Raw genomic sequence first — 121,896 nt, 5'->3', positions numbered from 1 at the left:
GGATATATGTTTATATAGGAAAGGAATATACACTTGCATGAGAATGACAAACATCAAAATTACAACAGTGAGGAGTGCCTGGCTGGCTCAGTTAGTAGAGCATGTGACTCGATCTCGGGGTTGTATGTTCAAGCCCCACATTGGGTGTAGAGATTACTTTAAAATCTTTTTAAAAAATTATGGCAGGGGCGCCTGGTGGTTCAGTCAGCTAAGCATCTGACTTCAGCTCAGGTCATGTCTCATGGTTTGTGAGTTTGAGCCCCCACGTCAGGCTCTGTGCTAACCGCTCAGGGCCGGGAGCCTGCTTTAGGTTCTGTGTCTCCCTCTCTCTCTGCCCCTCTCCTGCTCACACTTTGTCTCTCTCAAAAATAAATAAACATTAAAAATTTAAAAAAAAGAAAAGAAAATTACGGCAGTGATTATCTGGGCAAGGCAGGGGACTGGGAATTGGGAAGGTACATGGCAATTCAGTTGCAATGTAATGCTTTAGTTACTAAACTGGGTAAATGGTATAACCCAGTTAAATAATACAACTGTCTGTTATATTATTTTCTATATGTTGCACATCTGAAATACCTCATTCAACAACTAAAACAACAAAACAAATAGCCTCTTATCTTTAAGATGAAGAGACTGAGGCTCAGGAACCTGACCTGTGCCTAACTTCAAATCCAGCCTGCACTGTTATATTACCATGCTGCTTCAAATGAACAACACAGAACATCGGTTCACCAAGTCAAAGGCAAAACCCTGTCCCCAGGTTTGATTTCCACAAAGATTAAATCAAACTGTATGCCCAAGTATTTGATGTGGGACATGACGCACACTAAAACAGGTTTTGACCACTAATAATTAGAGTTCAACACAAGGTGCCTAAAAACACTTGCTTTGCTTTTTTTTTTGTTGTTGTTTATTTATTTTGAGAGAGAGAGAGAGAGACAGCAAATGAGGAGGGGCAGAGAGAGAGGATCCCAAATAAGGCTCTGTGCTGAATAAGGCTCAGCACGGAGCCCGACGCAGGACTCAAACCCATGAACTGGGAGATCATGACCTGAGCCCAAATCAAAAGTTGGACGCTCAACTGACTGAGCCACCCAGGCACCTCAACATTTGCTTTGCTTTTCGACTTAAGTCTAAAACATTTGTTTTTGGGGGCGCCTGGGCAGCTCAGTCGGTTAATCATGTCACTTCGCCTCAAGTCATATCTCAAGGTTCGTGAGTTGGAGCCCTGCTTTGGGTGTGGATGACCCCCACTGCTGTCTGTCTCTCTGCCCCTCACTCACTTGCGCCCTCTCTCTCTAATAAATAAATAAAACATTTGTTTTGGTACCAGATAAAATACGGCCATTAAAAGAAGCCCATTATTTAAGAGAAAAGAAAATACCCAAACACTTGAAAGCAAACCCAAATGTGAGTTGAAGAAGCCTTGGAAGAGTCTTAGTTCCCCTCCTAGTTTTCCAGTGGCTGTGATGCAAAGTGGGGGTGGAGAACAGGGGATCATTTCTGTGAAGGTAGTATAGTGACCCGCCAGTTGTGAAGACTTGAAAAAAAAGTTAGAGGAAGCAAATAGTCAAAGGCTAATTTTAATACGTTTGCTCTGCCACCTAGCATGTCGCCTGCCTACCCCAGACCTGGTGGAGCCAGCACCTTCCCTCTCTCTGTTCTCCCCTTAGTTCCTGTTCCTGGTACTTGAACCTGGTTGTGCCTCTGTTCTGCCCCAAATCTCTTAGAAATAGGTTAGTGGCAGGGAGATACAAAGGGATGGGCTTCAGGGTCAGGAAAAACCTGGGTTTACATCCTGCCAGCGCCACTAGTGAGCAACTCACTAGACTTGAGACAATGTATCCAGGCCAGTACTGTCCCCACAGAATATGGTAGGATGATGGATATGTTCTGTATCTACACTGTCCAATATGGCTGCCCCTAGCCCCAGGTGACTATTGAGCACTTGAAATGTGGCTAGTGTAATAAAGGACTTGAATTTTTAATTGTATGTAATTTTACTTAAATAGCCACATGACTAATGGCTCCCATATCAGACACAGCAAGTGTAGAAAACCGAGAATCAATCCCTCCTCTCACAGAGGATTACCATGTGAGAATAGACAGGAGATACTGTGATGAAGGGTCCTACTATTAAACCATATCCTGCCTTGAAAGACCATAAGAGTACTGAATGAATTCTCAAGCACTCACTGTCCTGACGAGGCACTGAGTGTGCTTGGGTGGGCCTGCTTCCCGCTGTTGCCATCTCCCCACACCATATGCAGCTTTTTTTTTTTTTTAATATTTATGTATTTATTTTGAGACAGAGAGAGAGGGATCACATGCAAGCAGGGGGAGGGGCAGAGATAGGAAGAGAGAGAGAATCCCAAGCAGACTCTGCACTGTCAGTGTGGAGCCCAACGTGGGGCTCGATCTCATGAATCATAAGATCGTGATCTGAGGTGAAGAGTTAGACACTTAACTGATGAGCCACCCAGGTGCCCCAGCAACTCTGACTTTAGTAAATACTGCCTGAGGATGCAAGTGAGGCAGGCTGGTGTAAAGAAGTTTGTTTTCTTTCTCTTGTTAATTTGTCCCTACTGTGCTGATTAAACAAAATGACTACATTTCCAGAAACCCATTTTTAATTAAGTTTCCAGACAGAAAATGTTTCTCATTTTCTCCAGTTAAACTAATCATGTCATTATGTACCAACTGCTTTAAACTAAAGAGACTATCTATCTGCATAGGTTAAAAATATACAAAGACATCCATTTTTAGAAACACAAATCAAGCAGCACCCATTTTATTTTATAGTGTTTATTATAGTTAAAGTTCCTCTTGTAAAACATTAGTGATTTTGGTCCATATCTTATTTTCCATTTGGCTTTAAAACACTTTACATTATTTACAAAATAAATTGCAATTTTTATGATTGTACATAATTTTTTTTTGACCCTTGGAATATTATAGTTTTAAGTAACTAAAAAATAAACAGTTGGGAGACTAAGTGTACTAAAAAGTACATCTTGAACATATTTAATTACCACAGTAATTTAAAAGTCTTGATCTTTACTTCTTAAGATTAAAATGCACCATCATGAAGTCATTCAAGAATCTCCGGAATTTCTCTATCATCCACAATGAGACTATGGATAATCCCTTCTTTCCGCTTCCCACTACTGACAGCCTTTATGTAACAGTCATGGTTCCCAACACTGAAGTGAGTTTCAGTCCCGTCATCTACAAACTCACCCTAGGCCAACAAAAGAAGGAGGAATTAGTGTTCCAGAAACATTTATCTTCGTCTAGAGCATTAACACCATCTAACAGCGTAGTATAATGAAGTATCTATCAGCTAAATGTTAAACTTTGGAAAATTAAAGTTAGAACCTTGTATTGATAGATGCTTTTACATCTCTGCTATGAACCGAAAATTTCTTACCTGTACCCCTCAAGATTATAGCATCTTATGTTTCAGGGGGAAAAAAAAACCCTTACACCGCGTGGCTAGGTGACTATAACATGTTCTATGTAGACAGTATCAACTATTTTTAAAAGTAAAAATGATAAACATGATAGCAAACACATACTTTATATCAAGTTACTTGTTCTATATCAAGAACAGCTCGCATGCATTATTGCAGGGTGTCCTCGCATAGCCCTGTCTATAGACTAGAAGTACTATTACTATAGTCCTAGAAGTATTATTACTATCCACACTGCAGAGGTGAGGAGGTGGAGGCACAGAGTGGTGAAATAGTTGCTGAGGGCCCCCTTCAGGAAGGGATGGGATGTTCTTACCCACTCTGAAAATCTGATTCCTCAGAATGTAAGGTGATTTACTGTAAAACACACAGGTCACATAAAAGCAAACACTACCGAGTCTAGACCCGTTCTTCCAGACACAGTAGCCACCGGCCACAGGTGGCAATTGAGCACGTGAGATGTGGGGACTCTGAAATGCAACGTGCTATTTAAACGTAAAATATACACTGAGTTTGGAAGACTGAGAATGAAACAGAGAATGTAAAATAACTCTAAAAACTTTTTATGTTGATTACATGTTAAATGATAATATTTTGGATATACTGATTTAAACCAAATATATTATTAAGATGAATTTCATCTTAAGACTTTTTAGTGTGGCTGCTAGAAAAGTTACACAAGAAACTCGTATCTGTGGCTCATATTGTATTTCTACTGAACATCTAGAGTAAAAAGATCGGGGCCAAGTAGTACAGAGAAGGAAGGAACAGGAGGCTTGGAGGATAAACGTGAATAATGCCAGAAAGCAAAGAAATGACAAGCAGACTTAAAACTTGGCTATGAGCTTCCTGGCAGCCAAAGTGGACAGAGCAAGGTCCCGTAGCTGATATTATCCAACCAATGAAAGCATGGGATGCACTGGGTAGAGCTTTTTCTGAGCTCTGAGAAGATTCTGGCCAATGGCTCTTTATGGGAGGTGTACTGACACCTTGCGGGGGCACAATCTCACAGATACATAATCTTGGTCATGAGGCTTTGAGATGAAAAGAAAAAGGAGAAAATAAACTAACTCAGGTGTGCACTGTGCTGGGGAAGGCTGCCCAGACACAGAGCTGCCAACACCACACTGCAAATTAGGTTACAATAAGGAAGCAACTGGGTTGTAAAGGGCTATTGTCCAAACACTTGTGCTTCCCTGTTAATAACTGAAGAACAAAGACATTGTAGATAAACATTATCATTAAGTTCTTATTTACGACCACAGACCACATTCTTAACACCACAAAACAATGCTCTCTTTACATCTGCACTGGAGAATTCCTTGAGGGTTGGAGGGAAGGGGATTAAAAACCGATGACTGAGCATCTAGAGAATTCCAGGGTAGGAAAGAAAGAACAGCAAGAACCACCAGGTGTGGCATTGGGTACACAGCAGGTGCCTGATCTACGTTAATGGATTCCACAAGGGGCCGTGAAACACTGAAGTGCTCACCAAGCCCCTCTGAATAAAAGAAGTCTCTAACAGTGGATTTAACTTGGAGAGTGAGTGGCTCAAGCTCTGGGGATCGTTGAGTGAGCCCTGGTTAAATATCCCTTCAAGAATTCATACCAGGAGTAAGGAAGAGAGAGGCCTTTATCTTTGTAACTTCTGATTTCTGGCGTGGGCACTTCCTCAGAAGCAGACAGCCACGAGACCCAGCAGGTCTTCGGTAGCCTGCTGAATAAATTCATCCCGGACCTCCTGCCTTCCGAGCATCTCTCCCCACCTTCCTATCCCGACAACAGACAAGCAGACAATGGCAGCAACTACAATGTGCAACTAGCTAAAACGTTAACAACAGCACGTCCCAGAAGTCCACGTCTGAGCTAGCATGAAAGGTGGGTACGAGGGATGGCGCCCCCTGCTGGCCAGTAGGCCCCACAGCCCTCCGGAATGTCCACCCAGGGACGTGAGCTCCCAGTCCCACACTCTGTGCTTTCCATGCTGGTCTCCTCTGTCTCCACTTGCTCCCTGTGCTGTGCACACCGCTATTACTTCATCCTCACCGAATTCATCCCAATATCCATCCCACATAACAATGCAAGCAGCTGACGGCAGGGGCCCAACACTCTGGGGTGTGACGGGGATGTCGTGCTTGGCCTCAATGAGCGGTGTACCCTCCTGGCACTGCTGGTCTACAAATTCCACTTGTCTTCTGGGGTTTGCGACAGTGCCCTTTCTTCTCTGCCTTTGTGTCATCCGACACCGTGTGCAGCACTTCTTTTTCAAAAACTTTTCTTTTAGAGAAGTACTATCTGCTTTGAGTATGGTATATGTAAAGCCTTCCTATTCAAAGTGTGACCCGTGGGCCGACAAGCAGCATTGGCAGCACCAAGGGAAGTGTCACAGTTTGCATTTAACAAGATCCCAGGTGATTCCTATGCATGCAGATTTGAGAAGTGGAGGTATAGAGCCCCACCTGAACTTGGAAAAACACAGGAGGAGGCCAAACTTTGGGGGGGGGGCAGTTTTTGATGTGTGGATGCTTTTTAGGACAGAGTCTGGTCCAGGCGAGGAAAGGTGCCAGCTGGTGAGAGCTGATGCCAGCTCGCAACATAAGGTGTTTCCATGCCCTTCCTGTCCCCAGGCGCTGTCTGGGAAAGGTCTTCAGAATTTGGAGTCAAGGGTACTTCATCTTGTTCTTAGAGATTAACCGAGATGACCTTGGTTAATTATCAATCTCCACAATTAGGAAATGCAGCAACATTTCAATGCCAACTATACTCATGGTGCTAAGAGTAATCAGAGGGTCAACTTACTGCTGTCTCCATTCTTTTACCATTACACCATACGTCCATAGTGTCTTTTTCTGTAAAAGTAACAAATTAAAAAAAATTATACTCTATGACTCAAAGTTAACTCTTCATTATTTTAAGAAAAGTTTGATATACTAGATTTTGAAATGTACTCATGGCTTTCAAATTCTCCTAAATTTGAAGACACTATGTTTACTCTCGGTTCACAGACAAAACAAAAATGAAACAAAATGCTCTTTTAAGAGAAAATCATGGTCTCAGTACAAATGGATGAAGCCTTGTCAAACCAAATAAACACCGCAGCACAAACTTCAGTAAGAGGATGCACAGAAATGAATGTGAGGAAGGAGCTTTTCACATGGACTGTCATCGTGACCAGATGACTCCCCTGTCACACTGAGCCACCTGGATGACGGCACAGAAAGGCCACCAAGAAAGGCTGCCACGAGGTTCACACAGGCTGGACAGCACGTCAGGCTTAGAAATTTAGCCTTTAATTTCCTACTGGATAGCACAAGAATCTCTATTCATTTTTTGCGATAGTTTCACTTTGGGGAAAATTATTGGATCATAAAAAACCAACAACACAGGCATACCTGGTGGCTGTGCTGGGTACGGTGCTACTGGGTATGCGCTGGGTATGGAGCCAAGTGCTGCCACGATACGCTTGGCTGTTGGTTAAGCTGCCAGAGCTCACTTCGGGAGGCGTGTATATGTGTGCGCGTGTGCACAATATATGTGCGTTTTGGGAGAGGATCCCCAGGCCTGCTTGTAAATATTAGTGTGCTGGCAGGTGGCAGGAGAGAAGACTGCAGTCATTAAGCAGCCAGAAGACGAGCTGTAGGTGTTATAACGAAGGCTGGAAAGAATCGTGACCCGTGTGCGCGGGATGCCCAGGAGGCAAAAACTTGCCTGGGGGTCAAGGCTGAGGTGCCAGTCAGGGGCTTAATTGTGACAGGCCATCTACTCCAGGAACACAGTCTAACAGGGATCCTTTTCTCCCCACACCTTGAGATGGGAGCCTCAGAGAGTGGAGGGAGGCCTTTGAGCTGGGCTAAAGGGAGACTGAGGCAGAGGGGCCCAAAAGATGTGGGCAGATGTTGCCCTAGTGGCCTCCTGAGCGGGAGGCATCACCAGCCGCAGCTGCAGGGAAACCGAGCTTGTCCCAACAGCTGATCAGAGAGCACAGTGCTAAAATAAGCATGGTGGTGGTGAAAACTGGAATTTTATTTAGTGTGCTTGCTGGACATGTGCTTGCACGCAGATTCCTTCTAAAGCTATTTTTAATGTACCTCTGAAGAAACCTGCTAATCCAGAAACCATAAAAGAAAAATGGGACAAATCTGACTACATAAAAGAATATTTCTGCATGGTTTAAAAAACCATGTACACACATAAGCAAACTCATACAATAGATGACAAACTGGGAAAAATGAAGTGAAGCTCACAGCACAGACAAAAGTCTAATCTTGAGAAAAAGACCAACAGCCCCAAAGAAAATGGTCAAAGGACATGAAGATACATTACCAGAAAAGAAATACAAAAGGATCTCAAACATGAAAAGATGCTCAACTTCACTTAATTTTGAAAAAGGCAAATATGAACAACACTGAAATACCACGTTTCATGCAGCAGAATATCAAAAAAATAACAAAATCTGACACCATGCCAGCTGGAGAACCTGTGGGGAAATGGGTACTTGGGAGCACAAACCAGTAGAAGCACCAGGAGGGACAACCGGGCACCATCTCCTCAAACAACAAGGGCAGTGATGTTGGACCCAGCGACCCTACTTTCCCACTTCTGGGATTTTATGCTAAAGGGATATGTGAACCAAATTCCAAGAGGCAGGTGAACAAAGCTATTCATCCAACACTGCTTCTAACAGCAGCAGGTTAGAAATAGCCCAAACGCCCATCTGTCAGGGATGAGTTAAATAAACTATTTTACTGACTACTGAGACTTACTCTGCAGCTATAAAAAAAAAAAAGTATGAGAAAGTTCTTTATGTGCTGGTAGAAGAGGATCCTCCGAATATACAAATAAGTCAATAAAACAAGAGGCTTTTATGAAATAAGGCAGTAGTAAAATATTTGTATTTGCTTGACTCTGAATAATGAAACACTGGAAGGGCTCATTATTAAAAAAAAAAAAAAGCTTATCTTTATTGAGGAAACAGGGTGGATGGGAATAGGGGTGGAAAGAAATTTCTGCATGTATCTTTTCCCATCATTATGATTTCTGAATCATATGAGTATGGCACCTATTCAAGTATGTATGTTAAAAAAAAGCACATATCTATCGGATAAAGTATTCAGTCATTGCTGCTCAGAAGTGAATTCAGCGAGTCATAGGAGGTCCTGGAGCATGTGTGTCTTGGAGCCTCTTCCCTCTGCCTGCCTGCAGCTTTCCTAAAAATAATGAGCATCTTTATCGTATGCCCAGATTATGCTCCTGAAATACCATTTGCCTCTACTAGAAACCAGGGAATTTTGGAAAAAGGGGTGATTTCATGTCTGAGTAGAAAATGTTCAAATGAGCCTAAGACATCTTGTCATACCAGATTGCAAGGAAACTTTCAATGTCTACCAAGGATGTGTCAAAAGGACTCAGGAGTAAATCTAAACAATACACCATTGGCCAAAACTGGGACAATGTGAGGGTCAATAAGGATAATAACTTCAATATGTTGAATTCACGAATGGTGAATTATTTACTCAAAAGTAAATAAATAAACTTAAAAAAAATAAAAAGGTATTTTCTAGCATTTGACTAGACTGCAGAATCTTTACAGGTATGGACAACATCTCTTCATCTATGTATCCTCAGTGACTGATATGCTAACTGGTATTTCGTAGGTACTCGATATCATCTAAATAAGTGAATCAATGAATTAATGAGATGATCCAAATGGTCTTAATGATTTGAGAAGCAGGAAATACTTGGAGTACCAGAAGAGAGAAAAGATAGTAACTGGTAAATATTTGTCTCTTAAGTTTTGTAGGCCTGGTAGAAACAACACAGATGGCAATCTGTAACAAAAAAACTTAAAGATCAATGGCTTACTACGTTTTATTTTTTAATCTACTTTATCTGGACTTTGACAATTTTGATCTGTTGCAGTACTAAACCTATTGCTATCTAGAGAAAAAGTCCCTGGTTACTAATCAATCTTAGATTTCCAACGGTCTTTTTTTTTTTTAATGTTTATTTATTTTTGAGAGACAGAGAGAGAGAGACAGAATTGGAAGCAGGCTCCAGGCTCCAACCTATCAGCAGAGAGCCCGACATGGGGCTTAAACTCATGAACCATGAGATCATGACCTGAGCTGAAGCTGGACGCTTAACCAACTGAGCCACCCAGGTGCCCCTCCAACTGTCTTTACACATCCTTTTAAAGAGAAATATAATAATATTAAATAATAGAAATATCAATAATAAATAGCAAATGTCTACATCAATATTTCTCTCTTTTTTTTAACCTGTTTATCATCCTCAAAACTGTCACTATAAAATCTGGTTCTCACATATCAATTAAATGAATACTTCATTCACACAAGACACATCAAAAATACACCTACACTGGGGCATCTGGGTGGCTCAGTCAGTTGAGGGTCTGACTTTGGTTTGAGTCATGATCTCATGGTTCATGAGTTCAAGCCCCACATTGGCCTCTGTACTGACAGCTCTGAGCCTGGAGCCTGCTTCCAATTCTGTGTTTCCCTCTCCTGCCCTTCCCCCCAACTAGTGTACCCACTCTCTCTCTCTCTCTCTCTCTCTCTTGAAAATAAACAAACATTAAAAAAAAAGAAAAATATACCTACCCTTACACTCTGTCTATTCAAAGCTCTCACAAGAGGGACTAATTAACAACCATCATAAAAAGCCAATGAATTCTGCAGAAACAGCACTCACCCAAAACGACTCTAAAGTCCTCACCATCCAAATGTAATACCCAAGTATTGGTGGTTTTTGACCTGTTCTCCATATACTTCTTGAGACTCTTCCCATTAATTTCCAGAGTATATTCATATGCAAATCCACTGATAGCATCTATATTTATCGTTGCTTTTGTCTTTGCAGCTCCAACGCAGAAGGTTTCTTTGCCCACTAATTTGAACATCCATTCTTTTCTTATCTCTTCCTAAGCAATAAAATATAAAAGTTGAAAACACACAAATGGAAGAAAATTTAATATTTATAGAAATGCTATAATTTAAAAAATTTTAAGTTTATTTATTTTGAGAGAGAGAGCAAGTGAGTGTGGGGGAGGGGTAGTGAGAGAAGGAGAGAGAGAATCCCAAGCAGGCTCTGTGCTGTCAGCAAGGAGCCTGATGAGGGGCTTGAACTCACAAACCATGAGATCATGACCTGAGCTGAAGTTTGAGTCATATGCATAACTGACTGAGCCAGGCGCCCCAAGAAATGGTATAATTAAAGTGAGTAAATAGCAGTGCTATTTAGGTATAATTTTATTCTTTCATGATCCAAATATTTTACAAAATAAAAGCACTTGAAGTTTAAATGTTATATAGTCTATGGATTCTGTAACTATAAATAGTTTGCTTTGTCCAGCAAAATGATACAGGCCAAAATATAAAGATAACCACTGTTAAGAGAAAAGCCCTGAATTCATACATGAAGAATCTATATTAACAAAATCAAACATTTTTTCCCTACCTTCCCATCTACATATACCACTCGTTTGCCTGATGTGGTCCCATGTTCAAATTCAATCTTATGGACTCCATCACTTAAAGCAACATCCCAAACGGCTACGAGATCCGTCATTTTTTCCAGGCTATAAGGAGGGCTAAGGGAATAAAATGAAGCAATTATAATAGACCAAAAACAGTAATTTATCTTTCCAGGTAAAAATATCAGATTTTTTAACCCATAAAGTTAGAAAATATTAAAGGGATAGTAACTGAGAAATTCTACTCACAGTACATATAACTATCTTCTCCCTCTTGTGCACTCTTCCTTTAAGATGAAACTACTATATATGGGTATGTAGTCGGATAATTCCAAACAAAGTCACCTTAATATTAATAGGATTAAGAGCCGATCAGTTTATCCAGGATAGTATTCTAAGCTTGGCTACAGAATAATGCTTGGAAAGGTCAGTAAAAAGTCTCTACTTCTCCCCTGCACCCCCATTTAGAAAGCACAGTATTTAATTCTGGTTTTTCTTCCTCAGATCCATTCACTCCAAAACAAAAACTCTCTAAACATTTCATACTTAAACCAATTAGGATTCATTTTAACAAAAAGGGTTCTAATTCATTATACTAAAAAAAATAAAAGTCATAGAAGAAATGTCCTATAATAAGAGAGAAAAAAATGGAAAATGGTAATTCTTGTCCTTACTATAGTAATCTTATTTTAAAAATAAAGGATTCTGTTTTGTCATAAGTTTCTGGCACAAATTAAATACATATGTTTGATATTAATATGTTAATATAAAATATATAGCATTCATCCTATATGAGTCCTGTGTGAATGACATGTTATACAAGACATACATAAAATATTTTTGAGCCTGTTCTTTTAACTACATCTTACTCCTTATTCACTCTAATGTCTTTTGTGTGCTCTAAATCAGAAATGGTAAATGGATTTTTTGTCATTTTGAAGTGACTGCCAGGAACTCTGTGCTAAGATGGGTTTGGAGACCTTATATCAGGCCCTACGGGAAAAGACGTGCCATGTTGGTGGCAGCCACCTACATGCCAAGTGTTTACTACCCTTGCTCTAAATCACAGAAAAGCAAAACCAAGCATTCTGCAACTTTACAAAATGTGTGCTTAACAAAAGTAGCCTGGATAAATAACTCTTGAGTGATTAAAACAATCTTGAAAATTTCAAAAGCTAGTTTTACTGCCATGCAAGACATTTACCTTTCGTCATCTTCAAAGATAGGACTGTCATCTCCAGATGCCATGGTTGGCAAAATAGCCTTTAATCCAATTAGCAGCCAGGAAAGAAAAAAGCAGAATTGCAGCAAAGAAAGATTGAGAGCAACAAAGATAACATCTGCAAAGGGTTTTTTCTAAGTTTGCAATCCATTTCTTAAATTGCATGCAGTTTCTGATGAAACCAGCTTTTACATACAATAGAATTGCAACCTCCAATTTCAGGAAAAGAAATTAAGTCATGCACATTGGCCAATCATATTTTTCCCTGTTATAAATGTATAATTTCCTAAAACTAGAGAATAAACTCTAGTTTATTCCAAATATTATACCACATCAGAGCTGCAAGAGACCTAGAGGTCCTCTGGGTCCTGTGCTCCTCAAATCAAGGTATAAGAAGCCCCAAGGGTGTGAGGTGTAGGTCAGGGAATACATAAAACTCCAGGATACACAGAATGCATCTCAGGAAGCATCAATGTTACAGGGTGGTAACAAATTTAAATGCAATCATAATATTAAATTTTAGAATATACATTATGTTGGAATATATAACTTAAAAATTTTTGGGGGGGGGCACATGGTTAGCTCAGCCAGTAGACCATGCAACTCTTGATCTCGGGGTCGTAAGTTCAAGCCTCACATTGGGTATAGAGCTTACTTAATAAAAAATATAATAAATTAAAAAAAAATTTTTAGAGAACTTCAAAGAAATGACAAGTTTGCAGGTAGCAGCCAAGGATATGCTAGTGCTGTTTCCCAACAGCAAACTTAATTTATCCACTTACTCGACCCCACTTAATTTACTAGTGCCAATAATGAATCCACAAAAGTTAGGTGGATTGCTCAGGTCACTAGTAGGGCCTGAGCCAGAATTAGAGCCCAGTACTCCAATGCAAATACCACAGAATTAACTGGGCTATAATACTAATTAAACTTTACTAAAATCAAAAGCACACATATTCACACATGCATAGGAAACCCTCCACATTTGGAGATTTGAGATTAACAGCCTGTACCCCTGCCAAACCTACCGAAAAATAGGCTCAACTATTTTTTGCTTCCAGAATCTACTCTGGCCTAGCCTTTTCCCTATAGTTGCCCAAGGGTGCTCCCTCCTTGTTAAAAATGGGAGATTGCCCAACTTCTTTAGCTGGAAACAGTCAGAAGCCACAAACTGTTTTTAAAAGGATGTCAAAGAAGAAATTAGTACTGATAAAAGCACTCCAACAGGCAAAGAAAACATACAAATTTTAGAATAAAAATTAGATAAAACTTCAAAACACTTTGTAGCTAGAATAAATTTTTTTTTTTTTTGGTAGCACCTTAACAATTTGTGAAATTTTCTAGTGTTTCTAGAAGCCCTAAGATATCTCCTATGAAAGTGGAGGGTATCCTGCACCTATAAAAGCAAAGAGAATACATAGCAATAGAGGAAGCCAAACAGAATATAAACTTGGATAAGCCATCCTTTGCATATCAGAGTGGGCTTAGGGATATCATTCAAATTTTGCTTTATAACTTTTAAAGACCTTATAAAGCTCAGTAATTCAGCATTCAAACTTGAAAGAATTGCCCAGTTTTTCCATGACAAGGGACTTTAATATTATCACACTAACATAAAGGCATAGTACTATCTTAATTACAATAACTTTTCATATAGAAGTATAAAACACAACAAATTAGAAGGGAAGTGAAAAATCAAAATCACATTTATTTTTTGAAAATTTCCCCTAAACTATCAACATTTATTTATACATTCATTTATTTATGGAGCATCTATCTAAGGTGCTAAAAAGTTTTGGAAATAGTGATGGTTGCACCAAATTGTGAATGTGCTTAATGCCACTGAATTGTACCCTTAAGGATGGTTAAAATGGCTGGGGCACCTGGGTGGCTGTTGGCTAAGCATCCAACTCCAGCTCAGGTCACGATCTCATGGTTCAAGAGCCCCACATAGGCTCTCTGCTGTCAGTACAGAGCCCGCTTCAGATCCTCTGTCCCCCTTTCTCTCTGCCCCTACCCTACTCTCTCACTCTCTCAAAAATAAACATTTAAAAGAAAAAGATGGCTAAAATGGCAAATTTTATGTCATATGTATTTTGCCGCTACTTAAAAAAATTAATAGTGTAATATACAAAAAGACACTGTATACTTTAAATGGGTGAATTGTATGGTATGTGAATTATACTTCAACTAAATTGTTAAAAAAAAAAAAAGACCTAGGTGCCCTTCTGGTAGTGTTTCTTGAAATGTGATTATATCTATAACTGAAAGATGATCACAAGTGTCCTTGTTCCCAGTATCTCCATTACTCATTTGAATAATGATAAATATCTGTCACACATCTCTAAGTTACAAACTGAACTTAAACACATGTCATATTCTAAATTCATTCACCTTGCTGATAGTTATCAGTCACTTATGTGCCAGGCACTCAGCTGGACACTAAGCTCAGAGTGAGGGGCTCTAGAGAGACCAAAAGATGACTACAACAGAACCACAGGAGTGTCCTTGAAAAGGGAAGCAGTGAAGGACAGAATGGGCCCACAGAGAAAGGATACTGGCCTGCTAAGTGGGTAAGGAGAGAGAAGAGACTTGGCTTTATTTTTTTTAATTTTTTTTTTTTTCAACGTTTATTTATTTTTGGGACAGAGAGAGACAGAGCATGAACGGGGGAGGGGCAGAGAGAGAGGGAGACACAGAATCGGAAACAGGCTCCAGGCTCTGAGCCATCAGCCCAGAGCCTGACGCGGGGCTCGAACTCCCGGACCGCGAGATCGTGACCTGGCTGAAGTCGGACGCTTAACCGACTGCGCCACCCAGGCGCCCCAATTTTTTTTTAACGTTTTTATTTATTTTTGAGACAGGGAGAGACAGAGCATGAACAGGGGAGGGTCAGAGAGAGGGAGACACAGAATCTGAAACAGGCTCCAGGCTCTGAGCTGTCAGCACAGAGCCCGACGCGGGGCTCGAACTCACGGACCGCAAGATCATGACCTGAGCCGAAGTCGGCCGCTTAACCGACTGAGCCACCCAGGCGCCCGGAGATTTGGCTTTAAAACCTGAGAGAATGGGGCACCTGATTGACTCAGTCTGTTAAGTGGCCGACTTCGGCTCAGGTCGTGATCTCACAGTTTGTAAGTTCAAGCCCTACATCCAGCTCTGTGCCTGCTTCAGATTCTGTGCCTCCCTCTGTCTCTGCCCCTCCCCCGTTCTCTCTCTCTCTCTCTCAAAAAAAAAATTTTTTTTTAAGTTTTAAAAAATTCTTATACATACACTTAATTTTCAGGATCATGTGACCACACTGGAAAATCATTACAAAGAAAATTCCCTCTATTTAATAACAAAACTTTAGGGGCGCCTGGGTGGCGCAGTCGGTTAAGCGTCCGACTTCAGCCAGGTCACGATCTCGCGGTCCGTGAGTTCGAGCCCCGCGTCAGGCTCTGGGCTGATGGCTCAGAGCCTGGAGCCTGTTTCCGATTCTGTGTCTCCCTCTCTCTCTCTCTGCCCCTCCCCCGTTCATGCTCTGTCTCTCTCTGTCCCAAAAATAAAAATAAACGTTGAAAAAAAAATTTTAATAACAAAACTTTAAAAGTGTAAATGAAAAGGATGGAAAAACAAATTCCATTTTTTTCACTGATGAAGATGATGTCACTCACTCAACACTTTTTACATGTCTTCAAAGAAAACTTAAGTATCTAGACATCAGCGTATCTTTTAAAGTCTCTTCCCTAGCGACCCAACAGTCATGTTTCAGAGTATGCTTCAAACATTAAGGCGTTTCCACTGTTCATCTAAACTCAGATTGAATTTTGCCTTAAATTGGGTTTTAAGTGTACTGGGTACTGTAATAGTATGTCCAAGCTAAACCCAAGTCGGTTTTAAATTACTAACACATTCATAGTTCCCTTTTCAGCAAAAGCTCTAGGTAAGGCCAGCCACAAGGGAGGTCACTTTTCAACAAGTAGGTGTTGACACTGTACGCCCAGAACCTTGTGAAGCCCTGGGACCTCCAGAAAAGTCAGGAAGCTTCGTGAACCAGGGGGCTCAACGAACTGCTTTCTGTAATAGCTACAAATTGAAAACCACCTGCAAGTTCACCGACAGCGGGGGAGCGGGGCGCGGCGCGGCATCCACGAAGTAAATCACAGTCCGGTCACTCAACAAACTGCACGTACAGCCCGGGCCAGGCCCCGGGGATGGATGCGGCGGTCAGCTTGGCGCACACGAACGCAGTCCAGTGTGGCCAATACAAAGGACGCAGGAAATACGCGAAGCCACGGGTAGCTGCCCGTAATGCATCATTTGGCCAAGAAGCCACGTTACGGCACCTCACGATCTAGGGTCTGCACAAATACGGTCTGCTTGTGCGTCCATGGAAAAAGCGGCAGGAAGTGTATTATCCTAAGGTCGCAGGGCCTGGCCGGGCAGGGGAGACCCGCGGCCTGCCGCTCGGTCCCGCCTCTGCCCTCGGCCCTGCAGACGCGACACGCCCGGAACACCCCAGCACCGCCTGAGGCCTCACCCGCGGCGTCTCACGGTCCGCGTAAACACCGCCCACCGCTAGCAGCGCCCGCCGCCGCCGCCTCGAGATGGCCGCCGCCGCCGCCGCCGCCGCGCTCCAGCGCAGAGGCTTCTGGGGGCCGTCTCACCTGCGCCGCGGGGCTCACCTGGTCGCCGTGGACCGCGGGAGGCTCTGCGTCGTGGACCCGCAACGCGCGGGTTCGGGCTCTGCCACTTAGGCCGCGTAGGCTTGTTCCCTTCGCCGAGAACCGGGCGCCTCCTCCGCGTAAGCTGAAAGCTCGGCAGCCTCCAGTCCCGCGCGCGCCGACTCTCTGGCGCTTCAGGTCCCCGGAGGTGCCTAGCGCAGGCCGCCACCCGCCCCCGCGCACCGCAGACCCAGCCCCGCCCGCTGCCTCAGAGGACGTCTTAGCGCTCTCTGCACGGGCACCCCTCCCCGCCCTTCCCCGCTCCAAACCTTAAGTCCCGCACCGCGTCCAGTCGTCCCGCCAGCCGAGGTTGGTAAGCCCCGCTGATAGCCAGCGCGAGGCTGGACGCCCGGGATAACCTGGTGGCCAAAACAGAACCTGTGTCTTCTCTGAAGCCACCGGGCAGGTAAATCTGATTATGGCCTTCGTTCTTTGAAATCTGTTTATGGCTCTGGCCGCTTCCATAAGGACCCCAAACTCTTTAAGCGGGCATGAGGCCCCGTGTAGATTCTCAGATGATGCAAGCTCTTTCTCCCCGCCCCTGCGGGCCTCTGCGGATGCTCTTCCCTCTGCTGGGCACTCCTCCCTGCTTTTTCCCTTAGTTATCCTCCACTTTCTTGTTGAGCTTGCTCTTCAGATATCATTTCTTAAGGAAAACTGACTTGGCCCTGAAGACTTGCAGCACTTGGAATTCTCCTTAGTCCCTGCCAGGGTGTGTAATTACTTGTGTAATTGTTGCTTAATGTGTAAATTAATAGTAGACTGAGGTCCTTAAACGCAGGGGCAATGGGTGCTTGGCTCTCACTCTTGCATCTCCCACATCAGCACAGTGCAAGATGCTGAGCAAGTGCGTGAGTGAAAGGGAAGTTGAGAGACAATAGGAAACAATGTATTAATAGATTAATCAGTCTGCAAAGTCATAATGATTGAATTCTTCAGCAAATTATGTTACAAGGATTCTGCTTAGTGAGCACTGATTTCTTGTTTGCTACCTTGTATTGAAAACTCTTCTAAGACAAAGACTCTTCATATTTGTAATTTTCTTCTAAATCAGTGTCTGGAACAGAAAGTTTTCAATAAATGTTGAAAGAATGAGTTAGGGGCAGCAGATAAAAGGCCCAGAGTGGAAATTTTCAGGGATGGGACAGGGCTAACTAAGGCACCTCCCTAATTACTTTTTCTTAGTCCTTAGTGAGTTGTTGGGTTAGGACCAGGAAACCTTGGTTGGGAAGCAGCTCAGTGATACTGTTTAATGAAGGATCGTATTTTCTGGTAAAACTTTAGAAATCTGGATATCCTCTACAAGATCAGAAAGGTATAATTTGTTGAATGCTTGCTATGTCCTTATATATTGTCGTCTGTCAATTTTCACAATAGTCCAGTGCTTGTATTACAGACAGACCCAAAGCACTTCAGCAGTTGCAGGGCTGGCATGTGGAATGAGGCCTGTGGGATGCAAGAAGTTCGTGTTAACAGGGCCTGTTAATAGAAAAGTGTTCATTGTGCTTGAAGAAAAATCTGGGCCTGTCCTTAGAGGCCTGCGAAGCTCCTCTGCCCAGGGGCTGCAGAATACATTCATGAGGTACACTCAAGTCTGCGCCACGAATAGGCAGTGCCGTCTGATTCCTCCGCTGGCTTGTTCCCCTCTTTTCTCTTTGGGTAGAATTTCTCAGATAACTGGCATTAAGGAACATACCAGTTTGGGCTACATTTTCCACCTACTTATTCCCAGGGGCCCAGGATAGTAGAGGTAGCAATAGTCACTTGTTACCAGACAGGATTGTTATGGAAAGAAAGTCTGAAGAAAACACGGTGAAAGGTATTGAACTTGAGTATAAATGTATTAATTCAAGCTGATTCTGCTTTTGACTCTACGTCCCCCGCCCCAAACTAATCTCTATGCCCAACATGGGGCTCAAACTCACAACCACAAGATCAAGAGTCACATGTCCTACTGACTGAGCCAACCAGGTACCCCATGCTTCTGACTTATTCTCACTCTCAGATTATTAATTTGATCTTATTTTGGGGGTGGGTGGGTGGATCAGTTGGTTAGGTGTCCTACTATTGATTTTGGCTTGGGACAGAATCTCACCATCATGGGATGGAGCCCCACATTGGGCTCTGTGCTGGGCATGGAGCCTCCTTGGGACTCTCTCTCTTTCTCTCTCTCTCTCTCTCTCTCCCTCCCTCCCTCCCTCCCTCCCTCCTTCTGTCCCTCTGTCCCTCTCTCCCTTTCCCTGTGCCCCTCCCCTGCTTTTGTGTGTTTGCTCCCTATCTCTCAAGGGGATGGGAAAAAAGATTTTATTTTTAAGTAATCTTTATACCAACGTAGAGCTTGAACTTACAACCCCAAGATCAAGAGTCACATGCTCTACTTTAAAATGAAAAAAAAGAAAGAAAAAAAAATCATGTGCTCTACCAACTGAGCCAGCCAGACACCTCATCAGTGATGTATTTTAGGAGAGCAGCTAAAAATGTTTTCATTCACCATTCTCCATGTTTTCATTGGGCCTCCATTTGAACAGGGAATTTTTTTAAATAAATGTTTGTTTATTTGGGGGGGGGGGGTGTGAGGGAGGGAAGAAGAGGCAGAGAGAGACAGAGAAAAAGAGAGAGAGAATCCCAAGTAGGCTCCGAGCTGTCAGCGCAGAGCCTGAGGCGGGGCTCCGTCTCAGGGACCATGAGTTCCTGCTCTGAGCCAAAATCAGGAATAGGACGCATAACCGACCAGGCGCCCTGAAAAGGGAATTGTTAATGCGTTTGACTGATTTCCTGAATTTTTTACACAGTATGAACAGAGATCAAAATAAAAGGGAAAAGTTTTCTAGTCTGATACCTACAAGACTGAAAATTTTCCATATGCCCTTCCAGTATTGGTACAGCCCAACCGCTGGTGATATGTTTAAAGAAAGAGGCACCAGTGCTTGAGAAACAAGCACAGGGCCCAGGATTCTGGCCTCAGAGGGTGGTGTGTCCAGACCAGTGCCAGTAACAACAGTCTCTTGCTGCCGGCCAGGCTGCTGGGACTCAGGCATATTCCCCTCAGCCCAAGGAGGCTGTGGCTCTCCCTACGCAAACACAGAAAGTGGAGAAGCAGTACAACAGGGTGATTTTGTAGAACTTCAAGAGAAGCTTGAAAATTTCAGGAGAAAGTAGGTTTTGGTTTGAGTCATGTGGAGATTGGGGTTTGTAGATAAACCCTTAATTAGAACAAAGAGCCAAAGGAAGGTGGTACAGATACATGTTCCAGTTGGTAAAGATTTGTAAAAATTTGGATCGTGTTTATTTTGAAAAATTTAAAAAGCATAGAAAAGTATAGAACAATACCCATATTGCTGCTACCTAGAATTGACTGACCATCATTAAATATTGGCTCAGTGAAAATTTTTAATAGAAGAAAATGTTGCAGATGAAACCCTATTTGATTTGCAACTCCAGCACCATTACTTGCTTCTCTTCTCCAAAGGCCAACATGAACATAAATTTAGTGTTTCCTTCCAAGTCCACCCTCTGTAGTTATATAGAAATTATATACATGAATAGCTTATACCTGTTAGAATGTATATTATCTAAGACAAGAAATAACAAGTGTTGACAAGGATATGGAGAAAAGGAAAACCCTTGTGCCCTGTTAGTAGGAATGTAATTTGGTGTAGCTACTGTGGAAAACAGTATGGAGGTTTAAAAAAAATTAAAAATAGAACTACGCTATGATCCAGCACTTTCATTTCTGGGTATAGCCCCCCCCCCCCGCCCCACCCTGCCACACACACACTATTATTATTATTCAGCTGTAAAAGAGAAGGAAATTCTGCCATTTGTGACAACATGGATGGACCTCAAGGACACGATGCTAAGTGAAATAAGTCAGACAGAGAATGACATAATGTATATGTCTCTTATAGGTAGAATCTAAAAAGAAAAGCAAAAATAAGCTCATAGATACAGAGAACAGATTGGTGGCCTTCAGAGGTTGATGGGGGGAGAAATGGGTGGAGGGGGTATAAATTTATTAAAAATAATAATGAAGAGGGGTGTTTTGAACTATCCCACTTTGAATTATATATTGTCAATTTATTATTACTAGTGTATTTGGCTTGTCTCTACTATTTTACCTTTAGCTTTCTAATTGTCCCACCTTTGTTCTGCTTTTTATTCTCCTTTCTTGCATTCTTTCAAAAATTGTTTAATGTTTATTTTTGACAGAGAGAGACAGTGTGTGAGTAGGGGAGATGCAGAGAGAAAGGGAGACACAAAATCAGAAGCAGGCTCCAGGCTCTGAGCTGTCAACACCGAGCCCGACACAGGCTCGAAATCATGACCTGCGAGATCATGACCTGAGCTGAAGTCAGACACCTAACCAATAGAGCCACCCAGAAACCCCTCCTTTCTTGCATTCTTAAAAGTAGACTTAGGTTTTGTTTTCTTATTCCACTTTTTCTGTCTACTGGCTTAGAAGTCATTGGCTCGATTCCTCTTCTTCGAATGGCTACCCTTGAAGTTTTACATTGCATACTTAACAAGGCCTAAACATCCCACCTCTTCTTACAAACAACACAAGGACCTTGGAATACTCTAACTCCAATGGCTGCCCCCATTTTCATTTTAGTCTGTCCTTTTTTTCAGCCCACAGATTTGCCTTCATGATCATTATACTGTATTACATGATGTTTGTTTAGATTTGTCTACCTGTTTATCATTTTTTCTCAACAATCCCTGCATCTCAGACTTGTCTTTGATCACTTGTCTTCTTTCTAAAGTACATACTTAGAAGTTCTTTTAGTGTAGGTCTATTGGTGATTTTTAAAACATTTTATTTTGAGATAATTGTATCTGGGAGCTCGGGAGAGCCACTGATCTGGACCCACTTTAACATGCTTCCAGAGTCCTAGTCAATGCAGGAATCTTGGGCTCAGTTCCCCCTGACTTGCTCCTGACTGTGCTGAGTAGGTATTTACGTATAGATAACACTCCTCTCAATATGTGTATCTCTCATAGCTTTGGGTTCAGCTCAAAATTTTGTTTCATCTCCTTTGAGATTTTGCTTTCTGAAAAACCAGAAAGGAAATGATTATTATTTTGTAAATGTTTATTTATATTGAGAGAGAGAGAGAGAGAGAGAGAGAGAGAGAACGAATGGGGGGAGGGACAGAGAGGGAGATAGAGAATGCCAAGCACACTCCACACTGTCAGTGGAGAGCTCTATGTGGGGCTTGATCTCACAAACCGTGAAATTATGACATCAACTGAAATCAAGAGTTGGATGCTTAACCAACTGAGCCATCCAGGTGCCCCTATTATTATTTTTTTAGTATAAAAAGAAAAAAATTATATAAGTAATGTTCTTAGGTATGATAGAGCCCTGCTTTTGAAAAATTATTTGAGGGCATTTGAGGGGTGCCTGACTGGTTTAGTCAGCGGAGCATGTAACTCTTGATCTCGGGGTTGTGAGTTCAAGCCCCATGTTAAGTGTAGAGATTACTTAAATATAAAATCTTTAAAAAATAAATAAATAAAAAGTTATTTTGAAGTTTACATTCTAGTGGAGGAGGCACTCGCAAAAAATGAGGAAACAGATTGTGGTAAGTTGCTTCCAAGATGGCTCCCAAGGATCCTCACTTCCTGGAATTCACATCCTTGTATAGTCCTCTACTATGTTTTACTATAGTTGGTCTGTGTGATTAATAGCATATAGCAGAAGTGATGATATGTGACATCCTGGATTAGGTTATAAAAAAGACTTCAGCTTTTGTCTTAGGTGCTCACACATTCTCTTGGACTCCCTCTGTGGGAAGCTGTCATGTTTTGGGGATACTCAGGCAACCTGTGGAGAGGCTCGCTTGATAAGGAACAAACTGAGCCCTGCCAGTAACCACATGGGTCAGTTTGGAAGCGAATCCTTCGGCCCCAATTGAACCTTGAGACGACCAACCCAGGCTAACAGGTTGACTGCAACCTCATGAAAGATTCTGTCCAGACCATCCAGCTAAGCCCCCCTGTGTTCCTGAGCCACAGACATGTCAAGATATTACGTTTTTGTTTTAAGGGGCTATGTTTAGGGATAATTTGTTATGTACCAATAGATAACTAATGCACAGATGAAATAACTTCGAATTGGAATAAATGCATACCCATCTTATGGTAGAGCAGATGCCCATCAAGAGAAGTGGTTGATAAAGTGGTTAATGAAATCGGCCTTGGAGCTGAGTGCTGGTTTCAGATCCTGGCTCTGCCACATACTAGCTGTATTATCTTAGCAAGTCTTTTTTTTTTTTTTTTTTTTTAATTTTTTTTTATTCCTATTTTCCAATTTGGTCATTTGTAAAATGAAGATAACAACAGTACTTATGTTAAGGTTGCTGTGAAGAGTCAAGAAATTAGAAAATAAAAGTGTTTAGCCCAGGGCTTGATACATTTTAAAGGTTCAATTAATATAACTATTGTTAATCTGTATTGATTCTTGAGCATTTGTTATTAATATGTTTGAGCTGTTTGCTTATGGTCTTTCATATTGGAAAATGGCTCCTGAAGGTGAAAGACCCCTGTATAAAACCGACTCAAATTTAACAATGCCACTCAACACTGTACTAAGTGTCTATTATGTGCCAGGGACTATGCTAGGTGCTGGAAAAGGTAAGATATGATCCGTGTCCCCAGAGTTCAAATTCTCATAGGAGAGGCAGAAACAAGTGTATTAGTGTAATTAAGGATTCTAAGTCTACAAGACTTGTAAATTGAAGACTCTTCAAGAATTCATCACCAAATGCCATTCGTATGTGGTATACTCTTTGTTATGGGAATAACATTGATAGTTTTATGCTTAGGAGAAAAATTTGAGAATCAGTTTAGAAGTTTCGAAATGAAAAGATCTGTTTTAATTGTTAACGAAGGCTGTAATTTATACTGGGAAGACAAAGCACAGAGGAAAGCAGTAAGCTGAAATGAAGACAGCCTTTGGATCTCAGCTTAAATGTCACTTCCTGAGAGAGGCTCCTCCACACACCTCTGTTCTCTTCCTTCATAGACTTATCATAACTAATGCTTATTTGAGGGTTTTTTTCCTTCATATTTCTCTTCCCAACTAGATCATGAACACCATGAGGGCAGGAATCACATCTGGTTCACTCACCACTGTAAACTCAGCATCTAGATTAGTCCCTGACACATAATGGGTGCTTAATACATTTTTGTAAATAAATGTTAAATGAGTGTTTAGAACCATTAACATTCTGGTGGGTCAATGAAGACTCATAGAAAACTTGAGACCAATGCAGCAGAATGCTAAGACAACTTGTGTGCAGAGCCTTTTACTTCTCTAGCAAAGAGAGGTGCTGAAAAGGCCTTGATGGTCGTAATAAAGAAATTCCTTTGGAGGACAGTGCTGTAGAGCTTCCTCCCTTCCACTTGATACACACAAAATCCAGGAGTAATGAAGAGGAGGCTCTCTTGTTAGGAAATAGAGAGTAATCAGCCTTCTTGTGCTTTGAAGATTGTAAAAGATACTGGTGATTATGCATCTAGCATCCGTTGTCCTCTTGACCCTTACAGGACGGCAGTTTTACTCAAATAGCCATACCTCCACCTTGCAATTTATGTGACTCAATGACCACCCACCCATGTCAATTCCAATTATGGTAACCCTTTTCCCCTTCCAGAAAAGGGTTACTCCATCTTCACATTTGCTAGACAGATATTGATTGGGAAGCAGCATGTGGGCCTGTGAGACCTAATTGACTCAAAAAAACTGAATGGAAACATTATAGATGGAAAAAAAAAAAGTATAGGGTCCTGATTGCTCCTGGTAGACATCTGGAAAATCACTTTAGTAGGAATTTGAAACCTACCATGTTTACAGCAAGGCAGAGAGCCTGGTAGCAATTGGGTCCTTGATAACTTGTTGAACCATTGAGTTCACCAGCCTTAAAGTCTGTTTTGCCTGTGGACCTTCTGTTATGTGAGATAATAAATTTCCTTATTTTTTTAAGTAAACAGTTTGAATTGGGTTTTCTATTATCTGAGGCCAAAATGATCCCAATGGACCTGTGATATTTGGTTTCCTGGCTACAATTAAGGCAGCTACACTCAGAAGAGTGGGAAAATCACCCTGTTGTCTTGGAAAAGGCAAGCAGTGGGACTCTGTTTCAAGGGTTGAAGATGAAAATCTATTTATTAACTATTGCTAGTGTGAATAGGCAGGTAAGGAAAGGGGTTGGGGTAGGGGTGAGAACATGTTTGCATGGAGCAGACCCAGAGCTCAAACTCATAATGGCCGCAGCTGCCTAGAAGAGGGCTGAATATGGGCCTGAAAGTATTGTACCCTAAAAGCTATGACCCTGAGACTTCCTTGTGAGACACATTATGATTAATGCCTTCTGTTGGAGATCCTTGTTGGCCCGTGTGGGACCTGCAACACCACAGACCTGGTAACTACAGATCGTCAAACAGCGACACCATGTGGCTGTAACGTGCAACGACTATATCAGGCAGATGAGACTCCAAGCCTTCCCTTCAGGTGTGTGGAAGTTGTATTTTCTACTAGGAATTTTTGGATCACTTAACCCGCTATGAGTTTTTGAAAATGGTAGTAAGGAAGGGACCTATTTGTAGATTCTGAATTTATTATTCTGGGAATAGAATAGTGAGGTGATTTCATTTTGTGGGGGAAAAAAAGCTGTGATCATGTTTGTATATGGTGGAGCTGTTCCTACAGGTTAAAAACGTTTTTTTGTTTTTTTTGTTTTTTTTGTTTTTTTTTTTTTTTCTAATTTGAAAGAGAGTTCACGCGGGTGGGGGAAAGGGGAAGAGTGGGGGAGAGAATCTTAAGCAGGCTCTGCATGGAGCCTGACACAGGGCTCGATCCTACAATCCTGGGATCATGACCTGAGCTGAAATTAAGAATCTGATGCTCAACCGACTGGCCCTTCAGTTTTTATCTGTATTCTCAAGATGCATGAAAATTAGGCCTAAAGATACCCAAACAAAAACATTTCCATTTTATTACCTCTTTGAAAACTTGTCTATGGTTTCCCATCATCCCCTGGATAAAGTCCCAGCTTTTTAGCACACCTGTCAAGGCGTTCCTCCTCCCCATCTCCAGTGATGCAACATACTACTCAGTTTTGTCAGAAAGCTCTCAGTAAGTTCCATTATATTTGTAAAAGCTTTGGGAGTTAGGTTTTAAGCGAGAGCAGATATGGGCGGTCCCGAAGGGGCGCAGATTTAATGACAAAAAAATAATGATAAGGTTTACTGTGCACTTGTAACCTGAGCATTATAATAATGTGCTTTGGAGTTATTTAATATGCACAGGAAGTTTTCTCTGTCTTTCCTTTGTATTGCTGGGGAACTCCTACCATTCAGAACCATTTCTCTAGGTTTGCAGTTCTTGAGATTGGCTGCACATTGGAATCACCTGGGGAGAGACTACCGACAAACTATGACACCTGAATCCCACCCTGGAGATTCTGATTTAAGCGGTCTGGGGCTTGAGCACCAAGTTTTCAAAGCTCCCCGGGAGATTCTAAAATGCAGCCAGCTAGGAAGACTTCAGTAACCGATTTAGGTAATGCTTCTCTTTCCCTTCTGCGCCCTACACAAAATCCTCGGATTATGTGCCTATCATACTGTATCTGAATTTCAGAGCATATATCCATCTCCCTAACTAAACTTTGAGCATCTCCATTCGTCCACCTCTGCATTTCTGGAGCCTGATGTAGGGCCTGACGCTTCGTGGGGATTTGAAAATGCTGAATACAAGGGTAAAATGTCATCAACAAACACGCACGGGGGTTCTCCAAATGCCAGGTGCTGCTGTGCTCAGCTAGGTCTGTAACCTGGAGAACAGGCTGACTAGTCCTGCAGCAAGAGCTCGCAGTCACGGCTTGACTGTGTGTATGGAGGACAGCGTGCCTTGGCCACCTCGCCCCGGCCTCACTTTCACCAACTGCCTTAAGTATGTATTTCTGCGGTCTCCCGGACAAATGAGTTTCCAGGTGGCTGCGACCAGCACCTGCGAGGCCAGAAAATGTTGAAAGAGCAATGAAGGTGCGCAGGCGCAGCCCGCAAGCGCGGCGCACTCTGGTCTACGCGAATATAAGCCCCGCCTCCAGCTGCGAAGCCAACAGGGCGCTGGGCCCGCCTAGCCTCCCCCGGTTGCGGGAGGAAACAACTAGCGGCGTTCGGAGGCGTAGCCGAGGCCCGCCCCCCGCCGCGCTCCAGTTCGATTGGCTGGTCTCCCAAGGCGCGGTAACGGTCGCGGAGGCGGGGCCGGAGAGGGCTGAGCCGAGCCGTGCCGGGCCGGGCGCGCTGCTGGTGGGAGGCCGCGGCTGAGGAAGGTGAGTGGCGTAGGGGTATCGCGGAGGCATCGGTCGGAGCCCCTCCCGAAAGCACCCCTGAAATCGGCCGCCGCTGGCGCCGCCGAGTGGCCAGACCGACCCTTGTCAGGTCCCCCCAGAAAGCACACCAGTCACAAGTATACCAGTATAAGGACAAACGTGGTTCGAGCCCTGGCTCCCCGGCCCTTGCTGTCTTTGGCTGCTCATTAAACGTCTCCGCGCTTCAGCTTCATTCGTAGCCTACAGCTGGTAATTCTTGCCTTACGTGGTGGTCGAGAAGGTAAAGTGAGGCACTAAGTGTAAGGCTTAGATTGATACTGGCGCGGGTATTGATACCTGGCGGATCCGGGTTGCGGATAAGTCCTAGGTAATTTCCTCCATCTCTACACGTGTGGGCCAGGGCCGACCCGCTTCACTTGTCAGTGTCAGGTGTCTGAGAAGGGAGCAAAAGGAGAATACAAGAAGGGGTAGGTGAGTGGAACGGTTCGTTATGCTCATTCCAGATTGGGAGGACCGCTACCTCCCTGTGGAGTCTAATTTGATTGTGTTAGGAAAATTAGGTGGAAATGTCAGAAGGCTGAGATCCGTCACCTAGGGACCGCACAGGAAGGGTTTCTACTATCACTTATTTTCTGACCATAATAATATTAAGCAGTGTGCAGGCATTACCCATATTGGTTCCAGGCTTCTATATGAGTTTGTTTTTACTTTCTGTATTGCCAAGTGCACTCCGGCCTGTCTCCCCTACCGCCCCCCCATCCCCTCCCCCCCGCCCCTTGAGGAAGAGGTGGCTGACTAGGGTTTTGTCCACAGCTTCTGCTTCAAAGGCGGGAGAGGTGTGTTCTGGCCCTTTGTGTACCTTCTTCTGGGGCCAAATGATTGGGTGGAGATGACATCCAATCCCCACTCCCATTTCCTTATTTGTGGTAGATTCACTCCTTCCTAAGAAAATTAAGCAGCATGTTGGCATGTTTTTGGAGTAGAGACCAGAGACTTCGAAAGCATTTATCTAATTAATACTGTATTTAATAGAGACCAGAGACTTCGAAAGCATTGCGTGTTCCATTTATTGCAGTAATGTGAGATATTTGCTTTTGAGAAAGCTAATTACAGATTTTGACGTGACTCAATAGAGAAAGAATCATTACAGGCCATGGTTTGTTATTTACAGCTTTTCCCCCCAAAAGGGGTGAAAAACAAGTACATTTAAAAAAAATTTTTTTAATGTGTATTTTTGAGAGAGAGAGAGAGAGAGAGAGAGAGAGAGAGAGAGAGAGAATGAACAGGGGAGGAGCAGAGAGCTAGGCAGACACAGAATCAGAAGCAGGCTCCAGGCTGTCAGCACAGAGCCAGATGCAGGGTTCGAACTCACAAACTGGGAGATCATGACCTGAGCCGAAGTCGGACGCTTAACGGACTGAGCCACCCAGGCGCCCCTAAAAACAATTGTATTTCAATGGACAGTGCTTATTAGTGGGGCTTCAGACGTATGAAGGGTAAGTTAGCAAAGGGCTCTTGGAAACCTGGACAGTGCCAGAAGGTACAACTACGCTTTGCTTCTCTGCATTTGGCTTTTTATGCCGTCCGTGTACAAACCAACTCCTATCCTGCCTTCCCTAATCCCACAGTCTTACTTTAGGTGTGTTATGACACTGTATAAAGCTATAGCTTCTGCTTTGGCCTTGGGAAGCATTTGGCCTCTACCTGTGACTCAAGGTTCCAGGTCTATGTCCTGTCACAGCTTCTAATGGGGGAAAAGGCTGGTGCAAATATCAGCACATTATCGTGGGCCTCTGAAAAGGAGGGCTTGGGGCGCCTGGGTGGCGCAGCCGGTTAAGCGTCCGACTTCAGCCAGGTCACGATCTCGCGGTCTGTGAGTTCGAGCCCCGCGTCAGGCTCTGGGCTGATGGCTCAGAGCCTGGAGCCTGTTTCTGATTCTGTGTCTCCCTCTCTCTGCCCCTCCCCCATTCATGCTCTGTCTCTCTCTGTCCCAAAAATAAATAAATGTTGAAAAGGAGGGCTTGGTCACGGTGGAACTGAGGGGATCGTTTTTCTTCCTGACTTTGCCTTTTGTGGTTAGTGGTATTTGTCCATCTGAAAGTGCTTCATTTTAGTACGCTTGCAAATGAGAATGTTCTACCCTTGTGGCCAGAGGTCAGAATTAATGATAGGTGGTGATAGATTTGGACTCTTAGCTAAGGTGGCAGCATTGGAGTCCATCAGCTGTGGCTTCAGTTGTTCCCCCTTCAGTAGTTACCGGTACCATGGATACTTGCTTTGGGAATAACACAGGACCGTTCGTACTAGAAGGTCAAACATTTTAAGATTTTGGTTTTTTTATCTTTTTGAAATCTAGATGAAGATCCAGTTTCGGACGTGAGACTCACTGGGTGATCATTTCATTGAGATCAACTTGAACGACCAGGTGAAAAGCGCAAGAAGGACGTGCTATGACTGAGGTATGTCTGCTGTGACAGATAACTCTGGATGTTGGGAGGCCATGGAGAAGACCTGTTATTTATTGAATACGGTAATAGATACATTGCATATATTTCCTTTTGATCGCCTGATAATCTGGTCAGGTAGATATTTGAAACTCAGGTAAGGAAACTAAAGCCCAGAGAGGTTAAGTAACTACACTAACTCACATAGCTGGTCACCAACTCTAATCACCACCTCTGTTTTGCTATGAGCCAGGGGCTGTTCTATTTTATTTCTATATTAACTCTCCTGATCTACGTAACAACCCTATGAGCTAAGTACTTTGATTATCCTCATTGTATGAAAATGAGATTGAGGGGGGGCACCTGGCTGGCTCAGTCGGTTAAGCATCCTACTTCAGCTTAGGTCATGATCTCAAGATTTGTGAGTTAGAGCCCAGCTTCGGGCTCTGTGCTGACAGCTCAGAGCCTGGAGCCTCCTTCAGATTCTGTGTCTCCCTCTCTCTCTTCCCCTTCCCCCTCTCTCAAAAATAAACATTAAAAAAAATTAAAAAAAAAGAAAATGAGATTGAGGCACAGAGGTATTACTGCTTTCTTGGCTGTGTGGCAGAGTCCACGGTTTGAACCCAGGTAGCCTGGCTACCGAGGTATACCAGCTTTCTTTGGTTCATGTTTTGTGGCTCTTGTTTTTATTATTAGGAAAATTCTTTTATTATAAAATGAATTTTTATTATGAAGTCAAACAGAAAAGAACACAGGCCAAATGTGTAACTTAATGAATTATTTTTTAAAGTTATTATTTATTATTTTGAGAGAGCGAGAGAGCATGCATGTGCATGAATAGGAGGGGCAGAGAGAGAGAGAGAGAGAGAGAAAGAATCCCAAGTAGGCTCTTTGCTGACAGAGCTCAGTCTCAACATGGGGCTCAGTCACATGAACTATGAGATTATGACGTGAACCGAAATCATTAACAGACTGAGCTTTCCAGGCACCCCTAAAATCCAGTAATTTTATTAGGATGTGTCTTCTGGGTCAGTATTGTCAAGTATGTGATAGACTTTGCATGTGTAATTTCATATGTATATATTCTTTTCAGGAAAGCTTTTTTTTTTTTTTTTTTTTAAACAGCTTTGTTGAGATGTGATATATAATCTGCATATATTTAAAGTGTACTATTTGAGAGGCTCCTGGGTGGCCCAGTCATTTGGCCATCTGACTCTTGATTTCGGTTTAGGTCATGATCTCATGGTTTCGTGAGATCAAGCCGCGTGTCTGGCTTCACACTGACAGTGTGACACTGTCAGCACACTGACAGCCTGCTTGGGATTCTCTCTCTCTTCCTTTCTCTGACCCTCCGCCACTAACACATGCATGTGCATGCTCTCTCTCTCTCTCTCTCTCTCTCTCAAAATAAATAAACTTCAAAAATGAAATAAAACTGTAGTCTCCCCTTCGTCATCTCCCTTTATGAAAACAAAATAAAGTGTAGTATTTGATAAGTTTTGACATACATATACACCTGTGAAACCATCACACAATTAGGATTGTGAATCTATCACCCCTAAAATTCCCTTGTTCCCCTTGGTAATCCACTTTTCTAGCCTCTCATTCCCCTAGCCACCATTGATCTACATTCTGTCAGTGTAGATTAGTTTTTGTTTCCTAGAATTTTATATAAATGGATTCAAACAGTATGTAGTCTTTATTTGTCTGGCTTCTTTCCCTCAGCATAAGTATTTTCAGGTTCATCTGTGTTGTTGCATGTATCAATAGTTTATTCCTTTTTATTGTTGAGAGATTCCATTGTGTGCTTTTACCAGTTTTTGTATCCGTTCAGCTATTGATCGGCATTTGAGTTGTTTCCAGTTCCTGGGTATTACAAGGACTTTTATATATAGGACTTGTGTAGTCATATGCTTTCATTTCTATTGGGTAAATGCCTAGGAATGGAATGGCTGGGTCTTAGGTGTCTATTTAACCTTTTAAGAAACTGCCAAAGTGTTATCCAAAGTAATTGTCCTAGGCACACCTTGGGTGGCTCAGTCGGTTAAGTGTCCAGCTTCAACTTGGGTCATGATCTTAGGTTTGTGAGTTCGAGCCCCACGTCAAGACTGACCGCTCAGAGCCTGGAGCCTGCTTTGGATTCTGTGTCTCCTCTCTGTGTCCTTACCCTGCTCACGCTCTCTCTCTGTCTCAAAAATAAATAAACATTAAAAATAAAAACTGATTGTCCTATTTTACATGCCCATCAGCAGTGTATCAGAGTTCCATTTCCTTCATATTCTCATAAACACTAGTATAGTTAGTCTTAGCAATTTAAATAGGTGTATTGTGGTTTCACCTTGTGGGTTTAAAAAATTTTTTTTCCAGTGTAGTTTACGTACAGTGTTACATTAGTTCCAGGTTTACAATATAGTGATTCAACAGTTACACATATTACTCAGTGCTCATCAAGTTAAGTGTACTTTTAATCCCCTTCACCTTTTACTCTCCCCCCACCCCCCCCAACCAACCTCACCTCTGGGAACCATCTGTTTGTTCTCTATAGATAAGAGTCTATTTTTTTGGTTTGTCTCTTTTTTTTTCCTTTGCTTGTTTATTTTGTTTCTTAAGTTCTATATACGAGTGAGTTCATATGGTATCTGTATTTCTCTGACTTATTTCACTTAGCATTATACCTACTAGGTTCATCCATGTTGTTGCAAATGGCAAGATTTTATTCACTTTTAATCGCCAACCAATATTCCATTAAATACATATACCACCTTTTCTTTATCCATTCATCTTACTTGGGCTGGTTCCATAGTTTGGCTATTGTAAATAATGCTGCTATAGACATAGGGGTGCATATATCCCTTAAAACTAGTGTTTTCATATTCTTTGGATAAATACTCAGTAGTGTGATTACTGAATCATGGGGTAGTGCTGTTTTTAATTTTCTGAGGAATCACCATACTGTCTTTCATGGTGGCTGCACCAGTTTGCATTCCCACCAAAGTACACAAGCGTTCCTTTATCTCCGTATCCTCACCAACACTTGTTTGAGTTTTTTATTTTAGCTATTCTGAGAGGTGTGAAGTGATGTCTCATTGTGGTTTTGATTTGCATTTCCCTGATGATGAGTGAAACTGAGCATGTTTTTATGTGTCGGTTGGCTGTCAGTATGTCATCTTTGGAGAAATGTCTGTTGGTGTCTTCTGCCCATTTTTTACTTGGATTATTTGTTTATGAGTGTTTCATAAATGCTTTATATATTTATTTAATCCTTTACCAGATAGATCACCTGCAAATATCTTCTCCCATTAAGTAGGTTGGTTGTTTCCTTTGCTGTACAGAAGCTTTTTATTTTGATATAGTCCAAATAGTTTATTTTTGCTTTTGTTTCCCCTGCCTCAGGAGACCTATCTGGAAAGATAACACTATGGCTAATGTCAGAGAAATTAATGCCTGTGCTTGTCTAGGATTTTTATGGTTTCAGGTCTCACATTTAGGTCCTTTACCCTTTAATCCATTCTGAGTGTATTTTTGTGGATGGTGTAAGAAAGTGGTCTAGGTTTCACTCTTTTGCATGTACCTGTCCCATTTTTCCCACACCATTTATTGAAGACACTCCCTTTTTCACATTGCATAGCCTTGCCTTCTTTGTCAAAGATTGATTGACCATATAACTACAGGTTTATTGCTGGATTTTCTTTTTTTAAAATTTTTTTTTCCAAAGTTTATTTATTTTTTGGGACAGAGAGAGACAGAGCATGAACGGGGGAGGGGCAGAGAGAGAGGGAGACACAGAATCGGAAACAGGCTCACAGGCTCTGAGCCATCAGCCCAGAGCCTGACGCGGGGCTCGAACTCACGGACCGCAAGATCGTGACCTGGCTGAAGTCGGACACTCAACCGACTGCGCCACCCAGGCGCCCCTATTGCTGGATTTTCTACTCTATTCCATTGATCTATGTGTTTTTGTGCCAGTACTATACTGTTTTGTTGACTACAGCTTTGTAATATAACTTGAAGTATGGAATTGTGACACCTTCAGTTTTGTTTTTCTTTTTCAAGATTGCTTTGGCTATTCGGGGTCTTTTGCGGTTCCATACAAATTTTAAGATTGTTCTAGTTCTGTGAAAAGTGCTGTTGGTATTTTGATAGGGATTGCATTAAACCTGTGGATTGCCTTGGGTAGTGTAGACATTTTAACAATATTTGTTCTCCCACTCCATGAGCATGGAATATCTTTCCATTTCTTTGTGTTGTCTTCAGTGTCTTTCATCTGACAAGAGTTTTCAGGGTCAGGTCTTTCATTTGCTTAGTTAAGTTTATTTCTAGGTTTTTTTATTATTTTTGATGTAATTGTAAATGGGGTTGTTTTCTTCATTTCTCTATCTGCTGCTTCATTCTTAGCATGTAGAAATGCAATGGATTTCTCTATAGTGATTTTTGTATCCTGCGACTACTGAATTCATCTATGAGTTCTAGTAATTTTTTGGTGGAGTCGCTAGGGTTTTCTATTGATAGTATCATACTAGCTGGAAATAGTGAAATTTTTACTTCTTTGTTACCAATTTGGATGCTTTTTTATTTCTTTTTGTTGGCTGATTGCTTTGGGTAGGACTTCTCATACTATGTTGAATAAAAGTGGTGAGAGTGGACATCCTTATTCCTGCTGACTTTAGAGGAGAAGCTCTCAGTTTTTTCCCATTGAGTATGCTGTTAGCTATGGGTTTTTCATATATGGCCTTTATTATGTTGAGGAATATGTTCCCTCTAAACCTACTTTGTTGAGAGTTGTTATCATGAACGGATGTTGTACTTTGTCAAATGCTTTTTCTGCATCTATTGACCATGTGGTTTTCATCCTTTCTCTTGTTGATGTGGTATATCACATTGATTGATTTGTGAATATTGAACTACCCTTGCATCCCAGGAATAAGTCTCACTTTATTTTGGTGAATGTTTTTTTTTTTTTTTTAATGTTTGTTTATTTATTTTTGAGAGACAGAGTAGGGGAGGGGCAGAAAGAGAGGGAGATAGAGGATCCTAAGCAGGCTCCATGCTGTCAGCTCAGAGCCTGATGCAGGGCTTGAACTCAAGAACCGTGAGATCATGACCTGGGCCGAAATCAAGAGTCAGACACTTAACCAATTGAGGCACTGAGATGCCCCTATTTTTTTTTTTTAATTCACTCTGTCACCCTATGTGTTTTGATTGATTTTAGTCCATTTATATTCAAAATATTTACTGATATGTCTTTATTGCCATTTTGTTACTTCTTTTGTGGTTGTTTTTGTAGTTTTTCTCTGATCTTGTTCTCTTTCATGGTTTGTTGACTTTCTTTGATGATATACTTGGCTTCCTTTTTCTTTATCCTTTGCATATTTATTACTGGATTCTGGTTTGTAGTTACCATTAGATTTGTATATAATGTCTTCTGTATATAGTAGTCTATATTAGGTTGATGTTTGCTTAAGTTTGAACTCATTGTTTACTCCTCCCCATGTTTTAAGTATACAGTGTTATATTTTACATCCTTTTATTAATCCCTTGAATTGTTTTTACAGAAATATTCATTTTTACTCCTTTTGTATTTTTTACTTTTCATACTCTTTCATTTCCACTCAGAGAGTCGTGTTTATTTGCGGTAGGGCTGGTTTAGTGGTCATGAACTTCTTTAGTTTTGATTCGTTTGAGAAAGTCTTCATTTTTCCCTCTTTTGTGAATTATAGCCTTGCTGGATAGACTATTCTTGGCTGCATATTTTCCCTTCCAGCACTTTGAACATATCATGCCACTCCCTTCTGGCATGCAGTTTCTACTGAAAAACTTGCTGAAAGCCTTGCAGGGTTTCCCTTGTATGTAAGTATCTTCTTCTCTCTTGCTGATTTACAAATTTTTCTTTATCACTACTTTTTGCCCTTTTAATTACTATGTGTCTTGGTGTGGATCTTCTCAGATTGAATTTTTGGGGAAATCTCTGTGCCTCATGGATCTGGATATCTGTTTCCTTCCCCACATTAGTGAAGTTTCACCTGTTATGTTTTCAAATAAATTTTCTGCCCCCTTTTCTCTCTCTTCTTCTTGGATCCCTATAATGTGAATATTATTGTGCTTGATGGAGTCACTGAGTGCCCTGACTGTTCTCTCAATCTGCATATTGTGTTTTTCTCTCATTTGCTCAGCTTGGTTACTTCCATTACTCCATTACTTCCAGGTCATTAATTTGCTCCTCTGTTTTCTCTAGCCTGCTATTTATTCCATTTAGTGTATTTCTAATTTCATTTATTGAGTTCTTCATCTCTGAAGATGTTTGGTGGTTCTGGGTTTTTTTTGTTTTTTTTTTTTTTCCTATCTTTACTAAGGGTCTCACTGATGTCCTTCACTGTTCTCAAGTCCAGTGAGTATCTTCATTACTTTAAATTCTCTCTCAGGGATCTTATATCTGTTTCACTTAGGTCTTTTGCTGTGGTTTGGTCCTGTTTTTTCATTTGGAACATATTTTCTGTCTCCTCATTTTGTCTGACTCTGTGTTTCTTTGTGTTTGGAAAGTCAGCTATATCTCTTGCTCTTGAGGTAATGGCCTTATGAAGAAAAGGTCTTGTAGTGTCATGTAGTGCAGTGTCCCCTGTTCCCTAGGACCTGGTGCTTCAGGGAGTGTCTCCTGTGTGTGTTGAGCGTGCTTTGCTGTTGAGTCCTGATTGCTTTTTCCTTCAATCTCATTGTTTGCAGAGGCTCTCTTTGCCTCTTGTGGGCAGCGTTTGGTCCCTCGCCAGGTTGGGCGTTTTTTAACAAGGTGTGTAGTGCTCTGCTTGTGAAATGAGTCCTGCCACTGCTACTGCTGTAGTCGAGGTCCTGCAAAACCCACAGATTGGGACATGGGCTGGTGAGGTTTGCACTGGTGTTCTGGGGGAGGGGACCCTCAGTGCTGGGACTGAGGCAAGCATGACTGGGAGGGGTGGATCCACTCAAGTTTGGTATGGGGGAGCGGTGCTGGTGTAAGCAGGTTAGGTGGTGAGTGTTAGCACCTGCATTGTTTCTGTTGAAAAATTAGCTGATAGCCTTATGGGGTTTTTCTTGTATGTAACTGTTAACTTCTGGTGCTTTTATTTATTTATTAAAGTTTATTTATTTTGAGAGAGAGAGAGAAAACATGAGCAGGAGGGAGGCAGAGAGAGAGAGAGAGAGAGGGAGAGGGAGAGGGAGAGAGAGAATCCCAAGCAGGCACCATGCTGTCAGTGTGGAGCCAGATGTGTGGCTTGATCCCATGAGCCGTGAGATCATGACCTGAGTCGAAATTAAGAGTCAGAAGCTTAACCAACTGACCCACCCAGGTGTCCCGTTTTAATGTATTAAAATTCTCTTTATTATTACTTTTTGTCATTTGAACTATTATGTATTTGGTGTGGACTTCCTTGAGTCCACTTTGTTAGGGGCTTTCTGTGCTTCCTGGACCTGGATGTCTGTTTCTTTCCCCAAATTGGGGAAGTTTTCAGCTATTATTTCTTCAAGTAAATTATCTGCCCCCTTCTCTTTCCTTTTCCTCCTGAGACCCCTATTATGTGAATGATACTGTGTTTGATTATATTGCAGAGTTTCCTTCCTCTATTTTAATTTTTTATTAAACTTTTTTCTTTTTGCTATACAGTTTGGTTCCTTAACATTATCCTGTCTTCCAGATGGCTGATCTGTTCTTTTGTGTCTTTTAATCTACTGTTGATTACATCTATTGTATTGTATTTACTCTCTCTTTGTGGACGTTCTCCCTGAGTTCATTCACTTTCTCAAGTCCAGCAATTATCTTAATGACTATTACCTTGAAATCTTTGTCAGACATATTGCTTGTCTTTCTCTCATTTGTGTTTTATACTGTGATTTTTGTCTTGTTCTATTCATTTGGTACATGTTTCTGTGTCTCCTCATTTTGTCTCTCTATATTTATTTCTAAATATTAGGTAGGTCAGCTACATCTCCTGGTCTTGAAAGTAGCAGCCTCGTGAAAAGATCTTGTGGTGCTGTATAGTGCAGTCCCCCTGGTCACCAGAACCAGGCACTCCAGCGTGTCCCCTGTGTAGGCTGTGTGCACCCTTCTGTTGTGGCTGAGCTGCATTTGTTGTGGGCATGCTGGGGCCAGGGTGGAGGCGGTCGGCTCCTCACCTGACTGGCTGCAATGACTTGCTTTGCCTCCTGTGAGTGTACTGGGCATCGTTTACTCCTTGAGATGTTGAGAGGCCCAGCTACTGCCCGTGTGCTCACTGGTAGGTGGTGTTGGCATTTGACCTAGCTAGTGGCCTGCAGTTAGTGTCTGCCACACCTGCAGGCACCGTAAAGGGCAGGACTTGCTCTCTGAACAGCCAGCTAAGAGGCCCAGCTGCAGGAACTGCGGACACCCTGGTGTGTGGGTTATCTCCTCCCCTCCCAAGGGCGGGAGTCATTTTGGAGTGGCACAGTGCTGGCAGAGTTGCCTTCTGGGTATGGTAGGGCAGGAGCTGTTTTGGAGGGATGGCTGCCAAGGTGGACAAGTTGGGTGGGATGGTCTGCAGGAGAAATTGGGGCCATGGCACTCATTGATAGCAAGGTAGATGGAGACTGTTAGAACTGGCTCCCAGAAGCATCTTGATATGTAGGCTGCAGGAGACAAGGAAACATGGCACCTGTTATGGCTTTTGCTTCCAGAGAAACCTCCTGGACATATTCTAAGATTAGTTAATAAATCTCCTTCACAAATACTTTTCAAGCTGCTTGAAGGTGCTTTTCAAGCTGCTACTCCTGTGCTGTGTCTGAGTTATTTAGTATGGTTGTCTCTTTAATGGTGGGGACTGGGTTCCCTGTAGCACTCTGGCTCTCCTAGAAGTAAGCCTGCTGATTTTTAATGTTCCCGGAGTTAGCCCTGGTGTTTTCAAAGCCAGATATTACTCGATTTGTCTTCCCAGTGTGGGTTCCTAGTTCAGGGGGGTTGCCCAGTGTGGGGTCTGATCCTCTTCCTTCTCCATGCTTCTCCTGTTTGTGGTTATTCATACCAGGGGGTTGGTTCCCAACTGTGTCTCTGCCCTTTCTACCCTTTTCTATGTGACGTTCTCTCCATGACTAGCTGCAGAAGTCTTCAGGTCATTTTCAGAGTTAGTTGCAAAGCTCTAGTTGCTGCCTCAGTGTTTCTGTGGGACAAGTTGAATTCCAGATCCTCTTCTTCTGCCACCTTCCCTTGTATCCTCAGATGTAGGTCATGGGTCCACAGGCTCACTCTTTATTTGGGCATTTAAAACATAACAGAGGGAATTCAAAATGTGGAAGGACAAAAAAACAAATGGTCAGTTACCAAATCAACCAAGATTTCTAAAACAAACGAGCCTCAGTTGGGGGAGGTGGGCTGGCTCTTTATCTAGTCTTAAGGCTGGCACTGTATTTATTAGAGAGAGCCGTCTTTGAAGTGGATGCCTTTTTGAAATGGATTCCTTCACAATCAAAGCTTAAGTCAGGCACTTGCATTACAAAAACAAAAACAAACAACCCCCCCCCAAAAACCAAAAAATCCCCACAAAAAACTGTTAGAATTGACACTACGACATCTTAATTATTTTTTAAGTGTATAGTTCATTGATATTACATACATTAATAATGTGCCATCATTGCCCCCCCATCCATCTACAGAACTCTTTAAATTTTTTTTTAATGTTTGTTTATTTTTGAGAGACAGAGTGCAAGTGGGGGAGGGGCAGAGAGAGAGAGAGAGAGAGAGAGAGAGAGAGAGAAAGGGAGGGAGACACAGAATCTGAAGCAGGTTCCAGGCTCTGGGCTGTCAGATCAGAGCCCGACGCGGGACTCGAACTCACGAGCTGTGAGATCATGACCTGAGCTGAAGTTGAATGCTTAACTGACTGAGCCAACCAGGTGGTGGTGGTGGTGGTGGTGGTGGTGGTGGTGGTGGTGGTGCTGCTTGCTTGCTTCCTTCCTTCCTTCCTTCCTTCCTTCCTTCACTCAGCATGGGGCTCAAACGCAAGACCCTACGATCAAGAGTCACTTGCTCTTCCAACTGAGCCAGCCAGGCGCCCCAGAACTCTTGTCATCTTGTGCAACTAAAACTCTGTATCTATTAGATGTAGGGCCCCTGTTTCTCAAGGCCCTGCCCGGCAACTACCATTCTACTTTTGGTTGCTATGATTTTGATTACTCCAAGCAGTGTAAGTGGAGTCATTACAGCACCACAGCACCTACCTTTTTGTGACTGATTAATGTCCTCATGGTTGTAGCATATATCAAAATTTCTTTTCTATTTAAAGCTGAATAACATTCCTTGGGATGCTTGGGTGGTTCAGTCCGCTAAGAGTCTGATTCTTGATTTTGGCTCAGGTCATGGTGTCATGGTTTGTGGGTTTGAGCCCCACATGGGGCTCCATACTGACAGTGTGGAGCCTGTTGGGGATTCTCTCTCCCTTTCTCTCTGTACCTGCCCTGTCCTCTGTCTCTCTGTCTCTCTGTCTTTCTGTCTCTCTCAAAATAAATACACTTAAAAAGCTGTATAATATTTCATTGTACGGATATACCACATTATGCTTATCCATTTATCTGTTGATGAACGCTTGGGTTTCTTACACATTTTTGCTATGGTGAATAATGCCATGAACACAGATGTACAAATATCTTTTCAAGATCCTGCCTTTAATTCGTTTGAGTATATACCTAGAAGTAGAATTGCTGGGTTATATGAATATTGTTTGTTTGTTTGTTTGTTTTTTTTTTAAAGAACTACCTACTGTTGTTCATAGTGGTTGTATCATTTTACATTCTCACCAGTAGTGCACAAAGATTCCAGTTTTACCACACCCTTGCCAGTGCTTGGTACTTTTTTGTTTTTTGGAATTTTTTTTTTTTTTGATAGTAGCCTAATGGATGTGAGGTGGTATCTCTTTGTAGTTTAATTTGCATTCATCTAATAGGTGGTGATGTTACACACACTTGAAAAGTGCTTATTGGTTATTTGTATATCAAGTTCTTTGCCCATTTTTAATTTTTTATGTATTTTTTTCTTTTTAAAAAAATTTTTAAATGTTTATTTTTAAGAGAACATGAGTGAGAGAATGAGAACAAGCTGTGGAGGGCAGATAGAGGGAGACAGAGGATCCAAAGCAGGCTCTGCACTGACAGCAGGGAGCCTGATGTGGGGCTTGAACTCATGAACACAAGATCATGACCTGAGTTGAAGTTGTTTGCTCAACTGACTGAGCCATCCAGGCACCCCTGTTTATTTATTTTTAAAATAAAGTTTGTTTAGTTATTTATTTTGAGAGGGAGAGGAAGGGGGAGGAGCAGAGAAAGAGGGAGAGAGCGAGAATTCCAAGCAGGCTCTGCACTGTCAGCACAGAGCCTGATGTGGGGCTTGAACTCACAAACTGTGAGATTATGACTGAGCTGAAACCAAGAGCTGGACACTCAACTGACTGAGCCACCCAGGTGCCCCTCTTTGCCCATTTTTAAAGCAGATACATATTTTTTTGTTGTTCAGTTTTGGGATTCTCTATGTAGTCTGGATGTTAACTCTTTATCACATAAATGATTTGCAAGTATTTTCTTCCATTCAATGGGTTGCCTTTTTACTCTGTTAATAGTAGCTTTTGGGGGCGCCTGGGTGGCGCAGTCGGTTAAGCGTCCGACCTCAGCCAGGTCACGATCTCGCGGTCCGGGAGTTCGAGCCCCGCGTCAGGCTCTGGGCTGATGGCTCAGAGCCTGAAGCCTGTTTCCGATTCTGTGTCTCCCTCTCTCTCTGCCCCTCCCCCGTTCATGCTCTGTCTCTCTCTGTCCCAAAAATAAATAAACGTTGAAAAAAAAAAAAAAAGAATAGTAGCTTTTGATATGCCAAAGTTTTAATTTTTATGAAGTCCAATTTGTTTTTGCTTGTGTTGCCTGTTCCTGGTGTCATACCCAAGAAATCACTGGCAAATCCAGGGTCATGAAGCTTACCCTATGTTTTCTTCTCTAAGAGTTTTATAGTTTTGGCTCTTAAGTTTAGTTCTTTGATCCATTTTGAGTTAATTTTTTATATGGTGTTAGGTAAGGGTCCAACTTCATTCTTTCCATGTGGATGGCCAGTTTTCCCAGAACCATTTGTTGAAGACACTATACTTTCTCCATTAAATGATTTTGGCATTCTTGTTGAAAATCTTTTGACAGTATATGTGAGGAATTATTTCTAGCCTCTCTATTCTACTCCATTGGTTTATATATCTTTATGCCAGTACCACACTGTTTTGATTTCTGTAGCTTTGCAGTGCGTTTTGAAATCAGGAAGTGTAGGTCCTCCAGGTTTGTACTTTTTTCAAGATTGTCTTGGCTGTTTGTGGTCCTATGAGATTCCTTATGTATTTTAGAATGATTTTTATTATTTCTGTAAAAAATGTCATTGGGATTTCAATAGGGATTGCATTGGCTGTGTAGGCTGTTTTGGGCAGTATTGGCATTCTAATATTAAGTCTTCCAATCCATGAACATAGGATGTTTTTCCATTTATTTGTCTTTTTAATTTTTTGACAAATATTTTGCAGTTTTGATTATACAAGACTTTTTATTTTTAAGTTAAGTTTTTTATTCCTTTTGATGCTGTTGTAAGTGGAATTGTGTTCTTAATTTCCCTTTTGGATTATTTGTTAGTGTGAAGAAAGGCAACTGATCTTTGTGTGTTACATCTTTACATCCTAGTACTTCGCTGAATTCATTTATTCTAACAGGTTTTTGGGTTTTTGGTGGGCTCGTTAGCATATTCTGCATATAAGATTATATCATAATACCTATAAACAGGTATAATTTTACTTCTTCCTTTCTGATGTGGATGCCTTTTATTTCTCTTTCTAGATTAATTGCTTTGGCTAGACCTTCCAGCACTATATGGAATAGAAGTGGCGACTGCTTTGTCCCTGATCTTACAGGAAAAACTTTCAATCTTTCATGGAAGTATGATGTTCACTATATGTTTTCATTTGTGGCTTTTATTATGTTGAGGTAGATTCCTTCTATTGCTAGTTTGAGTATTTTTATCATGAGAGGGTGTTCAATTTGGTCAGATGCTTTTTCTGCATCAGTTTAGATGATCATGTGGTTTTTTTATCCTTTATTCCATTAATGCAGTCCATTACATTAATTGTTTTTCATATGTTGAACTATTATTACATTCCAGGAATAACTCCTACTTGGTTGTGGGATTCTTTTAATATGCTGTTGAATTTGGTTTACCAGTATTTCGTTGAGGATAATTGCATCAATGTGCATAAGGAATGTTGGTCTTTAGTTTTCTTGTATTGTCTTCATCTGGCTTCAGTAATAGAATAATGCTAGCCTTTAAGAATGAATTAGGGGTTGGGGTGCCTGGGTGGCTCAGTCGGTTGAGCATCTGACTTCGGCTCAGGTCATGATCTTTTGGTTCACGTCAGGCTCTGCGCAGACAGCTCAGAGCCTAGAGTTTACTTTGAATTCTGTGTCTCCCTCTCTCTCTGTCCCTTCCCCACTGATGATCTGTCTCTCTCTCAAAATAACTATTAAAAAAAAAATGAAAAAAAAAAGAATGAATTAGGGGCGCTTGGGTGGCTCAGTCAGTTAAGCGTCTGACTCTTGATTTTGGTTCAGGTCATGATCTCACAGTGAGATCAAGCCCATGAGATCAAGCCCAGTGTCAGAATTGGTGCCGAGCATGGAGCCTGCTTGAGAATCTCTCTCTCTCTCTCTCTCTCTCTCTCTCTCTCTCTCTCTGTCTCTCTGTCTCTCTGTCTCTCTGTCTCTCTGTCTTCTCTCTCTCTAAACAAACAAACAAATAAATACACATTAAAAAAAGAATGAATTAGGAGGTATTTATTCCCTTCTCTTCAGTATCTGGAAAAGTTAGAGAATAATTGGTGTTAGTTCTTTAAATGTTTGGTAGAATTCTTCAGTGAAGCCATCATTTCCAAGGCTTTGCTTTGTTGGGATTTTTCCCCTAAGTTTGTTTATTTTGAGAGAGACAGAAAGAACTAACACAACCAGTAGAGGAGCAGAGAGAGAGGGAGAGAGAGAATCCCAAGCAGGCTCTACACTGTCAATACAGAGCCTGATACAGGGCTCAAACCCAGGAACTGTGAGGTCATGCCCTCAGCCAAAATCAAGAGTTGAATGCTTAACCGACTGAGCCACCCAGGTGCCCCTGTTGGGAGATTTTTGATTACTGAATCAATCTTCATGTAAATTATAGGTCTATTCAGATTTTCTGTTTCTTTGTATTGCTCTCTTAGAATTTTTATTTCTGTATAATTGCGATTAATGTCCCCACTTTCATTTATGATTTTAGTACTTTGAGTCTTCTCTCTTTTTTTCTGTCCATTTAGCTACAGGTTTGCCTATTTTGCTGATTTTTTTTTTCAAATAACTTTTTATTTCAGTGATTTTCCTCTATTGCTTTCCTTTACCCGAGCTCTAATCCTTATTATTTCCTTTCTTTTGCTAGCTTTTTGTTCTTCTTTTTCTAGTTCCTTAAGTTGTAAAGTTAGGTTGTTAATTTGAGATTGTTCTTTTTTTTTTTAATGTTTATTTTTGAGAGAGAGAGAGAGAGAGAGAGCAAGCGAGCATAAGCAGGGGAGGGGCAGAGAGAGAGGGAGACACAGAATCTGAAGCAGGCTCCAGGCTCTGAGCTGTCGGCACAGAGCCTGACTTGGGGCTCGAACCCATGAACTGCGAGATCATGACCTGAGCTGAAGTCAGATGCTCAATTGGCTGAGCCAGCCAGGTGCCCCTGTTCTTGTTTTTTAATGTAAATGTTTATAAGTATAAATTTCTCCCTTAGCGCTGCTTTCACTGAGTCCCATAAATTTTGGTATGTTCTATTTTTCCCCCCCCCCCCCGCCTTTTTTTTTTTTTTTAAACCTATTTGATACACACAGTGTGGAGCTTGAACTCAAAATCCTGAGATCGAGAGTTGCATGCTGTACCAACTGAGCCAGCCAGGTGCCCCAAATTTAGTGTATTTTATTCAGCTTTCTTCCTTGACTTTAGAGACAGAGCTGCCTACTCTATCGTTACCATAAGTAGACTACCTATCTCATGAAATTTAGTCTTTTTTTTAAAACACTTTTATTTATTTTTTATTTTTTTTAATGTTTTTATTTTTGAGACACAGAGAGACAGAGCATGAGCAGGGGAGGGGCAGAGAGAGAGAGAGACACAGAATCTGAAGCAGGCTTCAGGCTCTGAGCTGTCAGCACAGAGCCCTATGCGGGGCTCGAACTCACGGACAGTGAGATCATGACCTGAATTGAAGTCGGACCCTCATCTGACTGAGCCATCCAGGTGCCCCTCATGAAATTTAGTCTTAAATCTAGACGTACTTATGTAAAACAACTTGTATGAAATAGTGATCTGAGTAATTTGTAGAAAAAATCTAAGCTAATATATGATGGTAAGATTAGTTTTGTTTAGCATACTTTTATTTAGTTTTTTAATGTTTATTTTTGAGAGAGAGAGAAACAGTGAGAGCAGGGGAGGGGCAGAGAGAGAGGGAGACACAGAATCCAAACTAGGCTCCAGGTTCTGAGCTGTCAGCACAGAGCCCGACGCGGGGCTGGAACTAACAAACCGTGAGATCATGACCTGAGCTGAAGTCAGATGCTTAACCGACTGAGCCACCCAGGCGCCCCTAGCATACTTTTATATAACAATAAGTACTACTAATCTATAAGTTTCTATATGCCAGGTTCTTGTTCTAAGTACTTTCTACATGTTGTATGACTTAATTTAATCTATGAGGTATATTACTGTGTTGTCTTTTACAATTGAAGAAAAAAATGCTCAAAGATGTTAATGAATTTGTTTTTGTCGTATAATTTAATAGTTAAACTAGTAGTCACTCAGTGACTACTTCAGTAGTCACCATCTGACTCTGAATGCTGAACCTCTATACTTTATTCTTTATAGTGCTACAAGAACATTTAACAAGAGGACCTAATCTAGTCATGGGATCAGGGGAGATTTCCCTGAAGAAAGAAATCTGAGCCAGGATCTGAAGGTCAAGTATGAGTTAACTAAGTGAAGAACAGGCTAAGAGTAGCCAGGCCTTGAATATGGAGAGGAATGACATTTTGAAGATTTGAAAGAGGTCCAGTGTAGTGGTTAGGAAGCTTGTCAGAATATGTAGCTTCTCACTCTTGGGGGGATTATCTTACATCCTTATTTCTGATCTTCAAGGATGTATTCTTCCCACTTTAAAATTCTGGCTGGCTCTTTTTTTTTTTCCTTTTATTTTTTTAATTTACATCCAAGTTAGTTAGCATATAGTGCAACAATGATTTCAGGAGTAGATTCCTTAATGCCCCTTACCCATTTAGCCCACCCCCTTTCCCACAACCCCTCTAGTAACCCTCTGTTTGTTCTCCATATTTAAGAGTCTCTTATGTTTTCTCTCCCTCCCCTGGCCGACTCTTGATGGTGATACAACAGGATGAACATAGTACCACCTCTGAGGTATTCCTGCCAGAAAATACTGAATCTGAATTTAATAAAGTCTCTAGATGTACAGTTTACAAGAAATATAGGGGGTAGAGATATATGTTAAATGACAAGAATACAGTAAGCCAAATCTGAAATAGGGGTAGTTTTACAGGATAGACGACCTATTTTTTCAACAAATAAATGCATGTCAAAAGAGAAAGGAGGGGGGATGGGACTGTTATAGATGAGAAAAAACTTTAGAGGGCTACATGTGGACCTTGTTTGGATCCTGATTTGGAAAATAAAAAGACATTTTTTAAAACATGGGTTTATTATATTCTTTTTTTATGTATTTCTGAAAATTTTTCTAATGAAAAGTTTAAAAACTAGCTGAAAGGTTTGTAAAGGCAGGAGGGATTAACATAGTGGGTGATTGAGTTGGTAAAAGAGACCAAAGTTGATGTCCAGCAGCAAAAGTGGCAGAATTTGAAAATTTATAACATGTTACTGAGTTTATCTGAAACTGGAAAGCTACACCCTGTAGACACATAAGGGTGATTGGTAAATTGTCTAGTTGGATTTCATTATCTGAAGCAGACCTAGAAGGGTAGAATTGTGCTTTGGAAGAAATACGACCTGGTAGCAAGGAGGCTTGCTTCTTTCCTAATCAATCCTGAGAAGATCATTTCACCAGATGGTTACCAGTATATGCTACACTGGTACAACTCTCCCGTATGCCTCCCTGCCAGCTACAAACAGCTAGAGATTTGGGATCAAACAATTTCCAAGGTCCTCTCAAGGTCTAAAAGTTCATGATGCTAATGAATGTGTGTGATTGTGCCTCTGGAAAGGAGGAATTCTACCTATATATCAACCAATACAAGAAAATTTTTTCCTATAGGATGATAGAGTCTTAGAAAACAAGAGGAAGTGATGGTAGGGTAGAGTAAATAAAAACTTTTTTGTCTCCCAAACAGAACCCTTCGCTGCTAGCCTCTGATCTATTTAGAAATAAAGACCACCTAAGAAGGTGACACTGCATTTACCTTTGGCATTAGTCAAGTGAATTGTTAGACTGACGTGTAACTTTTGGCCAGGCACATTTCTTTCAGTTTTGGGGAATCAGCTTACAAAAGATAACTTTATCAGCAGCATGTGCTTTGTACATTAGCTAGTTAATAGTTTGTGTGTGTGTGTGTGTGTGTGTGTCAAACCTCATGATGTTTTATTTCTAGAAGAGAACATCATAAGATCAGGCTTATTCTTTTTTTACATTGATTTTTTTTTAAATTTTAAGCAATCTCTACACCCAATGTGGGTCTTGAACTCAGGACCCAGAGATCAAGAGTTGCATGCTCTTCTAACTGAGCCAGCCAGGCATCCCCAAATTAGGGTTTATTCTAATCATTCTTTTCTTTTTTTTTTTTTTTTTTTTTGAAAAATGTTTGTTTTTGAGAGACAGAGACACAGCATGAGCAGGGGAGGGGCAGAGGGAGAGGGAGATAAAGAATCTGAAGCAGGCTCCAGGCTCTGAGCTGTCAGTACAGATCCTGTTAGGGGCTCAAACTCACGAACTGTGAGATCATGATTTGAGCTGAAGTTGAACACTTAACCAACTGAGCCACCCAGGTGCCCCTGTTCTAATCATTCTTAAAATCAGTTTTCTGACAAGTCATATGACTTTTGATACAGGAATGGCTTAAATTGCCAAAGAGTTATTGGTTCTTTTAAGTATAATTTCCTTTAACACCTATTGCATTTTTTCTTTTCTAATTTAGGCAACACCAGTATTTTTTACTGCCAATCTACTTCTTCGGATTTTACTTAAGATACCAAATCTCCAGCAGCCCCTAAAGCCTAGGAGTCTAGTAAATCATCAAACAGACTCATGACTGAAAAACAGGTAAACTTAAAATATTTGAAGCCAGTGTTTCGTGAAGTACGTGCCAAAGAATACTGCATTTACAAATATGAAAAATCTTTCTTAAAAGGGTTCTGTAGTAAAATAACTTTGGGAAATGTTGGGTTAAAGATTATTTAATGATTTTGTTATTGTAAGACTTCACAATACTGTCCAAAGAGAGACTTTAGTATACAGTATTTCCTACTTATTTCACATTAGTCTCACGAACAGTTCTTTAGTGTTCTGTACCACATACTTTAGAAAATGCCATTCTTTTTTTTTTTTTTTTTTTAAGAAAATGCCATTCTTAGCTCTTTTCAGAATTTGCAGTTATTCTTTCCATTAAAAGAGGTATCCAGGAACAATATGTATAATTTGATCATTTAAAATGTGTGGCATTATTTACAGAGTACTTTGTTTCTGCGAGTCATAGTAGACATCCACTGAGATGCCCACCCAGAACTTTTGGCTCCTAAACATACCTTTTTTTTTTTTTTTTTTTTTTAATGTTTATTTTTGAAGAGACAGAGACAGAGCATGAGTGGGGAAGGGGCAGACAGAGAGGGAGACACAGAATCTAAAGCAGGCTTCAGGCTCTGAGCTGTCAGCACAGAGCCCGACACGGGGCTGGAACTCAAGAACTGTGAGATGATGACCTGAGCCAAAGTCAGACACTCAACCAACTGAGCCACCCAGGTGCCCCTAAAACCGATATGTTTAATAATTTAAATTCTGGGTCATGAATCTTTGTGACCAGAAGACCTTAAAAAATAATAAGGGAAAAGATTGTGGGAGGGTGGAGAAGTACAGAAAGGATAGAGAAGGGGAGGAAAGCAGTCAAAAAGAAAGATTTGGCACTGTTATTGATAGTGCTATCATAGTTATCAGGGTAATTTGTTCCTTTTTTGTCTTGAGAGATTTCTTTAATATCTAGAGGGATTTGGATATGGAGACTAATCCTTTTATATGTATTTTGTCTGTTGCCTAATTATTAATCTTTAAGCTATTAAAATATTTAATACTATTCCACCAGTGAAAAGTATTGTATAAATTCTATTTTTTCAAGCATTTTAACATTGAAAATTCACTCAAATTACCTTTTTAAATATACTTTAGTAACTTAAATGTTTGTTTATTTTGGGGGAGAGAGAGAGAGCGTGAGTGAGCAAGGGAGCGGCAGAGAGAGGGAGAGAGAGAATCCCAAGCAGCCTCCATGCTGTAAGCACAGAGCCTGATTCAGGGCTTGATCTCACAAATGATGAGATCATGACCTGAGCTGAAATCAAGAGTTGGACACTTAACTGACTGAACCACCCAGGCACCCCTACTTTAATAACTTAAAAAGCAAGTAAATCACTTCATACAGTGATTCCAAATTGATCATTGGATTTACATCAAAAGACTGTTATAAACTGTTAATGTCATGGATATAAATGTATAATTAAATCTCTTTTCATTCTTTTTTAAAAATTTTTTAATGTTTATTTACTTTTGAGAGAGACAGACCATGAGTGGGGGAAGGGCAGAGAGAGAGAGGGGGAGACACAGAATTTGAAACAAGCTCCAGGCTCTGAGCTGTCAGCACAGAGGCTGATGCAGAGCCTGAACCCACAAACTGTGAGATCATGACCTGAGCTGAAGGCAGATGCTTAGTTGACTGAGCCACCCAGATGCCCCATGCTCTTTTCATTCTTATCTGTATTGTATGTTCTTAATTACCTTTTTCTTCCCATTATCATGTTTTTATTTACATACTCTAGAGAGTTAGGGTTCCCCTCTCAGGTTTGTGTTGTAAATACATATTTAAGAATGAGGGATACAAAGCTTGAGAGTATCTTTAAGAGTGATTCTACTAGAATCAGTTACCTAGATGGACAGACTCCTTTTTATAATTAGACCTTGTCTATTATACAAGAGACTATTAAATTACTGGCTTTGACCAGTCAGATTTAAAAAAAATTTTTTGTGACCCTACTTATTAAGTGATACTTGTTTCTGAGTGACTCAAATTTAATTTACTATTCAGTTAATATGACCTAATTTGCAGCTGTTTCTTTTGAGTAGAGCCTGGTCTGGTTCAGTTAAACAAAAAAACTCAGGTCTATTTGGTTCACTGAAATTACAAGGTATTTTTTTGTTGGTGTTTTTGTTTTACTCTATCCATTAAGGCCTTATGTATGAGTATTCTGGAATTATATAACTATGCTTATTTGCATTCTTTTTAGTCTGCTAATTTTGTCAGAAATAAGTTTAATTTTACTTATTATATGTACATAAAAATTCATATTAAAAAACTTTGGAGGGGCGCCTGGGTGGCGCAGTCGGTTAAGCGTCCGACTTCAGCCAGGTCACGATCTCGCGGTCCGTGAGTTCGAGCCCCGCGTCAGGCTCTGGGCTCATGGCTCAGAGCCTGGAGCCTGTTTCCGATTCTGTGTCTCCCTCTCTCTCTGCCCCTCCCCCGTTCATGCTCTGTCTCTCTCTGTCCCAAAAATAAATAAACGTTGAAAAAAAAAAAAAAAATTAAAAAAAAAAAAAACTTTGGAGAAAAAGTTCCATTATTCTGAAGACAAGGAAATTATGTTCAAGAGGGTATTTGTTCTCTCTATATGTTAAAGTTGATTCTTTTCTCTCCTTGTAATCATAGCAGGAAGAAGCAGAATGGGAAAGCATAAATGTGCTTTTGATGATGCATGGCTTAAAACCTTTATTTCTAGTCAAAAGAACTGATCTTAAAGGTAATCAGATCCTATTCTTGCTCATTATGGTAAAAAATGTCTTTTTCCTTTCAAAACTTTTTATCCTAAAAATTTTTTTTTGCTTTTTATTTTTATTATCTGTGTTACATTCCATAAATGTAGATTTCATCATTTTTGATAAACAGTCATCACAGAAGATGAGGCAGAATTTGAAAACATTGATGGAAGAAACAACACGTCAGCAGAACATGATCCAGGAGCTCATAGAAACTAATCAGCAGCTTAAGTAAGAAAATGGAAAAATGTCTCTTTTGAATTGTTTGTATATAAGTGATATATGCATTCTAAAAATAATTGCCTTGAAAAGAATCCAGACCTTTAATTTTCTATTTTGACATAAATGTTAAGTTTAAATATTTTTGTATTTTAATATTTTTAATAGATAATTCTTTCAGTAATAGCTTAGCTTAGGTGTGTAATAGTGTCCTATATTTCTTATATTGGTTTGTGTTATATGATGGAAATTTTAAGAATGCAAAGAAATTTTAGAAATTCATTATGTTGTTAGATGGGTATGTTTGTTGATGTGATTTTACTTTTATAACTAAGGGAAGGAATTGTGTGTCTGTTATTAGAAATGAACTTCAGCTAGAACAGAGCCGAGCAACCGATCAGGAACAACGAGCTAATGACTTGGAACAAATTATGGAGTGTGTGAAATCCAAAATTGGTGAATTGGAGGATGAATCCATAAATAGGGTTAGCCAGCAACAGAATAAAATAAAAGATCTTCAAAAGGAGCATAAAGCTTTACAGGTATTAATTGTGTTTTCTTACATGATAGTACTAAAACGGCTCATTAAGGTCAAGGTGACCTCTGTGTTGTTGCTTTAATTCAGTGGACTTTATCTTATTGACCTATCACTGTTGCCTTCTTAAAATTCTTTCTTTCTTTGGTTTCCAGGATGTCCTCTCCTCTGGTTTTCCTTTTGGTCATTCTTCAGTTCCTTTGCTGGTTTTTATCTCTCTATCCTCTTAGTGCTGGGACTCCCCAGTACTCATTTCTTAGATCTTTTATATTTCCTATATATTCTGACTCAGATGTTCAGCCTAATTCATAGCGTAAATTCATTTGTAATTTAAATCTGTAGCCCAGGCATCTTCCCTTAGTTCCAGACTGATACCTTGCAGCCTATTTGATATCTCTACTGGATGTCTAATAGATATCTAGAATTTTATGTGTCTAAAAATGTATTCCTGGATTTCTTCCCAAAACTTTTAATTTTTTTTTAGTCTCCACTCCGGTCCAAGTCACCTTCATTTCTCTTCTACCCCTCTGTTGGTCTCTCTTGTTTCCACCCTTGCCTTTTTCAGTGTCTTTTTGAACATAGTAACTCAGAAGCCCCTAATGGCTTTCCTTTTTCTTTAGAGGAGAATCAAAAAGTCTTAACATGGCCTCTAAGGTCCTACATATGTGGCTACCTGTTACTTTCTGATTTCATCTGGTGTACTCCTTGTTTATTTCTACTCCAGCCACACTCATGTTCCTGTTCTTCCTTGAACATTTTCCTTGATCATCCTCACCTCAGGGCCTTTGTACATTTTGTTCTTTCTTTTCCCTTTGCCCTGCATGCTCTTCTCTCTCTCCTTTCTCAGTGTCACCAAGAGTTAGCTGCATGGCTTGTTCTCTCTGTCCTTTCTTGGATGTTACCATCTCTCAGGAATTTCTTCCTTGACTACTTTACTTACAGTTGCCAATCCCATCCGCCACACTTCATACTCCTTCCTTGATTTATGTTTTATCCATAGTTCTTACCACTGTCCAACATCCTAACATACTATATATAAACAAGTAGTTTTGTTTATATATTTCCCTGTGTTAGAATGTAAGCTCCATGAAGGCAAATATTTTTGTCTATTTTGTTTAGGCTAAAAGAGTACCTATTATTAGTAGGAGTAAATGCTCAAATATTTGTTACTGAATTAGATTTATGTAATGTTTTTATGGAATATCCTTTGTGATTATTATAAGTTGTTTGGTTACTTTTCTTTTTATAAAAATAGCAGTATTTTAACACTGAAGGCTTAATTTCCCAATTTTAAGAAATCGTTACTTTATTAAAAAAATTTTTTTTATTTTTTTATTTATTTTTGAGAGCAAGAGAAAGAGCATGAGCCGGGGAGGGGCAGAAAGAGAGGGAGACAGAGAAACTGAAGCAGGCTCCAACTGGCAGCACAGAGCCCGATGCAGGGCTCAAACTTAGAAACTGTGAGATCATGACCTGAGCCGAAGTCAGACTCTCAAGCGACCAAACCACCCAGGCGCCCCTATTTTATTTTATTTTTAAATGTTTATTTATTTATTTTGAGAGAGAGCACATGGGCGAGTGCAGGGAGGGGAAGAGAGAGAGGGAGAGAGGAATCCCAAGTAGGCTCCAAGCCCAGTGCCGAGCCCCACACAGGGCTCATGAGATCACGAGCTGAGCCATAATCAAAAGTTGGCTGCTTGGGGCGCCTGGGTGGCGCAGTCGGTTAGGCGTCCGACTTCAGCCAGGTCACGATCTCGCGGTCCGCGAGTTGGAGCCCCGCGTCAGGCTCTGGGCTGATGGCTCAGAGCCTGGAGCCTGTTTCCGATTCTGTGTCTCCCTCTCTCTCTGCCCTTCCCCCGTTCGTGCTCCGTCTCTCTCTGTCCCAAAAAAATAAATAAACGTTGAAAAAAAAAATTAAAAAAAAAAAAAAAAAAGTTGGCTGCTTAACCAACTGAGCTACCCAAGCACCCCTATTTGAGAGTCTCTTATGGTTTCCTCCCTCTCTGTTTTTATCTTCCTTTGTTTTTCCTTCCCTTTTGTTTCTTAAATTTAACATGTGAGTGAAATCATGATGTTGGTCTTTCTCTGACTTATTTCGCTTAGCATAATACATTCTAGTTCCATCCACATTTTTGTAGATGGCAGGATTTCGTTCTTTTTGATCACCAAGTAATAATCCATTGTATATATATACCATATCTTTATTCATCAGTTGACGGACATTTTGGCTCCTTTCATAATTTGACTATTGTTGATAGCGCTGCTATAAACACTGGGGTGCACATGCCCCTTCGAATCAGTATTTTTGTATCCTAGTAGTGTAATTGCACTAATATTTGAGGAACCTCCCTACTGTTTTCCAGAGTGGCTGTACCGGTTTGCATTCTCACCAACAATGCAAAAGAGATCCTCTTTCTCCGCATCCTTGCCAACATCTGTTGTTGCCTGAGTTGTTAACGTTAGTCATTATGACAGGTGTGAGGTGGTATCTCATTGTGATCTTGATCTTTTTTGTACTTGTTGATGTTGATATTTTTTGTACTTGGGCTGATTTGTGCCCCAGTATGTACTCTATTCTGGAGAATGTATCATGCGTACTTCTGAAGAATGTGTATTCCAATGCTTTAGGATGAAATGTTCTGAATGTATGTTAAGTCCATCTAGTCCAGTGTGTCATTCAAGCCATTGTTTCCTTGGTTTTCTGTTTAGATGATCTGTCCATTGCTGTAAGTGGGGGTGTTGAAGGTCCCCTACTATTATGGTATCATTATCACTGAGTTTCTGTATGTTTGTGATTGGTTTGTATGTTTGGGTGCTCCACATTGGCATAGATGTTTATAAGTGTTAGGTCTTCTTGGTGGATAGACCCCTTAATTATGCTATAAAGCCCTTCTTCATCTTGTTACAATGTTTATTTTAAAATCTAGATTGTCTAAGTGTGGCTACTCCATGATAGATGGTTCTCCATCCCATTACTTTCAATCTGAAGGTGTCTTTAGGTCTAAAATGGGTCTCTTGTAAACAGGATATAGATGGATCTTGTTTCCTTATCCATTTTCTTACCCTGTGTCTTTTGATTGGAGCGTTGAGTCCATTGACATTTAGAGTGAGTACTGAAAGATACTAATTATTGCCATTGTGTTGCATGTAGAGTTGGGAGTTTCTGGTGGTGGTCTGTAGACCTAAACTTTTTTAAAGTCAGCAAGACATGCAGAATACATAACTGGGTTATATGTACTAAAATCTAAATAGGGAGGAAAGAGATAGGAAGGAAATGGACATTTCATGTGGCACAGGCTATTAAAATTGTTCTTGGTGGGAGATTGTGTGCTGTGTGAATGGAGGTCTTGTTCTTGGGTTCCCCATGAAAGATTTATATAAGAATCCGCACTCAAATAAAGACAGCCAGAAGAAAGTAGCAAGCACAAAGCAGTTTATTAAATAGGACAATATGCTGTCAAGATGGGACAGCAGGCAGGCCCAAGGTGGCAATGGCACTGGAGTTAGGGCTATCTTTTCTTTTTATGGTTGCATAGGTTACAGGTAGTGACTATAGTGGTCTCTGACTGAGGTTTCCAGTCATTTAAGGGACTCCTCCAATAGGGAGGGGAAGTTTTTGGTCCTACGGGGTGCTTGCCAGAACTGTCATGGCTGTTTTCCCTCACAGGAGTGAGGGGTGCTGAAACTGCAGTTAAAATATAGTATAATGAAGTTCTAGGTTATTGCAGGCCACAGACTCACAAGGAGAGCACCTGCTGTTCTTGATCTGATAGCCCTGGAAGGTGGGGAAACTGGAAGCACTGTTTACCACCATCCTTACCTCCAGCTCATATCTAACTACCCTTTCAAAATCATTGATATGTAATCATCTTTCACTGAACATAACTATTTCAAGATTCATTCATGTTGCTGGTTGTATCAGTAGTTTATTACTTTTTATTACTGACAAGTATTCCATTGTGTGGATATGCCACAGTGTATTGACCTGTTAGTGTGTATTTGAGTTGTTTCTAATTTCTAACTATTAAAAATAGAGCTTATGAATATTTGTGTTCAAGTGTTTCTGTGGACATAGGCTTTCATTTCTCTTTGGTAGATATCTAAGACTAGAATTGCTGAGTTGTATGGTAAGCATATATTTAACTTTGTAAGAAACTGCCTGTGACTTGTCTTAATTTTTTTCATAGTTTTCAAAGAGCTTAAGTTCTAAATTTTGATGAAGTTTAATTCTATCAGGTTTTTTTTTTCAACGTTTATTTATTTTTGGGACAGAGAGAGACAGAGCATGAATGGGCGAGGGGCAGAGAGAGAGGGAGACACAGAATCGGAAACAGGCTCCAGGCTCTGAGCCATCAGCCCAGAGCCCGACACGGGGCTCGAACTCACAGACCGCGAGATCGTGACCTGGCTGAAGTCGGACGCTTAACCGACTGCGCCACCCAGGCGCCCCTCTATCAGGTTTTTTAAAAATAGCTTATGCTTTTGGTTTGTATCTTAAAAAATGATCCCTAGCTCAAGGTTATAATATCTAATTGTTATACCACCATTTTTTAGAAAGAGTATCCTGCCTCTGCCACATGGCCTTTGTACTTTTAGCCGAAATGAATTGTTGTATGTGTGGCTCTACTTCTGGACACTGGTTTCATTAATGTATGTATTATGTATCTGTCTTTATGGAAGTACCACACTGTTTTGATGATGGTCACTCTTGTAATCAGGCACTGTAAGTCTTCTACATTTTTCTTTGTCAATGTTGTGTTCACTATTTTAGGTCTTTTGCATTTCTTTGTGAATTTTCTAATTGTTGATTTCCAGAAAAAAAGCCTGCTGGGATTGAATACATAGATCAATTTGGGGAGAACGGCATCTTAACAGTATTGAATGTTATGATCCATGAACATGCTGTTTCTATTTGTTTAAGTCTTTAATTTCTCTCAGCAGTGTTTTGTAATTTGGGATACTCTGGCCTTTCACATATTTTATCAGATTTAGCTCTGAGTATCCAATATTTTAATGGTATTGTAGATGATTTTATTGTAGATAGATGTATTGTAGATGATTGTTTACTAAAAAATAAAATCTTAAAAAAATAAAAATAAAAAACTTAATCTCTACACCTACCTTGGGTCTCAAGCTCACAACCCTGGGATCAAGTTGCACACACTTCCGATGGAGCCAGCCAGACACCCCGATTTTCTGTTTAATTTATTAATGTTCATTGCTTGTTTATAGAGATAAATTGATTTTCGCCCTTTTTTTTTGTTGTATATCGTCATACAGAACATAAAACTTAACCATTTTAAAGTATACACTTGAGTAGCATTAAATACATTCCTGTTGTGCAACTGTCCTCACCATCCATCTACAGAACTTTTTTCATCTTCCCAAACTGAAATTTCATACTCATGAAACAGTAACTCCTCATTCTTTGCTCCCTGCAGCTCCTGACAACCATCATTCTACTTTGTCTTATTATTGACCATTCTAGTTACCTCATATAAGTGGAATAATACAGTATTGGTCCTTTTGTGACTGGCTTATTTCATTTTACCGTAATGTCTTCAAGATTTATCCATGTTGTAGCATGTTGGGATTTCCTTTCTCTTTAAAGCCTGATAACATTCTGTTGTGTGTATATACCACATTTTGTTTATCCATTCATCCATCAATAGACACTTGGATTGTTTTCATCTTTTGGCTATTGTGAATAATCCCGCTATGAACGTGGATGTACAAATGTCTATTCGAGTCCCTGCTTTCAGTTGTTTGGGTTATATACCCAGAAGTGGAATTGCTTGGTCATATGGTAAATTTATGTTTAATTTTTTCTTGAACTGCAATATATTCTCTGAAGTTGCTACACTATTTTACATTTCTACCAGCAAGGCACAAGATTTCCCCACATCCTTACCTACATTTGTTATTTTTTATTTTTGTTGTATTTTTAATAGTAGCCATTTTAATTGGTGTGAAGTGGTATCTTATTCTGGTTTTAATTTGCATTTTACTAATGGTCTGTGATGTTGAGCATCTTTTCATGTGCTTATTGGTCATTTGTATATGTTCTTTAGAGAAATGTCTATTCAAGTCCTTTTCTTGTTTTTTTATTGGATTTTGTTGTTGAGTAGTTGGAGTTGTTTATTGATTGATTGATTGATTTTTTAACATTTATTTATTTTTGGGAGACAGAGCATGAGCAGGGGAGGGGCAGAGAGAGGGAGACACAGAATCTGAAGCAGGCTCCAGGCTCCGAGCTGTCAGCACAGAACCTGATACGGGGCTTGAGCTCACAAACCGCGAGTTCGTGCCCTGAGCCGAAGTCGGATGCTTAACCAACTGAGCCACCCAGGTGCCCCTGGAGTTGTTTATTTTGGATACTGACTCTTATCCTATGTACTTTTGAAAATATTTTCTTATTTTGTTGGTTGTCCTTTGATAGACAAAAGTTTTAAGTTTGGAGAAAGTCAATTTATCTGTTTTTTTTTTTTCTCTTGTGCTTTTTGTGTCTTATCCAAGAAATGATTGCCAAATCCAGTGTCACTAAGCTTTTGTCCTATGTTTTCTTCTAAGAATTTTATAATTTTATCTTGTACCTTTAGATCTTTGATCCATTTTAAGTTAATTTTTGTATATGGTGTTAGATAAGGGTCCAACTTAATTCTTTAGTATGTAGATACCCAGTTTTCCCAACATTATTTGTTGAACAAGGCCTGTTCTCTTCCCTTTGAATGGTTTTGGTACCCTTGTTGAAAAAAAATTTGATCATGTATCCACAGGATTATTTCTGGGCTTTCTCTGTTCTACTCTGTTGGTATATACCAGTATCACACTGTTTTGATTACTATAGTTTTGTGATAAGCTTTGAAATCAGGAAGTTGAAGAACCTTAACTTTCTTCCTTTTTTAAGATTGTTTTGGCTGTGTAAGATCTCTTGAGATTCCATGTGAACTTTAGGACATATTTTTCTGTTTCTGCAAAAAAAAAATGTCATTGGAATTTTGATAGTGATTGCATTGAGTCTCTAGATCACTTAGGGTAGTATTGACCTCTAAACAATATTAAGTCTTCCAATCTGTGAATACAGAATGTCTTGACATTCATTTGTGTTGTCTTCACTTTCCTTCAGCAACTTTTTATAATTTCAATGTATGTCTTTTGTCTTCTTGGTTTATTTCTATTTTATTCTTTTCGATCTATTGTAAATGGAATTGTTTTCTTACTTTCCCTTTTGGATTGTTCATTGTAAATACAGAAATGCAATTGAGCGGTGTCTGGGTGGCTCATTCGGTTGAGCATCTGACTCTTGGTCCTGGCTCAGGTCACGATCTCGTGGTTTGTGAGATTGGGCCCCATGTGGGGCTCTGCACCAACAGCCTGGATCCTGGTTAGGATTCTCCCTCCCTCTCTGCCCTTCCTTCGCACGCACGCTCTCTCTCTTTCTGTCTCTCTCTCTCTCTTTCTCTCTCTCAAAACAAAAAACAAGAAATGCAATTGATTTTTCTGTGTTGACTTTGTATGTTTCTACATTGCCGAATTCGTTTATTCTAACAGGTTTCTTTTTGTGCACACTTTAAGTTTTCTGCATATAGCACCATATCATCTACAAACATACTTCTACCTCTTTCTAAAATGGATGCCTTTTATTCCATTTCTTGGCTGATTACTCTGATAAGGACTTCCAGTACTATGTGGAATACAATTAACGAATGCAGGCATCTTTGCCTTGTTTCTGATCTTAGAGGAAAAGCTTTCAGTCTGTCACTATTGAGTATGATGTTCACTCTAGGTTTTTCATAAATGGCTTTTTAAAATTTTTAAAAATGTTTCATTTACTTTTAAGACAGAGAGAGACAGAGCATGAGTAGGGATGGGGCAGAGAGAGGGAGACACAGAATCTGAAGCAGGCTCCAGGCTCTGAACTGTGATCACAGAGCCCAGTGCAGGGCTCAAACTCACTAAATGTGAGATCATGACCTGAGCCAAAGTCGGACACTTAACCAACTGAGCCACCCAGGTGCCCCATAAATGGCTTTTATTATGTTGAGAATGTTTCGTTCTGTTCCTGGTTTGCTGAGTGTTTTATCATGAAAGGGTGTTGGATTTTGTCAAATGCGTTTTCTACATCAATTAAGATGATCATATGTTTTTTTTTTTCCTTTCAATCTGTTAATGTGGTGTAGTACATTGATTTTTCATATGATGGGTCATTTCTGCATTCTAGGAATAGATGTGGCTTGGTCCTGGTATACAATCCTTTTAATATGTTAAGGAATTTGGTTTGCTAGAGTTTTGTCGGAGATTATCCACATTAGTGTGTATAATGGATATTGGTTTGTGGTTCTCTTCTCTTGTGTTGTCTTGCTTGGTATCAGGATAATGTTGGCCTCATAGAATGACTTAGGAGAGATACAGTTCATGGTTGTATATTGCTCTTAACACCTGCAACCTTGCAAAACTGATGATTAGTTCTGGTTTCATTGCTAATGTATAGATAGAGGTGGAACTGGGACATTTATCACTTGGCTCTAAAGCAACTGCCTGACTTCCAGTTGGGGGCTGAGGGAGATGATCACTGGTTACTGGGAGATGTTGTAGTATCAGAAGCTGAGTCCCCTTTTCCCCTTGAGGCTATCTAAGTCTCAGTAAACTTGACACTATGGGCAGGTGAACATGTGCTTAGACAAGTCATTCTCTTTTGAAAATGGTATGTCTTAGTTATAGGCAGGTTAGGTGGGGATGGAGTTTCTCACTGAGTTTAATGAAAAGTGTATTAATAACAGCAATGATAGTGCTGTTGATAATGAGCTTTCAAAGGACATTGAAGGATTGAAGGTAGGGAATAAGAGAAAACCAGGCCAGTGATATTTCATTGAAGACAAGCAAGAGAGTGTCCAAGATTTATATTCCTTTGTATAAATCTTGGGGTATATATTATTTCTTAATAATCCTTGTTAGGGACTTCCTCTGAGTTTGTTGCCTCTCATATTGCACGAGTGCCTAAATTGATCGAATTATCTGAAATCTTGAATTATCATTGATCACTAAATCTGAATTTTAGGGGCACTTGGGTGGCTATCCAACTTGATTTCTGCTCAGGTCGTGATCTCAAGGTCATGTGATCAAGTCACATTTCAGGCTCTGTTGTTGGGCTCTGTGCTGGGTGTGGAGCCTGCTTAAGATTCTCTCTTTCTCCTCCTGCCTCTGTCCCTCCCTAGCTCACGTGTGCATGTATGCTCTTTCTCAAAAAAAAAAAAAAGAAAGAAAACTAAATTTTAAATCCTGGTTTTTGTTAAATCCAATTTGTTAATATTGGTTGTTTCCTGATTATTATTTTCATCTATGAAATTATATCATTTTTATGGACATACTTGAGTTCCTTTACTTACTACCCAAACTTGAATAGACCCAATTAATTATAGTTTCCCTATTGTTTGATTTTTTTTTCTGTTTATGACTTACTAATGTCCTTGGAGCTTGCACCCATGTGAAAACAGTTGTTAAAAGTTCTTGAATGAAGCATCTTGATAGAAGCTGTGTACAATGTTATTAGGGCAGCATGTCCTAGAGGTACATATTGTGATTATGTTTTTTGAAAAATTTCTTACAGGCAAAATGTCAGCATTATAAGAAAAAACAAATGGAGCAACAAGAGACCATTGCTTCTTTGCAAAAGGATATCTATAGATTAACAAAAGAGGAGGAAGAGCGCATTGTCACTCAAAACAGAGTGTTTGCTTATCTCTGCAAAAGAGTTCCTCATACCATCTTGGATAGACAGTAATGTTTCCTACATAAATTCATATGTGTAGTTTTATTCATTATCATTTTTTAAAACACATTTTATCTTGGGAGTGGTTATATCTCTTATAAACTAGAGGAGTCTTGCTCCTTTTGTTCCCTGCTTATTTTCCCCCCAAAATGTCATTGACTTGTTGAAGAAACTGGTCATTTGTTTTGGAAACTGGTTTATGCTAGATTTGCTTTCTTATTATGTCATTGAACTTACTCTTCTGTCTCCTGTATTTCCTCTAAACTGGAATTTAGGGCTAAATTTAGATACAAATATTTTTGGCAGGGGTGCCTGGGTGGCTCAGTCATATAAGCATCCAACTCTTTGTTTTTATTCAGGCTGTGATCTCACAGTTGTGAGATGGAGCCCCATGTTAGGCTCTGCCCTGACAGCACAGAGTCTGCTTGGGATTCTCTGTCTTGCAAAATAAATAAACTCACTCTCTCTCAAAATAAATAAATAAACTTAAAAAAAAAAGAAAAAATATTTTTGGCAAAATACTTCCATAGGTGGTATTGCTTCTAATTGTAACATATTAGGCACATACTGTCTTGTTGACTTACTCTTAGGGATACTAGATTGTTGGGGTTAAATAGTAATATAATCTTTCCACTATAAAATTCCCCATCATCTCTTCATCTAATGGTTTCACCCAATTGATGATTTTGCAAAATGGTGATTTTTCAATTCTACTGTTGTTGTTGTTGTTGTTGTTGTTGTTGTTGTTTAATTCTTTCATAAAAAAAGAATCTTTCCTATTGACTAGGGGCTGTTTAGTTGCCTTATGTGGTTTGTTACAGGGAAGATAGAATTAATGTTCAGTTTTTTCATTTTACTTCCTACTTTTTCTTTTTAAAAAAATTTTTTAGAGTTTATTTATTTTGAGAGAGAGAAAGCTAGCAGAGGAGGGGCAGAGAGGGAGACAGAGTCCCAAGCAGAGGCTTGAACTCACAAAATGTGAGATCTTCATAACCTGAGCTGGAATCAAGAGGTAGATGCCCAACGAGCTGAGCCACCCAGGCGCCCCTTAATTCTCACTTTTTAGCGTAAGAAGTTGATGCTGTTATGATTTCCAGTGATAAGCAGTAAGATTTTTTGTTTGTGGCTATCTCTCTTCTTTCTAAAGTTGTTAACTCAAGTATTTTAATAATAAAATTATTCTGTCTTCAGCCAGTGGGAACTTTTTCCTGCTGGTATTATATCCTTTCGACCCAACCGCATTAATCTTTGTTAAATTTCTTACTTTTAGGCAGAAGGCACATTCTGTACTTTATTATTATTATCATTATTATTATTTAATTAATTTTTTTTTTTTGCCTCAGAGCGCTTTTGTGAAGTGGACTCAGATATTTGTTAAAGCTAACACTAAACATTTAGAATTGACTAAATTAAAATTAAAATTAATTAATTAGACATTTCTTTGAGTTAGGAATGGTTTTTAGAGACCACAGTCTGGATGTTGGGGTTGCTTGTCATGCTTATAATGTTTATTATGTTGTCACTGATTTTAGGACTTTTTAGTGAAGAGTGCAGGGAATTATATATATATTTCTGGGGAGAAAACAAATCATTAATTTTTTTTTCCATCTAAAGTTAACATTACAGGATTGAAAGTCTGATTCTACATTTGTAACTTTCTTTTATGCTAGAAATCCTTTTTTCTAACAATAATATAATACTTATTCATTTGCTTTATTGTGTAATATATGAAAATGGTTTCAAAATAATACCAGAATTACTGCTAACAATAAGCCTACTTATGAAATTTAAATTTCTTTGCAATTATCTTAGACACCAGTAATCTACTAGGATGCAGTCAAATACAGTGTTGTAAAATACCTTGAAATATTTCTTTGTGTGTGTGTCACCAGATTAATATACAGTTAGGTTTATTTAAATGTGTTTTCAATTTTTAGGGATTGCTTTTTTATATTTGATTTACTTTTGAATATGTAAGACATCCAATATGATTCCAAAGTCAAAACTAATTATTCGTATTCAGAAAGTTGTGTTTTCATTTCTGTCCCCTTGACCCTATTCCTTACTTCCCCTATGGGTAATTTTAAATGTTTAGTGTTATTTTTAGCAAATACAAGCAGTATCATTATTATGTTCATTTTTCCCTACCTTTTTAAAGTTTATTTTTTAAAGTGAGAGAGTGCAAGCAGGGGAGGGGCAGAGAGAAAGAGGGATAGAGAATCCTAAGCAGGCTCCATGCTGTCAGCGTGGAGCCTGATGTGGGGCTCGATTTCATGAACTGTGAGATCATGACTGAGCCAAAATAGAGTTGAACGCTTAACCAGCTGAGCCACCCAGACACCCCCATATTTCATCTTTTTGTATGAAAGGTAGCACCATGTTTTTTTTTCATTTAATAGGATAAATGAATTAAATTTTAACTAGTCTTATGTATTTACATAATAGAATTATATTTCTCTTTTACTATAAAAATGAGTTCTCATATAAATTAAAAATGAGTTAAGACTAGATTATTTTGATAATTATTTAAGAGCTAATACATATATATAATTTTCATCCTTTTGAAGGAATAAAAAGGACAAAAATTTAAAAATTAAAATTAAGATACCATAAATATATAGAGATAGGTGTAAATAAATTTTATTTTATTACTTAAAAAAGTTTTTAATGTTTATTTAAAATTTTTTTTTTGAATGTTTATTTCTTTTTTAGAGAGACAGAGACAGAATGCGAGTGGGTTAGGGGCAGAGAGAGTGGGAGACACAGAATCCAAAGCAGCCTCCAGGTTCTGAGCTGTCAGCCTCAGACCCGGGGCTTGAACTCATGAGCTGTGAGATCATGACCTGAGCCGAAGTCGGACGCTCAACTGACTGAGCCACCCAGGCACCCCTTTAATGTTTATTTTTGCGAGAGAGTGCAGAGGAGGACAGAGAGAGAGAAAATCACAGAATATCCATAGCAGGCTTCAGGCTCTGAGCTGTCAGCAGAGAGCCCGATGTGGGGTTTGAACCCATGGACCGTGAGATCATGACCTGAGCCCAAGTCTGACACTTAACTGACTGAGCCACCCAGATGCCCTACTTTTTTTTTTTTCTTTAAGTTTATTTCTTTTGAGAGAGAGAGAGCACACGCACATGAATGGGGAAGGGGCAGAGAAAGAGGGAGAGAGAGACTGCCAAGCAGACTCTTTGCTGTCAGCATGGAGCCAGATGGAGGACCTGATGTCATGAACTATGAGATCACAACCTGAGCCAAAATCAAGAGTTGGATGCTTAACAACTGAGCAAACAAGGCACCTCAATATTTTATTTTATTTTATTTTATTTTATTTTATTTTATTTTATTTTACTTATTTAATTTTAGAGAGAGAGCATGAATGGGAGAGAAAGCGAGAGAGAGAGAGAGAGAGAGAGAGAGAGAGAGAATATCTTAAGCAGGCTCATGGTGCCCAATGTGGGGCTCAGTCCTATGACCCTGGGATCACAACCTGAGCCAAAATCAAGAGTCAGATGCTCAACTGACTGAGCCACCAAGGCTCTCCTAGGTGTGAATAAATTTAAAAAAGAGAGAAGCAAAGAAAGAAAAATAGGGGTAAGAAAGAAAAATAGGGGTAAGGAAGAACTAAAAGAAGGAAAGGGAGATGATTATAGTGGGAGAAAGAGGCATATAAGAGAGGAATGAAGGAGGAAGGGGAATGAAGACAAGAACAGAAACCAGCCAATTTGAGTGAGTAAGAGGGCAAGAGAAAGAGAAGTATTGGGAGAATTTATGTGCCATCCGAAGTCAAGCTAATTCAGGTGTGAATTTGATGACCTGAAAATTCTCTATTGGATTTTTAATAAAGCTAATTTTCAGTTTGAGGTACAGAGCTTAAAAAATTGTGAATTAACCCTATTAGTAATACATGAGTTGGAACCACTATGGCTGTTTTTAAAAGTTACAAAGGCATTGGGCAAAACAATATAGAACATACACAGATGAGTAGAAACATGTTTCCTGCCACTATGGACTTGATAATCTAGCTGGGTAGGTAGAAACAGAAAATAGAAGGCAGATTGTGGTCTGTGCTGTAATGGTGGGGCAAATAGGATACCAAGTGGGCATGATAGAAGAAGAGGTTAGTTTCCTTTGAGGAAGATGGGGATGACCAAAAAGGCTTCATGAAGGAGGTAACTTATAAACTTGATTATTAGGAGCTATAGAATTGTAATAGGTAGAGATGAAGGAAAGGTATTTTAGTTAGAGAATCATGGTGGCAGGAAAACGGAATATATTTGAAAATAGCAAGTAGTCCAAGAGGTCTGGAGCATAGAGTGCACAAAATGATGATGGTAAGTGTCTTAAGAGACAATATGGAAGGGTGTGCTGGAACTTTGTGAAGAACTCAAACTCCAGGCTGAAGAGTTTGGGTTCTGCTTACTATATAGCAGGAACCACCCCCCTAACCCCCCCTTAGGATTTCTGATCAAAGAAATTAAACCCAGAGACAAAAAGACAAGTTACTAATCAGCTGTAGTAGTCTAGGTTGGAGATTGCAAAGGCCTGCATTAGAGCCAAAAGAAAGGAGAACTATGGCAAAGATGGACAGGAATTGTCCAGACTAACTGGCCACAGATACTGAAAGAAGGAGAGGATTCAAAAATAGCCCAATTTCAAGCTAGGTTTGGGGAAGAGGGATGGAAGATGATGAATTCATGTATGGACATGTGCGTAGGTACCTTCCATCAGCCATGTAGAGATACTTGGCCTGCAATTAGAAGGGCCGAACTCCAGAGACCTTCCAGATATCAGATAGAGGAAGAAAGAAGAGGGAAAAGAGGAGTTAGCTTTGGGGGTCAGGGTAACTAAGGAAAAAAAAGTATTTCAGGAAAGAGAGGTGATAAGAAGTGTTATATGCTGCCTAATCATTTTATGTGTTTGCCTTCTCACTGTCTTGCTCAGAATTCTCAGTTTGACACACAGTAAGTCTTCCTGAAAAGTTTATTGAAGGTATCTGGTAACAATCAGAATGAGTGAACTTTCCTATGAAGAAAAAGAGGGATGGAGTGGTGGCATAAGGGAGAAGTAGGGGGTGAGGGGGTTTGTGAAGGATATAAAAGAAATTAAAGCATTTTTGCAGGGTAATAGGAAAGCTCGTATGTGTTGAGACGGAAAAAGATTGAAGAGCAAGAATAACCCAGAAAGTTGTATAGTAAAAGCACAATTGGTTGAATAAGCTCTGAAAAAAAGAGATGAGTAATTTTCTTCAGATGGAAAAAAAGTATGAATTCTTGCTTTAAAAAGAATAATGTGGGGCTCCTGGGTGGCTCAGTCGGTTAAGCGGCCGACTTTGGCGCAGGTCATGATCTCGCGGTCTGTGAGTTCGAGCCCCGCGTCGGGCTCTGTGCTGACAGCTCAGTGCGTGGAGCCTGTTTCAGAGTCTGTGTCTCCCTCTCTCTGACCCTCCCCCGTTCATGCTCTGTCTCTCTCTGTCTCAAAAATAAATAAACTTTAAAAAAAAAATTAAAAAAAAAAGAATGTGAAAAGTGTTATTTTTTAAGGGTTTTTAAAAATTACAAATGCAGCACGTTTATAAAAATTCAAACCGTATAAAAGTGTGTAAAGTAAAATACTATGTATCTGCTTACCCCTCCTAATTCCCACATTCCAGAGATAATCACTTGTAATACTTTAGTTTGTGTCCTTCCTAGGGTTTAACAACAGGAGTGCCATTGGCATTTTGCAGAGGTTGGTTCATTGTGTAGTAGGGCTGTCAGTTCATTGATGAACTTTTTTTTAAATCACCGAATTTTTTTTTTAATTTTTTTTTTTCCAACGTTTATTTATTTTTTGGGGCACAGAGAGAGACAGAGCATGAACGGGGGAGGGGCAGAGAGAGAGGGAGACACAGAATCGGAAACAGGCTCCAGGCTCTGAGCCATCAGCCCAGAGCCCGACGCGGGGCTCGAACTCACGGACCGCGAGATCGTGACCTGGCTGAAGTCGGACGCTTAACCGACTGCGCCACCCAGGCGCCCCCATTGATGAACTTTTAAGATCCTTCCCTCTCCCCAACTAGTTAGTGTGACAACTAGAACCATCCCCTAGGTTATGGTATTATCCCCCACTTAAGAACCCATAGAGTTGGGCACCTGGGTAGCTCAGTTGGTTAAGCAACTGACTCTTAATTTCAGCTCAGGTCATGAGATCAAGCCCTGAATCAGGTTCTATGCTGTGCCTGCTTGGGATTCTCTCTCTCCCTCTCCCAGTGCCCCTTCCCGATATGTACTCTCAAAAAAAAAAAAAACAACAACAACCCACAGAGTTCTTATTCAAGATAAAGACAACGTCACTTAAAATTATTTCTTTAAAACAAATAGAGTAATACTCTACATTTGGCTATGCAACGTTACTTTTGTTCCTTATCAATTTTTATTAGGACATACAAATTTACATCATTTCTTCTGTGCTTCATTGTTTTCTATAGAGCAGATGTGTCATTATTTAACTTTTCCTTATTGAAGAACAGTTAGATTATTTCTGGGTTTTTACTTTTGTAAATAATGGTGCATTGGATAGCTTTGTTCATTTTGAGTTCCAAGCTTAAGCAAATATTTCTGTGGGAGCAGTTGCTAAAGGTAGAACTGCTAGGACAAGGAAAATATTCATTTAATATGTTGAGATATGAAGTTTGTGGTTATTTTAAAACCTATACTTTGAAATTAATATAAAATATATGGCTTAATATAATGCTTCGGGTAAAAAAATCACATTTTTAAACAAACTTGCTGGTACATTTATCATTGTAATTTGAACTTATATAGAGACAATAGTAGTAAATGCTCCAATACCAAATTTTGAAAATTAAGTCTATCTTCTGTTTTCTAGGTTGCTTTGCCTAATTGATTATTATGAATCTAAAATTAGAAAACTTCATAAACAAAGGTAAGACTAATCATGTATTACAGTTTTTTTATTAAAAATTTTTTTCTAATGTTTATTTATTTTGGAGAGAGAGAGAAACAAAGCACAAATGGGAGGGACAGAGAAAGAGGGACACACAGAATCTGAAGCAGGCTCCGGGTTCTAAGCTGTCAGCACAGAGCCCAACGTGGGGCTCAAATCAGTGAACCATGGGACTATAACCTGAGTCAAAGTTGGTCTCTCAACCAACTGAACCACGCAGGTGCCCCGTATTACAGTGTTTAAAGTTATTACCTAGTCATGAATCACACCAAAATTTTTTATAATCTCATGAAATTTTAAATATATTTTGGAAATCTTCCTAATATAACTATGATTTCCTTTTTTTATAAAGATCTTGAAGACTGCATTTGACTTTTTATGTTAAAATTTATTGCATTTATTTTAAGATATGTGTATTTAACAGCCACCAAAATATTGGTCACAGAAGAAACAGTATTTAGTTTGTTGAAGTATTATAATTTGTTCTATGTCATCTAGCCACTGGACACTTACTGAGTGTATCCACAGGGTACATAAGATTTGACTAGCTGCCTAACAAAGTCCAAACTAATTAGTATACAGACTTAAAGGAGATAAAGGTAAAAGGTCATAGTGAAAAATCAAACATAGAGAGTAAAACACACTTATCAGCTCTGATTTAAAAAATAAGGGTAAAGATAAAGATAATGATCTTCGACTAACGTAAAATAACTGAGGGTTATCTAAGGCCCTTGTTTCATTGTTCATAGATGGAATAATTCTTTTAACAAATATTTGAGCACCTACCTTGTGCCATATTGTTTTAGCTACTTGATATACTTTAAAAAACATGCAGATAAATTATCTACTCCATTCTTACATTCTTGCCCCGAGAATAATGACTCCAGAAACACTTCAGGACCAATGGCAGAGCTGTGCTGGTTGCTGATTCCTTCTAGCACCTTGGGCAGTGCAAAAAAAATAAAAGCGGGGGAGGGGGGGGACAGGATGGAGAGAAAAAAGAAGGAAGGAAAAACAAGAACAACTAATGATAGAGCAATTCCTAGTTTCATTCTTTTCAGAAAGTAGCATTATATCAAGTAACTTCAGAGACTTCCCTATTTCCAAGTGAGAGTGTGTCTTTTAGATGGTGTTAGATTCTACAGAGATGGGATGATTTGGATATGGTTCTTACCTTGTAAGATTTTACAATCTAGTAAGGGAGATAAAATGTAAACACATTAATAATTAAAAATAATAAGAGATTAAAAAACACTAATACATATAATGTAATAATAAAGTAATCACTAAAGTAAAACAGACAGTAATATAGGAATTTAAAACAAGAACAATATAGTTTTGGATAGAGTGACTAGGGAAGTCTTTACAAAGCAGATGAGGGTTGTATTTGAGCTTAAAAGTAAAATTTGGGAAAGCAGAAAGGCAAAAAAGGTAGTCATTTTAGACTGCTTGGATGCTATGGGCAAAAGTGCATAGGTATAAGAGTGTAGGCTTTTTTTTTTTTTTTTTTTTTAATGTCACTGTGATTAAGCCAATTTGGCTGGAGTTCAAGGGATTTGTAGTAACCTATAGAGAGTAGTCTTTCACATACAGTCCCAAGTAACCTAAAGATGAATGAGAAGGCATCATTTGCCTTGGAAAGAAGGAAGATACTTTTTCCTTTAATACAGAAAAACTGGGTTTTTCAGGTTTATTCAGGGTTCTCAAGAGAAATAGAACCAATAGGATATATACTGATGTAAATAGAAAGATTTATTTTAAAGGAATTGGTTCATGTGACCCATCTTGGATCATGAACCCATATACAAAAGACCCACAGGTAATATCATCCTCAGTGGGGAAAACCTTAGAGCTTTCCCCCTGAGGTCAGGAACACCACAGGTATGTCCACTCTCACCACTGTTATTTAACATAATGTTGGAAGTCCTAGCCTCACCAATCAGACAAAAGAAAAGGCATCCAAATTGGCAAGAAGGACATCAAACTTTCACTCTTTGCAGACCACATGATACTCTATGTGGAAAACCCAAAAGGCTCCACAAAAAAACTGCTAGAACTGATCCATGAATTCAGCAAAGTTTCAGGATATAAAATCAATGTACAGAAAATGGTTGCATTTCTGTACACCAATAATGAAGCAGCAGAAAGAGAAATCAAGGAACTGATCCCATTTACAGTTGCACCAAAACCATAAAATGCCTAGGAATAAACCTAACCAAAGAGGTGAAAAATCTATATACTGAATACTATAGAAAGCTTACGAAAGCTACTGAAGAAGACACAGAGAAATGGAAAAACATTCTATGCTCCTGGATAGGAAGAACAAATATTACTATAATGTCGAGACTACCCAAAGCAATCTACACATTCAGTGCAATCTCTATCAAAGTAGCACCAGCATTCTTCACAGAGCTAGAACAAACAATCCTAAAATTTGTGTGGAACCACAAAAGACCCTGAATAGCCAAAGTAATGTTGATGAAGAAAACCAAAGCTGAAGACATCACAATTCCAGACCTCAAGCTGTATTACAAAGCTGTAATCATCAAGACAGTATGGTACTGGTACAAAAACAGACACATAGATCAATAGAACAGAATAAAGAACCCGAGAATGGACCCACAAACATATGGCCAACTAATTTTTGACAAAGCAGAAAAGAAAATCCAATAGAGGGGTGCCTGGGTGACTCACTTGGTTAAGTGTCTGACTTTGGCTTAGGTCATGATCTCACAGTTAATGGTTTGAGCCCCATGTTGGGCTTGGTGCAGACAGCTCAGAGCCTGGAGCCTGCTTCAGATTCTCTGACTCCCTCTCTCTCTGCCCCTCCCCTGCTCACACTCTGTCTCTCTCTCAAAAATAAATAAACATTAAAAAAATACATGCAATAGAAAAAAGACTCTTTAGCAAATGTGTTGGGAAAGCTGGACAGCGACATAGAATGAACCTGGACTGCTTACACCATACACAAAAATAAACTTAAAATGGATGAAAGACCTAACTGTAAGACAGGAAGCCATCAAAATTTTAGAGAAAACAGGTAGGCAACAACCACTTTGACCTCGGCCCGCAACAACTTCTTACTTGACATGTCTCCAGAGGCAAGGGAAACAAAAGCAAAAGTGAAATATTGGCATCTCTTGAAGATAAAAACCTTCTGCACAGCAAAGGAAACCATCAGCAAAACTAAAAGGTAACCGATGGAATGGGAGAAGATATTTGCAAATGACATATTGGATAAAGGGTTAGTATCAAAAATCTATAGAAATCTACCAAACTCAACACCCAAAAACCAAATAATCCAGTGAAGAAATAGATACTTTTCCAAAGAAGACACCCAAATGGCTAAGAGACACATGAAAAGATGCTCAATATCACTCATCATCAGGGAAATAAAAATCAAAACCACAATGAGATACCACCTCACACTTATCAGAATGGGTAAAATTAACAACTCGGGCAATGGCAGATGTTGACCAGGATGTGGAGAAAGAGGAACCTTTTTGCACTGCTGGTGGGAATGCCATTCTGGAAAACAGTATGGAGGTTCCTCAAAAAATTAAAAAAAGAACTACCCTACAACCCAGCAATTGGACTACTAGGTATTTATCCAAAGGATACAAAACTGTCTATTCAAAGGGGCATGTGCACCCAATGTTTCTATTTATAGCAGCATTATCGACAGTAGCCAAAATATGGAAAGAGCCCAGATGTCCATCAACTGATGAATGGATAAAGATGTGTTGTGTACACACACACACACACACACACACACACACACACTCTTTCTCTCTCTGGAATATTACTCAGTGATGAAAAAGAATGAAATCTTGCCATTTGCAACAATATGGATGGAACTAGAATGTATTATGCTAGGTAAAAATAAGTCACTCAGAGAAAGACAAATATATGATTTCACTTATGTGGAATTTAAGAAACAGATGAACATAGGGGAAGGGAAGCAAAAATAAGATAAAAATGGAGAGAGAGACAAACCATAAGAGACTCTTAAATAGAACAAACAGGGTTGCTGGTAAGGTGTTAGGTGGGGGATGGGCTACATGGGTGATTGGTGTTAAGGAGGGCACTTGTTAAGTGATGAGCACTAGATACTGTATGTAAGTGGTGAATCACTAAATTCTATTCCTGAAATCATTATTATAGTATGCTAACTTGGAATTAAATTTAAAAATAATAACTAAAGGAATTGGTTCATGTGCTTTTGAGGCAGGCCTGCAGGCTGCAGATTCAGGAAAGAATTCCTTCTTGTGGGTCTCAGTCTTTGTTCTTAAGGCATTTAATTGCATGAGGCCCTCCCACATTATCAGCGGTTCTCCTTTACTTAAAGTCTGTTGATTTATAAATGTTCATCACATCTAAAAATACCTCACAGCATTATCTAGACTGGTGTTGGACTAAACAGCTGGGCACCAAGGCCTAGCCAACTTGACACTAAAATGTACAGTCATAGTATGTAAGAGTAAAGGGAAGGAAGGTGAAGATTTTAATGGCTGGAGAGGTTGCAAACTTAAGCTTACACAATCAAGAAAATAATGAAATTGAGGGAAGCAGGTTAGGTGAGGACTGTGGCAAATTGGACAGCTATGTACCATCTTTCTAAAGGGGGCCATTACTACATACTGTAGCCATTTGATACCTTTTAAGAATGTGAGCTCAGTGTGGCTAGATTTGCCTAGAAGTGTTTTGAGAAAAATTACAAGGTTATATTTATAAATAAGATTTTATTTAAAAAAAATTTTAGGGGTGCCTGGGTGGCTCAGTCGGTTAAGCGGCCGACTTCGGCTCAGGTCATGATCTTGCGGTCCGTGAGTTCGAGCCCCGCGTCAGGCTCTGTGCTGACAGCTCAGAGCCCGGAGCCTGTTTCAGATTCTGTGTGTCCCTCTCTCTGACCCTACCCCGTTCATGCTCTGTCTCTCTCTGTCTCAAAAATAAATAAACGTTAAAAAAAAAATTAAAAAAAATTTTTTTAATGTTTATTTTTGCGTGCCTGAGAGAGAGTGTGAGTGGGGAAAGGGCAGAGAGAGAGGGAGACACAGAATCCGAAACAGGCTCCAGGCTCTAGGCTCTGAACTGTCAATACAGAGCCTGGTACAGGGCTCGAATCCATGGACCATAAGATCATGACCCGAGCCAAAGTCGGATGCTTAACCGACTGAGCCACTCAGGCGCCCCATAAATAAGATTTTTTATATTCACAATTAACTCAATGACTTAAAAAAATATTATATGTCTACAGAGTACAAACTGATGGTTGCCAGAGGGAAGGGGAATGGACGGGTGGCCAGAATGGGTGAAGGGGAGTGGAAGATAAACGCTTCCAGTAGTGGAATGAATAAGTCATGTGAAAAATAGGGAAAGCATAGGAAATGTAGTCAGTGGTACTGTAAAAAGCTATGTTGACGGATGGTAGGTACACTTGTGAGGAAAGGAACATGGAAGTTGAATCACTATCATTGTGACACATTATGTATCAACCACTCATAAAAAATTAAAACACAAAAACATTGTCCAAATAAAACACTGTCCAAATAAAAACAAAATATTGTCCAAACGGAATATCGCTTCCAACCCTTGAGCTATGTCTTTAGTAAATTCTTTTTTAAAATGTTTTTTTAATTTTTATTATTATTTTTTAAGACAGAGACAGAGCATGAGTGGGGATGGGGCAGAGAGAGAGGGAGATACAGAATTGGAAGCAGGCTCCAGGCTCTGAGCTGTCAGCACAGAGCGCGATGCGGGGCTCAAACTCACGAACTGTGAGATCATGACCTGAGCCAAAGTCGGACGCTTAAACGACTGAGCCACCCGGGCGCCCCTGTCTTTAGTAAATTATAATCTAGATTCAGGCATTTGCAAACTTTTCTGTAACGCGCCAGACAGTAAACAATATAGGCATTTTGGGCTGTATAGTGTTTCACAGCTATTCAACTCTGCTGTTGTAGCACAAAGCCAGCTGCAAATTACATGCAAATGAATTGGCATGGCTGTGTTATGTAAACCTTTAATTCGAAAATCCACAGCCTGCATGTACCCCACAGGCAGCCATTTGCTGACTGCTGACTGGATAGATGATAGAGTTTGGGATCTTTAGTAAGAGTAGAGAAGATTTAGCATAGCTATCATTTGAAATCTGCCACGTGGAATATGGTATAAGAAGTTGCCTCTGAAGTTGTGCAAACTGGGGTTGTCTGACTAAAAATGATAAAAGGATTGAGGCCGTTGTGGGGAGGAGTGTTGAATTTGGTTGTCATGAATTTTCAGTAAAAATGCAGGGTTGAGGAATGAGAAGCTTGGGGGAAAGGAATTACTTTTTCACTTAGCAATCCTGTCATCACAGGCCTAGCTGAAGTGAGATAGTTTGGCCTATACAAACGTTGCTCAGGCCAGATATTTGGATTGGAATGTCTCTCATTAAGGGAGAAGGAGAAAGGAAGAAAATAGGAGCTACATTATAAACAATCTTCTTATAGATGAAAAAATTAGAAGTCATTTAAACTTGGCAGTGATGAGTCTCCAGAGAAGAGGGTTTTTCAGGGTTCATTGACTTCATGAACTCCAATAGTCTCCTTTCTGGGTGCCTGGATGGCTGAGTTATTAAGCATCTGAGTTCAGCTCAGGTCATGATCTCACAGTTGTTGAGTTCAAGCCCTGTTCAGGTGAACACCAGCCCCGGGTGAGCCCTGCCTCTCTCCCTCTCTCCCTCTCTCCCTCTCCCTCTCTCCCTCTCTCCCTCTCTCCCTCTCTCCCTCTCTCCTTGTCTGTCTCTTTCTTTCTCTCTCCCCCCTCCTCCTCTTACTTCCCTCTTCCGTCTCCCACTTATACCCTATCTCTCTCTCTCTCTCTCTCTCAAAAAAAAAAAAAAAGACTCTTTTCCTCTGCCTCTCTCCCCCACTCAGACTCTCTCTCTCTCTAAAATTAAAAAACAACAGTCTTTCTTAGAGTGAGTACTCACTTGCTAGTGAGGTTGTAGCAACTTCAAGGTGGATTTGGTATCTATAAATAGGGTATTATTATCACCTGAAGGAGCAGGAGTATTGTAAAAGAAGGGTATACTTGACAAGTATGTTATTACTGAAGAAAAGAAGATGAAAGAACAGAGGGGAGAAAAAGAGGGAAGAGAGACTACAATTTGGAGGCCTACATGGGCTAAACAGGAAGCACAGGGGAAGGAGGTAGGTACCTATAGAGCTAGGGGAGTAAGACCAAGGGGAGAAGACAGGTGGGGCGGGGCCTCTTGCAGAGGCAAAAGCCCCTGCTTAACACCTGTGTATTAAGGGCAGTGTTGCTCAGAGTTTTTCTCATTATGAGAGACAGCAGTTGCTGTTGGGATACCACACTGGGGTACACCCAGAGCTGCAGTCAGAAGCGCCTGGCTCAAGAACTCTGACCACCCCAAGCCTTACCCGGTTGTCCTGAGGCCTGAAGGGGATGAGTATCTCACCACATCTATACTCCTTCTGCACAGTACACCTATGACACACTGTGGGGGGGCTCTAGTTCAGGGCACAGGTGTGCAAAGACTTCCAGAGGGACTATGAAGGGAGTTTCTGAATACTATGGACTGTTACTTTCTGTCTCCATACACGAGCAAACTTGAAGCGACGATCAAGGCAGCAGAAATGTAAATGTAAGAGTTAACCAGCTGGGGGGTGCATGGGTGGCTCAGTTGGTTAAGCGTCCGACTTCGGCTCAGGTCATGATCTCACTGTCCGTGAGTTCGAGCCCCGCATCGGGCTCTGTGCTGACAGCTTGGAGCCTGGAGCCTGCTGCAGATTCTGTGTCTCCCTCTCTCTCTAACCCTCCCCTGTTCATGCTCTGTCTCTCTCTGTCCCAAAAATAAACATTAAAAAAAAAAAAAAGTTAACCAGTTGGAAGTCTTAGAAAACTGTAAATACACTATAATCTCTGAAAAAGAGGAAAAGTACATTTTAAAATGATAGGTGTTCAGCTATATAACTTTACTTTTCTTTGCCCAGTGTTAGTAATTCAGTATAGATTACATGACCTAAATTGCTAGTTATTTGTTAGTATTTCCCTAACTTGGTGGTTACAATTAAAGAGCCAAAGAAGGTAGCATAGGAATAAAATATACTAGGCTCAGATTTTCTTTTGGGATGTCAGAGACATTTGAAAAACTACCCCAGGGAAAATGGTTCTATAGTGAATTAGTAGTTACGAGAAGCCCCCTTGTTTAATTCCATCTTTCTCATTAGATAGAAATTTTATTTTATTTTTTTATTTAAAATTTTATTGAGATATACACCATTATCATACACCATAAAATTTACTCATTTAAATTGTAAAATTCAAAGGTTTTTCATATTTTCACAGTACAGCATCTTAGTATTCACAGTACATATCCTACTATATTCACATTTGTCAACCCTCATCACAATCTAAATTTTAGAGCATTTTATTAACTCCAGAAGAAACCTTCTGACCACTAGCAGTCACTCCCAATTTTTACCAAAGCCCCCAGCCCTTGATAACTGCTAATCTACTTTTTGTCTCTATAGATTTTCATATTCTGAACATTACATGTAAATGGAACGTACTATGTCATCTTTTATGACTGACTTCCTTCATTTAACAAAATGATTTAAAGATTTATCATGTTATAGCATGTATCAGTTATTTCATTCCTTATTGCTGAATATTTCATTGCATGGATGCATCGTATTTTATTTATCATCAGGTGATGGGCATTTGGGTTGTACTCACTTTTTTTTTTTTTAACGTTTATTTTTGAGACAGACACAGATTATGAACAGAGAGAGAGGGAGACACAGAATCTGAAACAGGCTTCAGGCTCTGAGCTGTCAGCACAGAGCCTGATGCGGGGCTCGAACTCAGGGACCATGAGATTGTGACCTGAGCCGAAGTCGGATGCTTAACCGACTGAGCCACCCAGGTGTCCCTCCCCCCTAACTTTTTAAAAATTTACATCCAAATTAGTTAGCATATAATGCAACAATGATTTCAGGAGTAGATTCCTTAATGCCCTTTACCCATTTAGCACATCCTCCCTCTCACACGCCGTCCAGTAACCCTCTTTTTGTTCTCCACATTTATGAGTCTGTTATGCTTTGTCCCCCTCCCTGTTTTTATATTATTTTTGTTTCCCTTCCTTTATGTTCATCTGTTTTGTCTCTTAAAGTCCTCATGTGAGTGAAGTCATGATTTTTGTCTTTCTCTGACTAATTTCACTTAGCATAATCCCCTCCAGTTCCATCCACGTAGTTGCAAATGGCAAGATTTCATTCTTTTTGATTGTCGAGTAATACTCCATTGTATATATATATATATATATATATATATATACACCACATTTTCTTTATCCAGTCATCCATCGATGGACATTTGGGCTCTTTCCATACTTTGGCTGTTGTTGATAGTGCTGCTATAAACATGGGGGTGCATGTGTCCCTTCAAAACAGCATACCTGTATCCCTTGGATAAATGCCTAGTAGCGCAATTGCTGGGTCATAGGGTAGTTCTATTTTTAGTTTTTTGAGGAACCTCCACACTGTTTTCCAGAGTGACTGCACCAGCTTGCATTCCCAATTAGATAGAAATTTTTAAAAATGGTCTTGGATAATGGAAGCAAGGGACTTTGCGGTTCACTTCTTATTTCCTGGAAATGAGTGCTTTCATATTTTTTATTTTACTTTTAACACCAGTCCTGTGAGGTAGATGTCACAGATACTTCTCTGACAGAAGACAGATTCTGAGATTGGTGTACTCAAATAGCACTGGGTTAATGGTATCAAGACTTGAATTGCGACTGATAAATCTGTTGTCATGTCCACTCTGCATTTGCATTTTTTTTTGTATAGGTTTTTTGGTGACCTAAAAGTAGTAGAAGAAAAAACAGTATGCTTTGTTTTTTTATTCATTCAAAAAGTGTTTTTTCCACCACCTCTTATGCCCCATATTCTTCTAGGCAGTGAGACACAATGGTGAACTAAACAAAGTTCTGGTCCACATGGATTTTAGATTCTAATTAAGGTGATAGTGAACAGATATGTACTATAATACTGGGTAGTGTGTTCTAATATTCTCTCTGAGAACAAGTAGGAAATTTGGCTTAAATTTTAATTGATATAGGTTATCAAGACTTTACTGATTTTTGTTAGCTATATTTTTTCTATTGAAGATAGATTTTTCATAAGAAGTACACACGATCTGTCTTTTCACAGGGTATATAAGGAAGATGAAAGTCTGTCAGAAGAAGAGAAAGACTACAGAAGTTTCGATGCCTCACTGACTTATAAAGGCCTTCTAATGGTAGGGGGACTACATGAGTAATAAGTGCTTTTTTATGAAGTAAAATAATCTGGAAAGTTAACTATTTTTCTATGAAATGTGTTGAAGTCATTACAGAATCAACTCAAGGAATCAAAATCCAAGATTGATGCGCTTCTAAGTGAAAAGCTGAATCTCCAAAAAGATTTGGAAACCAGGTGAGAGAAACTTAAATCATTTTTACTTAACTTTTGGAAAGTAAATACATCCTGGAATTTGGGGTGTTAAATGTATCTTTGTAGCTCCTTTACTTTAAAACTAATCCTGGAAACCATGTTTTCACTCATTTTAGTTATATCTCATATGGCAGAAGGAACGAGAACACATAGGTGGGCAAATGAAGTGAGAGTATAGGAGCCCACACTGAAGAAGATAAAAGTGGGTAGGAACACAGAGTAGATTCAGATTGATATAAACGAGTTTCCCATTCCCAAATTACTTTGGAATGTCTTATGATCTCATTTCATCCCTGTGTTGTAAAAGAAGAGAACTAAAAAATGTAAATGGCGTACAAGACCTATTTCTATGTAGCTTGTTACCACAAGAGGATGATGCTCTGCGTGTTGACTGTGAATAATAAGAAATGAACATTGTCAGGATTTTTTTCATTTAACAAGAGTTTGTTGAATACTTCTTGTAAGTTAGACACTGTCCTAAGCTCTGGTGTCATGACCAAAATAAATAACTTGTTCTCATAAAGATTATACTTAAATGGAGAGGGAACTGATACCTACAGTTAAAACCATTTAGGTAAAGTTTAAAAAACCTACCACATAATAATATATAAATTTGTGCAGTAAAAATTTTAAACCATGCATGGAAATAATGAACAGTGGATTTGGGGTAGTGGTTACCTCACAAAGGCCACACATGGAACCTTAAATATATGTATAATGTTTTAGTTAAAAGAGGATTTGAATCAAATCTGTTAATATTTAACTTTGGTAAAGCCAAATAGTGGGTATGCCATTGTTTGTTTTACTATTCTCTCTTTTTGTCTGTACATTTGAAATATTTCACTATAAGAACAAATAATTAACAACAATAAAAAATGGGTAACAAGTTTTGAACAGAGAATACACAGAAGAAATTCGGTGCAATATTTTAAGAATTTTAATAAGCATATTTGTGACAAGTAACATGGTGTATCTTATTAAATACCTTTGTAGTTTTACTCATTAAATTAAATGCATTCAATGTGACTTACTTTCTACAGGCCCACACAGCATGAATTAAGACTTTATAAACAACAGGTGAAGAAACTGGAGAAAGCCCTTAAGAAAAACATCAGGTAATTATATTTTACCAAAGTTGCAGATTCATTATGGTTTTGTATTTTATTATTTTTGTTACCTATAAGTTTACATCATGGTTACCTCATAGTGGCCTAAGCTTGAAATTACCAGACTGATGGGGGAAAATGGCAGAGAAGGATATTTTTGAGTGGTGGCTGGCTGACTCAGTTGTCAGAGCATGTTTCTTGTTCCCAGGGTTGTGAGTTGAAGCCCCATGTTGGGCATGGAACCTACTTTAAAAAAAAAAGTTATTTTCTTACTAAGGTGTATTTTCTCAAAAGGATATTTCTGGTTCCACAGTTTAAAAACAGTTGCTACTGTGTTGTATTTGACTGTATACTTATGCTAAATAAGAACAAAAAAAGGCATTTGCCTGATATAACAAGGGCAAAGATTTTACCCAGAAAATTGTCTTTGAAAGTCATAGAGGAATTGCAAGGGAATCACTGAAATTAGAGATGACAAGCCTCCAATTTTTGTTGGTGCTAGTCATGGCCTGAATAATAAATAGACTCATCATACTTTAAAAGTAGTAGGAAGAATGCAGTGAGCCATTCACATCCATCACTTAATGGTACTTTTCTTGACTTTGAATTTTTTTTTTTTCAACGTTTATTTATTTTTGGGACAGAGAGAGACAGAGCATGAACGGGGGAGGGGCAGAGAGAGAGGGAGACACAGAATCGGAAACAGGCTCCAGGCTCTGAGCCATCAGCCCAGAGCCTGACGCGGGGCTCGAACTCACAGACCGCGAGATCGTGACCTGGCTGAAGTCGGACGCTTAACCGACTGCGCCACCCAGGCGCCCCTTTTCTTGACTTTGAAAAGCAGAGCAGAGCTTCAAACTGCCTCAGAGCAGTTTGAAAAACTTGGCCCTCAAATAGTAGTAGTGTTTTCTGAAGATTATCTAAGTGTATTCTTTCATTCAAAGGAATGGAACTTGAGGAGGTAGTGTGGGGAGCATTGGGGGGAAATATTTTGAAAACTGTGTGAGTTAATATATCCATTAGATGTATTAAATCAATTGTATTAACATAAGTTGATTCAGTTTTCAGTGACAGCTGTGTTTCTTCCTTCGGCAACACATGCCACAGAGAAAGGCAAATATTTTGGACATCTAGGAATTGACATAGTAGTTACATTAAGATAGTACAGAAGGAAAACAAAAAAAGAAAAGCAAAGTGGAAGGTTTGGAAAGGCTTCAGCCAATAGTTCAATTAATGTTTTTCCCTTCCTACTATTGCTTAATATTTTGGGTACCTTTAGTACTTCCTACTATGTACTTGGTATTCTGGTTACTGGAATTGCAGTGGTAAGTCAAATAGAAAGGGTCTCTGCCCTCATGGAGATTACCTGGAAGGAGAAGGATGATGAAAAAAAATAAAACCAATTTGATACAGTGTAAGTACTGAATGTGAAATAGTATGAGTTGCTGTTGTGTGTGTTTGGACAAGAGGTGGTAGTGACAAGGTCACAGGAAGCAGTAGTGGCGGAAATGAGAAGTGTTTGGAATATTGGAAGTAGAACAAGACTTGGTGATGGATTGGATATAGGCAGCTGAGGGGGAAAAAAATCAAGACTCCTCAGTTACAGGCTTGAATAGTTTTGGGCCAACAACTAGTTGTTAGTGTCTCAGTGAGATAGGGAAACTGGTTGAGAAGCAACTTGGAAAAGGAGGATGTAGGGAGGTAAAAAGAGGAGAAGGTGTCGATAGATGTTATAGTGAATATATCAAAGTCTTCATAAGGAAATGAAGGCCTGAAGAAACAGTTTAAGCTGAGCATTTTTTTTTAAACTAATGTTTGATAAAGTGGAAAATTGTGGAAAACATAATAGGACAAAAGAGCATGAACCAAGTACACTGGGGAAAACTTGGATTCTTTCTTGGAATCCCTCTGTCTTCAGAGATGAAGATGGTCCTTTCCTCTAGGTATAGGGAGGACACCTAGTACATAAGGCTCTTATGATCTGCTTCAGGAGAGAAGTAGGAGGTCAGAGAGTCCTTCTGGCACCTGCCGTGTCTCAAATTCTTTTGGCTTAAAACATGTCCTATGTCAAAGTGGCATATTTTGGAGTGGCATATCCTGATCCCCTTCAAAGGAATTTTACTCACTTAAAGGCAAGTATATTAGTGAAGATATAAACACACTGTCATGTACTTATGTATACATAGAGATAGGTAGTCAGTTCTCACTATTCAGATTCCATATTTGTGAATTTGCCTAACCTGCTAAAATTTATCTTTAATCCCCACATGAATAGTTGTGGCACTTTCATGATCATGTATGGACATGCCCAACACACGTTTGCAGCTGTTGAACAGGTGATGGTTTTTCCTCTTGTTTCAGCTCTCATAGCTGTGCAGAAGCATTCTTTGTGTTGTTCTAGTGCCACTTTTTTTTTTTTTTATTTTTGTACTTTTTGTTGGTGATTTCCCCAAGATGGGCCACCAAGCATAGTGTTGAAGTGCTGTCTAGTGTCCCTTCTGAGTGGGAAGAAGGCTGTCATGTGGCTTACAGAGAAAATAAACGTGCTTAGTAAATTTCACTTAGGTGTGAGTTATACCACTGTTAGCCATGAGTTTGGTGTTAATGAATCAACAATAGTAAATAAGGTATCTTTAAATGTTAACACACATAAAATAAGCTTATATATTAATCAGTTGAGGAAAATGTTTCCAGATGCATGCAGGAATCTGACTCTGTATTAACCCTAGGAGCAGTGGTTCAATCTTTGTGGTGTTTGTGGTGACATTATAGAATATAACTATCATGAATAATGAGAATTGAGTGTATATATTTTTGTTGTTCATTTGAGCTCTCGTCTTTAAACTCACCTTTCGCTATTTAAAAAAAATTTTTTTTAATGTTTATTTATTTTGAGAGAGAGAGCATGAGCATGCAAGTGGGGCAGAGAGAGAGAATCTCAAGGAGACCCCATGCTGTCAGAGCCCAACACGGGGCTCAGTCTCATGAACTGTGAGATCATGACCTGAGCCGAAATCAAGAGTCAGATGCTTGATTGAACCACCCAGGAGCCTCTGACTTTTCACTATTAGCCTTTAAAATTATGATTTAGAACCAATCCCTGCTATATTTTTCTGTTGGATTTTGTAGAAATTATTTATGCTTTAGAAATTTAAATTTGTAATTTAAAAGTTAATATATATTTTTTTAATTTGGAACTTCTGTAGAATCTAGATATGAAAACAGGGAATTAGGAATGTTAGATAACTTGCCTATCACATGGGTGGTATATGGAAGAACTTGAAAAGAAATTAGATTTGTACCCAATCATTCTGACTCTTAGCCATCATCCTAATTGGAACCAACAAAACACCTGATGAAAACGTTTTTTTAAGGTAAAGCTTTTCCAATTTTCATTTTCTGCAGTGGCAGAGGTAGAATATTTTTTCAAAGAACTACAAATGTTGGGCAAATAATTAAAAATAAAATATCCTGTCAGCCTGGTGAATTCTCTCCACATATGTAGAAAAAGGAACAATTTTATTACTGAATAAACATCTAACTAGACTGTGATGTACATTATAGGCAATCTGCCAAAAAGATTACAAAGACAGAAATCTCACTCTATTATATAGCCATGCATATACAATCCATTGCATGCATGTGAATTGTCTTTATCCTAAGGAAAAATAAAGCTTTCCATATTTTTAATAAGCAGAAAGTTAACAACCTAGAGCCAGGAGCCTAGGCAGACACAGGGAGACAAGGCACCTTCCTCCCTGATGTCTAAGATTTGGTTCTAAGTCTCCCAAGAATGAAAGACATTCCTAGGATGTAAACTTGGCAAGAGCCTTATTTAAATGTTAAAAAGATTTACGTACTTCTTAAAGAGAGAAGGGATTTACAACTACAAGTTTTCCAAAGAAAATGCTAAAAGAAAAGAAGGGGAAAGTCTCTCTCCCCTTTTAGAACCTGAGAGAATTCAGTTTTTTTTTCTTTAGATTTGTAGTTGCCTTTCAGCTAATCAATCTTTAATAGCAAATGAATCTATTTAACATGGGAACACATGGACTTTTCTTATTTGAGTTAATATTACAAAGAGGTTGATTATAAAATTCGGTTGTTACGAAGTGATCAAATAGGTCTGCCAGTACAAGATAAGTAAAGGTATTACACTAATTCCATTTAATTTCAGTGGTATTTATATTTTGCTACGAGAAAACAAAATCAGAATCCTGTCACCCTGGTATTGAGCTGATGGATGTCAAGGTCATCAGAGGACAGTGAACCAAACTGAAATGCACAACCAAGTCTTTATTCACTTACTGCAATAGTATAAGCAGCCAAAAAATGTTCTATTTTTAGTGTTCCGTTCTTCTCATTGGAAAGGTACCAGGCAAGGGTCAGTGAATGACATGCTGTGCAGATGGGAGGAAACATATCACTGCCTAGGAGCCCTGCACAAAAGACTCCTGCTGTTTCATGGGCCTGGGGAAGGCCTTGGAGTGGAAAATACTGAGTCAGAGTGGAGAAAAGTATATTAGTCAGGACTCCTCCCCACAAGGAGAAGTGAAAAGTACCTCAGTCAGGGCCACCCCACTAAAGAGCTTCTGGATGGAGGCAGTAATGCAGAAATGCTGGTGAGCACGGCTGGCCAAGGGGTCACAAGGGAAGGGTGGAGTCCCGGGGTCTGAGTTCTTGACAGCAACTCCCTCCAGAGATTGCAGTGCCCAGGCTGTGCACCAAGTCTGATGTGGGAGGGCAACTTCCTCTCACAGAGCTTTCCAGACAAAGCCTTTGTAATTGTCAGTGGTTTGGGCCTGAAAGGTAACACATAGGATTTTGGCCTGGAGCTAGACTTCTCCCCTAGACAAACAGCTACCTTCAGAGTTGTAGCATTGGAGTTGATAGATTGAAGGAAACCTACCCTCTTTTCATCTTAATCATATAAAAAAATCCTAGGAATGTAGAGAAAAGGACTTAGGGAACATACAGCTCTGAGAGGTTTGTATTGGTCTCTACATGTATTTTGTATCTTTGTGACTAAGTAAGCAGGAGCTATAAAAACAAAATTGGCATTCCACTTTTCAACTGGTCCCTCATCTCCAGAATGGGAGCCATCATGAGATCATAGAAAGGCTTCAGATATGGTTAAAAGCTATAAAGTATCCGTACATAGAAGCCTATTGTACGGAGATGGCTCTAGAAAGCAGGAGACAGCACAGCATATTTTAAGCTGGAGGGGCAGTTTTCTGGGTTTCCCAAACTCCACAAAGAAACACAGCTCTTGCTTCTAGCAACATGGAATGAGTGTCCACTAAGTATTTAAAGAATCTTTTCGCTGCTCTTAGGGGTTTTGTGGCCCTTAGGTCCTGCTCACTGCTTTGGATACAATAAAACAATCCTAGCATATTTCTGAGTACAGCCTACTCTCCTACAGCATAGGTTTCTAAAACATCAATGAACTCATATGCAATTGGGAAATAAGAGAATGATTAGTAGTGTAACACGGGCATCACATTATTTATGTGAGTTTTCTTAGTTACAAGGAGCTAGAATAGCCGTAGTATTATAGCTTTCAGGAAGGGGAAAGCGTTGCTAGTACATAGGCAACTGTTCTGTCAGCCCTGTTTTAAGAAAATTTATTTTTTTTAATTTTTTTTAACATTTATTTATTTTTTGAGAGACAGAGAGAGACATAGCATGAGCTGGAGAGGGGCAGAGAAACAGGGAGTCACAGATTCCAAAGCAGGCTCCAGGCTCTGAGCTTTCAGCACAGAGCATGATGTAGGGCTTGAATGCACAGACCGTGAGATCATGACCTGAGCCAAAGTTGGTCGCTCAACCGACTGAGCCACCCAGTCGCCCCCAGTTTTTTTTTTAATGTTTATTTTTGAAGAAGGGAGAGACAGTGTGTGAGTGGGGAAGGAGCAGAGAGAGAGAGGGAGACACAGAATCGCAAGCAGGCTCCAGGCTCTGAGCTGTCAGCACAGAGCCCATCACAGGGCTCGAACTCACAGACCGCAAGATCATGACCTGAGCCGAAGTCGGATGCTCAACCGACTGAGCCACCCAGGCACCCCTTAAGAAAATTTAAAATGAGAGACTGCACCCAGGACTCCCTCCTTGACCCCCAGCATCAGACAGACTCTAGGATGGAGGCAAGTTGCACTTTCCCCCTTGCCCTCCTTGCCTGTTTTAACCTCCACTTCTTCAGCCTGGTCTCCATTTCCATCTTCGTAGTCTAGGCTCATAAAATTAAATTAAAAAAATTTATACGTGCATATGCACGCATTCACACACACACATGTATATGTAAAATGATATAAAGCTGTTGGAGGGGAGCTGAATCATTGGCTTAGTTTGTTTTCTTAATCCGGTGTCTAGGAAAGCATTTTGTATTATCTTGATTTATTTTCTCCCCTTTAGATTAAAGGATCTTCTCAGTCAGAAAAAGATGGAGGACCCAGAGAAACAAGATGAACCCAGCAAAGACAACCAGCAGCAGGCCCTAATTGACCAGAGATACTTTCAGGTACTGAACAGCTGGCAAAGAGACTGGTGTTGGTAGAGAACCTTGGTTTCGTTTTTCTTTTATTCTTTAATTTTTTTTAGTTTTTATTTACATTCCAGTTAGTTAACATACAGTAAAATATTAGTTTCAATTATATAATAGAGTGATTCAACACGTCCATACAACACTCAGTGCTCATCACAAGGGCACTCCTTAATCCCCATCACTAATTTCACCCATCCTCCCACCCACCTTCCTTCTGTTATCCATCAGTTTGTTCTCTATAGTTTTTTCCCTTAGCTCATTTGTTTTCTTTTTCTTTAATCAAAAAAAAATTTTTTTTTAAATTTTTAAGTAATCTCTTTACCCAACATGGGGTTTGAACTTTCAAGCCCAACATCAAAAGTCACATGCTCCACCACCTGAGCCAGCCAGGCGCCCTTATTTTGTTTCTTTTTTTTTTTTTTTTTTAATTTTTTTTTTTTTTTCAACGTTTATTTATTTTTGGGACAGAGAGAGACAGAGCATGAACGGGGGAGGGACAGAGAGAGAGGGAGACACAGAATCGGAAACAGGCTCCAGGCTCCGAGCCATCAGCCCAGAGCCTGACGCGGGGCTTGAACTCACGGACCGCGAGATCGTGACCTGGCTGAAGTCGGACGCTTAACCGACTGCGCCACCCAGGCGCCCCTATTTTGTTTCTTAAGTTCGACATATGACTGGAACCATATGGTATTTGTCTCTCTCTCAGAGACAAAATATTAGCATAATACTTTCTAGCTCCATCTATGTCATTGCAAATGGTAAGATTTCATCATTTTTTATGACTGTAATATTCCATTATGCATATGCACATCTTCTTTATCCATTGATCAGTCAATGGACACTTGGCTATTATAGATAATGCTATAAACATCAAGATGCATTTATCTCTTTCTCTTAGTATTTTTGTATTCTTTGGGTAAATACCTAGTAGTACAATTACTGGACCATAGGGTAGTTCTGTTTTTAACTTTTTGAGGAAATTCCATACTGTTTTCTAGAGTGGCTGCACAGTTTGACCCCCACCAACAGTGCAAGAGGGTTCCTTCTTCTCCACATCCTCGCCTACACCTGTTTCTTGTGTTGTTTGGATGCTTTTTATTTCTTTTTGTTGTCTGATTGCTGTGGCTAGGACTTCCAGTACCATGTTGAATAAAAGTGGTAAGAGTGGATATTCTTGTCTTATTCCTGTTCATAGAGGAAAAGCTCTCAGTTTTTCCCCATTTAGGATGATGTTAGCTGTGTTTTTGTTCACATATGGCTTTTACATGTTGAGTTATGTTCCCTCTAAACCTACTTTGTTGAGGGTTTTTATCATGAATGAACATTGTACTCTGTCATACGCTTTTTCTGCATCTATTGAAATGATCATATGGTTCTTATCCTTTCTTTCAATTAATGTGATGTATCATGTTGGTTGATTTGCAAATATTGAACAACGCTTGCAACCCAGGAATAAACCCCACTGAATTGTGGTGAGTGCTTTTTTTAAATGTATTGTTGGATTAGGATGCTAATATTTTATGGAGAATTTTTGCATCTGTTCATCAACAATATCGGCCTGTAGTTCTCTCTCTCTCTCTCTCTCTCTCTCTCTCTCTCTCTCTTTTGAAGTTTGTTTATTTAGAAAGAGAGTTTATTTTATTACCAACTCATTTCATTTGCTGGTTATTGGTCTGTTCAAGTTTTCTATTTCTTGCTGTTTCAGTTTTGGTAATTTATATGTTTCTAAGAATTTATTCATTTCTTCTAGGTTGTCTAATTTTTTGGCATATAGTTCATAATATTCTCTTACAATTGTTTGTGTTTCTGTGGTGTTGGTTGTTACTTCTCTCTGATTTGTGACTTTATTTGGGTTCTTTTTTTCTTTTTGATAAGTGTGTCTAGAAGCTTATCAATTTTCTTGATCTTTTCAAAGAACCAGCTCCTGGTTTCATTGATCTGTGCTATTGTTTTTTAGTTTCTATATCATTTATTTCTGCTCTCATATTTACTATTTCCTTCCTTCTGCTGGCTTTAGGCTTCATTTGTTCTTTTTCTAGTGCCTTTAGGTATAAGGTTAGGTTGAGATTTTTCTTCTTAAAGTAGGCCTGTTTTGCCATTTAACTCCCTCTTAGGGATTCTCTCTTAGGATTGCTTTTGCTGCATCCCAAAGGTTTTGGACCATTGTGTTTCATTTTCGTTTGTTTCCATGTATTTTTAAAATTTTCTTCTTTGATTTTTTGGTCGACGCATTCATTGTTTAGTGCATGTTGTTTAATCTCCATGTATTTGTGGTCTTTCCAGATTTTTTTCTTGTGGTTAATTTCTAGTTTTATACTGTTGTGGTCAGAAAAGGTACACGGTATTATTTGAGTCTTTTTGTATTTGTTGAGACCTGTTTTGTGACCTAATATGTGATCTCTTCTGGGGAATATTCATGTACACTTGAAAAGAGTGTATATTCTCTTGTTTAAGGATGGCATATTCTGAATATGTCTGTTAAGTCTATCTGGCCCAGTGTGTCATTCAAAGGTTTTGTTTTCTTGTTTATTTTCTGTTCAGATGATTTGTCCATTAATGTAAGTGGGGTGTTAAAGTTCCCCATTCTTACTGTATTCGAACTTTAGTTTTCATCTCAGTTTAATAAGTTATCAGGTGGTAAAGAATATTTGTATTTGTGTGTGCTTATCCTGTTTTACCATGGCATGTCTTCTTGGCTAAAAACACTGTAGGTAGCTTGACTTAGAATTTGTCTTACTCCTTGAGAGACTTTGGCCTAATTAAAAGTAGGGTAGTAAAAAGCTGATAAGATTTTTAAGATTGGCCTGTAGTTCTCACTCTCTCTCTTTTTTAAAGTTTGTTTATTTATTTATTTACTTAGAGAGGGGGAGTTTTTTGTTTACTACCCATTTCATTTGCTGGTTGTTGGTCTGTCCTATTCTCCTCTCTTAAGCCATTTCCCTTTTTATTGTTTGTGTTGTTGCTTTTGTTGGTATTATTATTATGACTGTTATTATATATAAATTTATTAAGGTCCTACATGGTTTTGTTTTTATTTAGATATTTAGTCCCTCTGAATTTTAATTTTCTATGTGGTGTCATGTAGAGATCTTACCTTAGTGATTTTTTTTAATGTTTATTTGTTTTTGAGAGAGACATACTATGAGTGGGGGAGGAGCAGAGGGAGGGAGGCACAGAATCTGAAGTAGGCTCCAGGCTCTGAGCTGTCAGTACAGAGCCTGATGTGGGGCTCAAGCTCACAAACCGTGAGATCATGATCTGAGCCAAAGTCGGACACTCAACTGACTGAGCCACCCAGGTGCCCCTAACCTTAGTGATTTTTACAGACCATTTGTTGAATAGATAGTGATCAAGCCAGCCTGTTTACTGACTGAACTGGGCCTGTGCTCATATTTTATTGGACTCAAACAGGCTTTTTTAAACTTTGAATTTAATTACTAATATTTAAAAAATTAAGATATTTTATTTGTTCTTTTTTCTACCTTCTCTTAAAAAGCTACAGAATCTGGCAACGAATTCCTGCATAGTCCTTATCAGAGCAGAATTATGGCTTTCTCTTGTCACATATGGGCATGTGCTCTTTAGTTAGCCATAGGCCCTGGCCATGCTTGCTTCACTCACTCATGGTCTTAACTTGCTTCTAGATGCATTTGAGTTTGCAGTTTCTCATAGACATTCTTTCTCTACTTCACTGAAATGAAACCTCTGTCATATCCACTCATATGCATAGGTTTATTTATTTCTAGACTCCTTAGTCTATTCCATTTTTATACTATTTCCCATATTCTTTTACTTTCTGTAATTTTATAGTAGGTTTTGATACCTTTTAGGAAAAGAATCTTATGCATCGTTCTTTTAAAATTTTTCCTTTATTATATTTTTAGCACATTTACTCTCCTGGATGAACAGTTTGTCAGATTCAAAAATAGATCCTATTGAGAGGAACTGAAATTGAATTAACTTTTTAGATTAATATTTGGAAAGATGGCACATTTACATTTTTTAATCATCTCAGAAATATGTCTCTAATTTTCTTTAGGCCTTCCTTTATAGCCTTGAATAAAGTTTTATGTATATATTTTTTCAATTTTTTTAAACAGCTATTTTTTTTTCATGTTTATTGACTTTTGAGAGAGAGTGAGAATACACATGAGTGTAGAGACAAGGAGACAGAATCTGAAGCAGGCTCCACGCTCTGAGCTGTCAGCGCAGAGCCCAACTCAGGGCTCAAACTCATGGACCGCTAGGTCATGATCTGAGCCGAAGTTGGATGCTTAACCGACTGAGCCACCCAGGCACCCCTATATATTTTTAAATTTAGCTCTTGGATGTTTCTTGTTAGGTTTATTTCCTAGGTATTTTATAACTTGTATTGCTATCGAGAATGGCATCCTTTCCTCTATTACATTTTTTAATTGGTTGTTGCTGGTTCTTCATATATCTGTGTTGATTTTCATTTCCAGGCAATTTTCTGAAAACAGATTTTTTTTTGATAACTCTCTTGTACCCAGCATGTAACTGAATTTCTTTTATTTCATTTTGTTTCTTAGATTCAATTTGAGAGGCTTTGTCCTTTAATAGGCAATTAAACCATCATAGATATTGAGACCTTACTCATATATCTGCTTTTATTCCTGACATCTTTGTTTTCTATTTATATGTTTTCTAGTTCCATTCTTTTTTTTTTCCCTGAAATTTGCTAGGTTGGTATTTGTCTTCTTTTTCTTTTCTAGTACTTACAACATCTGTTATCTTAATTCTTTTCTACTTGTCTAATGTTTACTTTCAAGATACAGTTTTTATCCATATCAAGAGTTTATCAGTATCTGCAAACTGTTTCTGAATAAGATAAGACCTATTTGTGAGTTGGGTTGTTTTTGTTTTAATTCTCATCTCTCTGGTAATTGTTTAAGTCATTTTACTATTTTCTCATTGTTAATACACATTTTTCTGCCAGTCATCTGACTGTGGTCAAGTCATAAGAAATGCTCTGCTGTCAGTAATAAATCTGTGAAGGGGATTTAGTTTCTCCATTAAAATATGTGTAAATACAAGAGAGGGTGCCTGGGTGGCTCACTTGGCTAGTGCCCCCGACTTTTGGTTTCAGCTCAGGTCATGATCTCACAGTCTGTGAGTTTAAGCCCCATTTCAGGCTCTGCACTTGATGGTGTGGAATCTGCTCGGGATTCTCCCCCACCTCTCTGCCCCTTCTGCTCTCTCTTTGTCTCTCTCAAAATAAATAAATAAGCTATGTGAATAAATACATACATACATACATACAAGAGAAAAAAATGTTGAAATATTCTCTCTTAAACTAAAAAAAAAAACTCGTAAGTAAACATCTGAAGTTTTTTTTTTAGTTTTTTTTTTTAACCTTTATTTATTATTGAGAGACAGAGAGAGACAGAGCATGAGCAGGGTAGGGGTCAAGAGATGGGGAGACACAGAATCCGAAGCAGGCTCAGCACAGAGTTCAACGTGGGGCTCAAACTCACAAACCGCGAGATCATGACCTGAGCCAAAGTTGGACGCTTAGCCGATGGAGCCATCCAGGCGCCCCAAACATCTGAAGTTTTATTACCAGGAGACCTATGAATATAGCTTGAAGTATGAGTAGGGACAAAGATTTGAGATCAAAATAGTATCTTGTCTTTATGCTTATATAATTATTTATTAAATGATCTGGGCTTGATGGTGGTAAATAAGGAAATTACTTTCTTCCCCCTTTTTTAAAAAATTTATTTGAGAGAAAGAGAGAGAGAGAGCGAGCAAACCAGGTAGGGAGAGATGGGAGAGAGAGAATCCCAAGCAGGCTCCGCACTGTCAGCACAGAGTCCAGTGTGGGGCTTGAACTCATGAGCTGCGAGATCATGACCTGAGCCAAAACCAAGAGTCAGATGCTTAATCGACTGAGCCACCCAGGCACACCTACTCTTTTCCCTTTAAACTTGCTATTTTGGGTCTCCTCCTTTCCTTGGATGATATATAAGGTAGAACTCATAACTGTCAAGAGGGGGCGTATAGTCACAGATTATACATGTTAAGATATTTAAAATTCACTCCAGGCATTGATAATATTAGGGAGTTACTGTTAAATTTCTTATATATAACAATGGTGTTATGATTTTGTAGGAGAATATGCCTATTTTAAGAGATGCATACTTAAGTATTTGAGGATAAAATTTTATCATGTTTATATTTTCTTCAGATGATTCAGCTAAAAATAGAGTGAGCAAATATGGGAAAATGTTAACAGTTGTTGAATCCAGGTAATGATTATGTGGGTATTTATGATAGTTCATTTTATGTATCAACTTGACTGGGCCATGGGGTGCCCAGATATTTGGTTAAAGATTATTCTGAATATGTCACATATGAATATGTGAGGGTGTTTATGGATAAGGTTAACATTTGATTTGGTAGAATGGATAAAACAGATTGCCTTCCCTAATGTGAATGGGTCTCATCCAGTCATTTGAAGACATGACTAAAACAAAAAGGGTTAATAAGAGGGACCCGCCTTTGAGCTGGGACATGAGTTTTTTCCTGCCTTCAAACTTAAATTAAAGCATTGTCTCTTCCTGCGTCTTAAGCCTGTGGGCATTCAAAGTAGAAGTATTTCCTTGACTCTCCTGGGTCTCCAGCTTGCCTACTGCAGAAATTGGGACTTCTCAGTTTCCATAATTGTGTGAGCCAATTCCTTAAAATTAATCTCTTTAGATGTATTTATATACATATACATTGTTTCTCTTTCTCTTTAGAGCCTTCATTAATACAGATTTTGGTACTGAGTGGTTGTAGAGGAAGAACATATTAAGGATGAGTTCTCTGAATTGGGTCTGGGGTTTCCAGAATTGACATGATGTTTCCAGGATTTCTGTATAGAATGTGTGGGACTTTATTATTCACTGTCCTTACACTCTGGCCTTTAATTGAAGCTATGAAACAAACAACAGGAAATGACCCCTTTAAACATCTGATTTAGCTTAAATATGAGGAGATAGAATTAGAGAAATGTCAGACTCTAGCTAAGGATATATTGATGATTATTTTTCCCTGTGTGGATTATAAGAGGTCATTCATAACTACTTTCAAGTCTAAATCATTTGAAATGCATTTTCGCTTTTCTATGAAGTCTGTAGTTCTCATTAGAATTACATGTTTAATTCTGTTGATGCAACTACTGTACTTCCAAAACATTACAGGTGTCAGTTAAAGAGCTTCTTAATGTCCAAAATTAATTCTGAAAATGATGATACATTAACATAGAAAGCACTCCTATAACCTAAATCACTTGGATAGGACTATGATAGACATTTCAACTAAAACATTGTCTTTTTTTAAAGGTGCTGAGTAGCATCAATTCAGTTGTTCACAATCCAAGAGCTCCAGTGATAATTCATAAACAGAGCAAAGGAGGAGCCCAACATTTTCATAAAGATTTTGTTCAAGATTGTGGATTTGAGCATCTTATTCCTATAATAGAAATGTGGGCAGATCAACTGACTTCCCTAAAGGTAAAGGGTTGAATATTCTTCATTATATAGATCCCGCTCTACTTTCATCTTCCTCTTTTTGGTGTCTCCATGCTGCAGCTTTTCCTGGCCCTTATTCCTCTTCAGATGTAATATTTTGTTCTTCATTCGTTTTAATTGGGGATTTTTTCCTTCTTCATATTTGAAATAATTTTCCTTCTTTCAAAACTGTCCACATTTGTTTATTCTGTAGAGCAGTTAATAGTCCAAAAGCAGCCAATACTACTTTTACTTATTCTGTCTATCCATGGAAGATAAAAATTTCTTCACTTTCTTTTTTTTTTTAATTTATTTAATTAATGTATTTTTATTTTAATGTTTTATTATTTATTTTTGAGAGAGAGATAGAGACAGAGTGCAAGCAGGGGAGGCGCAGAGAGAGAGAGAGGGAGACACAGAATCCGAAGCAGGCTCTAGGCTCTGAGCTGTCAGCACAGAGCCCGACATGGGGCTCAAACTCATGGACTGTGAGATCATGACCTGAGCTGAAGGCTGATGCTTACCTGACCAGACCACCCAGGCACCCCCCTTTTTTTGTTTGTTTATTTTAGAGAGAGAGAGAGAATACAAAGAGGGGAGAGATGGCAGCAGTGCTCTAAAGGGCCAAGCACTGTGCCATGCACATAGAGGATGCTCAGTAAATGTTTATTTACCAGTCTTACTTACCAATTGACCAGTCTTAGAGTTTTAAACTTACGGTAGCTTTGTCCTTTGTGCACAGTTTAAAATAGATTAGGACAGGAGTGCCTGGGTGGCTTAGTCAGTTAAGCGTCTGACTTCAGGTCAGGTCATGATCTCGTGGTTCATTAGTTCGAGATCCTCATCGGGCTCTGTGCTGACAGCTCAGAGCCTGGAGTCTGTCTTGGATTCTGTTTCTCTCTCTCTCTCCGTCCCTCCCCCACTCGCGTGTGCTGTCTATCAAAAATAAATAAACATTAAAAAAATTAAAATAGAGTGGGACAATTTGTCTAGGCCAAGAAGATTAAGTAGGCTGTCATGAAGACTAGAATTAATTTAATTTAGAATCTTTTAAGTTAATTTTTTTCAAGATAAAAACCTGCCTGGAGATAAATGCTATAATAGATGAGTCCTGAACACATTATCCTAAGTGAAGGAAAGCCTGTCACAAAAGGACACTTACTGTATAATTCCATTTTATGTGAAATGCCCAGAATAGGCAAATCCATAGAAACAGAAAGTAGATTAGTAGTGACCCAGGGATTGGGGACAAGGAAGAATGGGGAGTGGCTGTGAATGGGAATGACATTGCTTTTGGGGGTGATGAAAATGTTCTGAAATTAGATAATGGTGATAGTTGCACATCTCTGTAAATTGATTAGGATTACTGAATTGTACACTTAACAGAGGGTGAATTTTATGTTAGGTGAATTACATTTCAATAAATCTGTTATAAAATATTCAGGTTTATTTTTTATCCATCAATAGTTAAAAAATAAGTACTTAAATAACATATAGTACTAATAAATAACATGTAATTACTTTAAACATCTAGAGTTGACATAATCAAGGGGTATCTTGATGGCTCAGTTGGTTAAGTGCCGACTCTTGATTTTGGCTGGGGTCATGATCTTCGAGCCCCACATTGGGCTCTGCCCTAACAGTACTACTTGTATTGCAAGACATCACTAGCTTATCAACCTAAATTTTATTAGAAATGTTTGCAGAGCCTGCTTGGGATTCTCCCTCACTCTCTCTCTGCCCCTCCCCTACCTGCATGTGCTCTCCCAGTTTCACAAAATAAATAAATTAAAAACAATAGATTGGAGGTCATCAATATATCATGTTTTGTGTAAGCCCTATATTTACCTGGAGAAAGCAATATAACAGACTTTTTCTAAAATGGTAATGGTATTTTAAAAAGGTACTGATTGGGGCACCTGGGTGGCTCAGTCAGTTAAGCGTCTGACTTCGGCTCAGGTCATGATCTCATGGTCCGTGAGTTTGAGCCTGGCATCAGGCTCTGTGCTGATAGCTCAGAGCCTGGAGCCTGCTTTCGATTCTCTGTCTCCCTCTTTCTCTATACCTCCCCCACTTGTGCTGTCTCTCTTTCTCTCTCAAAAATAAACATTAAAAAAAAAAGGTACTGATGATGGTTTGATTTTATATATATATATATGTGTATATATATATATATGTATGTATATATATAAATATATATAAATACACACAATTCTTGTTTATATATATAACGTGTGTGTGTATGTGTATATATATATATATATATATATATAATTTTTTTAATGTTTATTTTTGAAAGAGCAAGTGTGAGTGCGATGTGGGGAGGGGCAGAGAGAGGGAGGGAGAGAGAGAATCCCAAGCAGGTTCCACGCTGTCAGCCTAGAGCCTGACACTCAGGACTCAATCCTACGAATCATGAGATCATGACCTCAGCCAAAATCAAGAGTTGGATGCTTAACTGATTGAGCCACTCAGGAGCCCAATGTTTTATATATATATATATATATATTAAACTTGCCTGGATAATTTTACAGTAAAACCTTGGTTTGTGAGCATAATTCATCCCAGAAACATGCTTGTAATCCAAAGTACTTGTATATCAAAGCAAATTTCCCCATAAGGAATCATGGAAACTCAGAACATTCATTCCACAATCCAGAAATATTCATGTAAAAATGATTACAATACTGTAATCTAATACAAAGTAATAAAAATAAATTAACCTGCACTTACCTTTGAAAACCTTTGTGGCTGGTGTGAGAGAGACAAAAGAGAGGAGGGTTATACCTCTATCACTAACGGAATCACTGCTGTCTGTTGGCTCAAATGGAATCTTTCTCGTTTTGGTCAACTTTAACAAGGAACCTATTCAGTGACCTAGCATTGAAGCAATGCATTCCTCAGCTTACTCTTGTATGGAAAAGCAAAGGACTGTCCATAGGTGCTTCGAAGTGACATACACTAGTGCTGGTTGAGGGCACCTTCCAAAGTTCTGAAAAATCACTGATTTTTGCCAAACACCATGGCCTGAGACCAAGCATCCGAGCATGGGAGACTGATCACCCACAATCCCTCAGTGAGAGAGAGAGAGAGAGAAACCATTGGTTCAGTTGTGATGATGTGACGTTTGGCGTCACATACTACTTGTACTGCAAGACATCACTAGCGTATCAACTTAAAATTTATTAGAAATGTTGCTCGTCTTGCAGGACACTTGCAGAACAAGTTACTTGGAATCCAAGTTTTTACTGTATTTTATTATCATTATGGAAACTTTTAAAAAAATCAATAATACTATGTTGTTTCTTTTGTTATAAAGGATTTGTATAAGTCCTTGAAAATACTGTCTGCAGAACTGGTGCCTTGGCATAATTTAAAAAAGCAGGATGAAAATGAAGGTATCAGAGTTGAAGATCTGTTATTTATAGTAGATACCATGTTAGAAGAAGTTGAAAATAAGGAAAAGGTAATGCTTAATACTTATGTAAATTTTCACATTTTAATGTAATCTTATCTTAAAAACGGATACTGATACAGATATTGATATTCTACTAGAATTCTATGTCTCTTTAAAGTTTTTATTAAAGCCTTGGGATTATTTTAAGACGTGGACCATCTTTCTCTTTCTCTTTTGGACAGGACAGCAATATACCAAACTTAAAAACTTTGCAAGCTATTGTTTCTCACTTCCAAAAATTATTTGATGTGCCTTCTTTAAATGGAGTCTATCCTAGAATGAATGAAGTTTATACTAGGCTTGGAGAAATGAACAATGCTGTGAGAAACCTCCAAGAACTCTTAGAATTAGGTGATGACTCTTTGCCCTGTCTGGCCCCCATTTAAGAATTATTCCTGATAGATTCTGGTCTCCCTCTCTCTGACCCTCCCCCGTTCATGCTCTGTCTCTCTCTGTCTCAAAAATAAATAAACGTTAAAAAAAAATAAAAAAGAATTATTCCTGATAAATCAAGTAAAAGTAGGTTAAAATTTTTTTAAGTAAAAAATTGAGGATAATGGAAGCATAAAGTATTTGATTTAATGATTTTGAAAATTCAGTTTTAAAATACCCTTTTATTTTTTTCTTACAGATAGTTCAACTTCATTGTGTGTGTTGGTGAGCACAGTTGGAAAATTGTGTAGGCTGATTAATGAGAATATGAATGAGCAGGTTATGCAGGTATTAGGACCTGAAGATCTCCAAAGGTATTTATTTTAAAAAGTTTGCAAAATATTATCCAAAATGCTTGGAGTGATGAAATTAAAGACTTTCAAAACTTTATAAGTTATTTACCTTTCCTGTTTGGGATAGCATCTTTTAAATAATTTGACAGTCTAAAATATCTCACACCTTATAGATAGATGGAGAGAATGCCAACCATTTTCAAGGTAAAAATAGATGGTAGGGCCTCTAAGTTTATATAGGGTGGGTCAGGACTCCAGCATTACTGCTCTAAGCCTGTTCCCAGGGGAAATTATATATGGAGAAATTCAGACCTTATTAGCAACATCATGTAAGTGTTCAGAATATATAAACCAGTCCTATTTTTAATATACCACCATAGACCACTTAATAATTACTAACAGTGTATTATTTGATTAAAAGATAAATGTTAAGGATTTTTTTTAAAGCTAGTCATCTCTAAAATAAGATCTGATTTTTTTAAAAAATATTGAAACATTCTAGCTATACTTCAAGCAACTCTTCCCACCCCCTCCCCCCAATTTGGTACTGTAACATATGGGAAGAGGAACATCTACATAAACCACCTATTCCATATATTATGTAAGTTTTCCAAGAAAAATCTTTACCTAATCTGACACTTGAGTTTTCTGATACTTGATGCTTTTTTTTTTTAAATTTTTTTTTTAACTTTTATTTATTTTTAAGAGTGAGAGAGGGGCACCTGCGTGGCTCAGTTGGTTAAGCACCTGACTTTGGCTCAGGTCATGGTCTTAAGACTTGTGGGTTTGAGCACCGCATCAGGCTCTGTGCTGACAGCTCAGAGCCTGGAGCCTGCTTCCCATTCTGTCTGTCTCTTTCTCTGCCCCTCCCTGGCTCTCACGCTGTCTCTCTCTCTCTGTCTTTCTGTCTCTCTCTCACTCTCAAAAATAAACAGTAAAAAAAAATGTTTTCGAGAGACAAGGAGAGAGAGATGGGAGGAGAGCATGAGCGGGGTAGGGGCAGAAAGAGGGAGACAGAGGATCAGAAGCAGGTTCCATGCTGTGAGCGCAAAGCCCAATGCTGGGATTAAACTCAGGAATGTGAGATCAAGACCTGAGCTGAAATCAAGAGTTGGCCGCTGCTCAACCAACTGAACCACCCAGGTACCTCAAAACAAGTGGGTTTTTGTGTTTGTTTTTATTTTTTGAGAGAGAGGGCACAAGTGAGTGAGGGGGTGTGGAGAGAGAAGCAGGGCTCCAGCTCATCTGATATGGGACTCAAACTCAGGAACCATGAAATCATGACTTGAGCTGAAGTCAGATGCTTAACAACTGAGCCACTCAGGCGCCCCTGATACTTGCTGCTTTTAAAAGGAGCATAGCTCTCATTATTGGTCTTTTTTCCCTTCCCATATTTATACTGTCTACTGATACTTATTCTTAATGTTTAATAGAATACTGGATATAAAAACCAATTTTTAGAAAACGTTAAAAAGCAAGGTCTCTTAAAAATCCTTGAGCTAAATGGAAAGTTTTCCACATCAGGAGTGTTACATAAATTTAACTTTGGAACACGTGTTTACACTGATAATAGATATTTCTCTACAAAAGTAGTAAAAGGTCAACACAGAGCTCAAGAATCAAGGATTGAAGTAAATGATTATTACATTTATATTTAAATTAGCAGGAAATTTCCTAACATTTTGAAAATGTTTTATTTTCAATCAAATGCAAATCTTAAGTTGGAAATTCAGTGTAAACTGTGCATTTTTTTTAAAAGCATTATCAACAAATTGGAAGAACATGAGGAATTTTTCCCAGCATTTCAGGCATTTACTAATGATCTACTTGAAATCTTAGGTAAGATCTTTGTTGTTGGTGGTTAAATTTTGAGTCTTAAGATATCATTGGGTTGGAGGGAAGAGTGTTCCTTAGTCACTGTATTAGTGCTTGTACCTAGAAGTGTTTTGTTAGAAAGTGTCTAAAAAGCACTAACAGTTCTGGAAACACACTCCTAACTTGCAGTTAGAGTTGGTTAGGGTTGGTCTACAGAACAGAGAAGGTACATATCCTTTAAGGAGCTGGGGATTGCCTTTGTTTTGAAATCTTAAAAGGAGAAATGGCATTACTCTGGCTGGTCCCAGTTTAACCCTAACTCTGTCATGGCTTAATGAGAAGAAATCGTGGTAGAATTTATGATCTTGGAAGATGTTTTGTGTTGTTTTTTTTTCTTCCTTTTTTTTTTTTTTTTTTTTTAGGATAGAACTTACTGTGTTTTTTAAATACACAAATTAAATTTCCTTCTCAGGTGATAAGTAATGTAAAATAAACATCTGTATAAAGAAAGACACATTTATAAATCTATAGTAGGGAAGATATATATTTGCATTTTTGGTCATATTGAGAGTTTGTTAGTTTTATCTCTTGAAGGGAAAAAATGTAACTTATTTAGGAATTTTAGGCAAAACAGAGACCCAAGTCTCTTATCTTATAAAATTTTTTTTTCATGTTTATTCATTTTTGAGGGAGAGAGAGTGCAAGTAAGGGTAAGGCAGAGAGAGAAGGAGACACAGGATCTGAAGCAGGCTTCAGGCTCTGAGCTGTCAGTACAGAGCCTGACAAAGTGCTTGAACGCATGAACTGAGAGATCATGACCTGAACCAAAGTCAGATGCTTAACTGACTAAGCCACCCAGGTGCCTCTAAGTCTCTTAAGTGTGATTATATATGGCTATAAAAGTAATTTATCTTACTATTAAGAACATTTTTAAAGTTTAAAGTGATTTATTCAGTGATTAATTTTTTTTTATATAGCTCATTTGAAAGATTTTTTTTTTCTTTTTTTTTTTAAAGAATGCCTCCTTGACATAGGAAGTTGAATTGGAAGAGGAGAGGGCACCTGGCTGGCTCAGGTGGTAGAGGCTGTGACTCTTGATCTTATGGTTGTGAGTTCAAGCCCCACATTGGGCATAGAGCCGACATTTAATAAATTTCTTAAATTAGAAGAGAAAATGAGGTTTAGTAGAAGATAAGGGAATGAGTAAATTAAAATTTGGTAAGAAGATGAATAAATGAAAGAAACATCTGACTGGAATATCTAGCCTAGTAAACGTAAAAGTTTTGTGGCCTATTTTATGTAGACTGTGGAAGCAAGGGAGACAGTGACTGAATGTGTTTTAGGCATAGAAATGTGTTGCCTCGTATTCCAAACAGCTTTGTTTCATAGAATAATATTTTTCTTGCTTTGTGGTAGCAGTTAAACAGTGAGGTTCTCATCATTAATAAACATTTCAGTTGGTGTACAGGTAACACTTATTTCAGAATCCTTCTATAGAAACTTCCTCTTAGATACGATACTCAGCATGGTTCATGTGGCATCATTTACTTCAATAAGCCATATCTCTCTGTGGATGAACTCTGTATTTTTGTCACAGTTGAAACTCTGGAGTTACATATGACACTTAACATTGGGAAAGTTAAAATTGTTTGGCAAACATAACTATTTTTATTATTACTAGATGTCATTTTAAGAACTATGGAATGTTGTACTGAATACCAGATATGGAGAAGGACTTTGTTTTCTTACATAAGTGGTATGATTAGCTGAGAATATTCTCATACCAGCCAAGATCCTTCTCTGTGGGATTTATTTATAAGGCAGATTTCTCATGTAGTGAAAAAAACAAGTGTGATTTCAGAATGGGGTTCAGGAAATTGATCTTGTACCTTACCGTGATATAAAGTATGAATCAAATAATCTGTTGTAGATCTGCATATATATTTTTTCTTATATCCTGATGCTTTATAAGTGTATCTAGACAAGTATTCTGAGTGAAGTCAGGAGCTTAAATAGCATAGGCTATAAATTTAGGCTAAAGGAAAAACAACCAAAATTCAGCTAAACACGGAAGAAGAGAGGTGGAATCTAAGGAAGCATTTTTACATAAAAGAAAATGAATTTGTAAACAGTGGCCTAGCAGAATAATGTAGAAAAAAGTGGTCAGAATCTAGAGAACCTCCCACTGGGGCTTTTGGGGCTGGAGTCTAGATAATGAGAGAAAAGGACCTTGCTTCTCCAGTGACCAAGAGCTTTCAGACTGAATTCTAACAGGCTGGTTGGAAGCAGACAGTCTTAGAAAGAGAAACCAAATTCACAAAGAATCTGGCAGAGAAGAACCTGAGCTAGTTTATCTGGTAAGGTGGACCAGACTAAGCTCTGCAGTACGTTGCATCTGAGATTTGTACTTTGAGAAGCCTCACACTTTTTATTAGGTAGATATGTTGTTTCATCTAAAAGGTAGACCTCAGAATGATCTTACTAATGAGAAATTTGTCCAGTAGAATTAAGGAGAGGACTATGTTCCATGAGAAGAGATCATTAAGTCCTCAGATGGGTACCCAGAAGAGAGACAGCTTCTACGTAGGATTTCACCATGTAGGCTCACCCATGTAATTATATAGATTTAAAGAGGCAATGACATATCGCAAATGTGGCCAGTATGATCTCTTAATAAGGACACTGCTAATGAGATTAATATCAGAGTCAGAGGATACTTGTAGGTATATGGTAGCTTTTACAAACAGATGCCCTGTAAAGCATCTGTGTTTCAATCAGTGATACTCTTATCACCACTATTGTATAAAAATTTCTTGTGCATCAAAGTGCTAGTGTTGCCTTTGCGTTTGAGGTTTTCCTTTGCAGAGAGATTGTCATTTCATCTGAGCCTATCACTAGATAAAGCTATTCTTATTCTTGTTTTTCTGTTACAGAAATTGATGACTTGGATGCCATTGTACCTGCAGTAAAGAAATTAAAAATACTTTCATACTGAAAACAAATCAAATTATTTTTACTGTGTAAATTGCATTCTTAACATTCTGAGTATTTTGTAGGATCGTGCTTTAAGACAAGGGTTAAAAATGTATTTACTCTCAGAATTCATCCCCTTCTTAATATTGGGTCTTCCCATCTATATTTTTGTTAGCTTTGAGATTCTTATAGAGAAAATAGTTGCGAAGCTAAAGTGGTAAGTTAACTTTAAATCCTTTAATCTTAAGGAATTCTTGAGTGCTTATAAGATTGTTTTAAAATGTAGTGTGTAAGTAAAAGAAAAACTCAGGGAGACAGGTTGCAAACAATAGAAAGATTGCATTTAAATTGAGGGTTTACTGACCTTTTTTATTCTGGGAATAAGGATTGCCAATGGCAGTCTTGAATTCAGCCAATAGGAACCTACTGCTTTCCTGGCAAGGAAATTGCACATTCTACTGAGATATCCTTCATGGCACTTGACCTTTCAAAGCTGGAGGAAGAAAAGGAAGAAGGAAAAAATGTTTTATCTTTGGGTTAGGTTAGGAAATGAATTATGAGGTAATAGAGAGGAGTAGATAATAGTCTCTCATTGAAAAAAGTGTCTTTTTTGCAATCTTGATGTAATGTACTTTTTATAAGGACATGAAATCTTAAATAAAGTTCTTGTGAAGAATTTCCAAATGTAAGTGTCCTCAGTGACTTATTTGCATTATTCACATATAATGAGTCATATTCTCTTACAAGGCTGAGCCTTGCTGCATTTTATTTTACCAAGAATACTTTTATTGCTGCTTCTACTTATTCTCTGTTCTCAATATTCAGTCTGAGTTTCTTAAGGGACCAGTGTTACTCCCCCCCGCCCCCCCCCCCCGCCCCACCAATCCCTTGCCACTCTGTTATAAGTAGCAGGCCTAGGTTCATTCTAGATTTAAAATTCTTTGATTTGTTAGGCTGCAGTTAACATTTCTAAAAATTTTTTTTAATGTTTATTTATTTTTGAAGGAGAGAGAGGGACAGAGTGTGAGTTGGGGAGGGGCAGAGAGAGAGACACACACACACACACAGAATCTGAAGCAGGCTCCAGGCTCTGAGCTGTCAGCACAGAGCCTGATGAGGGGCTCGAACTCACAGTGAGATTGTGACCTGAGCCGAAGTCAGATGCTCAACCAACTGAGCCACCCAGGCACCCCTGCAGTTACATTTCTAAACACGAGCCCACAATCTGTGAAAGGACCTGTGTCTTTTGAGAGTTGGGTAGAAAAAGTAATTGGATATTTAATTATGTAAATACTCTGAGCTGATTAGATCACTCCAAGAAATTGCTGTGAGGCAGCTAGGAAATCTAATGTTATTTGAAATGAAAAAATATAATTTAAAAAGTATGTGAATTTAAATTTTGTTAGCTAGTTTAAGAATCTCTGGTTGACTCCTGGTTTTTTTGTTTGTTTGTTTGTTTTTTAATTTTTTTTTTAACGTTTATTTATTTTTGAGACAGAGAGAGACAGAGCATGAACGGGGGAGGGTCAGAGAGAGGGAGACACAGAATCCGAAACAGGCTCCAGGCTCCAAGCTGTCAGCACAGAGCCCAATGCGGGGCTCAAACTCACGGACTGCGAGATCATGACCTGAGCCGAAGCGGCCGCTCAACCGACTGAACCACCCAGGCGCCCCTTAGCTCTTAGTTTAAAACAAGTTTCAAACTCTTCCTCAGAGGCCTCAAGAGTTTTTTGGAGGATCACTGAATGGGACAGTGCCACTAGTAAGAACTTTAGGCCCCCTCTGTTGGATCTACTTTTACCCAGTTTTAATTATTTAAAATATAAGTAAAGTACTGAAATTAGTGTTTAGCCCCTTTTTAACTTTTTAATTATGGAATAATTGATTAGTAGGTTGAACATATTTAAAGTATACAATTTGATAAGTTTTGATGCACCTATACCTGTGAAACCATCACCACAACCAAAATAATAAACATATCAATCTCTCTCCAAAGCTTCTCTCTTTGCTCTTGGTAATTTACCCAGCCCCTTGCCACCCCTAAGCAACAACTGATCTGTTCTCTGTCATTATAGACTCGTTTGCATTTTATGGGATTTCATGTAAATGGAATCATAAAATTGATTTTAAAAAGTTGTTCTCTTTTTTTGTCTGGCCTCTTTCACCATAATTGTTTTGAGATTTTTGCATGTTGCATTTATTAATAGTTCATTCCTTTCTATTGCTGTGTAGTATTCCATTGTATGAATATACCACAATTTGTTTATCCATTCACCTAGTGATGGAGATTTTAGTTATTTTCCAGTTTTTTACTACTACAAATAAAACTGCTATAAACATTCATGTTCAGACTGTTATGTGGACATACCTGGTATCCAGTATCTTGAAAACTGTTGTTTCATGTATTTTGTCTGTTCTTTGTTTTGTTTTGGTTCTGGTTGGTACAGGTGGAAGGGTAAATTTGGTTTCTGTTACTCCATCCTGGTTAAAAGTGGAAGTTTAGAAGTATTAAGTCTGAAAATGTGTAGCGTTCTTAGGTTGTCTTTTTATTATTTTTTTTTAATTTTTTCTAATTTTACTGCATTGTAGTCAGAACATGTTTTGTTTTTTGGTATCAGGTCTTTGGAAATTGTTGTTTCTTTGTCACTTTTTATGTGATGAAATTTATACATATTCCACAAGTTGTTTTAAAAAAAAAGCCTGATCTCTATTTGATATATATGGCTATTATACTTTTTTTAATATATATAATTTATTGTCAAGTTGGCTAACATAGGGTGTATACAGTGTGCTCTTGGTTTTGGGGGTAGATTCCCATGATGCATAGCTTACATACAACATCCAGTGCTCATCCCAACAGGTGCCCTCCTCAATGCCCATCACCCATTTTTCCCTCTCCCCTGCCCCCATCAACCCTCCGTTTGTTCTCTGTATTTAATTTTATTAATTAAGTTCAATAATTAATTTAATATAATTTGTTGTCAAATTGGCTAACATACAGTGTGTACAGCGTGCTCTTGGTTTTGGGGGTAGATTCCCGTGATTCATCGCTTACATACAACACCTAGTGCTCATCCCAACAAATGCCCTCCTCAATGGCCATCATCCATTTTCCCCTCTCCCCTGGCCCCCCATCAACCCTCAGTTTGTTCTCTGTATTTAGGAGTCTCTTATGGTTTGCCTCCTTCCCTCTCTGTAACTATATATTTTTTCCCTTCCCTTCCCCCATGGTCTCCTATTTAGTTTCTCAAGATCCACATATGAGTGAAAACATATGATACCTGTCTTTCTCTGACTTATGTCACTTACCATGATACCCTCCAGTTCCATCCACATTGCTGCAAATGGCAGGATTTCATTCTTTCTCGTTGCCAAGTAGTATTCCATTGTATATATAAACCATATCTTCTTTATCCATTCATTAGTTGATGGACATTTTGGCTGTTTCCATAATTTGGCTATTGTTGAAAGTGCTGCTATAAACATTGGGGTACATGTGTCCCTATGAATCATCATTCCTGTGTCCTTTGGATAAATCCCTAGGCGTGCTATTGCAGGGTTGTAGGGTAGTTCAATTTTTAATTTTTGAGGAACCTCCACATTGTTTTCCAGAGCAGCTGTACCAGTTTGCATTCCCCACACAGTGCAAGAGGGTTCCTCCACATCCTCACCAGCATCTATTATTTCCTGAGTTGTTAATTTTAGCTACTCTGACCAGTGTGAGGTGGTATCTCAGTGTGGTTTTGATTTGTATTGCCCTAATGATGAATGACATTGATCATCATTTCATGTGTCTGTTGGCCATCTGGATGTCTTCTTTGGAAAGTGTCTATTCATGTCTTCTGCCCATTTCTTCACTGGATTATTTGTTTTTTGAGTGTTGAGTTAAGTAAGTTGTTTATAGATTTTTGATACTAACCCTTTATCTGATATGTCATTTGCATATATCTTTTCTCATTGCGTGGGTTGCCTTTTAGTTTTGTTGATTGTTTCCTTTGCAGTGCAGAAGCTTTTTATCTTCATGAGGTCTCAATAGTTCATTTTTGCTTTTAATTCCCTTGCTTTTGGAGACATGTTGAGCAAGAAATTGCTGTGGCTGAGGTCAAAGAGGTTATTACCTGTTTTCTCCTCTAGGGTTTTGATGGTTTCCTGTCTCACATTCAGGTCTTTCATCCATTTTGAGTTTATTTTTGTGTATGGTGTAAGAAAGTGGTCTAGGTTCATTCTTGTGCATGTTGCTGTCCAGTTCTCCCAGCACCATTTGCTAAAGAGACTGTCTTTTTTCCATTGGATACTCTTTCTTGCTTTGTCAAAGATTAGTTGGCCATACATTTGTGAGTCCAATTCTGGGTTTTCTGTTCAATTCCATTGATCTATGTGTCTGTTTTTGTGCCAGTACCATACTGTCTTGATGATTACAGCTTTGTAGTAGAAGCTAAAGTCCTGGGTTGTGATGCCTCTTGCTTTGGTTTTCTTTTTCAACATTACTTTGGCTATTCAGGATATTTTGTGGTTCCATACAAATTTTAGGATTCCTTGTTCTAGCTTCGAGAAGAATGCTGGTGCCATTTTGATTGGGATTGCATTGAATGTGTAGGTTGCTTTGGGTAGTATTGACGTTTTAACAATGCTTATTCTTCCAACCCATGAGCACAGAATGTTTTTCCATTTCTTTGTGTCTTCTTCAGTTTCCTTCATAAATTTTCTATAGTTTTCGGCATACAGATCTTTGACATCTTTGGTTAGGTTTATTCCTAGGTATTTTATGGTTCTTCGTGCAATTGTAAATGGGATCGATTTCTTGATTTCTTTTTCTTTTGCTTCATTGTTGGTGTATAAGAAAGGCAACCGATTTCTGTACATTGATTTTATATCAATGTACATTGATTTTATGTATTTGAATTTGATTTTTCTGTACATTGATTTTATGTATTTGACTTTGATTTTATGTATGTGACTTTGCTGAATTCATGTATCAGTTCTAGCAGGTTTTTGGTGGTGGAGTCATTCAGATTTTCCATGTAGAGTATCATGTCATCTGTGAAAGTGAAAGTTTGACTTCATCTTTGCCAATTTGGATACCTTTTATTTCATTTTTCTGTCTGATTGCTGATGCTAGAACTTCCAACACCATGTTAAAAAGCGGTGAGAGTGGACATCCCTGTTGTATTCCTCATCACAGGGGGAAAGCTCTTAGTTTTTCCTCATTGAGGATGATATTAGCTGTGGGCTTTTAATATATGGCTTTTATGATTTTAAGGTATGTTCCCTCTATCCAGATTTTCTTGAGGGTTTTTATTAAAAAAGGATGCTGTATTTTGTCAAGTGCTTTTTCTGCATCTATTGACAGGATCATGTGGTTTGTATCCTTTCTTCTATTGTGATGTATCACATGGATTGATTTGCAGATATTGAACCAGCCCTGCAGCCCAGAATGAATCCCACTTGATCATGGTGAATAATTCTTTTAATATACTGTTGAATTTGATTTGCTAGTATCTTGTTGAGAATTTTTACATCCATGTGCATCAGGGATATTCGCCTGTAATTCTTTTTTGTGGGGTCTCTGTCTGGTTTGAGAGCTAAGGTAATGCTAGCTTCATAGAATGAGTCCAGAAGCTTTCCTTCCATTTCTATTTTTTACAACAGTTTGAGAAGGATAGGTATTAACTCTGCTTTAAATGTCTGGTAGAATACCCCTGGGAAGCCATCTGGCCCAGGACTCTTACTTGTTGGGAGATTTTTTTTTTTTTTTAAATGTTTATTTATTTTTGAGAGAGACAGAGCATGAGCAGGGGAGGGGCAGAGAGAGGAGGAGACACAGAGTCCGAAGCAGGCTCCAGGCTCTGAGCTGTCAGCACAGAGCCCAACATGGGGCTGGAACTCAGTATGAGATCTGTGACCTGAGCTGAAGTGAGAAGCTTAACTGAGTGAGTCACCCAGATGCCCCTCTTGGGAGATTTTTGATAATTGATTCAATTTCTTCTCTAGTTATGAGTCTGTTCAATTTTTTTTTATTTCTTCCTGTTTGAGTTTTGGTAGTGTGTGTTTGTCTAGGAATTTGTCCATTTCTTCCAGGCTGTCCTGTTTGTTGGCATATAATTTTTTATAGTATTCTCTGATAATTGTTTGTATTTCTGAGGGATTGGTTGGGATGTGCCCAGTTTCATTCATGATTTTATGTATTTGGGTCCTCCTTTTTGCTTTTTGAAAAGTCTGCCTAGGGTGTTATCAATTTGTTTATTTTTCCAAAAAACCAGGTCTTACTTTCATTGATCTGTTCTACTGGGTGTTTTGTTTTGTTTTGTTTTGTTTGGATTCTGTATTGTTTATTTCTGCTCTAATCTTTATTATTTCTCTTCTTCTGCTGGCCTTGGGGTTTATTTACTGTTTTGCTTCTTAGGTCCTTTAGGTGTGCTGTTAGATTTTCTATTTGGGATTTTTCCTGTTTGAGATAGGCCTGGATTGCAATGTATTTTCCTCTTAGGACTGACTTTGCTGTGTGCCAAAGGGTTTGGACTGTCATGTTTTCATTTTCATTTACTTCCACATATTTTTTAAATTTCTTCTTTAATTGCCTGGTTGACCCATTCATTCTTTAGTCGGATGTTCTTTAACCTCCATGCATTTCGAGGTTTTCCAAACTTTTTCAAGTTTCATAGCATTGTTATCTGAAAGTGTGCATGATATAATCTTAATCCTGTTATATTTATTGAGGGCTGTTTTGTGACCCAGTATGTGATCTGTCTTGGAGAATGTTCCATGTGCACTCAAGAAGAATGTATATTCTGCTTTGGATGAGAAGTTCTGAATATATCTGTCAAGTCCATCTGGTCCAGTATATCATTCACGGCCATTGTTTCTTTACTGATTTTCTGCTTAGATGATTTGTCCATTGTTGTAAGTGGAGTATTAAAGTCCCCTGCAATTACCAATTCTTATCAATAAGATTGCTTATGTTTGTGATTGATTTATATATTTGGGTGCTTCCAAATTAGGTACATTGTAATGCCCGAAGTTCCGAAACCTCCCACAAAAGTCCACCAGAGTCGTAAGTCAAAGCCAAGCGGCAAGGGTTGTTTATTGCAGGTTCGAACCTGGTCCTCTGCGCACTCGTCGCCGGTGACGCAAGAGGCCACGATCAGGGTTGGTACAGCGTTTTTATAGACAGAGACAAATAGCACAGGGGAGGTTTCAAATTATGAGGGGCCTGATTAGTTGATTTTAAAGTAAGGACATTTGTTGTTCTCTGATTGGGCGTCCTTTGTCTGTCCTTTGGCGGGAAGGCTTTGTCCGTTACTTGTGGCGGGAGGAAAAAAAGGGGGAAGGGGGAAGGGGGTAGGGTAGGTGAGGAATGTGCTAAGCAAGCAGGTTTACAGAAGTGAGAAATGCCGGTTAGTTTATGTACAATCACTCATTCCATTACATATCAGACTACATTTAGGAAGGTTTACAACCCATTCTACTACACAGCGGGTTACATTCAGGAAAGGCCTCACAACGCTCGTAGCAAACAGCAAGCAAAACAGACTTCTCAGCAATTGTATTTCTTATCAAAGATCCATAATAAGCAGAAAAGAGAACTTTAGCTTTAAACTAAGGCAGGGCTGTCATTTGGATTTAAAGCTGTTCTTTTCAACATAAACATTTATAATTGTTAGCTCTTCTTGATGCATAGATTTTAGTTTAAAATCTAGTTTGTCTGATATAAGTATGGCTACTCCAGCTTTCTTTTGACTTCAGTAGCATGATAGATGGTTCTCCATCCCCTCACTTTCAATCTGAAGGTGTCCTCAGGTCTAAAATGGGTCTTTTGTAGACAGCAAATAGATGTCTTGTTTTTTTAATCCATTCTGATACCCTGTGTCTTTTGATTGGAGCATTTAGTCCATTTACATTCAGTGTTATTATTGAAAGATATGGATTTAGGGTCATTGTGTTGTCTGTAGGTTTCATGCTTGTAGTGATGTCCCTGGTCCTTTGTGGTCTTTGCTACCTTCCACTCACAGAGTCCCCCTTAGGATCTCTTGTAGGGCCCATTTAGTGGTCATGAACTCCTTCAGTTTTTGCTGTCTGAGAAAACCTTTATCTCTCCTTCTATTCTGAATGACAGCCTTATTGCATAAAGGATTCTTGGCTGCATATTTTTCCTATTTAGCACTTTGAATATTTCCTGCCACCCTATTCTGGCCTGCCAAATTTCAGTGGACAGATCTGCTACTACCCTTATGTGTCTACCCTTGTAGGTTAAGGCCCATTTGTCCCTAGCTGCTTTCAGAATTCTCTCTTTAACTTTGTATTTTGCCAGTTTAACAATGATATGTCATGGAGAAGACCTATTCCTGTTATGTCTGAAGGGAGTTCTCTGTGCCTCCTAGATTTGAATATCTGCTTTCTTCCCCCGATTGGGGAAGTTCACTGTTACAATTTGTTCAAGTAAACCTTCTGCCCCTTTCGCTCTTCTTCTTCTTCTGGAACTCTTGTGATACGGATATTATTACATTTCATTGAACCACTTAGCTCTCTAATTCTCACTTATGGTCTATAATTTTTTTAAAAAATTTTTTAATGTTTATTTTTGAGAGAGAGAGAGAGCAAGGGAGGGACAGAGAGAGATGGAGACACAGAATCCAAAGCAGGCTCCATGCTCTGAGCTGTCAGGCACAGAGTCCTATGTGGGCCTCAAACTCACACCATGAGATCATGACCTGAGCTGAAGTTGGGACACCCAACCAACTGAGCCACACAGGCACCCCTAGAATTTTTTTTATCTCTTTTTCTCAGCTTCATGTGTTTCCATAATTTTACCTTCTATTTCACTTATTCTCCCCTCTGCCTCTTGAATTTTCACTGTCACCACATCTAGTTTATTTTGTACCTCATTTATAGCATTTTTTAATTCATCATGACTAGTTTTTAGTTCCTTGATCTCTGCAGCAATAGATTCTCTGCTGTATTGTAAGCTTTTTTTCAAGCCCAGTGATGAATCTTATGGCTATTATTCTAAATTCTTGATCAGATATATTCTTTGTATCTGTTTTGAGCAATTCTTTAGCTGTCATTTCTTCCTGGAATTTCTTCTGTGGAGAATTGCTCCATTTCATCATTTTGGATAGTTTTCTGTCCCTTCTGTGTTTTAAAAGCTTATTAGGTGTCCTGCACCTGCGAGCACTACTATATTAAAGGGGGGTCATACACTGTCCAGGGCCTGGTCCTTCAGGAGGTGTTTTTTGGAGTGTGTTGCATGTGCTCTGTTGTTGTGACTCTGGTTGCTTTATCTGCCTAGTTATAGGCATGGTTTGGACCTTCCACCAGGTGTGCTTTGATATGTTCATTGACGTAACCCTGGAAAAAAAATTTTTTTTAAAGAGGGGCATGGTAGTGGAAGAGGCCTGATCCCATACAAAGAGAGAAATGATGGGGCGAGGAAAAAGACAAGAAAATTGGCCAGGCAGAGAAACTATATGGCTTAATCCAGAGAGAAAGAGGAAAGTAAAGAAGATCTAGAACAGGTGTAAAGAGAATAGATTAAATTTTGCCTGCTTAAACAAACCAACGACCAGAATGACCAGACTAGAGGAGGGAAGAAACAAGGAGAAAAGGAAGAGAAAAAAAAAAAAAAAATATATATATATATATATATATGATTATATATATATTTTTATGTGTGTATGTGTATATATACATATATGCATACATATATATGTATACATATATGCATATATGTATGCATATATATGTATACATATATGCATATATGTATGCATATATGTATATATAATAAGAATTGTCCAAGAATTAAATCAGAAAATGCCAAACTGCCAGTGCCTTGGAACCTGTGGCGGCCCTGGTCTGGAGGGGGGGCTGTCTGGTGTGGTCAGCCTCAATCTTGCTCCAGTAGATACACAGTTACCAGGTGCAAGGGGCGTGGTTTGGTATAGGTGGGTCCCGCCTACATTGTGGCCCCTTGTCCGTTCCCTGAAAGCCCTACCTTATTGGTGATGGGGAGAAAAATGGTGACACCCCAGTCTTTGCTCCCCCGACCAGGTGTCCCAAACCACTTTGTTCAAGTCATCCGCACAGTGCTGCTTGGGCTTGAGAGGGCTGCTCAGCCGCGCCCCCACCTCCCTGCTCCGCCCCACCGCACCTCCCTGGTGCTTGTCTGGGATTCAAACCCCAGTGTGTTAAAAGGAACCCAATCCGTGCTCTCCCGTACTGGGGAAATGCTGCTTCACCCTGTCGATAAAGGGTCTCTGGCTGGCAGTGCAGGCAGGGATCTTCGTCCTTGGAACAACTATATACCTTCTTCCCACAGCACTCAGGGGAGAGGATCGCTTTCTCCCACTGTGGACTGTGCCTCTGAACTAGTTATCGAGGCTGGGGCTGGCTCCCCTCCTCCCCAGGTGTGCAAACAGGGCAGCCAGCCCCAGTCTGGAGAGAGTCCCGCAGTTAGAAATTGGATCTTTCTCCGTTTTTTTCTGATCCCCAGTCTGTGCTTTTTCTCTCCCCCAAATACAATCCTACACTTCCAAAGCCTCTCTTCCTCTTCCTTTTGTCTCTCTGCGGAAGGGGATCCCTCCCTTCCATGCCTATGCCACCCATTTTATCTCTCCCAGTTCGCAGTCCCACACCTGTGGCCTACCAGGTTGTCCCCCAGGGCCCTTGGAGAGGTCTCTGTCACTTTGCAGCCCGGACTCTTGGGATTCCAAGTCCTGTGGCCTCAACACTGCTGTGTTTGAGGGACGAGGGAACTTTGGGTCCCCCTACTTAATCCTTAAGAGTAAACTCGAGTGTGCTAGCCACTGAGGTCCAACCTGGGTACAAGGTCAGCTGACCTTCAGCTCTCCTGCTCCTGTATCCATGCCAACGAAGCAGGAAAACTGAGTAACCCTCCAGCTATTATACTGTTTAAATCTACTTCATTTCTATCAATTTTTTTCTTACCTGCTTGATTTGTTAGTTTATGGGAGATAGTGAAATTTCTCTGTGGATTTGTCAAGAATTTATATCTATATCTATATATCTATATCTATATCTCTCTGTATATATATTTTAATGTTTTATTTTAGAGAGAGAGTGCACAAGCAGAGAGAGGGGCAGAGGGCCTGGGAGACAGAATCTGAAGCAGCCTTCAGGCTCTGAGCTGTCAGCACAGAGCCCAACACAAGGCTCAAACCCATTGAAATGTGAGATCATGACCTGAGCTGGAGTTGGACACTCACTGACTAACTGATGCCACCCAGGCATCCCTGTTTTGTATATTTCAAGCCTATGTACATGTACTTATAAATTCATGGTTGGTAATATCTTCTCAATATCTCTATTGCTACTCATTCATTTCACTTTGAATACAGTTTTGTCCTTTTTTTTAAAACTTTTTTAATGTTCATTTATTTTTGAGAGACAGAGCACAAACAGGGAAGAGTGGGAGATAGAGGGAGACACAGAATCCAAAGCAGGCTCCAGGCTCCGAGCTGTTAGCACAGAGCCTGACAAGGGGCTTGAACTCAAGAACTTCGAGATCATGACCTGAGTGGAAGTTGGATGCTCAACCAACTGAGCCACTCAGGCGCCCCCAGTTTTGTCCTTTTAATTAACAGTTGTTGGATATTTCTTTTCCTTTTTTTTTTTTCATTTATTTACTGATCTTTTTTGTAAAGTAGAACACAATGCTAAAAGTGGTATAAACCATAGTGTCAAGTATAATGAATGATAAAAAATAGAGTATCACCAGCACTCCAAAATGCTCCCCCGCCCCCATGGTATGTCCTTTCTCCCAATGGGTAATCATTAGTCTGACTTATGTTAGCCACTTCCTTGTTTTTTTGTAGTTTTGCCATTTTTGTGTGTATGCCTAAACCAGATAGTTGAGTTTTACCTATTTTTCAATTGTATAAAATTGCTGAATCATGTCATATATATTATTTTTAATATTTGTTCTTTGCTTCAATATTATTTTTGTACTATTGGTCCATGTTGTTGTCTGTTGGTCCAGTTTATTTATTTTCATTGCTATTTTATATTCCTCTATGAAAATTATACAGTCCATTTTTTTGTTCTACTGGAAATTGATATTTGGGTTTATTGTTCTTGTCTATTGTAAATTGGTGCTATGAACATTCTTGTATAGGCATCCTTGCACACTTGTGTACAATATCTAAGAAGTAAAATGGCTGGGCCCTGGGGAAAAACACTTCCGTACACAGCCACAAAGACTGTATTCTGTACAATTAGAGGTGATATCATTCCTGTAGGTAATGATGTCAGTGGAGCCTTGAGGGTTGTACATTGTAGCAACTTTGACAGAGAATGCTTACCTTCAACTCTAGAAGAAAATGACAAAATGCCAAAGTATTTTCCACAGCTGTTGTACCAGAGTATACTCCGACCATCAGTGTATGAGAGTTCTCAAATTTCCACATCTTGACCAGTTGTTGGTAAGTCAGATTTTTAATTTTTTGCCATTGTATAGAGTTATTATTGTGGTTGTAATGTTTATTTCTGTGATTACTAATTAAGTTAGGCATTTTTTCCTTTGTTTATTGACCATTTGTATTTCTTTTACAAGTGCTTATATATGTACTTTGTTCATTTTTTCTGTTGGACTACCTGTGTTTTCATATTGATTTGTAAGAGTTACATATTTTGGACATGAGCCACTTGATAGTTAAATGTGTAGTAAATGGCTTCTACCATTCTGTATTCTCTTTCCATTTTCCTATACAATTGACCCTTGAACAGCATGGGGGACTGGGGGTGTTACCCTGCCCCTCATGCAGTCAAAAATCCGTGTATAACTTTTGATTCCTCAAGAATTTAACTACTAATAGCCTACTGTTGACCAGAAGGAAGGTTTACTAATAATGTAAGCAATTAACACATATTTAATGTTATATATATATAGTATATGGTATTCTTACAAGAAATTGTTAGACAAAAGAAAATGTTATTAAGAAAACCATAAGGAAGAGAATATACATTTATAGTACTGTGCTGTATTTATAAAAAAAATTCTGCATATTAGTAGATTGCAGATGCCATTCAAACCCATGTTCTTTAAGGGTCAAGTGTAGTTTCGTTTCATGAACTGAAGAACCCTATTTTAGTAGGGAGATGTATGGTCTTCACCTTTATAGTTCAGTGCTGTGTCTTATGGAATCTTTCCTGGTCACAGTTGTAAGTTATTCTCCTATGGTATCTTATAGCTGTATATTTGTCTTTCACAGTGATTCTAATATACCTGGAGGTTTTGTTGTTGTTGTTGTTGTTGTTGTTTTCTGGTTTTTTTTTGTTTTTGTTTTTGTTTTTTATGGAAGTATAGTTGACACACAGTGTGAGATTAATTTCAGGGGTACAATATTGGGATACAACTATATATGTTACGCTCACCACAAGGGTAGCTGCCTTCTGTCACTATACAATGTTTTTCCAATACCATTGATTGTATTTCCTATTCTGTACCTTTTATCCCTGTGACTTACACATTCCCCAACTTGAAACCTTAACCTCCTATTCCCTTGCACCCATTTTGCCCATCCCCCCACACTCCTGCACTCTGGCAACTACCAGTTTATTCTCTATTTATGGGTCTGTTGCTGTTTTTTTTTTTTTTTTGTCTGTTCCTTTGTTTTTTTAGATTCCACATCTAAGTGAAATCATATGGTATTTGTCTTCCTCTGCCTGATTTATTTCACTTAGCATAATATCCTTTAGACACAACACATCTCAAATGGCACAATCTCACCTGTTTTTGTGGCTGAGTAATACTCTTTTGTGTATATATACTACATATTCTGTATCCATTTATCTATCGTAGACATTTGGATTGCTGTTGTTTTGCTTTTAATAATTATAAATAATGCAATAAACATAGGGGTGCATATATCTTTACAAATTAGTATTTTCACCTTCTTTGCATAAATGCCCAATAGTGGATTTACTGGATCATATGGCATTTCTGTCTTTAATTTTTTTGAGAAACCCCAGTGGTTGTACCAACTTACATTCCCATTAACAGTGGATGAGGGTTCCCTTTTGTCCACATCCTTACCAACACTTGTTATTTCTTTTCTCTCTGATAATCACCATTCTGATAGCTATAAGGTAATGTCTCCTTATGGTTTTAATTTGGATTTTCCTTATGATTAATAATGTTGAACATCTTTATTTTTTAAATAATCACTACCCAATGTGGGGCTCGAACTCATGACCCCTAAGTCAAGAGTCTCATGCTCTAATAACTGAGCCAGCCAGGCACCCCTGATTTGAGCATCCTCTGCCCATTTTTTTATTTGGATATTGTTTTGGTTGAGTTTATAGATAATTTTTATATTTTGGATATTAACCCTTTATCAGATATATCATTTGCAAATATGTTCTCCCATTCAGTGGGTTGCCTTTTTGTTTTGTCCGTGGTTTCCTTTGCTGTGCAAGAATCTTTTATTTTGGGGTGCTTGGGTGGCTCAGTCAGGTGTCTGATTCTTGATCTCAGCTCGCATCTTGATCTCAGGGTCATGAAAAAAAGCTTTTGATTTTGACATATTCTCAGTAATTTAATTTTGCGTTTGTTTCCCATGCCTGAGGAAACATATCTAGAATAATGTTGTTAAATCCAAAGACAAAAAGATTACTTCCTGTATTTTCTTCTAGGACTTTGATGATTTCAGGTCTCACATTTTGGTCTTTAACCCATTTTGAGGTTTTTGTGTGTGTGTGTGTGGTATAAGGCAGTGGTCCGGTTTCATTCTTTTGCATGTAGCTGTCCAGTTTTCCGAGCATCATTCTATATTCTAGGCTTTCATAGTGGGATTATTATGATTATAAATATATTTAGAGGTCTTTTGACCATCTTCTTTTGTTTGTTATAGTTTGTAATTTTTCTGTGCTTTTTTTTATTATTTTTGGGGGGTTGATTTTTTTTTCTCTTTTACTTTTTCTTGACTACTGATGTGGAAGTTTTATAGTTCAGCTCTATTGATAGTCTACTGTTACTCTATTTTACTTATTATCTTAACATTTTAAATATATACTTTGTCATTCAGGGTCCAATCAGGAAACAAACCACATTGTGTAAGTAGCTAACAGGAAAAATTTAAAACAAGAATTGCTAGTTAGTAAAAGGTAGTTAACTACTAAAAGGGGATAAAAGAGGACTCTAAGGGGTAGAAAGTAGCAACTTCAGAAAGCAGGTACTACTACCCCCCAGGGATAAAGGAGAGTGAACAAGAAAGGAATTTAGAAATTTAGAAGAATGCCTTCCAACTAGGCTGAGATTGAAAACTTTGAGGAGAGGTTTGGCGGCCATAGGAAGAAGCCCACTTATAGGGAAAAAAAAGAAAAAGGAAAAGACAAAACCAACTTGCTGGCTGGTTCTAAACCGTGAAGGCCTTGGTTATGGGGGCAGACCCCAAGGATATGTGCCAAGGGTAAACTGTGAGGGGTGCTTAGGTGACCCAGAACAGCCTCCACACCACAACCAGCAAGCTGCCATGGAAAACAGCACTTCAGTAGCAAAAAGAAAAGCCCCTTCCTTTTGCTCCTGCCTTTCAGCGTCTCTCCAGCGCCCTCTATTGGCAAAGCCTAACAGCAACAGCCCCCCTCCCAGCCAGGCCAAAAAGCAAGTCAGTGGTGTCTCTGTGTCATCAAAGCATGGCAAAGACGGATTGATTTGGAGCTGAGAGGTGATAAGCTAGTAACTGACACAAATTTATAATTTTTTTAAATATAAAACTATCTTTAGTTTCCTAAATAACGACTTGAACACTTTTAACTTTCCTTTGAATCAGCCTCATATTCCTTTTTTTTCTTTTAGCTGTGATGACTTTTTTTTAATATAAAATTTATTGTCAAATTGGTTTCCATACAACACCCAGTGCTCATCCCAACAGGTGCCCTCCTATGTCCATCACCCACCTTCCCCTCCCTCCCACCCACCATCAACCCTCAGTTATTCTCAGTTTTTAAGAGTCTCTTACGGTTTGGCTTCCTCCCTCTCTAACTTTTTTTTCCCCTTCCCCTCCCCCATGGTCTCCTATTAAGTTTCTCAGGATCCACATAAAAGTGAAAACATATGGTATCTGTCTTTCTCTGTATGACTTATGTCACTTAGCATAACACTCTCCAGTTCCATCCACATTGCTACAAAAGGCCATATTTCATTCTTTCTTATTGCCAAGTAGTATTCCATTGTATATATAAACCACAACTTCTTTATCCATTCATCAATTGATGGACATTTAGGCGATACATGAATTCAGCGAAGTCGCAGGATACAAAATTAATGTACAAATATCAGTTGCATTCTTATACACTAATAATGAAGCAACAGAAAGGCAAATAAAGAAACTGATCCCATTCACCATTGCACCAAGAATCATAAAATACCTAGGAATAAACCTAACCAAAGATGTCAAAGATTTGTATGCTGAAAACTATAGAAAGTTTATGAAGGAAATTGAAGAAGATACAAAGAAATGGAAAAATATTCTGTGCTCATGGATTGGAAGAATAAGCATTGTTAAAATGTCAATACTGCCCAAAGCAATCTACACACTGAATGCAATCCCAATCAACATTGCACCAGCATTCTTCTCGAAGTTAGAACAAGCAATCCTAAAATTTGTATGGAACCACAAACGACCCCGAATAGGCAAAGTAATATTGAAGAAGAAGACCAAAGCAGGAGGCATCACAATCCCAGACTTTAGCCTCTACTACAAAGCTGTAATCAACAAGACAGCATGGTATTGGCACAAAAACAGACACATAGACCGATGGAATAGGGAATCCAGAATTGGACCCACAAATGGATGGCCAACCAATCTTTGACAAAGCAGGAAGGAATATCCACTGGAAAAAACACAGTCTCTTTAACAAATAGTGCTCAGAGAACTGGATGGCAACATGCTGAAGAACGGAACTAGACCACTTTCTTACACCATTTACAAAAATAAACTCAAAATGGATTAAGGACCTGAATGTGAGACAGGAAACCATCAAAACCCTAGACAAGAAAGCAGGAAAAAAACCTCTCTGACCTCAGCCACAACAATTTCTTACCTGACACATCTCCAAAAGCAAAGGAATTAAAAGCAAGAATGAACTACTGGGACCTCATGAAGATAAAAATCTTCTGCACTGCAAAGGAAACAATCAACAAAACTAAAAGGCAACCGATGGGATGGGAAAAGATATTTGCAAATGACATATCGGACAAAGGGCTAGTATCCAAAATCTATAAAGAACTCACTAAATTCCACACTTGAAAAACAATCCAGTGAAGAAATGGGCAGAAAACATGAATAGACACTTCTCTAAAGAAGACATCCAGATGGCCAACAGGCACATGAAAACATGTTCAACGTTGCTCTTCATCAGGGAAATACAAATCAAAACCACACTCAGATATCACCTCATGCCAGTCAGAGTGGCTAAAATGAACAAATCAGGAGACTATAGGTGCTGGAGAGGATGTGGGGAAACAGGAACCCTCTTGCACTGTTGGTGGGAATACAAACTGGTGCAGTTCTGGAAAACAGTGTGGAGGTTCCCCCAAAATTAGAAATAGACCTACCCTATGACCCAGCAATAGCACTGCCAGGAATTTACCCAAGGGATATAGGAGTGCTGATGCATAGGGGCACTTGTACCCCAATGTTTATAGCAGCACTTTCAACAATAGCCAAATCATATTCCTCTTAAAGGTTAATACCAGCATTTTAGCACAACTGTGTTTCCGAACCCAGTTTTTGCAAAAATTTTTGGTTGCTTGCTTATATTTTTTAAACAGTCAAGACTTAGTTAACCACCAATTTATGGATTTCTTTGCTCCCCATTGTTTCCCACATGCCACTTCTGAATGTTACATTTTCTTTCTTCCTGAAGTGCATCTAGTAGCCATTTTTCAGGTTGATGTTCCCTTGTGTTTCATATTTTTAAAATTCCAATTTTATCTTGTAACTTTTGCCTGGAAGCTTCTTTTAGTGGGAATTACTTGCTGTAGTGATCCCAGAGCTTCCCCGGGGTGCAAGTGGCAACCTCAGGGCCAGTTTGTGGTTGCCTGGGTCAGGGCTTCATGTGATTGCAGGTTCGAAACCAGTTTTTACATTTTCAAGGTTTGGGGGTTCCTGTACAAGTCAATTATGTGTAACCACAGATTCCATACTCCTGTAGGACCGATTTGGTGATTGTTTCCACCCATTGCTGACAACCAGTTCCTTATCCTCATGAGCAGCCAAGGTGTTTTCTGTTACAAAACTTTTCAGGCTTCTTGCCCCTTACACAGTAACGTTGCCTTCTGTCTAGTGTGTATGCTAGAATTCTGGTTCCTGTCAATACTTAAACTCACCTTCAACTCCTGTACCCTGCTTTAGATATCCTCTTAGACCATCATCAGGAACTTTACCTGCATTACGTCTTAATCAGCCATGTGTAAAATAAATGTTGCTGGTTTAAGTAGGGCTTTCTGTGTGTTTGGAGGAGGAAGGATAGGTTTTCACTTGTCTGCTATCTTTAAGAGGATTTTTTTTAATAATGTTTATTTTGGAGAGAGAGGGCATGAGCCAGGGAAGGGCAGAGAGAAAGGGAGACAGAATCCAAAGCAGGCTCCAGGCTCTGAGCTGTCAGCACAGAGCCGGACGCGGGGCTTCAACTCATGAACCACGAGATCATGACCGGAGCTGAAGTCAGATGCTTAACCGACTGAGCTACCCAGGCACCCTGCACTTGTCTGCCATCTTGACCAGAAGTTAAGGTTGCTAATATGCAGGATATGACACATGATACATTCCCTTATACTTCTCTAGTGCTTTCCCATTTTCAAGGCCCGTGTATTTAATGAACATTTGAATGCCATTGTGAGGTAGACAGCACAAGCAGGTATCATTTGCTCCGTTTTGTTATGAGAATTTGTCATTCAAAATAGAAATCTTAGCAGAAACAAATGTTATCTGCCATGTACTTAGCATAGTCTTGGATGAGGGGGGTTGAAAAACCAGAGTAACTTAGTTCAATTGGGTGGACAATAAACAAACATTAAATACCAAACACA

At 39.2% G+C, this 121,896-nt stretch overlaps 2 protein-coding genes across 14 annotated transcripts; one reads left to right on the top strand and one right to left on the bottom strand.

The window, feature by feature from the left end:
• Nucleotides 1-2,789: 2,789 nt before the first annotated feature.
• Nucleotides 2,790-17,243, bottom strand: FAIM (Fas apoptotic inhibitory molecule). 6 transcript variants are annotated; one of them, XM_030328618.1, is made up of 6 exons: nucleotides 16,855-16,912; nucleotides 12,170-12,228; nucleotides 10,950-11,082; nucleotides 10,185-10,413; nucleotides 6,273-6,322; nucleotides 2,790-3,241 (listed from the first exon to the last, which is right to left on the bottom strand). In XM_030328618.1, exons 2-6 carry the CDS (start codon nucleotides 12,211-12,213, stop codon nucleotides 3,092-3,094), a joined length of 606 nt encoding a protein of 201 aa, XP_030184478.1. In that variant the 5' UTR covers nucleotides 12,214-12,228; nucleotides 16,855-16,912; the 3' UTR covers nucleotides 2,790-3,091. The 6 variants fall into 6 exon arrangements, with proteins under 6 accessions (XP_030184478.1, XP_030184481.1, XP_030184480.1 ...); XM_030328621.1 differs by lacking the exons at nucleotides 12,170-12,228; nucleotides 16,855-16,912 and adding an exon at nucleotides 17,163-17,243; XM_030328620.1 differs by lacking the exon at nucleotides 12,170-12,228 and having other exon boundaries at nucleotides 16,855-16,946.
• CEP70 (centrosomal protein 70) lies at nucleotides 17,233-103,532 on the top strand. Of its 8 annotated transcripts, none has more exons than XM_030328614.1 (20): nucleotides 27,167-27,230; nucleotides 29,587-29,689; nucleotides 45,584-45,674; nucleotides 46,106-46,129; nucleotides 47,875-47,999; nucleotides 50,644-50,734; nucleotides 50,858-50,981; nucleotides 51,331-51,511; nucleotides 61,112-61,281; nucleotides 68,141-68,197; nucleotides 78,439-78,526; nucleotides 78,614-78,702; nucleotides 79,761-79,835; nucleotides 86,235-86,340; nucleotides 93,711-93,881; nucleotides 97,198-97,344; nucleotides 97,518-97,686; nucleotides 97,967-98,081; nucleotides 99,820-99,899; nucleotides 102,809-103,532. In XM_030328614.1, the coding sequence occupies exons 5-20, from the start codon at nucleotides 47,985-47,987 to the stop codon at nucleotides 102,868-102,870; spliced, it is 1,740 nt and encodes a 579-aa protein (XP_030184474.1). In that variant the 5' UTR covers nucleotides 27,167-27,230; nucleotides 29,587-29,689; nucleotides 45,584-45,674; nucleotides 46,106-46,129; nucleotides 47,875-47,984; the 3' UTR covers nucleotides 102,871-103,532. The 8 variants fall into 8 exon arrangements, with proteins under 8 accessions (XP_030184471.1, XP_030184474.1, XP_030184470.1 ...); XM_030328610.1 differs by lacking the exon at nucleotides 46,106-46,129 and adding an exon at nucleotides 42,503-42,601; XM_030328609.1 differs by lacking the exon at nucleotides 46,106-46,129 and adding an exon at nucleotides 42,503-42,649.
• The last annotated feature ends 18,364 nt before the right edge of the window (nucleotides 103,533-121,896 follow it).

This window comes from Lynx canadensis, chromosome C2, assembly GCF_007474595.2.
Source record: "Lynx canadensis isolate LIC74 chromosome C2, mLynCan4.pri.v2, whole genome shotgun sequence".
Lineage (NCBI taxonomy): Eukaryota > Metazoa > Chordata > Mammalia > Carnivora > Felidae > Lynx > Lynx canadensis.
The sequence above is the reverse complement of the archived record's forward strand: the minus strand, read 5'-3'. Positions and strand labels throughout refer to the sequence as shown.

What these genes read in the sequence shown, in the direction of transcription:
- FAIM (XM_030328618.1), bottom strand. Translation starts at nt 12,213, where the DNA reads ATGGCATCTGGAGATGACAGTCCTATCTTTGAAGATGACGAAAG. An exon ending in ATCTTTGAAGATGACGAAAG is followed by an intron (nt 11,083 to 12,169) that starts GTAAATGTCTTG and finishes TTATTCCCTTAG; the next exon opens with CCCTCCTTATAGCCTGGAAA. An exon ending in GTAAAAGAATGGAGACAGCA is followed by an intron (nt 3,242 to 6,272) that starts GTAAGTTGACCC and finishes TTGTTGGCCTAG; the next exon opens with GGTGAGTTTGTAGATGACGG.
- CEP70 (XM_030328611.1), top strand. An exon ending in GAAACTAATCAGCAGCTTAA is followed by an intron (nt 50,982 to 51,330) that starts GTAAGAAAATGG and finishes GTCTGTTATTAG; the next exon opens with AAATGAACTTCAGCTAGAAC. An exon ending in AGGAGCATAAAGCTTTACAG is followed by an intron (nt 51,512 to 61,111) that starts GTATTAATTGTG and finishes AATTTCTTACAG; the next exon opens with GCAAAATGTCAGCATTATAA.